At 49.3% G+C, this 142290-nt stretch overlaps 7 protein-coding genes across 7 annotated transcripts; all 7 read left to right on the forward strand.

The window, feature by feature from the left end:
• Positions 1–5806: 5806 nt before the first annotated feature.
• On the forward strand, positions 5807–29327 carry LOC132501367 (uncharacterized protein C2orf78-like). Its single transcript, XM_060116957.1, has 7 exons — positions 5807–5835; positions 23826–23969; positions 24241–24400; positions 24656–24719; positions 25301–26047; positions 27167–28878; positions 29133–29327. The coding sequence occupies exons 1-7, from the start codon at positions 5807–5809 to the stop codon at positions 29325–29327; spliced, it is 3051 nt and encodes a 1016-aa protein (XP_059972940.1).
• An 869-nt stretch (positions 29328–30196) lies between these two features.
• On the forward strand, positions 30197–39507 carry LOC132501368 (uncharacterized protein C2orf78-like). Its single transcript, XM_060116958.1, has 6 exons — positions 30197–30309; positions 34271–34414; positions 34686–34845; positions 35101–35164; positions 35746–36492; positions 37613–39507. The coding sequence occupies exons 1-6, from the start codon at positions 30197–30199 to the stop codon at positions 39505–39507; spliced, it is 3123 nt and encodes a 1040-aa protein (XP_059972941.1).
• Positions 39508–40377: 870 nt separating this feature from the next.
• LOC132501369 (uncharacterized protein C2orf78-like) lies at positions 40378–49686 on the forward strand. The gene is made up of 6 exons (XM_060116959.1): positions 40378–40490; positions 44451–44594; positions 44866–45025; positions 45281–45344; positions 45926–46672; positions 47792–49686. The coding sequence occupies exons 1-6, from the start codon at positions 40378–40380 to the stop codon at positions 49684–49686; spliced, it is 3123 nt and encodes a 1040-aa protein (XP_059972942.1).
• Positions 49687–50555: 869 nt separating this feature from the next.
• Positions 50556–59866, forward strand: LOC132501370 (uncharacterized protein C2orf78-like). Its single transcript, XM_060116960.1, has 6 exons — positions 50556–50668; positions 54630–54773; positions 55045–55204; positions 55460–55523; positions 56105–56851; positions 57972–59866. The coding sequence occupies exons 1-6, from the start codon at positions 50556–50558 to the stop codon at positions 59864–59866; spliced, it is 3123 nt and encodes a 1040-aa protein (XP_059972943.1).
• An 870-nt stretch (positions 59867–60736) lies between these two features.
• Positions 60737–70045, forward strand: LOC132501371 (uncharacterized protein C2orf78-like). The gene is made up of 6 exons (XM_060116961.1): positions 60737–60849; positions 64810–64953; positions 65225–65384; positions 65640–65703; positions 66285–67031; positions 68151–70045. The coding sequence occupies exons 1-6, from the start codon at positions 60737–60739 to the stop codon at positions 70043–70045; spliced, it is 3123 nt and encodes a 1040-aa protein (XP_059972944.1).
• An 869-nt stretch (positions 70046–70914) lies between these two features.
• On the forward strand, positions 70915–80225 carry LOC132501372 (uncharacterized protein C2orf78-like). The gene is made up of 6 exons (XM_060116962.1): positions 70915–71027; positions 74989–75132; positions 75404–75563; positions 75819–75882; positions 76464–77210; positions 78331–80225. The coding sequence occupies exons 1-6, from the start codon at positions 70915–70917 to the stop codon at positions 80223–80225; spliced, it is 3123 nt and encodes a 1040-aa protein (XP_059972945.1).
• An 870-nt stretch (positions 80226–81095) lies between these two features.
• On the forward strand, positions 81096–90405 carry LOC132501373 (uncharacterized protein C2orf78-like). Its single transcript, XM_060116963.1, has 6 exons — positions 81096–81208; positions 85169–85312; positions 85584–85743; positions 85999–86062; positions 86644–87390; positions 88511–90405. Exons 1-6 carry the CDS (start codon positions 81096–81098, stop codon positions 90403–90405), a joined length of 3123 nt encoding a protein of 1040 aa, XP_059972946.1.
• The last annotated feature ends 51885 nt before the right edge of the window (positions 90406–142290 follow it).

The raw sequence follows: 142290 nt of genomic DNA on the forward strand, positions 1-142290 counted from the left end.
GAAATATAAAAAGGTCAGAGGAAAAGTAATAAGTTTGAATAATACACAGGAAACACTTTATAAAACATTTACTTTGGAAACTGTATTTTTTGCTGAGTTTAACAGTGGTTGGTTGAGGTATCATATTTTTATAAGAAAGGAAATCAGCAAATAAGTCATTGAGAATATGGTATAAAAGTTTAGAAAATTAGGGCTTCCCTGGTGGCGCAGTGGTTGAGAGTCCACCTGCCATTGCAGGGGACACGGGTTCATGCCCCGGTCCGGGAAGATCCCACATGCCGCGCAGCGGCTGGGCCCGTGAGCCATGGCTGCTGGGCCTCTGCGTCCAGAGCCTGTGCTCCGCAGAGGGAGAGGCCACAACAGTGAGAGGCCTGCATAGCGCAAAAAAAAAAGTTTAGAAAATTAAAATGTGAGCACATTACTCATGTCAAATTATGAAGAATAATGATTACATTAAATATAAGCTTATTAACACATTGGGTTAATAGTATAGTAAGGTATGGAATCATAAGGAACATTTTATAAGGATTTTGCGGTTTTTTCCTAACTTGTTTGGAAAAACTTACACTTGATTTTAGTGAAACAAAGTATCTACACCTTCAACCAAGACATTCCGGATTTGTAGGTTGACTAACACTATTCCACTAAAATTATTTTCCCTAAACCTAATTGCTATGTAGGAAAAGGTATGAGAACGTCTGTAGCAATTTCTGTATCTGTGACAATAGTAGTAAAGATTTCAAACAAAATATTATTGAATATATATGAATATTTTAATATATATATACATATTCTATTATCAACTCATTAGCATCTAATTTTACGTTCATCACATATACATTCTGTCAGTGAACATAGTGAACTGAAACCGACTCTAGGGCCCATGAGATTAAAGTCAACGCCTGTTGCAATCATTCAGCATTTAGCACAAAGCTGGAATATATTAGGTCCTAAATAGTTATTGACTAGATATATGGTGTGTCCATGCCATTCTAACTCAGTGTTCTCTACCTGTATTTGTGAATTCCATGGATCTGTTCTTGTGTTTACATCCAAATGAAAAATTACTGGAAGCATTTTCAGAATTATCTTGATCTGTCTATAGCTCAACGCAGCAGCACAAACTCACTGTCCATGCCTGCGTGTGTGTTTTGAATCACACTGAGTGTGACTGCTGCTAGGCTGGCATGTTCTAGTGTAAAAAGGACAACTGTTGCATGTCCACCCTTATAGTCACATTTTACCAGCTGCAAACACTAAAATTTCCTTTTAAAGTGATGACTGGGAAGTGAAAAATAGTTTAATAGAATGAAACTCAAAGGGAAGAGTGTTATCCCTTAAAATTCTGTCAGTAGTTCTCTTCCCCCTCAATTCCCAGTTTGAACAGCCTCTTCAGTTATTGAAGTTACTGAGACTTTTAATGGTATTTCATGAAATCAACAAACTGCATCAGAATTACTTTTCACAAACTAATAAAAAAGAACATGGACAGACAATAGTTGAATGATGACTTCCACTACCTGAAAGCAAAAGTACATTATGAATCATCATATGAGCTAAAGTATATCATGTCTTCAGTAAAGAAGGGTGGTAGAGAACTGAGATGTTTCATGGATATCGGGGCACAGGCATGGCACACTCAAAAGGAAACTTGCATCTCGTCAACTAGTATGTTCTCAGTGAGAAGGGACTGTGTTTAAGACAAAAAGCATAATTTGATGCATAATTAGAATTTCTGAATTTTAATATTAATAGTTTTATAGTTGTATTTGCATATATTTACAAATTGTTTGGTTTACAGTTATAAAAGCATACCAATTTCTATGCCTGGTTTTATGTTTATGCATAGTAAAGTAAAATTATAATAGTAATTTATCACCATTGGGTGTCTTTGATTTTTTTTCCTTCTAAAGGAAACAGAGTTTAAATATATATTCAACATCTACTCCCACTCATTTTTTTAATTTGGAGAAATAATGAGACTAAAGCTTTTAATAGGCCACTCAACATTTTAATTTATATTTTTGAGCCCCTACTATGTGAAATTTAGCATCACAAGTTGAACAGTCTTTGTTCTAAAGGAGCTCATGGTCCAGCCAAACTTCCCAAACTACCTAGAGAGGAATCCAATTCAGAGTGTCACTCTCTGCTATTTACCAGCTCTGTGTTTGATCATGTTACATACTTTAATTCACAATTTCTTTATCTGTAAAATATGAGTAATAATAATCAAATTTAATCCAGTATCTGTAATAATGAGGTAATGCAGAGTGAACAGCCCAGAGATATAGAATATTGATGTATCACTTTTCACTACCTCTCATTAAATGATTTATTTATACATATGTATACACACACACACACACACACACACACAACACAGAGAGTGAGATAAGCCACCAACTGCTGCTACTTATGGTCTACTTCCTTAAGATTATACCATTGATCCTACTTCATGTATTAATTTTCAAAGAAGGAGTTATATGTAACATTTACTAGCACTTAGCTACAAAAGAAATACAAATATGAAGAGCTTATAGAACAAGTTTTTATGTTTGTACCTATAAAATACCTGTCATATAATAGGTGCTCAATAGAAATATGCTGAATGAATGAATGAGAGCTAATCATTGACATGGAGTCAGAACTTATTGTCTAATATCAGTTGTCTAACTATTAGTTCTGTAATATTTTTAAATTAATGAAGGGAACTGAAAGTCAAAACAGTTTCTGCAGATTATAGCATGAGAATTTTTATTTGTTGACTCTGCATTTATCATGAATAATACTGTGATAGCTAATTTTTATATGTCAACTTGAAAGGGCCAGGGGGTACCCAGATATTTAGTCAAATATTATTGTTTGTGCCTGAAAGGGTGTTTTTCCATGAGACTAACATTTGAAGTAGTACACTCAGTAAAGCAGATTGCTTTCCTTAAAGTCGATGAGCCTCATACAATCATTTGAAGGCCTGAATAAAATAAAAATGCTGACCTTCCTCTGAGTAAGACGGAACTTCTCTTGCCTGACTGCCTTGGAGCAGGGACATTGCTTTTTCCTGCCTTCAACTTGAACTTCCTGGGTCTTGAGCCTCCTGGCCTTTGGACTGGACCTACACCATGGACTCTCCTGGATCTCAAGTAAGGCAACTGCAGATTTTGAGACTTGTCAGCCTCCATAATCACGTGAGCTAATTCCTTATTTTATATAATATTCAAATATATCTTCTATTGGTTCTGTTTTTCTGGAGAATCCTAACATAATACCAACACTGACCACAAACATTTCAAAGAAAGCTTCATCTTATAGTCCTATATTGATATTTTAAAAGACATTATCTTAGCACAGACCAAGTTATAAACTATAAAATTTGATTATCAAATTTTTTTAAATTTGGGGGCTTCCCTGGTGGCACAGTGATTAAGAAACCGCCTGCCAATGCAAGTAACATGAGTTCGAGCCCTGGTCCAGGAAGATCCCACATGCTGCGGAGCAACTAAGCCCACGTGCCACAACTACTGAGCGTGCATGCCACAACTACTGAAGCCCGAGCACCTACAGCCCGTGCTCCGTAACAAGAGAGGCCACCGCAATGAGATGCCCACACGCTGCAACAAAGAGTAGCCCCCACTCGCTGCAACTAGAGAAAGCCCGCATCCAACAAAGACCCAATGCAGCCAAAAATTTAAAAAATAAAATAAATAAATTTTAAAAATAAAATTTAAAATTTTTCTAAAAACATGATCTGCTCTGAAGTTTTTTCATTCTGTGCTTGTATTTAGCTTTACTTTCCTCATTAAAGAAAAACTGGATGCAATGTTTTTGTTTATATATATGTATATTTCCTTCATGGAAATTTGAGGTTACAGTTCATGCTAGTTTATTGATTTCCCTTAGAAAAGTTAGATTTTAAACCTTAGGTTTCTCTTAGTTATAACATGTATTTTAACATTATCTTCTAACCTAGGAAGTAATGATGAGGGATAAAACATCTGAGAAACACCATTATCACCCCTTAGTACACATATAACCATTCAATAGTATTATTTTAATATTTGAAGAGTAAAGTTGTCCAGATAAATTAATTATTAAATAATCTTGGGACATAATGAGAAAATGTTCTACAAAATCAAGATTTCTTCTATTTAAATAGATTCTTCCAGTGAAGTCTACAATGGACTCTTCCAAGGAAATTTTTGAAAGACTGCAATTATATTAAGACTAAACACTGGTGTTAAGCAAACATAGAATACAATTTTATCTCACTGAGAAACTGATCATGTAGTTCTTTTCCATCTCTAATGTATGATCCTATCATTAAAATCAACTTATCAAATAGACATTGTTATTATTCTATTTCTTTACAGACTCAACAATTAAATGCCTCTAAAATTGCTTAGATAAGTTTACAATGTGACAGTTGATATTTGATCCTTTGCTTCCTTCATAAACAATGATTATAGCACAGCATGAGCTTTCAAAGAGAAATAAAGAGACCCCCCCAAAAAAGTACATTAGTCAAAGCCATGGTAATAAAACTTTAAGTGAAAACAGCTATTTCATCCAAAAACTTTAAAACCATTGAGAGCACTTAACACAGTCCATCACTTTCTTGTACCTTGAGAACAGAGACATGTTTGATTCTTCTGTGTATCTCCAGAGTCAAACAGTGACACATATTTGGAGTACTGTATGTAAATGGCTGTTGAATTAATGTTGAATTAATTAATTATAAATACCTAGATTGGTCTTATGTCTTCCACTATAATATCCTTAACTGCTAAGAAACTATTGACATTTTAATATCATATACATGTGTAATATCTTATACGTATTTACTTGAGACAATAAAGGGAGAAAAACAGCAGTTTTTTGTTTTGTTTTGTTTTGGTCTGCTTCTCCACTAGAATACAAACCTCATGGGAACAGACTTTGTCTCTCTTTGTTACTAATATATGCCCAAATCCCATACCAGTGCCTGGGCCATATTAAGTAATCAATAAATATTTATTGAATGAATGAATGAAAGATAATTTGAGATCAATGGTATTTCCTACCACTGTGGCTCATTCCATACAACAAAACTGAGGGGTTAAAAAAAAATGCTTGCTGAGTGGCAGTGAAAGGACAAATGAGGTTGGAGGGGATAAATACATCCACACAGTTAAGTTCTTTCTCTAAGAATGCATCTAAGCCTTTTGTTTTCTGACAAAGAAAAGAGAAGTCTGCACTTACCCAAGAGGAAGGAAATTGGTAAATCACGGGAAAGGGGCTCCGAGGCAGCTACCGCAGGCCCCGCAGCTTCGCTTTCCCCTTGGCCTTCACGCCCGCCACGCTGCCCGCGCCGCCCTCGCAGGTGCGCCAGAACTACCACGCCGACTGCGACGCCGCCGTCAACAGCCATCTCACCCTGGAGCTCCACGCTTCTTTCGTGTGCCTGGCTACGGCCTTTTACCTCGACCGCGACGACGTGGCCTTCAAGCACTTCAGCCGGTTCTTCCTGAGCCGCTCCCACGAGCACAGCCGGCGGGCCCAGGGCCTGAAGCGCCTGCAGAACCAGCGCGGGGGGCCGCCTCAACTTCCAAGACATCAGGAAGCCAGTCAGTGACGAGTGGAAGAGCGGCCTCAAGGCCATGAAGTGCGCCTTGTTCCTGGAGAAGCAAGTGACCCGGAGCCTGCTCCTCTGCACCAGCTGGCCACCGACAAGTGCGACCCCCACCTGCGCCACTTCCTGGCAACTCACTACCTCGGCCAGTAGGTGGCGTTCATCAGCGAGCTGGAAGGTCATGTCACCACCCTGAGCATGATGGGGGCCCCGGACGTCGACCTGGCAGGGTGCCTCTTTGACAAGCTCACCCTGAGCGACAGCGACAAGAAGAACTGAGCCTGGACTGGACTTTCCCAGAGCCACGGGGTGACCAGAGCCCTGGTCACCGTGCCTGCCATGCAGATGGCAATAGTGCCCTTGAAGAAGTTCACTTAAGTTTTGGGGTTTTTTTTGTTTTTTGTTTTTTGTTTTGCAACAAGTGCAGGATTCTCTTTTCCTGGACTTTATCACTTAAGTTTTTTTTCTTCCAGTTTTTCCGTTTCTTCCAATAAAGTTATTGGTTCATAAATAAATAAAGGTCTCTGGTTGATTCATGTGGGCAAATCTCTCATTTTTTAAGTTTTAAAACAGGTATCCAGGAGTTTCTGAACACAGCCATACCCCAACCATATGCAGCTCAGGATCTCCACAGTGGGAGGGAGAAGGTGTTCCATGGGGCCCTGGAAAACACAAAATCAGTCTTCCCCTTATAAATAATGTAGGTATATGGGGGCAGACTGGGGTGGGGTGGGGTGGGGTGAGGTAGGGATCCCTGGTGAATGTGGGTGCATGTGCATAGTAAAAGTATAGAACCATAGACTGAAAATCATGATTGCAGTTGCCTCTGGGGAACAAGTGAGGGAATGGGATTGGGCAGGGATTAAAATAAAGGGTGTCTTCAGTTTCACCTGAAATGTTTATGTGCATTAATTATGCAAATACTAATGGTTAAGTATGAGTAGCAAGATGGGGGTGGAGGGGTTTGGAAGTCTGAATGGTGGAGTATCTCTTTGACAAGTTCACTCTAGGCAATAGTGATAATGGAAAAATGAGTGTTAGGCTGTCTCGCTCAGAAACACGGGGGTGACTTCCCATGGTCACCAATGCCTGGCATGCATGTTGTAATAACAAAACATCCACTTTTATGTTTTCTTTCTTTGTATCATATGTATATATGCATACTTGTGTGTGTGTATATATATATATGTATATATATATATGTATATATATATATATATACATATATATATATATTTAATTCCAACCAGCAGCAGAGTTCATTTTGAAGTTCATTAGGAAGACGCCCTTTGTTGAAAAGCAGTTCAGCGATCAGATTACTGGAAATGATATAGCTGCTTCCTAGACCTTTCCTGAGCCTGGCTGTATTTCTGCCCTTGGGTTTCATATATCCAACTTTGATTTAGTTTTTGTTATTTGCTACCAAGAGAACCTAAGCTAATATGTCTTATTATCAACACACTTTTACCAGCCTCCACTGTATTTACAGTAGAGTAATTGGCTCTTCTAGGGTACTAAATGACATTTTTCCCTTTATCCCTACTACAGAGTCCACTGAAAGGAAAAAGGATCAAGGGTGGAAGGGATCAAATAAGAACAAGTTCCCGAATGGAAATACAGAATACTGAAGACTGCTACCATATGCATCTCTTCTCACCTAAACGTGTTTTCCTCATAATTTACAGAATTTTAATTCCTTAGATCAGCCTTCCAAAGACTGTGTTCAGTATCAGCCAGTCCCTCAAAAACATTCACAAGTGTTCAGTGGAAAACTTGTATTAATCGAATTAGCAGGATTTTTTGTTTTGTTTTTTCAGTTTTTGTTTACTCTAGGAATTTTATGTATGATGTAAAAAATATACATTTTGAATGTATAACGTGTGGATAAAATATTCAGTGTTTCCCTAACATTCTGATCATGGGATTCTTTTTCTACCAAATCTCACAGAACAGTATTCCAAAGAAAATAGCTTTGGAAACAACGTTAAAAGGTCCCACTGTGGCCTTCTCTGGTGGCGCAGTGGTTAAGAATCCGTCTGTCAATGCAGGGGACACGGGTTCGATCCTTGGTCTGGGAAGATCCCACATGCCACGGAGCAACTAAGCCCATGTGCCACACTACTGAGCCTGTGCTCTAGAGCCCGCAAGCCACAACTACTGAAGCCTGTGCACCTAGAGCCCATGCTCCGCAACAAGAGAGGCCACCGAAATGAAAAGCCCATGCACCACAATGAAGAATAGCCCCCACTTGCTGCGACTAGAGAAAGCCTGCATGCAGCAACAAAGACCCAACACAGCCAAAAAATAAAATAAAATAAAATAAAAATAAAGTAAAAAAAAAAAAAAAGATCCCATCGTGTGTTGTTCCAGAAGCACATACCTGGTAGCTAAACCTCATTCACTTTTACTTAGAGGTCATTATGAGAAACTGGAACCTTTGCTGTGAAAGTTTCAGCACAGTAAGCTTTAGACAGTAAGTGTAATGCAGGGCCCTCACCATGACAGTGGGGAGATATCACACACATCCATTTTGTTTCCTGATAGGTAACTCCCAACACTGTATTTTTCCATCTATTCTCATTTCCATTTCTAAATGAATGGCTTCTGGGAATGATAACACTGATGTTTCTCCAGCACTTACATCAAAGTCAAGAGAAAGTTTAAGGCTGCTAAGTAGTGTATATTCTTCACCTCCCTCTACCTATGTATTCATCTCACCAGCAGCAGAATTCTTCATTTATTTTCCAGACTAGATTGCTGAATTTTGGTCAGTAATACACCTTTGGATCAAAAACAGTCTGTGCCTGCATCTTTTTGAAAATAAGATGACTGTTCCTCTCACCAAAGCATGCTGAAATTTCTCAGAATTCAGATATTTAACTATAAGAAAAAAAATAAGGCATACATACTACAAAACATTGTATTAATAAAGTCCAAGATTGTTAAATAAATATATAATAAGTAATGTGTTTCATGTGTAGCATGTTTTTCCTCCAGTAGAGATGATCAACATTATTCACATCATTATTTGATTTTTGAATGAGCACCTTATTGCAATGCATTCCTCTTTAGGTTCAATGCAGGACTTACCAAGTTTCTCTCCAGCCCTAAAATACATGATGCAATTCTATAAATTGAAACTGCATTATTCCCAAACAATAGTGGGCATGAGACAATATCAAAAATCTTGCATATTTTTAAAATTTAAATGTGCTCCCACAACAACTCTTAGGTATCAATTCTCATGACACCTCCACTGAATTTGATAAGGTGTCTATTTTATTCCCAGGCAGATTCAGCATTATACACAACTATTATTTTCTCAATATGAGAAATATTCTATCATTTTAATACATGATTATATAAGGCTGGAAATAAGAAGGTGATTAAAGTAAGCTTCTCAACAAGAATAGTATTTGTCTGGCCCATCTTATTAACCACAACTTTCATTTGTCTACTGTTTGGCTGATTAATTCGATTCAACAAGCATTTACTCTTTTTTTAAAAAAATAAAGTCCAATATTCTCGACTGTTTATTCTATTTTATTTTATTTTATTTATTTATTGGCTGCGTTGGGTCTTCATTGCTGTGCATGGGCTTTCTCTAGTGGCGGTGAGTGGGGGCTACTCTTCATTGCGGTGTGCAGGCTTCTCCCTGCGGTGGCTTCTCGTTGCAGAGCAGGGGCTCTATGCATGTGGGCTCCAGTAGTTGCAGCACGTGGGCCCTAGAGAGCATGGGCTTCAGTAGTTGTGGCATGTGGGCTCAGTAGCTGCGGTGCACGGGCTCTAAGGTGTGTGAGCTTCAGTAATTGTGATTCATGGGCTCTAGAGCACAGGCTCAGTAGTGTGGCACCCAGGCTTAGCTGCTCCGCGGCATGTGGGATCTTCCCAAACCAGGGTTCGAACCCGTGTCCCTGCATTGGCAGGTGGATTCTTAACCACAGCACCACCAGGGAAGTCCCAAGCATTTATTCTTAATAAATGAGTTTGTGCTGGGGAATCAAAGTTAAATAAGACATGTACTAGGTCCAGTTAAACTAAATATATTAGCACTTTGCCAATTTTCTAAGAGTAAAATACAAGTCCAATATGAGGTTATTTTAATAAACAATTAAATCAATAGTATAGCTAGGGAGTGTTTTCATTTATTACTCTCCATTTTATCTTTATAAAGAGGTATGCTACCCAGTCGTTCAACAAACTCACAAATGGGAATGCAGCAATTTTTAATAAGTATGAGAAATAATGTAGGCCAGCGCTTCTTCCTCTCTGAATGGTGGACTCTAAATGAATCTAAAGCATTATCAAAAAAAAAATAAACTAAATCAAAAAAAATAAAGCATCATCATAATGACCATTATCTGGGTAAATTATGCTGTCGAAATAATATGTTAAGGAACTTCCTCTTCCTAATAATAAGGAATGTTACCTGATGGGGAGAGAGAATTTGGGGAAGAGCAATAATACAACATGCTTAACAGATTAAATTTTAGCAAACAAGGATACTCATTTGTTTACATATTTTACACTGCTGTTGCCTAGAGACAGAGGAGGCACCTGAAGGTATATTTTACTAGTGTGGGTCACATAGGAGTTTTCTAAGGAACTGGTTTAAAAACATCTTTCCAAAACTAATAAAAAAAAAAGTTATTTCCACTGTAGATTTGAACCTGTAAGTTATCTATAGGTAAATGTAATCTAAAAAAAAATTAGGGCAGCCTTAATGGCAGTTCTTTATATAAGAAAGAAATACATACTTGCTGAAAGCTTTTACAGCATCACTAGCTTGCATCCACTAATAAAAACAGCCTACACTTTTTTTTTTACAGCTTTATTGGAGTATAATTGCTTTACAATGGGGTGTTAGTTTCTGCTTTATAACAAAGTGAATCAGTTATATATATACATATGTTCCCATATCTCTTCCCTCTTGCATCTCCCTCCATCTCACCCTCCCTATCCCACCCCTCTAGGTGGTCACAAAGCACCGAGCTGATCTCCCTGTGCTATGCGGCTGCTTCCCACTAGCTATCTATTTTACATGTGGTAGTGTATATATGTCCATGCCACTCTCTCACTTTGTCACAGCTTACCCTTCCCCCTCCCCATATCCTCAAGTCCATTCTCTAGTAGGTCTGTGTCTTTATTCCTGTCTTACCCCTAGGTTCTTCATGAAATTTTTTTTTCTTAGATTCCATATATATGTGTTAGCATATGGTATTTCTCTTTCTCTTTCTGACTTACTTCACTCTGTATGACAGACTCTAGGTTCATCCACCTCACTACAAATAACTCAATTTCATTTCTTTTTATGGCTGAGTAATATTCCATTGTATGTATGTGCCACATCTTCTTTATCCATTCATCCGATGATGGACACTTAGGTTGTTTCCATCTCCTGGCTATTGTAAATAGAGCTGCAATGAATATTTTGGTACATGACTCTTTTTGAATTATGGTTTTCTCAGGGAATATGCCTAGTAGTGGGATTGCTGGGTCATATGGTAGTTCTATTTGTAGTTTTTTAAGGAACCTCCATACTGTTCTCCATAGTGGCTCTACCAATTCACATTCCCACCAGCAGTGCAAGAGTGTTCCCCTTTCTCCACACCCTCTCCAGCATTTATTGTTTCTAGATTTTTTGATGATGGCCATTCTGACCGGTGTGAGATGATATCTCATTGTAGTTTTGATTTTCATTTCTCTAATGATTAATGAGGTTGAGCATTCTTTCATGTGTTTGTTGGCAATCTGTATATCTTCTTTGGAGAAATGTCTGTTTAGGTCTTCTGCCCATTTTTGGATTGGGTTGTTTGTTTTTTTGTTATTGAGCTGCATGAGCTGCTTGTAAATTGTGGAGATTAATCCTTTGTCAGTTGCTTCATTTGCAAATATTTTCTCCCATTCTGAGGGTTGTCTTTTGGTCTTATTTATGGTTTCCTTTGCTGTGCAAAAGCTTTGAAGTTTCATTAAGTCCCATTTGTTTATTTTTGTTTTTATTTCCATTTCTCTAGGAGGTGGGTCCAAAAGGATCTTGCTGCAATTTATATAATAGAATGTTCTGCCTACATTTTCCTCTAAGAGTTTGATAGTTTCTCGCCCTACAAGTAGGTCTTTAATCCATTTTGAGCTTATTTTTGTGTATGGTGTTAGGGAGTGATCTAATCTCATACTTTTACATGTCCCTGTCCAGTTTTCCCAGCACCACTTATTGAAGAGGCTGTCCTTTCTCCACTGTACATTCCTGCCTCCTTTATCAAAGATAAGGTGACCATATGTGTGTGGGTTTATCTCTGGGCTTTCTATCCTGTTCCACTGATCTATCTTTCTGTTTTTGTGCCAGTACCATACTGTCTTGATTACTGTAGTTTTGTATAGTCTGAAGTCAGGGAGCCTGATTCCTCCAGCTCCGTTTTTCGTTCTCAAGATTGATTTGGCTATTCGGGGTCTTTTGTGTTTCCACACAAATTGTGAAACTTTTTGTTCTAGCTCTGTGAAAAATGCCAGTGGTAGTTTGATAGGGATTGCATTGAATCTGTAGATTGCTTTGGGTAGTAGAGTCATTTTCACAATGTTGATTCTTCCACTCCAAGAACATGGTATACCTCTCCATCTATTTATATCATCTTTAATTTTGACTCTTAATGGACATTTGGTTTGTTTTCAGTTTGTGCTAATGCAAAACTTGGACAGAGGCTTCCCTGGTGGCGCAGTGGTTGGGGGTCCGCCTGCCAATGCAGGGGACGTGGGTTCGTGCCCTGGTCTGGGAGGATCCCACATGCCGTGGAGCGGCTGGGCTCGTGAGTCATGGCTCCTGGGCCTGCGCGTCCAGAGCCTGTGCTCCGCAGCGGGAGAGGCCATGGCAGTGAGAGGCCCACGTACCACAAAAAAAAAAAAAAAAAACATGGACAGGAATCCTGCTGTACCGGTTATTCTGGTGCATTTACACAGGGCGGGGGTGAGGGCTGCTGGCTCACAGGCTATTTATATACCTTCAGTTGATAGAGAGTGCTAAATGTTTTCCAAAGTAGTTGTGTCGATTTATACTCCAGTATAAACAGGGTAGAAGATTCCCATAGTACTCTAGGTCTACAATACCTGATACTACCAGATTTTATGTATTTGTCCATCTCATTGGCATGTAGTTTCCTTGGCTTTGACTCACTTTTCTCTTATTACTTAATGGAGTCGTACACTGTTCTGTGATTACTGGCTGTTTGGATTTCCTTTTTTATGAGGTCTACGTCAACTATTGTTATTTTTTATTTTTTTATTATTCTTTATTTATTTTTGGCTGTGTTGGGTCTTCGTTGCTGCATGCAGGCTTTCTCTACTTGCGGCGAGTGAGGGCTACTCTTCATTGCGGTGGCTTCTCTTGTTATGGAGCACAGGATCCAGGTGCGCGGGCTTCAGTAGTTGTGGCACGTGGGCTCAGTAGTTGTGGTTTGCAGGCTCTAGAGCGCAGGCTCCATAGTTGTGGTGCACGGGCTTCGCTGCTCTGCAGCATGTGGGATCTTCCCGGACCAGGGCTTGAACCCGTGTCCCCTACCTTGGCAGGCAGTTTCTTAACCACTGCGCCACCAGGGAAGTCCAATTATTGTTATTTTGAATTCTTCTCCATTTCCAAGTGATACTCTTACATGACTATTTTCTCACTAAATTGGAGGCATTATCTGTTCACTTTCTAACTTACTAATAAGTAAGGATTTAGTTCCTTTACACTCTTTCCTATGTCCACACTGCTCAGTAAAGTTATGTCATCATGAGTTATTCCACTGCTCATGATCTCTTTGACTTGGAGTGATATACTTAAAAAACTTACATTGTTCATCAACTATAAACTCTCTCAACATCACGCTTTGTAAAATGAGGACATTCATACCATCTTCCCTTTTTTCCACCTCCTGTCTACCTTCCAAACCTAGCTTTTACATTGTCAAAGTTGAAATTTATATTCTGTTCTATGTGCAGTTAAGTCTTGTGTTATTTGAGAGTCAGTACGGAGTAAGGTTTAAGAGAACAGGCAGAGAGCCTAAACTCAAAGCCTCGATCCAACCTTAAATTAGGTACAGCCTGGGCAAGTTCCTTCCCTGTCTTAGCTTCCTGTTCTCAAAATCGGGAATGATATTAGCACCAACCTCATAAGGCTATTCAGAGGATTCAATGAGTTAATATATGCAAAAACACTTAGAGCCTAATATATACTAAGTACACACTAGTACACAATACATTTCAGTACATACCAAGTTAATATTAATACATACTAAGTATAGTTTACTTTAGTTATTTGTGATTACATGCAAGTTGACAATAAAACCTGCAAACTAAGACAATATTGCCATTATTACAATGAAATTAATATTGCCCACTGCAGATGTACTGTGTCTCTGTGTATAGACTACACCTCGTTCCATACTGTGCTAGTGTCACTGCCCTTGTGCAGGGTGACCACATACTCCAAGCCGCCTTGGGCTGTTCCAGTTTATACCTGTTGTCCTGATGTTACAGCATTAGAGTGCCTCCTTACACTATTGAAGTGTAAGGAGTTTGGACAAGTTCTGGTTTGGACAACAAATTAGATAGGTGGTCATTACCCCTGTGTGTCACTGAAAAGGGGGACATCTATAGTGTCAAGTTTAAGTGGATTCTTCTCTTCCTCACCAATAGTAGGTTAAAAATCAACCACAGCCTAGCTTGCTTCAGGTTTATGTCCATATAGCCTTTTCTCCTCTGGAGTTCAAGTTCCTTCTCCTCTTCCTCTCCCTCCTCCCTTCCAACAGTGCCTAATACCTAGTAAGTACAATATGCCTCAAGGTGTTTCTAAGCTCTCAATCACACAATCAATAGAAGCCTCTCCACTCTAGACTAGCTGCAATTTGCACTGAATCCCCTATTACCTTCCTTCTGGGTTTATTGCCTCATTTTGCTGGATTATTTCTATAAATAGCTTAAGGTGTAGCACAGGAGGTCAATTTTTCAAATTTCCTTGTGTACAAAATATCTTCTTCAGCCTCCACTTATGACTCATAGTTTGGCTGGATACAAACCCCTAGGGTGAAAATTATGTGCCTGAAAAACTTTAGAGGCATCTTTCTAATGCCTTCCAGGATCCATGGTGCTGATGACAAGTATAATAAAGTCATATTTTAACTTTTTTTGGGGGGGTGACCAGTATTTTTCTCTCTGGAATGGATGTATCCTCTCAGTATTTTATTCTATGTTAATTTATTTTTTCAGTATTTTAAAGTTTCACAATGAAGGGTGCCTAGGTATGAGTCTATTCTTGCTCATCTTGAATAACTATTTTCAATCTGAGACCTGATGTCTACTTTCAGCTGTGGGAATTTTGCTGCCCTTTGACAGCTTCCCTCCATTTTTTTTCTGGGTCTGGAGTTTCTAATAGTAACATGTTGGATCTCCCAGGTGCAGCCTCTCTAACATATTTCTATCACAATTTCCGTTGTGTCTTTCTTTTTTATATACTGAGAAATTTTTTAAATTCCTACTGAATTTATTTCAGCAACCATATTTTCATTTCCAGGAGACCTCTCTTGCTTTCTGACCATTCTCTTTTTAGTTAACACCCTAGTCTTATTTTATAGTTGCTAGCTCTTTTTAAACCTCTCTCAGGATATTAATTAGGGTTTTTTCTTAAATTATTTTGTTCCCTAAATTGTCCCTGGTCCTACTAGGATATGTTTTCACTCTTTTTCCCCCTCTCTCATGTTGTAAGCTTTACACAACTATCAGGCAAATGACAGTTCTTTTCTATTTAAGAATGAGTGCAGAAAGCTCCCTGAAGTCAACGATTGATTGGCTTCTATGCAGGAAGAAGTGGGGAGTAACTGTAACAGGATCTCCCCCAAACACAATTTTCTAGGGTGTAAAAACTCACACTAGCTGCCCTAGTTCTTGCCAGTTTCACTGTTTTCGAAATGAAATCATCTCATTTCAGGAGCGTGAGGGCAGGGCTGGGAATCCACTCCTCCAAACACAACCCTTCAATGAGCTCCCCTATTTCAGTCACACTTTTAACTAACTCCACCCTCTCTCCTACATGCGCATCTGAGCATGGGGCTACTTCTGCAGGTGGGGTCCGAATCCTCCTCAGTTGCAGGTGGTCCCTGTGCATATTCTAGGTGATGCTTTTCCTCGGTTCTACTGCTTCAGTTTCACACTCTTCCACCTGTCTTCCATCTTTCAAAACTGTGTTGAAATCTCTTGATTGTTGTGGGTTTATATGCTTAAACACTTTGATACCATCATTGTAGTGTCTTGTCAAAACAGAGAAGAGCTAAAAGGGTTCTCAGTGCATTCTGAATCTGCTGTTCTGTGGTCCCAGTGTTTAAACATCTTGGTTTTCGCCAGCGTCTATCATTGCTTTTAGAAATACAATCTCCTGGTCTACTCGTGAAGGAAATGAATACACCACATCTAAAATGACAAGGAATGCGGGTTAGATGCTCTAGGGTCTTGTCGTACTCTGCCATTCACTAATAAACCACTTACGTGCTACAAATTGTAGGTGCTCATTTATAAAATGAAAGGGGGTAACTCTACATGCACTATAGATTTCTCCTACTCTAACATTTCATAATTTTCTAAGTTCTTTTCTTAAAATTTCTCTATATTATCATTAATTTTAATTAAAAAAATAAAACTCTAACTTTCTCTTTTGAAAATCAAAGAGTAATTCCCATAGTTCTACAATAATGGGATAATTAGTTCTGAAACCTGTCAAGTTTCATGTTTCATATGAAAAGAAAATCACATTAAATAATTTTTAAAAATTAAACATGGACTTTGTAGCACAAAGACAAGCTCCCCCCAAATGGTGTTCCTTTATTTACTAGAAGTGTTCAGCTTGCATTAAAGTTGAAATAAAATAAATATATTACTTTTGAGGTGCAAAAATTTCTTATGAAAATCAATTTTTCTTTTCTGTCCATACAAACAAAAGTATGGAATGACATTAGAAGTCAGGTTTATTTGGTAATAGAATGTAGCTTCTTGATAATTTTGATTTTAGGAAAGGAGAATATCAACAACAAAACTTTTTTCAACTTTACTTTTATTTAAAATGAGGCCATATTTTCCTCTTATAAAAAGATAGTTCAACTAGAACTGTCAATTTTCTAATCTGTAAAACAAGAGCACTGAATCAGCTGATTATATTCATTCAGAACTTAATTTCTTTATCGTATGATCACTAAGGTTCTCTCTAAATCTAATATACTAAGGTTCTAAGGAAAGGAAAATAAATTACTAACGACATGTTTTGATTTTTATTTCTTAGAGTTCAAATGTCCACCATTCACCTTGGTCTAAGCTTAAGGAACCATTCAAGGGGATACAATGCAGATGGGAGGAGAAAACAGAACCCTCACACAAGCTGTGCAGTGTTGCAATCAGCCTTCCATTTGAAAAATAATTTTCTCTATAGCTTTAAAGTGATATCTTTGTACCTGCAATGCTTCTTGTTTCAAACGGATTTTCTCTGGCTCTTCCTGAACACGTTCTGAGGAATCATCGACCTCTTTGATTTCTGAGGAGGAAGGACTCTCTACTGTCACAGTCACAGGAAATTCTGATGGACCTGAGTGTCTGAAGAAGATAGGAAATCACAGAGTTGTTACACTAAAGTGCAAAGAAAGAAGACAAGATTGTAAAAAAGATAACACAAGCCAGATCCAAATATCCAAATATTAGAGGACATTTAACAAAAGTGATCTGAGGTATCATTATTTATAAATGTCTCTCACTGCTCCTTAGTCTAAAACAGGCAATGACTAAGTAAAATTACAGGAACTAATTTTTGCTATGTTACTCTACAGACCTCTGTTGTATATGGTTAGGATTAGTATTGGGAATTGCCCATATTATTTTATTATGTTTCTTTCACAGAAGCCAAGTGAAGATCCAAGGTAAACATTTTTTCTCAGATCAACTTTATACAGCAAATGAAAAATTTATTCTTCACCATCAGACAAAAACAGTCTGGAAGAAAATGTAGTTTTTCAGAGGAAAATACATCACTAAAGGGACTGATGAATAATCAGAAAGTCAACATAAGCTGTGAATAATAGACATTAGAATTTTTAAAAATAAATCACATACACATACACAACTAAAACTGACCCATCAAACATTTCATCTTCTCACCACCCTTAAGCCAAAACTAGGGTAACAGTAATACAATTCTCCCATCAAGCTTCACTGTCACTGCAATGTTGTTCAATTGGACATTTCCAAATATTTAAAAACGGACCTGGCCACAACCCCATAAAAGTCTACAGATCATAAAGAAGTGTGCTGGGATTATATAACCACGCAGAAGACAAATCACTAGGACATCATCTTGACAACAAGCAGCAAACCCTGCAGCATAGGAAAACCCTAACAGGAGAACGAGGTGCACACCCCTCTCTCTGGGCATGCAAGGGCAGGACTGACACCCAAGATGCGCTTCTCTCAACCTCAGCAGTGGTGCCTTTCGCAGAGCAACTATGCAGTCTCCCAGAACCACTGGGAAGGAGAATCTGATACTGACAGTATTAGCTTGCCATGAGGCCATAAGCGAGGGAATGTGTGTGGCCTTGGTGAGAGAGCAGAGGTTTGGGAGATGTTGCTTTATATTGGCTTTCAGATCAGGAATTTGTACATATAGCCCGCAAACAACATTTCTTGAAAACATGTGAACATTCTTGACTATGACAGCTCCATGTGAGGGGTCAGAAATGGCAGTCAAGTTCGTTTCACTGGGTAACAGCTGACTTGTGGACTGGAAAACAGGCTTCCTTGTTTACAGACATAACCACAAGGCTGCCAGTTGTGTGCCAAATCCACACAACTACACACTTGCATTGGGAGAGCAACCAAACATGTTTTACATGGATTTATTTCAGAGAGGGAAATGCTTCTTGTAAGGCTCTGTCAGTTTAAAAAGCAAGAAGAATGACCATCCACCTTTCCCAATTCAAGCCATATATATCATACATATGATAGTTAAACACCAGCAACTGATTACATACATCACGAGCTTTGATGAATGGAAAGCGACTAAAAAGATAACAACAAAACGAAGTTAGATCTCCAGGTAAATACATCACCAGTTAAACCCAGTTAATACAACTATTTAGTATTATGTACAGTATCCATAGAGAATTGTGTATAAAAATAAACAAGCTCAAAACAAGAACCTGGAGGGCTCTGCTACAGAGAAAACTGAACAGAATTCAGCCGACTGGCTTGGTAATAACTCTCTGAACTGCTGAGAGGCCCCTTCAGTTCTTATGTTCAGGATGGTTGAGATTTCAGTCTCACTTCTTTAAATGGTGATATTAATCATTCTCTAATTTACTACCCTGTGTGACGAGGATGGACCTGAGGTTCTGTGTGTTTAGCTGATTTATTACAGTAAAATATTTAAATATTTAAAATATTTAAATTTAAATATTTAAATATTTTACTCTGTTCTCAAGGGACAAGAAAGTGATGGATGGTGTTAAGTGCTCTCAATGGTTTTAAAGTTTTGGACTCAAATTTATACCAGGTTAAATGAAGGAAAGGGGAGGAAAGGGGTAAAAACTGAGGAAAGAGGAAGGAACGTGGTCCAGGGCTAGGAAGGCCAGAAGAGATTTATGGATTTATGAAAGGAAGCAGGAGTGAGGAGGAAATGGCAGAAGTAAAAAGCAGGGTCAGAGGTCAGGGTTGAAAGAACAAAATGTGAGTAGAGTTGAAGATGACAGAATGTGAGTCTAGGTTTACTAGGAGAAATAGAAAAAGTCTCTTGGGGAGGTTGGCTTTAAGTTTCACAACCACCACACAGGTATTTAAGAAAACAAGAGGTTCAGGACACATCTCTGAAAGGTTTGAGTTGCCTTATGCAGGTGTGATTATAGTGGGGGCATAGGGAAATCTACCAGAGAGGTGGCTAGGGCTCAGAGTTATCCTAGGGGATAGGGCCTGGTATGTAAATCACCATGTACTCAACACCTAAGCACCAGGGCAGCTAATGCACTGTTCAGTTAATCCTGGCAACGACAGGCAAGGCCAGTATTCCTGTGCCACTTCACTTAGAGACGTGCAGCAAAGGGCTGAGGTCACATCGCATGTGGAGGTACAAGGCCTCAATTTGAGGCCCAAATGCCTCTGAAGTCCTCAGTATTTGCAAGTGCCTGCAGGCGTCCAACCTGGCTTTCAGAGCACAGCATGCTGAGGTTACTGCTGGACGACATCAAACTTCTGGACAGGCCTAAGTATTAACTTGAGGGGCTTTCTCCATTGACCAGGGGGTGTGCCACCTTCTGTAAACATCACCATCAACTGAAACGCACGAGAAAAATCCGACGGAAGCGTCCACTCTCACGGGTGAGAGCGGTGGGGGCATGCGCACTGGGCAGCCGCTCCAACGGCCACAGGACTCAGGTGCCCAGCGGTTCAGGGGCTCCCTGGGAGGCCTCGTGGGGCAGCTCGAGGGAGTGAGGTTGGGAGATAGCGGCAGGGGTGGGCGTCAAAAGGAATGACGTGGGGAGAAGGGAGAGATGGAGGCAGTGGATAGTGGATAGTGAAAATGGGAAAACTGGCAATTTTCATTTTCAAAATTATTTTTTTGAGATGTCATTCACATGCCATAAAATTCACCTTCTGAGACCGCACATTCAGTGTCATTTCGTACATTCTCAAGCCTATGCAACCATCACCATCATCTATCCCGTCATGTTTTCATCACCCCACAAAGAAGCCCCCATAACCATCAGCAGGCCCTCTTCATCCCCTCCTCCTCCAGTCCCTGCAACCACACATTTCCTTTCTGTCGCTATGGTTTTGGCTTTTCTGGACATTTCATGAAATAATACAAATGTGACCACTGTGTGGGGCTTCTTTCACTTAGCATAATGTTTTCAAGTTCGTCCGTGTCGTAGCGCGTGTCAGTACTTCATTCCTTTTTATGACTGTGTAATATTTCACATATACACCACATTTAAAATATCCATTCATCCATTGATGGGCATTTCGGTTTTTTACACTAATAATCTCCATTTATTGACAGTGTATTCTGTGCCAGGCAGCACCAGGCTAAGTTACTGACCTTATTTCACAGATAGAGGCTTGGAGAGTGTGAAGAGTTTGCCCAAGATTAAGAGCTGGCAATTGGGGGAACTGGGGTTTGAACTCAGGTGAACTTCAGAGGTAATAAATTCACATGACAGAACATTAGAAAAGGTACACAAGGGTACTCAAAGAAAAGACACCCTTTTCCCCACATTCCCCAGCCACACATTTCCCTCCTCAGAGACATCTGCTTTTGCCGTGCCGTGGAATCTTCCAGAGAATTACTTATACCTCAACATGTATGTATCACAATTTATTGACTAATCTGTCCCACTGATTTGAAATGTCACTTTTATGGTATAATAGATTCTTATACGTACATATGTTACTCTTTTCAGAGCTGTCCTGACTCTTTTTTGCCTATCTTTTATGTTTGCCATTTCTCTAAACTTTTTATCTTCTTTTTGATTTAAAAAACTGTTTCCTTTTCTTGTTTGTTTCTCTTAAGGCATTATCCATTATGTTCATTCACTCGTATGATTTTATTTAATTTATTTCTGTTTGGCAGTGTCGGGTATTAGTTGCAGCACGTGGTCTCTTCGTTGAAGTGCGTGGGCTCTTTCTTGCGGCTCGTGGGCTCTTTAGTTGTGGCGCGTGGGCTCCCCAGCACGTAGGCTCAGTAGTTGCGGCGTGCAGGCTTAGCTGCCCTGCGGCATGTGGGATCTCAGTTCCTCAACCAGGGATCGAACCTGTATCCCCTGCATTGGAAGGCAGATTCTTAACCACTGGACAACCAGGGAAGTCCCCACTCTTGTATTATTTTAAATTTAGTTGGCTTTTCTGAATTTTTTTCTTTTATTTTGAATTCTGTCCTGAGTTCTATCATCTTACCTAATTCTGGTTTATGCTGTTCGTTCATCTGATTTTTTATTATGGTAAAATATACATAAAACCAAATTTAGTATTTCAACCATTTTCAAGTATACAATTCAGTGACATTAAATACATTCACAATGCTGTGCAACCATCAGCACTACCCAAATTCAAAATGATTATGTCAAGGGCTTCCCTTGTGGCGCAGTGGTTGAGAGTCCACCTGCCGATGCAGGGGACACGGGTTCGTGTCCCGGTCCGAGAGGATCCCAAATGCCGTGGAGGGCTAGGCCTGTGAGCCATGGCCGCTGAGCCTGTGTGTCCGGAGCCTGTGCTCTTCAACGGGAGAGGCCACAACGGTGAGAGGCCCATGTACCACAAAAAAAAAAAAAAAGAAAGAAAGAAAGAAAAGAAAGAAAGAAAAAGAAAGTCTAAACCACTAAATTCAATCATACAGGAATATAACATTTAAAAAAAAATTTCTTTGGCTGTGCAGCATGTGGGATCGTAGCTCCCCGACTAGGGATTGAACCCATGCCTGCTGCATTGGAAGCGCAGAGTCTTAACCACTGGACCACCAGGGAAGTCCCAGGAATATAACTTTTAGAGGAGAAGTTATAAACCCCTTGGTTATATGAACTGCAGATTTTTAGTAAGAAGTCATGTATTTTAAACGACTTGGAGCTTTAAAGAAAGGAAGGAAGGAAGGGAGAAAAAGGGACTTCCTTGGTTGTGCAGTGCATATAATATCAAAAATAAATAAATAAATTAAATAAATTTTAAAAAGAAAAAAATGCTGAAATCCACTGACTAATTATTCAGGCTGTTATATCTCACCACTTCCAGATACATTCCTTTATAAACTTTTAGCAAAAAGTTATCTTATGTCAGAAAAAATGAATTACAAACTTTTCTCTTTTTCCAAAATTTGAGAAATTCCCCTACACTTCTACCTTCAAATTTTATAAAAACGGAAAAGTAGTGACAACCCTTATACTTATATCCAATTGCATCATCTGGCCACATGCCTTCTACATCAATCAAATAACTACAAAACAACAAAATTCGAGTCATTTGTAAATAAAAAGGAAAGAAAATCAAGTTTTTGCAAAAAACGTACAATTTCGCTTTACAAATATAGGTAGAAAAATCCTAAAGAAACATCAGCACATCTAATCAATAATTATTAAAGAATGATATACACCATGACTACAAAAAGGCGTTATTCCAAGGACTCAAGGGTAACGCAACTTTAGAAAATCTATTAATATAACTATTTACATTAATACAACAATTTAATTAATAAATGAAAGAGAATAAAATACAGGACCAAACTGGCAGATGGGAAAAAGTTATCTGATAACATGCAACAGTCAGTTTCGGTGAAAATGCTCTGTACGCTAAAAACAGGAGACTTAATAGGACAGAGTATTCATCAAGAACCAACAGATAACAAAAGACAAATTAGGATAAATATGAACATCACATCTAAAAAACCCTATCCAACCAACCATAGGAGCCAGAAACTTAGGAATCACCATCACTGACGGCTATTTCTCCCTCGCCCTCATCCTCAACCCACCACCAGTGCTAACAATGATACTGCCTACATACCTCTAGAATCTGTCCACATCTTTCCACCAAAATGACCACCATACCCTGGTCCCAGCCACCATTATGCCCAATTTCTACAAAAGTCTCCTAACTTGTTTCCTCGCTTCCACTCTTTCTCCCTGCAGTGCCTTCTCCACGCGGTAGCAAAATGATAGGTTGAAAATGCAACTGGGGATGTTCCACACACTCACCTTCAACAAAAAAAGTTCAACGCTTGTCTATTACTCTTAAAGTCTGAAACCTTAAACAGAAGCCTGCACGATCGAGCTCCTGGTGGTGTGGGCACTTGTGCTCTTAGCGGCTCTCCCCTCCAGTGCCGCCAGGGGAAAGGGCAGAAGGACGCAGAGGCGCTGCTGCCAAAGCTGCCGCCTCCTGTGGGAGCTGCACAGCCAGCAACCTTGCTCCACTTTGCTGGGCAGGGACCCCGTCCAGTACAGTTAGTTCCCCCGACAGCACTGGGGCCAGGCCAGGGGAGAAGGGCCAGCTGTCCTGCCAAGAAGCTCATCACCCTCAAGGCAAACACCTCCAACCCTCAGACCCCGGGAGATTCAGAAGCGCTAGACGGTCCAGGCTCGCATTCTCACCTGTGCGCCTCAGGGCGTGACGTGTACTCTGCGCATGCGCCACCCCTCCCTAAACTGTTGCGTCCCGCAAACGCAAGCCCATTGTTCGCTCACAGGTTGCAGAGCTATAAATACCGGCAACAGCCCAAACGGTGCGCACTTCGCTTTTGGCCGAGTTGGCAGCTGAAGGAGAGTGCTCGGAGCCCAGCTCTCTATCCAAGGACCGATCTCACCCAAGTTCTCTATGGGCAGTTACTTAGGTAGGCCCTGCCCCTCACCCGTGCCCCGGGCACTGGGGGACCAGCACCTGCCAGGAGGGCTCGGCTGCCCCCAGCCCGCTCCCCGCGCCCACCGACTTCCCGTGGCCGGCCCGGGTCACCCAGCTGTCTATGGCCGGCTATCCACTCGCAGGCCAGCCCACAAGTGTCCCGTGACTCTGCATCTGCGCTTTGCCACAGAGTCTCTGAGACCCCATTCTACCATCCCGCAGGCCCTGCGCTCCTTTCTGGGGGTCCGTATCTCCATCTGCAGGCGAGGCCATCGGAAGAAGGCGGTGATGGGTGCTCTCACCTCCATGATGTCCCGCAGCTCAGGGTCCGCAGTGGTCACAGTCACTGTCAGTGTGGCGCGGGGGCAGCCAGTGCCGCCCACGACGCCCAGCTGTGTCCCGAACTGCAGCACAGAGCAGACGGTGTTGAGGGCCCTGGGAGAGAGCGGGAAAGGGATGGCCAAGCAGGAGGAAGTCCCCATTATTATTGGTGGTGGTGCTATAACCACTTTACAGATGAGCAATCTGAAGGAATCAGATCGCTTTTTTCTTTCCAAAAGCACTTCAGAAATTCACTTTCGGGTAATCATTTTGAGGTAGGATGAGAAACCAGGCTTGAAGAGGGTAAAAATGACTCTTTAAATTTACCACTTGGACTGAGCTATATGTGAACTCTAGGTAAGAGCGTGGGAACTGCACGAGCAAAGTGAGACACTGAAGATCACAATGGTAATTAATAGCCGTACTGTTTTCTAACGGACAAAGAAAATGCCTATATTATAAGTTCTATTTCTCCTGCTTTCTGGCAGTGTCATGCTCAGAGCAGCGTCCTGGCAAGGAAGTCAGGATACTTAGGTTCTGAAACCTGGTAAGGATACTAACATAATGAGAGAACTTGAACAAGTCAACCTGACCTCTCTGAGCCTCCGTTTCCTTCCTCGTGAAATGAGACTGTGAAAATAGAAGTTCTCTAAGGCCCTCCTAGTTCTAAAATGCTTCCAGTCTAGGAAACAGCATAGAAGTCAATACTAGCGCAGGCTGAAGGGAAAGATAGGGCAGGGAGAAGGTTGCTTCCATCCTAGAGAACAACGTCTGAACCATACCACTTGGGTCTTCTGCCCATCTGTGCCCAAGATGGGAGCACAGGCAGTTAATACAGAAGAGTGTAAAACTGCTCAGTCCTTACAACCATCATAACTGTCTGATTTTTGGATTCTCAGTAAGTATTGACAGTAGAGGTGTCCTGATAGCAAGAACCTTCCTCAAACATAGTGAGAATTTATCAGTCTCCCTGATTTTTTCATCACCCCCTTGTTCTTACAGAAAATTGCCACAATCCATCTGTACTTGGAACTCTGAATTCTCTGCAGCACTCTCTTCCTGTGGTGAGCAATGCAGCTTCCCTAACAGCAAGTGTCTGCAACTTCTCCAGAGTCTCTGCTCCTGCCGTCAGTTCGGCATCAGCTACGGCCACCTCTTTCCAGACACACATGGGTAGTGCCTACCTTCACCAACATTCTAGCACAACTATGTTATCTGGAGTTACTGACCAGAGCCAGATCTCCACTTCAGCTGCTTCCTATCCAGGTGTTTTTGAGTGGGGCATCACAGGAAGCACTGAAAAGAATTCTTCTTCACTCGGAGACTTTACTCTGGCACTCACTGACCAGCACACAGCTGCTTCCTCCATGTTTATGGCAGCCCAGTATGATAAAACTGCAGACACCAATAACATGGCCCCTCTATATCCATCACTTTCTGCCAGCCTTGCTCAGGGAACACCATCTCAGATTCCAAATCAGGGACATAGCCTGTCACTTCCCTACCAGGAAGGAAGCCAGGTATATTACTATAACCACGGCACACTGGGGTCTTTACTGTATGGAGAACTTGGCTCCTGCCTGCAGTCCTATGGTTCTGTGTCATACACAGGAAGTAGGGCCTCTGTGCAACCAGAAATGGTAATGGTACTAAAGGAGATTCAGCCCACCAATATCTTACCACCAGCTTCCACCTCTGGAATCTACTACCCTGTGTCTGCTCACCACATCACAGAAACAAGTTTTCAAGGTGAGTACAAACAGCAAGAAAGTTGAACAATGAGGTCAGCATTCAAAAATGGGGTCAAATCTACAGCTGGGAAGTGGTGTATAGACAGGTAGAATTTAGATCCTGAGCCTTTAATAACCACTACCTTTGCTCAGGGCTGTCTGTATTTAGACTCTACATAAGAACACCTAGGGCTTCCCTGGTGGTGCAGTGGTTAAGAATCCACCTGCCAATGCAGGGGACACGGGTTCGAGCCCTGGGCTGGGAAGATCCCACATGCCATGGAGCAACTAAGAGTAGCCCAGCAACTAAGAAGATCCAATGAAGCCAAAAAAAATACATACATAGAATAAATAAGTTCAAAACATAAATAAATGAGTATAAATTTTTTCAAAAAGAACACCTACTGTAGGTGGGAAGGTGGGAGGGACACTGTAAAGGTCATCTATGCTACATGTACAAGAACCCCAAGAGCATACCAATAGGTGCCACATTTTTCACTGCTGTAGCCGATCATTCCCCCTGTACTACCACACTGTATCTCTCCCTTCCCTAATCTACTGCTAGAGTCTCTTTGGAAGGTGTTTTAGAACTCTTGTTATGATATTGCCAGTTTAACTGTCCTCACTTCCTTAATATATACCAGGATTTAAGACCTTAGGGTCCGAGATCCTGTCCAGAGCAAGCAGGCTAAGACTCTGTCTTTGTTTATCTATTTCATCAGGAAGGGCTCTACTCCCTCTCCTAGTTCATGGTGTGAAGTGTTCTTAGCCTCTCAGGAAAGTGGGGAGAATTGAACGGACTCTATATGAGAATGCTAGGCTTTGTAAAACATTTCATTTTTGAAAAATAAGACTCCTTTTTTAATTGACGTATAACAATCCTATGAAATACAAAGAAAACCAAGAATCAGTGACAGGAAATGATCACCAGTAAGAATTACAACAGTCACCACTTATCTCGTAGCATAGAACACTGTCCATGATCCTTAAGAAGAGTTAGTAGAAATGCCTTGCCCATCTTGCCCCTAAACACCAACACAGCAATCATGTACCTTGAAAGGTACATGATTGCTGTGTTGGTGTTTAGGGGGAGCATCTCACTTACGAGGGACTGACTTCTACCTTGACTCCTTTGTAGGGATGGAGACTTCCCTGGTGATGAAAACTTCCCTGGGATGGCAACCTCCAATCCAGACATTTTGTGTGACACAAACTCAAGAACTCCCCGAGTCCTGCAGGAGCAGAAGTATTCAGATACTTGAGAGAAATCCACCACCCGAACTTGGGGACATTTCAGGGACAGCTCCAGTCCAGAGTGCCAGTAGTCTCCTGGCCCTGCCTCCAGCTCCAAGGCAGGGACAAATAGAGAGTAAGAACTTGGAGGATATTACAACCAAGCTTTCAAAGCCTCTGGATGCCTACCAGATCCCAAGAGAAAACCAAGAGCTTCCACTACTCCCTTCAGAAATCCCTGATATTCACCAGCTCCCGGGCTGCACTGACCCCGTCAGCCAAGAGGAGCAGCCTGGTTCTGAAAACGCTCATCTGGGAAAGGACAGCCTGAGTCTTGAGGACCTAGGGACACTTGAAAATGGGATGGAATCTAGCAGTGGTTTTGCAGACACTACTACACTGGCGGAGCATATTCACCTTCCCCAGCTCTTTAATTCATTGAAAGATCTTCATCAATCCAAAGGTCCCAACGTGATCAAAGCCAAAGACACCAGGGTCATTAAAGTGAATCAGGTGCAGGAAAAGCCAAGTGTCATAAAGGATCCCTCTGATCAACCCGGGAAGAACAAACATAAAGCCTCTGAGCCTATCAGTGGTGCTCCCAAGGCCAAGATCCAGCCCAAGAATCCACAGTGCCTGTTAGGGGGAGAAGTGGTTCTATGCAATGCTGCAGTCAGTGACAGGGCTCCTGTGAACACGGCCAAGCATTCTAAAGGCAAACCTCAGAAAGCTGCATCCAGAAAGATCAGCAAAACTAAGAGCCACGGGCAGGAAAAGACCACAAGGACCAGAGGAAGAAAGAAGGCTGAAGAGAAGAAGCAGTCAGGGAACAAAGTCAAGGCAGAAGAGAAGCCAACAATTCCCAAGACGAAGCGAAAGGAACACCAAACTGAGCTTATCCACGAGAGCATTAAAAAGCCTCGAACCTCCCTAGGCATGCGCATGCTGGAGTCTGTGAAGGTTTTTCATGCACTGGGGAAGAAGAATGATAAGAAAACTGGGCTCTCTTCCTGTCGGGTCTTGGGAAATTCAAGCAACCCTAAAGACCCCCAGCCACCCCCAGCTATCCAGCCATGGCGGCGTACCCCACGTGAGGGTAAGAGTCCTGAGAAAACTCAAGTCGAAGCCCAGAAACCAGACAGCAGTGCTGAAAAACAGTGTCCATCTCCATCCCAGTATGAGCTGCCTCCACCTGAGAAGGTCAAGTTTTCTGCCTGGGACAAGCCTCAAGCTCGACCTGCTCCTCGGAGGCCACAGTCTCTGGCCTCACATCGGCCTGCTGTGGCGGACCGTGCCCAGCCTGCTTCTTCTAACTCAGCTCAACCTGCTGCAGCCAGTTCATCCCAGCCAGCTCCTGCCTCTTTGCCAGGTCCTGCCAAACCAGCTCAGCCAACTGTGACCAACCCAACCCAACCGGGTTGGACCGCCCATATCCATCCTTGTGTCCCTCAGTCTGCTGCTCCTAGGCCTGCACCCTACAAAACTTCATCTTTCGCTTCTCTCCAGCGGGAGCCTCTTCCCCCTGCTGTGACTAAGCGCCAGTTCCCACCCAAGCTCCAAACCCCATTTCTACTCCAAGACTTCAGCAAGCAACGAAGACCATGGAGGGAACCCAACGTTTCTTTTTTTTTTTTTTTTTTTTTTTTTTTTTTTTTTTTTTTTTTTTTGCGGTATGCGGGCCTCTCACTGTTGTGGCCTCCCCCGTTGCGGAGCACAGGCTCCGGACGCGCAGGCTCCGGACGCGCAGGCTCAGCGGCCATGGCTCACGGGCCCAGCCGCTCCGCGGCATATGGGATCCTCCCAGACCGGGGCACGAACCCGTATCCCCTGCATCGGCAGGCGGACTCTCAACCACTTGCGCCACCAGGGAGGCCCAACCCAACGTTTCTGAGCCAGTCATGTCAAAGCCCATCGAACTAGAGCAGAGACCAGAGCGGGAGGCCATGAAGAGGCGGGCTCAACAAGAACGTGAGAATGCCGCCAAATACACCTCTTTGGGGAAACTGCAAGTTTTCATTGAGAGGGAAAAAGAAATGGCAATTGCTGACTACTACGGATATTTATAGTAAGAACTGCTAGGATTGTTGGTGCCACCTTGGGTACCAGGTATAAATTTCTCTATTTATTCTCTAATTATATATTTCTCTATTTATTTCTATATATTTATTAAAACAATAAAACTGAATAAATGAATGTCATCGAATTAATAGACGAGTAATAAACCTTTTGAATTTTGAGATGCTGTTAACTGTGGCGTGCTTTAATTTTTTTTGTTTTGTTTTGTTTTTGATGGGGTTGGAATCAAAGTCTGCATGAGAAAGGGAGGACTGAAAGTTGGATGGGAGAATGAAGGAAAGGGGAGGAAAGGGGTAAAAACTGAGCAAAGAGGAAGGAACGCGGCCCAGGGCTAGGAAGGCCAGAAGAGATTTATGGATTTATGAAAGGAAGCAGGAGTGAGGAGGAAATGGCAGAAGTAAAGAGCAGGGTCAGAGGTCAGGGTTGAAAGAACAAAATGTGAGTAGAGTTGAAGATGACAGAATGTGAGTCTAGGTTTACTAGGAGAAATAGAAAAAGTCTCTTGGGGAGGTTGGCTTTAAGTCTCACCACCACCACACAGGTATTTAAGAAAACAAGAGGTTCAGGACACATCTCTGAAAGGTTTGAGTTGCCTTATGCAGGTGTGATTATAGTGGGGGTATAGGGAAATCTACCAGAGAGGTGGCTAGGGCTCAGAGTTATCCTAGGGGATAGGGCCTGGTATGTAAATCACCATGTACTCAACACCTAAGCACCAGGGCAGCTAATGCACTATTCAGTTAATCCTGGCAACAAACAGGCAAGGCCAGTATTCCTGTGCCACTTCACTTAGAGACGTGCAGCAAAGGGCTGAGGTCACATCGCATGTGGAGGTACAAGGCCTCAATTTGAGGCCCAAATGCCTCTGAAGTCCTCAGTATTTGCAAGTGCCTGCAGGCGTCCAACCTGGCTTTCAGAGCACAGCATGCTGAGGTTACTGCTGGACGACATCAAACTTCTGGACAGGCCTAAGTATTAACTTGAGGGGCTTCCTCCATTGACCAGGGGGTGTGCCACCTTCTGTAAACATCACCATCAACTGAAACGCACGAGAAAAATCCGACGGAAGCGTCCACTCTCATGGGTGAGAGCGGTGGGGGCACGCGCACTGGGCAGCCGCTCCAACGGCCACAGGACGCAGGCGCCCAGCGGTTCAGGGGCTCCCTGGGAGGCCTCGTGGGGCAGCTCGAGGGAGTGAGGTTGGGAGATAGCGGCAGGGGTGGGCGTCAAAAGGAATGACGTGGGGAGAAGGGAGAGATGGAGGCAGTGGATAGTGGATAGTGAAAATGGGAAAACTGGCAATTTTCATTTTCAAAATTATTTTTTTGAGATGTCATTCACATGCCATAAAATTCACCTTCTGAGGCCGCAAATTCAGTGTCATTTCGTACATTCTCAAGCCTATGCAACCATCACCATCATCTATCCCATCACGTTTTCATCACCCCACAAAGAAGCCCCCATAACCATCAGCAGGCCCTCTTCATCCCCTCCTCCTCCAGTCCCTGCAACCACACATTTCCTTTCTGTCACTATGGTTTTGGCTTTTCTGGACATTTCATGAAATAATACAAATGTGACCACTGTGTGGGGCTTCTTTCACTTAGCATAATGTTTTCAAGTTCGTCCGTGTCGTAGCGCGTGTCAGTACTTCATTCCTTTTTATGACCGTGTAATATTTCACATATACACCACATTTAAAATATCCATTCATCCATTGATGGGCATTTCGGTTTTTTACACTAATAATCTCCATTTATTGACAGTGTATTCTGTGCCAGGCAGCACCAGGCTAAGTTACTGACCTTATTTCACAGATAAAGAGGCTTGGAGAGTGTGAAGAGTTTGCCCAAGATTAAGAGCTGGCAATTGGGGGAACTGGGGTTTGAACTCAGGTGAACTTCAGAGGTAATAAATTCACATGACAGAACATTAGAAAAGGTACACAAGGGTATTCAATGAAAAGTCACCCTTTTCCCCACGTTCCCCAGCCACACATTTCCCTCCTCAGAGACATCTGCTTTTGCCGTGCCGTGGAATCTTCCAGAGAATTACTTATACCTCAACATGTATGTATCACAATTTATTGACTAATCTGTCCCACTGATTTGAAATGTCACTTTTATGGTATAATAGATTCTTATACGTACATATGTTACTCTTTTCAGAGCTGTCCTGACTCTTTTTTGCCTATCTTTTATGTTTGCCATTTCTCTGAACTTTTTATCTTCTTTTTGATTTAAAAAACTGTTTCCTTTTCTTGTTTGTTTCTCTTAAGGCATTATCCATTATGTTCATTCACTCGTATGATTTTATTTAATTTATTTCTGTTTGGCAGTGTCGGGTATTAGTTGCAGCACGTGGTCTCTTCGTTGAAGTGCGTGGGCTCTTTCTTGCGGCTCGTGGGCTCTTTAGTTGTGGCGCGTGGGCTCCCCAGCACGTAGGCTCAGTAGTTGCGGCGTGCAGGCTTAGCTGCCCTGCGGCATGTGGGATCTCAGTTCCTCAACCAGGGATCGAACCTGCATCCCCTGCATTGGAAGGCAGATTCTTAACCACTGGACAACCAGGGAAGTCCCCACTCTTGTATTATTTTAAATTTAGTTGGCTTTTCTGAATTTTTTTTCTTTTATTTTGAATTCTGTCCTGAGTTCTATCATCTTACCTAATTCTGGTTTATGCTGTTCGTTCATCTGATTTTTTATTATGGTAAAATATACATAAAACCAAATTTAGTATTTCAACCATTTTCAAGTATACAATTCAGTGACATTAAATACATTCACAATGCTGTGCAACCATCAGCACTATCCAAATTCAAAATGATTATGTCAAGGGCTTCCCTGGTGGCGCAGTGGTTGAGAGTCCACCTGCCGATGCAGGGGACACGGGTTCGTGTCCCGGTCCGAGAGGATCCCAAATGCCGTGGAGGGCTAGGCCTGTGAGCCATGGCCGCTGAGCCTGTGTGTCCGGAGCCTGTGCTCTTCAACGGGAGAGGCCACAACGGTGAGAGGCCCATGTACCACAAAAAAAAAAAGAAAGAAAGAAAGAAAAGAAAGAAAGAAAAAGAAAGTCTAAACCACTAAATTCAATCATACAGGAATATAACATTTAAAAAAAAATTTCTTTGGCTGTGCAGCATGTGGGATCGTAGCTCCCCGACTAGGGATTGAACCCATGCCTGCTGCATTGGAAGCGCAGAGTCTTAACCACTGGACCACCAGGGAAGTCCCAGGAATATAACTTTTAGAGGAGAAGTTATAAACCCCTTGGTTATATGAACTGCAGATTTTTAGTAAGAAGTCATGTATTTTAAACGACTTGGAGCTTTAAAGAAAGGAAGGAAGGAAGGGAGAAAAAGGGACTTCCTTGGTTGTGCAGTGCATATAATATCAAAAATAAATAAATAAATTAAATAAATTTTAAAAAGAAAAAAATGCTGAAATCCACTGACTAATTATTCAGGCTGTTATATCTCACCACTTCCAGATACATTCCTTTATAAACTTTTAGCAAAAAGTTATCTTATGTCAGAAAAAATGAATTACAAACTTTTCTCTTTTTCCAAAATTTGAGAAATTCCCCTACACTTCTACCTTCAAATTTTATAAAAACGGAAAAGTAGTGACAACCCTTATACTTATATCCAATTGCATCATCTGGCCACATGCCTTCTACATCAATCAAATAACTACAAAACAACAAAATTCGAGTCATTTGTAAATAAAAAGGAAAGAAAATCAAGTTTTTGCAAAAAACGTACAATTTCGCTTTACAAATATAGGTAGAAAAATCCTAAAGAAACATCAGCACATCTAATCAATAATTATTAAAGAATGATATACACCATGACTACAAAAAGGCGTTATTCCAAGGACTCAAGGGTAACGCAACTTTAGAAAATCTATTAATATAACTATTTACATTAATACAACAATTTAATTAATAAATGAAAGAGAATAAAATACAGGACCAAACTGGCAGATGGGAAAAAGTTATCTGATAACATGCAACAGTCAGTTTCGGTGAAAATGCTCTGTACGCTAAAAACAGGAGACTTAATAGGACAGAGTATTCATCAAGAACCAACAGATAACAAAAGACAAATTAGGATAAATATGAACATCACATCTAAAAAACCCTATCCAACCAACCATAGGAGCCAGAAACTTAGGAATCACCATCACTGACGGCTATTTCTCCCTCGCCCTCATCCTCAACCCACCACCAGTGCTAACAATGATACTGCCTACATACCTCTAGAATCTGTCCACATCTTTCCACCAAAATGACCACCATACCCTGGTCCCAGCCACCATTATGCCCAATTTCTACAAAAGTCTCCTAACTTGTTTCCTCGCTTCCACTCTTTCTCCCTGCAGTGCCTTCTCCACGCGGTAGCAAAATGATAGGTTGAAAATGCAACTGGGGATGTTCCACACACTCACCTTCAACAAAAAAAGTTCAACGCTTGTCTATTACTCTTAAAGTCTGAAACCTTAAACAGAAGCCTGCACGATCGAGCTCCTGGTGGTGTGGGCACTTGTGCTCTTAGCGGCTCTCCCCTCCAGTGCCGCCAGGGGAAAGGGCAGAAGGACGCAGAGGCGCTGCTGCCAAAGCTGCCGCCTCCTGTGGGAGCTGCACAGCCAGCAACCTTGCTCCACTTTGCTGGGCAGGGACCCCGTCCAGTACAGTTAGTTCCCCCGACAGCACTGGGGCCAGGCCAGGGGAGAAGGGCCAGCTGTCCTGCCAAGAAGCTCATCACCCTCAAGGCAAACACCTCCAACCCTCAGACCCCGGGAGATTCAGAAGCGCTAGACGGTCCAGGCTCGCATTCTCACCTGTGCGCCTCAGGGCGTGACGTGTACTCTGCGCATGCGCCACCCCTCCCTAAACTGTTGCGTCCCGCAAACGCAAGCCCATTGTTCGCTCACAGGTTGCAGAGCTATAAATACCGGCAACAGCCCAAACGGTGCGCACTTCGCTTTTGGCCGAGTTGGCAGCTGAAGGAGAGTGCTCGGAGCCCAGCTCTCTATCCAAGGACCGATCTCACCCAAGTTCTCTATGGGCAGTTACTTAGGTAGGCCCTGCCCCTCACCCGTGCCCCGGGCACTGGGGGACCAGCACCTGCCAGGAGGGCTCGGCTGCCCCCAGCCCGCTCCCCGCGCCCACCGACTTCCCGTGGCCGGCCCGGGTCACCCAGCTGTCTATGGCCGGCTATCCACTCGCAGGCCAGCCCACAAGTGTCCCGTGACTCTGCATCTGCGCTTTGCCACAGAGTCTCTGAGACCCCATTCTACCATCCCGCAGGCCCTGCGCTCCTTTCTGGGGGTCCGTATCTCCATCTGCAGGCGAGGCCATCGGAAGAAGGCGGTGATGGGTGCTCTCACCTCCATGATGTCCCGCAGCTCAGGGTCCGCAGTGGTCACAGTCACTGTCAGTGTGGCGCGGGGGCAGCCAGTGCCGCCCACGACGCCCAGCTGTGTCCCGAACTGCAGCACAGAGCAGACGGTGTTGAGGGCCCTGGGAGAGAGCGGGAAAGGGATGGCCAAGCAGGAGGAAGTCCCCATTATTATTGGTGGTGGTGCTATAACCACTTTACAGATGAGCAATCTGAAGGAATCAGATCGCTTTTTTCTTTCCAAAAGCACTTCAGAAATTCACTTTCGGGTAATCATTTTGAGGTAGGATGAGAAACCAGGCTTGAAGAGGGTAAAAATGACTCTTTAAATTTACCACTTGGACTGAGCTATATGTGAACTCTAGGTAAGAGCGTGGGAACTGCACGAGCAAAGTGAGACACTGAAGATCACAATGGTAATTAATAGCCGTACTGTTTTCTAACGGACAAAGAAAATGCCTATATTATAAGTTCTATTTCTCCTGCTTTCTGGCAGTGTCATGCTCAGAGCAGCGTCCTGGCAAGGAAGTCAGGATACTTAGGTTCTGAAACCTGGTAAGGATACTAACATAATGAGAGAACTTGAACAAGTCAACCTGACCTCTCTGAGCCTCCGTTTCCTTCCTCGTGAAATGAGACTGTGAAAATAGAAGTTCTCTAAGGCCCTCCTAGTTCTAAAATGCTTCCAGTCTAGGAAACAGCATAGAAGTCAATACTAGCGCAGGCTGAAGGGAAAGATAGGGCAGGGAGAAGGTTGCTTCCATCCTAGAGAACAACGTCTGAACCATACCACTTGGGTCTTCTGCCCATCTGTGCCCAAGATGGGAGCACAGGCAGTTAATACAGAAGAGTGTAAAACTGCTCAGTCCTTACAACCATCATAACTGTCTGATTTTTGGATTCTCAGTAAGTATTGACAGTAGAGGTGTCCTGATAGCAAGAACCTTCCTCAAACATAGTGAGAATTTATCAGTCTCCCTGATTTTTTCATCACCCCCTTGTTCTTACAGAAAATTGCCACAATCCATCTGTACTTGGAACTCTGAATTCTCTGCAGCACTCTCTTCCTGTGGTGAGCAATGCAGCTTCCCTAACAGCAAGTGTCTGCAACTTCTCCAGAGTCTCTGCTCCTGCCGTCAGTTCGGCATCAGCTACGGCCACCTCTTTCCAGACACACATGGGTAGTGCCTACCTTCACCAACATTCTAGCACAACTATGTTATCTGGAGTTACTGACCAGAGCCAGATCTCCACTTCAGCTGCTTCCTATCCAGGTGTTTTTGAGTGGGGCATCACAGGAAGCACTGAAAAGAATTCTTCTTCACTCGGAGACTTTACTCTGGCACTCACTGACCAGCACACAGCTGCTTCCTCCATGTTTATGGCAGCCCAGTATGATAAAACTGCAGACACCAATAACATGGCCCCTCTATATCCATCACTTTCTGCCAGCCTTGCTCAGGGAACACCATCTCAGATTCCAAATCAGGGACATAGCCTGTCACTTCCCTACCAGGAAGGAAGCCAGGTATATTACTATAACCACGGCACACTGGGGTCTTTACTGTATGGAGAACTTGGCTCCTGCCTGCAGTCCTATGGTTCTGTGTCATACACAGGAAGTAGGGCCTCTGTGCAACCAGAAATGGTAATGGTACTAAAGGAGATTCAGCCCACCAATATCTTACCACCAGCTTCCACCTCTGGAATCTACTACCCTGTGTCTGCTCACCACATCACAGAAACAAGTTTTCAAGGTGAGTACAAACAGCAAGAAAGTTGAACAATGAGGTCAGCATTCAAAAATGGGGTCAAATCTACAGCTGGGAAGTGGTGTATAGACAGGTAGAATTTAGATCCTGAGCCTTTAATAACCACTACCTTTGCTCAGGGCTGTCTGTATTTAGACTCTACATAAGAACACCTAGGGCTTCCCTGGTGGTGCAGTGGTTAAGAATCCGCCTGCCAATGCAGGGGACACGGGTTCGAGCCCTGGGCTGGGAAGATCCCACATGCCATGGAGCAACTAAGAGTAGCCCAGCAACTAAGAAGATCCAATGAAGCCAAAAAAAAATACATACATAGAATAAATAAGTTCAAAACATAAATAAATGAGTATAAATTTTTTCAAAAAGAACACCTACTGTAGGTGGGAAGGTGGGAGGGACACTGTAAAGGTCATCTATGCTACATGTACAAGAACCCCAAGAGCATACCAATAGGTGCCACATTTTTCACTGCTGTAGCCGATCATTCCCCCTGTACTACCACACTGTATCTCTCCCTTCCCTAATCTACTGCTAGAGTCTCTTTGGAAGGTGTTTCAGAACTCTTGTTATGATAGTGCCAGTTTAACTGTCCTCACTTCCTTAATATATACCAGGATTTAAGACCTTAGGGTCCGAGATCCTGTCCAGAGCAAGCAGGCTAAGACTCTGTCTTTGTTTATCTATTTCATCAGGAAGGGCTCTACTCCCTCTCCTAGTTCATGGTGTGAAGTGTCCTTAGCCTCTCAGGAAAGTGGGGAGAATTGAACGGACTCTATATGAGAATGCTAGGCTTTGTAAAACATTTCATTTTTGAAAAATAAGACTCCTTTTTTAATTGACTTATAACAATCCTATGAAATACAAAGAAAACCAAGAATCAGTGACAGGAAATGATCACCAGTAAGAATTACAACAGTCACCACTTATCTCGTAGCATAGAACACTGTCCATGATCCTTAAGAAGAGTTAGTAGAAATGCCTTGCCCATCTTGCCCCTAAACACCAACACAGCAATCATGTACCTTGAAAGGTACATGATTGCTGTGTTGGTGTTTAGGGGGAGCATCTCACTTACGAGGGACTGACTTCTACCTTGACTCCTTTGTAGGGATGGAGACTTCCCTGGTGATGAAAACTTCCCTGGGATGGCAACCTCCAATCCAGACATTTTGTGTGACACAAACTCAAGAACTCCCCGAGTCCTGCAGGAGCAGAAGTATTCAGATACTTGAGAGAAATCCACCACCCGAACTTGGGGACATTTCAGGGACAGCTCCAGTCCAGAGTGCCAGTAGTCTCCTGGCCCTGCCTCCAGCTCCAAGGCAGGGACAAATAGAGAGTAAGAACTTGGAGGATATTACAACCAAGCTTTCAAAGCCTCTGGATGCCTACCAGATCCCAAGAGAAAACCAAGAGCTTCCACTACTCCCTTCAGAAATCCCTGATATTCACCAGCTCCCGGGCTGCACTGACCCCGTCAGCCAAGAGGAGCAGCCTGGTTCTGAAAACGCTCATCTGGGAAAGGACAGCCTGAGTCTTGAGGACCTAGGGACACTTGAAAATGGGATGGAATCTAGCAGTGGTTTTGCAGACACTACTACACTGGCGGAGCATATTCACCTTCCCCAGCTCTTTAATTCATTGAAAGATCTTCATCAATCCAAAGGTCCCAACGTGATCAAAGCCAAAGACACCTGGGTCATTAAAGTGAATCAGGTGCAGGAAAAGCCAAGTGTCATAAAGGATCCCTCTGATCAACCCGGGAAGAACAAACATAAAGCCTCTGAGCCTATCAGTGGTGCTCCCAAGGCCAAGATCCAGCCCAAGAATCCACAGTGCCTGTTAGGGGGAGAAGTGGTTCTATGCAATGCTGCAGTCAGTGACAGGGCTCCTGTGAACACGGCCAAGCATTCTAAAGGCAAACCTCAGAAAGCTGCATCCAGAAAGATCAGCAAAACTAAGAGCCACGGGCAGGAAAAGACCACAAGGACCAGAGGAAGAAAGAAGGCTGAAGAGAAGAAGCAGTCAGGGAACAAAGTCAAGGCAGAAGAGAAGCCAACAATTCCCAAGACGAAGCGAAAGGAACACCAAACTGAGCTTATCCACGAGAGCATTAAAAAGCCTCGAACCTCCCTAGGCATGCGCATGCTGGAGTCTGTGAAGGTTTTTCATGCACTGGGGAAGAAGAATGATAAGAAAACTGGGCTCTCTTCCTGTCGGGTCTTGGGAAATTCAAGCAACCCTAAAGACCCCCAGCCACCCCCAGCTATCCAGCCATGGCGGCGTACCCCACGTGAGGGTAAGAGTCCTGAGAAAACTCAAGTCGAAGCCCAGAAACCAGACAGCAGTGCTGAAAAACAGTGTCCATCTCCATCCCAGTATGAGCTGCCTCCACCTGAGAAGGTCAAGTTTTCTGCCTGGGACAAGCCTCAAGCTCGACCTGCTCCTCGGAGGCCACAGTCTCTGGCCTCACATCGGCCTGCTGTGGCGGACCGTGCCCAGCCTGCTTCTTCTAACTCAGCTCAACCTGCTGCAGCCAGTTCATCCCAGCCAGCTCCTGCCTCTTTGCCAGGTCCTGCCAAACCAGCTCAGCCAACTGTGACCAACCCAACCCAACCGGGTTGGACCGCCCATATCCATCCTTGTGTCCCTCAGTCTGCTGCTCCTAGGCCTGCACCCTACAAAACTTCATCTTTCGCTTCTCTCCAGCGGGAGCCTCTTCCCCCTGCTGTGACTAAGCGCCAGTTCCCACCCAAGCTCCAAACCCCATTTCTACTCCAAGACTTCAGCAAGCAACGAAGACCATGGAGGGAACCCAACGTTTCTGAGCCAGTCATGTCAAAGCCCATCGAACTAGAGCAGAGACCAGAGCGGGAGGCCATGAAGAGGCGGGCTCAACAAGAACGTGAGAATGCCGCCAAATACACCTCTTTGGGGAAACTGCAAGTTTTCATTGAGAGGGAAAAAGAAATGGCAATTGCTGACTACTACGGATATTTATAGTAAGAACTGCTAGGATTGTTGGTGCCACCTTGGGTACCAGGTATAAATTTCTCTATTTATTCTCTAATTATATATTTCTCTATTTATTTCTATATATTTATTAAAACAATAAAACTGAATAAATGAATGTCATCGAATTAATAGACGAGTAATAAACCTTTTGAATTTTGAGATGCTGTTAACTGTGGCGTGCTTTAATTTTTTTTTGTTTTGTTTTGTTTTTGATGGGGTTGGAATCAAAGTCTGCATGAGAAAGGGAGGACTGAAAGTTGGATGGGAGAATGAAGGAAAGGGGAGGAAAGGGGTAAAAACTGAGCAAAGAGGAAGGAACGTGGCCCAGGGCTAGGAAGGCCAGAAGAGATTTATGGATTTATGAAAGGAAGCAGGAGTGAGGAGGAAATGGCAGAAGTAAAGAGCAGGGTCAGAGGTCAGGGTTGAAAGAACAAAATGTGAGTAGAGTTGAAGATGACAGAATGTGAGTCTAGGTTTACTAGGAGAAATAGAAAAAGTCTCTTGGGGAGGTTGGCTTTAAGTCTCACCACCACCACACAGGTATTTAAGAAAACAAGAGGTTCAGGACACATCTCTGAAAGGTTTGAGTTGCCTTATGCAGGTGTGATTATAGTGGGGGTATAGGGAAATCTACCAGAGAGGTGGCTAGGGCTCAGAGTTATCCTAGGGGATAGGGCCTGGTATGTAAATCACCATGTACTCAACACCTAAGCACCAGGGCAGCTAATGCACTATTCAGTTAATCCTGGCAACAAACAGGCAAGGCCAGTATTCCTGTGCCACTTCACTTAGAGACGTGCAGCAAAGGGCTGAGGTCACATCGCATGTGGAGGTACAAGGCCTCAATTTGAGGCCCAAATGCCTCTGAAGTCCTCAGTATTTGCAAGTGCCTGCAGGCGTCCAACCTGGCTTTCAGAGCACAGCATGCTGAGGTTACTGCTGGACGACATCAAACTTCTGGACAGGCCTAAGTATTAACTTGAGGGGCTTCCTCCATTGACCAGGGGGTGTGCCACCTTCTGTAAACATCACCATCAACTGAAACGCACGAGAAAAATCCGACGGAAGCGTCCACTCTCACGGGTGAGAGCGGTGGGGGCACGCGCACTGGGCAGCCGCTCCAACGGCCACAGGACGCAGGCGCCCAGCGGTTCAGGGGCTCCCTGGGAGGCCTCGTGGGGCAGCTCGAGGGAGTGAGGTTGGGAGATAGCGGCAGGGGTGGGCGTCAAAAGGAATGACGTGGGGAGAAGGGAGAGATGGAGGCAGTGGATAGTGGATAGTGAAAATGGGAAAACTGGCAATTTTCATTTTCAAAATTATTTTTTTGAGATGTCATTCACATGCCATAAAATTCACCTTCTGAGGCCGCAAATTCAGTGTCATTTCGTACATTCTCAAGCCTATGCAACCATCACCATCATCTATCCCATCACGTTTTCATCACCCCACAAAGAAGCCCCCATAACCATCAGCAGGCCCTCTTCATCCCCTCCTCCTCCAGTCCCTGCAACCACACATTTCCCTTCTGTCGCTATGGTTTTGGCTTTTCTGGACATTTCATGAAATAATACAAATGTGACCACTGTGTGGGGCTTCTTTCACTTAGCATAATGTTTTCAAGTTCGTCCGTGTCGTAGCGCGTGTCAGTACTTCATTCCTTTTTATGACTGTGTAATATTTCACATATACACCACATTTAAAATATCCATTCATCCATTGATGGGCATTTCGGTTTTTTACACTAATAATCTCCATTTATTGACAGTGTATTCTGTGCCAGGCAGCACCAGGCTAAGTTACTGACCTTATTTCACAGATAGAGGCTTGGAGAGTGTGAAGAGTTTGCCCAAGATTAAGAGCTGGCAATTGGGGGAACTGGGGTTTGAACTCAGGTGAACTTCAGAGGTAATAAATTCACATGACAGAACATTAGAAAAGGTACACAAGGGTACTCAAAGAAAAGACACCCTTTTCCCCACATTCCCCAGCCACACATTTCCCTCCTCAGAGACATCTGCTTTTGCCGTGCCGTGGAATCTTCCAGAGAATTACTTATACCTCAACATGTATGTATCACAATTTATTGACTAATCTGTCCCACTGATTTGAAATGTCACTTTTATGGTATAATAGATTCTTATACGTACATATGTTACTCTTTTCAGAGCTGTCCTGACTCTTTTTTGCCTATCTTTTATGTTTGCCATTTCTCTGAACTTTTTATCTTCTTTTTGATTTAAAAAACTGTTTCCTTTTCTTGTTTGTTTCTCTTAAGGCATTATCCATTATGTTCATTCACTCGTATGATTTTATTTAATTTATTTCTGTTTGGCAGTGTCGGGTATTAGTTGCAGCACGTGGTCTCTTCGTTGAAGTGCGTGGGCTCTTTCTTGCGGCTCGTGGGCTCTTTAGTTGTGGCGCGTGGGCTCCACAGCACGTAGGCTCAGTAGTTGCGGCGTGCAGGCTTTAGCTGCCCTGCGGCATGTGGGATCTCAGTTCCTCAACCAGGGATCGAACCTGCATCCCCTGCATTGGAAGGCAGATTCTTAACCACTGGACAACCAGGGAAGTCCCCACTCTTGTATTATTTTAAATTTAGTTGGCTTTTCTGAATTTTTTTCTTTTATTTTGAATTCTGTCCTGAGTTCTATCATCTTACCTAATTCTGGTTTATGCTGTTCGTTCATCTGATTTTTTATTATGGTAAAATATACATAAAACCAAATTTAGTATTTCAACCATTTTCAAGTATACAATTCAGTGACATTAAATACATTCACAATGCTGTGCAACCATCAGCACTATCCAAATTCAAAATGATTATGTCAAGGGCTTCCCTGGTGGCGCAGTGGTTGAGAGTCCACCTGCCGATGCAGGGGACACGGGTTCGTGTCCCGGTCCGGGAGGATCCCAAATGCCGTGGAGGGCTAGGCCTGTGAGCCATGGCCGCTGAGCCTGTGTGTCCGGAGCCTGTGCTCTTCAACGGGAGAGGCCACAACGGTGAGAGGCCCATGTACCACAAAAAAAAAAAAGAAAGAAAGAAAGAAAAGAAAGAAAGAAAAAGAAAGTCTAAACCACTAAATTCAATCATACAGGAATATAACATTTAAAAAAAAATTTCTTTGGCTGTGCAGCATGTGGGATCGTAGCTCCCCGACTAGGGATTGAACCCATGCCTGCTGCATTGGAAGCGCAGAGTCTTAACCACTGGACCACCAGGGAAGTCCCAGGAATATAACTTTTAGAGGAGAAGTTATAAACCCCTTGGTTATATGAACTGCAGATTTTTAGTAAGAAGTCATGTATTTTAAACGACTTGGAGCTTTAAAGAAAGGAAGGAAGGAAGGGAGAAAAAGGGACTTCCTTGGTTGTGCAGTGCATATAATATCAAAAATAAATAAATAAATTAAATAAATTTTAAAAAGAAAAAAATGCTGAAATCCACTGACTAATTATTCAGGCTGTTATATCTCACCACTTCCAGATACATTCCTTTATAAACTTTTAGCAAAAAGTTATCTTATGTCAGAAAAAATGAATTACAAACTTTTCTCTTTTTCCAAAATTTGAGAAATTCCCCTACACTTCTACCTTCAAATTTTATAAAAACGGAAAAGTAGTGACAACCCTTATACTTATATCCAATTGCATCATCTGGCCACATGCCTTCTACATCAATCAAATAACTACAAAACAACAAAATTCGAGTCATTTGTAAATAAAAAGGAAAGAAAATCAAGTTTTTGCAAAAAACGTACAATTTCGCTTTACAAATATAGGTAGAAAAATCCTAAAGAAACATCAGCACATCTAATCAATAATTATTAAAGAATGATATACACCATGACTACAAAAAGGCGTTATTCCAAGGACTCAAGGGTAACGCAACTTTAGAAAATCTATTAATATAACTATTTACATTAATACAACAATTTAATTAATAAATGAAAGAGAATAAAATACAGGACCAAACTGGCAGATGGGAAAAAGTTATCTGATAACATGCAACAGTCAGTTTCGGTGAAAATGCTCTGTACGCTAAAAACAGGAGACTTAATAGGACAGAGTATTCATCAAGAACCAACAGATAACAAAAGACAAATTAGGATAAATATGAACATCACATCTAAAAAACCCTATCCAACCAACCATAGGAGCCAGAAACTTAGGAATCACCATCACTGACGGCTATTTCTCCCTCGCCCTCATCCTCAACCCACCACCAGTGCTAACAATGATACTGCCTACATACCTCTAGAATCTGTCCACATCTTTCCACCAAAATGACCACCATACCCTGGTCCCAGCCACCATTATGCCCAATTTCTACAAAAGTCTCCTAACTTGTTTCCTCGCTTCCACTCTTTCTCCCTGCAGTGCCTTCTCCACGCGGTAGCAAAATGATAGGTTGAAAATGCAACTGGGGATGTTCCACACACTCACCTTCAACAAAAAAAGTTCAACGCTTGTCTATTACTCTTAAAGTCTGAAACCTTAAACAGAAGCCTGCACGATCGAGCTCCTGGTGGTGTGGGCACTTGTGCTCTTAGCGGCTCTCCCCTCCAGTGCCGCCAGGGGAAAGGGCAGAAGGACGCAGAGGCGCTGCTGCCAAAGCTGCCGCCTCCTGTGGGAGCTGCACAGCCAGCAACCTTGCTCCACTTTGCTGGGCAGGGACCCCGTCCAGTACAGTTAGTTCCCCCGACAGCACTGGGGCCAGGCCAGGGGAGAAGGGCCAGCTGTCCTGCCAAGAAGCTCATCACCCTCAAGGCAAACACCTCCAACCCTCAGACCCCGGGAGATTCAGAAGCGCTAGACGGTCCAGGCTCGCATTCTCACCTGTGCGCCTCAGGGCGTGACGTGTACTCTGCGCATGCGCCACCCCTCCCTAAACTGTTGCGTCCCGCAAACGCAAGCCCATTGTTCGCTCACAGGTTGCAGAGCTATAAATACCGGCAACAGCCCAAACGGTGCGCACTTCGCTTTTGGCCGAGTTGGCAGCTGAAGGAGAGTGCTCGGAGCCCAGCTCTCTATCCAAGGACCGATCTCACCCAAGTTCTCTATGGGCAGTTACTTAGGTAGGCCCTGCCCCTCACCCGTGCCCCGGGCACTGGGGGACCAGCACCTGCCAGGAGGGCTCGGCTGCCCCCAGCCCGCTCCCCGCGCCCACCGACTTCCCGTGGCCGGCCCGGGTCACCCAGCTGTCTATGGCCGGCTATCCACTCGCAGGCCAGCCCACAAGTGTCCCGTGACTCTGCATCTGCGCTTTGCCACAGAGTCTCTGAGACCCCATTCTACCATCCCGCAGGCCCTGCGCTCCTTTCTGGGGGTCCGTATCTCCATCTGCAGGCGAGGCCATCGGAAGAAGGCGGTGATGGGTGCTCTCACCTCCATGATGTCCCGCAGCTCAGGGTCCGCAGTGGTCACAGTCACTGTCAGTGTGGCGCGGGGGCAGCCAGTGCCGCCCACGACGCCCAGCTGTGTCCCGAACTGCAGCACAGAGCAGACGGTGTTGAGGGCCCTGGGAGAGAGCGGGAAAGGGATGGCCAAGCAGGAGGAAGTCCCCATTATTATTGGTGGTGGTGCTATAACCACTTTACAGATGAGCAATCTGAAGGAATCAGATCGCTTTTTTCTTTCCAAAAGCACTTCAGAAATTCACTTTCGGGTAATCATTTTGAGGTAGGATGAGAAACCAGGCTTGAAGAGGGTAAAAATGACTCTTTAAATTTACCACTTGGACTGAGCTATATGTGAACTCTAGGTAAGAGCGTGGGAACTGCACGAGCAAAGTGAGACACTGAAGATCACAATGGTAATTAATAGCCGTACTGTTTTCTAACGGACAAAGAAAATGCCTATATTATAAGTTCTATTTCTCCTGCTTTCTGGCAGTGTCATGCTCAGAGCAGCGTCCTGGCAAGGAAGTCAGGATACTTAGGTTCTGAAACCTGGTAAGGATACTAACATAATGAGAGAACTTGAACAAGTCAACCTGACCTCTCTGAGCCTCCGTTTCCTTCCTCATGAAATGAGACTGTGAAAATAGAAGTTCTCTAAGGCCCTCCTAGTTCTAAAATGCTTCCAGTCTAGGAAACAGCATAGAAGTCAATACTAGCGCAGGCTGAAGGGAAAGATAGGGCAGGGAGAAGGTTGCTTCCATCCTAGAGAACAACGTCTGAACCATACCACTTGGGTCTTCTGCCCATCTGTGCCCAAGATGGGAGCACAGGCAGTTAATACAGAAGAGTGTAAAACTGCTCAGTCCTTACAACCATCATAACTGTCTGATTTTTGGATTCTCAGTAAGTATTGACAGTAGAGGTGTCCTGATAGCAAGAACCTTCCTCAAACATAGTGAGAATTTATCAGTCTCCCTGATTTTTTCATCACCCCCTTGTTCTTACAGAAAATTGCCACAATCCATCTGTACTTGGAACTCTGAATTCTCTGCAGCACTCTCTTCCTGTGGTGAGCAATGCAGCTTCCCTAACAGCAAGTGTCTGCAACTTCTCCAGAGTCTCTGCTCCTGCCGTCAGTTCGGCATCAGCTACGGCCACCTCTTTCCAGACACACATGGGTAGTGCCTACCTTCACCAACATTCTAGCACAACTATGTTATCTGGAGTTACTGACCAGAGCCAGATCTCCACTTCAGCTGCTTCCTATCCAGGTGTTTTTGAGTGGGGCATCACAGGAAGCACTGAAAAGAATTCTTCTTCACTCGGAGACTTTACTCTGGCACTCACTGACCAGCACACAGCTGCTTCCTCCATGTTTATGGCAGCCCAGTATGATAAAACTGCAGACACCAATAACATGGCCCCTCTATATCCATCACTTTCTGCCAGCCTTGCTCAGGGAACACCATCTCAGATTCCAAATCAGGGACATAGCCTGTCACTTCCCTACCAGGAAGGAAGCCAGGTATATTACTATAACCACGGCACACTGGGGTCTTTACTGTATGGAGAACTTGGCTCCTGCCTGCAGTCCTATGGTTCTGTGTCATACACAGGAAGTAGGGCCTCTGTGCAACCAGAAATGGTAATGGTACTAAAGGAGATTCAGCCCACCAATATCTTACCACCAGCTTCCACCTCTGGAATCTACTACCCTGTGTCTGCTCACCACATCACAGAAACAAGTTTTCAAGGTGAGTACAAACAGCAAGAAAGTTGAACAATGAGGTCAGCATTCAAAAATGGGGTCAAATCTACAGCTGGGAAGTGGTGTATAGACAGGTAGAATTTAGATCCTGAGCCTTTAATAACCACTACCTTTGCTCAGGGCTGTCTGTATTTAGACTCTACATAAGAACACCTAGGGCTTCCCTGGTGGTGCAGTGGTTAAGAATCCACCTGCCAATGCAGGGGACACGGGTTCGAGCCCTGGGCTGGGAAGATCCCACATGCCATGGAGCAACTAAGAGTAGCCCAGCAACTAAGAAGATCCAATGAAGCCAAAAAAAATACATACATAGAATAAATAAGTTCAAAACATAAATAAATGAGTATAAATTTTTTCAAAAAGAACACCTACTGTAGGTGGGAAGGTGGGAGGGACACTGTAAAGGTCATCTATGCTACATGTACAAGAACCCCAAGAGCATACCAATAGGTGCCACATTTTTCACTGCTGTAGCCGATCATTCCCCCTGTACTACCACACTGTATCTCTCCCTTCCCTAATCTACTGCTAGAGTCTCTTTGGAAGGTGTTTTAGAACTCTTGTTATGATATTGCCAGTTTAACTGTCCTCACTTCCTTAATATATACCAGGATTTAAGACCTTAGGGTCCGAGATCCTGTCCAGAGCAAGCAGGCTAAGACTCTGTCTTTGTTTATCTATTTCATCAGGAAGGGCTCTACTCCCTCTCCTAGTTCATGGTGTGAAGTGTTCTTAGCCTCTCAGGAAAGTGGGGAGAATTGAACGGACTCTATATGAGAATGCTAGGCTTTGTAAAACATTTCATTTTTGAAAAATAAGACTCCTTTTTTAATTGACGTATAACAATCCTATGAAATACAAAGAAAACCAAGAATCAGTGACAGGAAATGATCACCAGTAAGAATTACAACAGTCACCACTTATCTCGTAGCATAGAACACTGTCCATGATCCTTAAGAAGAGTTAGTAGAAATGCCTTGCCCATCTTGCCCCTAAACACCAACACAGCAATCATGTACCTTGAAAGGTACATGATTGCTGTGTTGGTGTTTAGGGGGAGCATCTCACTTACGAGGGACTGACTTCTACCTTGACTCCTTTGTAGGGATGGAGACTTCCCTGGTGATGAAAACTTCCCTGGGATGGCAACCTCCAATCCAGACATTTTGTGTGACACAAACTCAAGAACTCCCCGAGTCCTGCAGGAGCAGAAGTATTCAGATACTTGAGAGAAATCCACCACCCGAACTTGGGGACATTTCAGGGACAGCTCCAGTCCAGAGTGCCAGTAGTCTCCTGGCCCTGCCTCCAGCTCCAAGGCAGGGACAAATAGAGAGTAAGAACTTGGAGGATATTACAACCAAGCTTTCAAAGCCTCTGGATGCCTACCAGATCCCAAGAGAAAACCAAGAGCTTCCACTACTCCCTTCAGAAATCCCTGATATTCACCAGCTCCCGGGCTGCACTGACCCCGTCAGCCAAGAGGAGCAGCCTGGTTCTGAAAACGCTCATCTGGGAAAGGACAGCCTGAGTCTTGAGGACCTAGGGACACTTGAAAATGGGATGGAATCTAGCAGTGGTTTTGCAGACACTACTACACTGGCGGAGCATATTCACCTTCCCCAGCTCTTTAATTCATTGAAAGATCTTCATCAATCCAAAGGTCCCAACGTGATCAAAGCCAAAGACACCAGGGTCATTAAAGTGAATCAGGTGCAGGAAAAGCCAAGTGTCATAAAGGATCCCTCTGATCAACCCGGGAAGAACAAACATAAAGCCTCTGAGCCTATCAGTGGTGCTCCCAAGGCCAAGATCCAGCCCAAGAATCCACAGTGCCTGTTAGGGGGAGAAGTGGTTCTATGCAATGCTGCAGTCAGTGACAGGGCTCCTGTGAACACGGCCAAGCATTCTAAAGGCAAACCTCAGAAAGCTGCATCCAGAAAGATCAGCAAAACTAAGAGCCACGGGCAGGAAAAGACCACAAGGACCAGAGGAAGAAAGAAGGCTGAAGAGAAGAAGCAGTCAGGGAACAAAGTCAAGGCAGAAGAGAAGCCAACAATTCCCAAGACGAAGCGAAAGGAACACCAAACTGAGCTTATCCACGAGAGCATTAAAAAGCCTCGAACCTCCCTAGGCATGCGCATGCTGGAGTCTGTGAAGGTTTTTCATGCACTGGGGAAGAAGAATGATAAGAAAACTGGGCTCTCTTCCTGTCGGGTCTTGGGAAATTCAAGCAACCCTAAAGACCCCCAGCCACCCCCAGCTATCCAGCCATGGCGGCGTACCCCACGTGAGGGTAAGAGTCCTGAGAAAACTCAAGTCGAAGCCCAGAAACCAGACAGCAGTGCTGAAAAACAGTGTCCATCTCCATCCCAGTATGAGCTGCCTCCACCTGAGAAGGTCAAGTTTTCTGCCTGGGACAAGCCTCAAGCTCGACCTGCTCCTCGGAGGCCACAGTCTCTGGCCTCACATCGGCCTGCTGTGGCGGACCGTGCCCAGCCTGCTTCTTCTAACTCAGCTCAACCTGCTGCAGCCAGTTCATCCCAGCCAGCTCCTGCCTCTTTGCCAGGTCCTGCCAAACCAGCTCAGCCAACTGTGACCAACCCAACCCAACCGGGTTGGACCGCCCATATCCATCCTTGTGTCCCTCAGTCTGCTGCTCCTAGGCCTGCACCCTACAAAACTTCATCTTTCGCTTCTCTCCAGCGGGAGCCTCTTCCCCCTGCTGTGACTAAGCGCCAGTTCCCACCCAAGCTCCAAACCCCATTTCTACTCCAAGACTTCAGCAAGCAACGAAGACCATGGAGGGAACCCAACGTTTCTGAGCCAGTCATGTCAAAGCCCATCGAACTAGAGCAGAGACCAGAGCGGGAGGCCATGAAGAGGCGGGCTCAACAAGAACGTGAGAATGCCGCCAAATACACCTCTTTGGGGAAACTGCAAGTTTTCATTGAGAGGGAAAAAGAAATGGCAATTGCTGACTACTACGGATATTTATAGTAAGAACTGCTAGGATTGTTGGTGCCACCTTGGGTACCAGGTATAAATTTCTCTATTTATTCTCTAATTATATATTTCTCTATTTATTTCTATATATTTATTAAAACAATAAAACTGAATAAATGAATGTCATCGAATTAATAGACGAGTAATAAACCTTTTGAATTTTGAGATGCTGTTAACTGTGGCGTGCTTTAATTTTTTTTGTTTTGTTTTGTTTTTGATGGGGTTGGAATCAAAGTCTGCATGAGAAAGGGAGGACTGAAAGTTGGATGGGAGAATGAAGGAAAGGGGAGGAAAGGGGTAAAAACTGAGCAAAGAGGAAGGAACGCGGCCCAGGGCTAGGAAGGCCAGAAGAGATTTATGGATTTATGAAAGGAAGCAGGAGTGAGGAGGAAATGGCAGAAGTAAAGAGCAGGGTCAGAGGTCAGGGTTGAAAGAACAAAATGTGAGTAGAGTTGAAGATGACAGAATGTGAGTCTAGGTTTACTAGGAGAAATAGAAAAAGTCTCTTGGGGAGGTTGGCTTTAAGTCTCACCACCACCACACAGGTATTTAAGAAAACAAGAGGTTCAGGACACATCTCTGAAAGGTTTGAGTTGCCTTATGCAGGTGTGATTATAGTGGGGGTATAGGGAAATCTACCAGAGAGGTGGCTAGGGCTCAGAGTTATCCTAGGGGATAGGGCCTGGTATGTAAATCACCATGTACTCAACACCTAAGCACCAGGGCAGCTAATGCACTATTCAGTTAATCCTGGCAACAAACAGGCAAGGCCAGTATTCCTGTGCCACTTCACTTAGAGACGTGCAGCAAAGGGCTGAGGTCACATCGCATGTGGAGGTACAAGGCCTCAATTTGAGGCCCAAATGCCTCTGAAGTCCTCAGTATTTGCAAGTGCCTGCAGGCGTCCAACCTGGCTTTCAGAGCACAGCATGCTGAGGTTACTGCTGGACGACATCAAACTTCTGGACAGGCCTAAGTATTAACTTGAGGGGCTTCCTCCATTGACCAGGGGGTGTGCCACCTTCTGTAAACATCACCATCAACTGAAACGCACGAGAAAAATCCGACGGAAGCGTCCACTCTCATGGGTGAGAGCGGTGGGGGCACGCGCACTGGGCAGCCGCTCCAACGGCCACAGGACGCAGGCGCCCAGCGGTTCAGGGGCTCCCTGGGAGGCCTCGTGGGGCAGCTCGAGGGAGTGAGGTTGGGAGATAGCGGCAGGGGTGGGCGTCAAAAGGAATGACGTGGGGAGAAGGGAGAGATGGAGGCAGTGGATAGTGGATAGTGAAAATGGGAAAACTGGCAATTTTCATTTTCAAAATTATTTTTTTGAGATGTCATTCACATGCCATAAAATTCACCTTCTGAGGCCGCAAATTCAGTGTCATTTCGTACATTCTCAAGCCTATGCAACCATCACCATCATCTATCCCATCACGTTTTCATCACCCCACAAAGAAGCCCCCATAACCATCAGCAGGCCCTCTTCATCCCCTCCTCCTCCAGTCCCTGCAACCACACATTTCCTTTCTGTCACTATGGTTTTGGCTTTTCTGGACATTTCATGAAATAATACAAATGTGACCACTGTGTGGGGCTTCTTTCACTTAGCATAATGTTTTCAAGTTCGTCCGTGTCGTAGCGCGTGTCAGTACTTCATTCCTTTTTATGACCGTGTAATATTTCACATATACACCACATTTAAAATATCCATTCATCCATTGATGGGCATTTCGGTTTTTTACACTAATAATCTCCATTTATTGACAGTGTATTCTGTGCCAGGCAGCACCAGGCTAAGTTACTGACCTTATTTCACAGATAAAGAGGCTTGGAGAGTGTGAAGAGTTTGCCCAAGATTAAGAGCTGGCAATTGGGGGAACTGGGGTTTGAACTCAGGTGAACTTCAGAGGTAATAAATTCACATGACAGAACATTAGAAAAGGTACACAAGGGTATTCAATGAAAAGTCACCCTTTTCCCCACGTTCCCCAGCCACACATTTCCCTCCTCAGAGACATCTGCTTTTGCCGTGCCGTGGAATCTTCCAGAGAATTACTTATACCTCAACATGTATGTATCACAATTTATTGACTAATCTGTCCCACTGATTTGAAATGTCACTTTTATGGTATAATAGATTCTTATACGTACATATGTTACTCTTTTCAGAGCTGTCCTGACTCTTTTTTGCCTATCTTTTATGTTTGCCATTTCTCTGAACTTTTTATCTTCTTTTTGATTTAAAAAACTGTTTCCTTTTCTTGTTTGTTTCTCTTAAGGCATTATCCATTATGTTCATTCACTCGTATGATTTTATTTAATTTATTTCTGTTTGGCAGTGTCGGGTATTAGTTGCAGCACGTGGTCTCTTCGTTGAAGTGCGTGGGCTCTTTCTTGCGGCTCGTGGGCTCTTTAGTTGTGGCGCGTGGGCTCCCCAGCACGTAGGCTCAGTAGTTGCGGCGTGCAGGCTTAGCTGCCCTGCGGCATGTGGGATCTCAGTTCCTCAACCAGGGATCGAACCTGCATCCCCTGCATTGGAAGGCAGATTCTTAACCACTGGACAACCAGGGAAGTCCCCACTCTTGTATTATTTTAAATTTAGTTGGCTTTTCTGAATTTTTTTTCTTTTATTTTGAATTCTGTCCTGAGTTCTATCATCTTACCTAATTCTGGTTTATGCTGTTCGTTCATCTGATTTTTTATTATGGTAAAATATACATAAAACCAAATTTAGTATTTCAACCATTTTCAAGTATACAATTCAGTGACATTAAATACATTCACAATGCTGTGCAACCATCAGCACTATCCAAATTCAAAATGATTATGTCAAGGGCTTCCCTGGTGGCGCAGTGGTTGAGAGTCCACCTGCCGATGCAGGGGACACGGGTTCGTGTCCCGGTTCGAGAGGATCCCAAATGCCGTGGAGGGCTAGGCCTGTGAGCCATGGCCGCTGAGCCTGTGTGTCCGGAGCCTGTGCTCTTCAACGGGAGAGGCCACAACGGTGAGAGGCCCATGTACCACAAAAAAAAAAAGAAAGAAAGAAAGAAAAGAAAGAAAGAAAAAGAAAGTCTAAACCACTAAATTCAATCATACAGGAATATAACATTTAAAAAAAAATTTCTTTGGCTGTGCAGCATGTGGGATCGTAGCTCCCCGACTAGGGATTGAACCCATGCCTGCTGCATTGGAAGCGCAGAGTCTTAACCACTGGACCACCAGGGAAGTCCCAGGAATATAACTTTTAGAGGAGAAGTTATAAACCCCTTGGTTATATGAACTGCAGATTTTTAGTAAGAAGTCATGTATTTTAAACGACTTGGAGCTTTAAAGAAAGGAAGGAAGGAAGGGAGAAAAAGGGACTTCCTTGGTTGTGCAGTGCATATAATATCAAAAATAAATAAATAAATTAAATAAATTTTAAAAAGAAAAAAATGCTGAAATCCACTGACTAATTATTCAGGCTGTTATATCTCACCACTTCCAGATACATTCCTTTATAAACTTTTAGCAAAAAGTTATCTTATGTCAGAAAAAATGAATTACAAACTTTTCTCTTTTTCCAAAATTTGAGAAATTCCCCTACACTTCTACCTTCAAATTTTATAAAAACGGAAAAGTAGTGACAACCCTTATACTTATATCCAATTGCATCATCTGGCCACATGCCTTCTACATCAATCAAATAACTACAAAACAACAAAATTCGAGTCATTTGTAAATAAAAAGGAAAGAAAATCAAGTTTTTGCAAAAAACGTACAATTTCGCTTTACAAATATAGGTAGAAAAATCCTAAAGAAACATCAGCACATCTAATCAATAATTATTAAAGAATGATATACACCATGACTACAAAAAGGCGTTATTCCAAGGACTCAAGGGTAACGCAACTTTAGAAAATCTATTAATATAACTATTTACATTAATACAACAATTTAATTAATAAATGAAAGAGAATAAAATACAGGACCAAACTGGCAGATGGGAAAAAGTTATCTGATAACATGCAACAGTCAGTTTCGGTGAAAATGCTCTGTACGCTAAAAACAGGAGACTTAATAGGACAGAGTATTCATCAAGAACCAACAGATAACAAAAGACAAATTAGGATAAATATGAACATCACATCTAAAAAACCCTATCCAACCAACCATAGGAGCCAGAAACTTAGGAATCACCATCACTGACGGCTATTTCTCCCTCGCCCTCATCCTCAACCCACCACCAGTGCTAACAATGATACTGCCTACATACCTCTAGAATCTGTCCACATCTTTCCACCAAAATGACCACCATACCCTGGTCCCAGCCACCATTATGCCCAATTTCTACAAAAGTCTCCTAACTTGTTTCCTCGCTTCCACTCTTTCTCCCTGCAGTGCCTTCTCCACGCGGTAGCAAAATGATAGGTTGAAAATGCAACTGGGGATGTTCCACACACTCACCTTCAACAAAAAAAGTTCAACGCTTGTCTATTACTCTTAAAGTCTGAAACCTTAAACAGAAGCCTGCACGATCGAGCTCCTGGTGGTGTGGGCACTTGTGCTCTTAGCGGCTCTCCCCTCCAGTGCCGCCAGGGGAAAGGGCAGAAGGACGCAGAGGCGCTGCTGCCAAAGCTGCCGCCTCCTGTGGGAGCTGCACAGCCAGCAACCTTGCTCCACTTTGCTGGGCAGGGACCCCGTCCAGTACAGTTAGTTCCCCCGACAGCACTGGGGCCAGGCCAGGGGAGAAGGGCCAGCTGTCCTGCCAAGAAGCTCATCACCCTCAAGGCAAACACCTCCAACCCTCAGACCCCGGGAGATTCAGAAGCGCTAGACGGTCCAGGCTCGCATTCTCACCTGTGCGCCTCAGGGCGTGACGTGTACTCTGCGCATGCGCCACCCCTCCCTAAACTGTTGCGTCCCGCAAACGCAAGCCCATTGTTCGCTCACAGGTTGCAGAGCTATAAATACCGGCAACAGCCCAAACGGTGCGCACTTCGCTTTTGGCCGAGTTGGCAGCTGAAGGAGAGTGCTCGGAGCCCAGCTCTCTATCCAAGGACCGATCTCACCCAAGTTCTCTATGGGCAGTTACTTAGGTAGGCCCTGCCCCTCACCCGTGCCCCGGGCACTGGGGGACCAGCACCTGCCAGGAGGGCTCGGCTGCCCCCAGCCCGCTCCCCGCGCCCACCGACTTCCCGTGGCCGGCCCGGGTCACCCAGCTGTCTATGGCCGGCTATCCACTCGCAGGCCAGCCCACAAGTGTCCCGTGACTCTGCATCTGCGCTTTGCCACAGAGTCTCTGAGACCCCATTCTACCATCCCGCAGGCCCTGCGCTCCTTTCTGGGGGTCCGTATCTCCATCTGCAGGCGAGGCCATCGGAAGAAGGCGGTGATGGGTGCTCTCACCTCCATGATGTCCCGCAGCTCAGGGTCCGCAGTGGTCACAGTCACTGTCAGTGTGGCGCGGGGGCAGCCAGTGCCGCCCACGACGCCCAGCTGTGTCCCGAACTGCAGCACAGAGCAGACGGTGTTGAGGGCCCTGGGAGAGAGCGGGAAAGGGATGGCCAAGCAGGAGGAAGTCCCCATTATTATTGGTGGTGGTGCTATAACCACTTTACAGATGAGCAATCTGAAGGAATCAGATCGCTTTTTTCTTTCCAAAAGCACTTCAGAAATTCACTTTCGGGTAATCATTTTGAGGTAGGATGAGAAACCAGGCTTGAAGAGGGTAAAAATGACTCTTTAAATTTACCACTTGGACTGAGCTATATGTGAACTCTAGGTAAGAGCGTGGGAACTGCACGAGCAAAGTGAGACACTGAAGATCACAATGGTAATTAATAGCCGTACTGTTTTCTAACGGACAAAGAAAATGCCTATATTATAAGTTCTATTTCTCCTGCTTTCTGGCAGTGTCATGCTCAGAGCAGCGTCCTGGCAAGGAAGTCAGGATACTTAGGTTCTGAAACCTGGTAAGGATACTAACATAATGAGAGAACTTGAACAAGTCAACCTGACCTCTCTGAGCCTCCGTTTCCTTCCTCGTGAAATGAGACTGTGAAAATAGAAGTTCTCTAAGGCCCTCCTAGTTCTAAAATGCTTCCAGTCTAGGAAACAGCATAGAAGTCAATACTAGCGCAGGCTGAAGGGAAAGATAGGGCAGGGAGAAGGTTGCTTCCATCCTAGAGAACAACGTCTGAACCATACCACTTGGGTCTTCTGCCCATCTGTGCCCAAGATGGGAGCACAGGCAGTTAATACAGAAGAGTGTAAAACTGCTCAGTCCTTACAACCATCATAACTGTCTGATTTTTGGATTCTCAGTAAGTATTGACAGTAGAGGTGTCCTGATAGCAAGAACCTTCCTCAAACATAGTGAGAATTTATCAGTCTCCCTGATTTTTTCATCACCCCCTTGTTCTTACAGAAAATTGCCACAATCCATCTGTACTTGGAACTCTGAATTCTCTGCAGCACTCTCTTCCTGTGGTGAGCAATGCAGCTTCCCTAACAGCAAGTGTCTGCAACTTCTCCAGAGTCTCTGCTCCTGCCGTCAGTTCGGCATCAGCTACGGCCACCTCTTTCCAGACACACATGGGTAGTGCCTACCTTCACCAACATTCTAGCACAACTATGTTATCTGGAGTTACTGACCAGAGCCAGATCTCCACTTCAGCTGCTTCCTATCCAGGTGTTTTTGAGTGGGGCATCACAGGAAGCACTGAAAAGAATTCTTCTTCACTCGGAGACTTTACTCTGGCACTCACTGACCAGCACACAGCTGCTTCCTCCATGTTTATGGCAGCCCAGTATGATAAAACTGCAGACACCAATAACATGGCCCCTCTATATCCATCACTTTCTGCCAGCCTTGCTCAGGGAACACCATCTCAGATTCCAAATCAGGGACATAGCCTGTCACTTCCCTACCAGGAAGGAAGCCAGGTATATTACTATAACCACGGCACACTGGGGTCTTTACTGTATGGAGAACTTGGCTCCTGCCTGCAGTCCTATGGTTCTGTGTCATACACAGGAAGTAGGGCCTCTGTGCAACCAGAAATGGTAATGGTACTAAAGGAGATTCAGCCCACCAATATCTTACCACCAGCTTCCACCTCTGGAATCTACTACCCTGTGTCTGCTCACCACATCACAGAAACAAGTTTTCAAGGTGAGTACAAACAGCAAGAAAGTTGAACAATGAGGTCAGCATTCAAAAATGGGGTCAAATCTACAGCTGGGAAGTGGTGTATAGACAGGTAGAATTTAGATCCTGAGCCTTTAATAACCACTACCTTTGCTCAGGGCTGTCTGTATTTAGACTCTACATAAGAACACCTAGGGCTTCCCTGGTGGTGCAGTGGTTAAGAATCCGCCTGCCAATGCAGGGGACACGGGTTTGAGCCCTGGGCTGGGAAGATCCCACATGCCATGGAGCAACTAAGAGTAGCCCAGCAACTAAGAAGATCCAATGAAGCCAAAAAAAAATACATACATAGAATAAATAAGTTCAAAACATAAATAAATGAGTATAAATTTTTTCAAAAAGAACACCTACTGTAGGTGGGAAGGTGGGAGGGACACTGTAAAGGTCATCTATGCTACATGTACAAGAACCCCAAGAGCATACCAATAGGTGCCACATTTTTCACTGCTGTAGCCGATCATTCCCCCTGTACTACCACACTGTATCTCTCCCTTCCCTAATCTACTGCTAGAGTCTCTTTGGAAGGTGTTTCAGAACTCTTGTTATGATAGTGCCAGTTTAACTGTCCTCACTTCCTTAATATATACCAGGATTTAAGACCTTAGGGTCCGAGATCCTGTCCAGAGCAAGCAGGCTAAGACTCTGTCTTTGTTTATCTATTTCATCAGGAAGGGCTCTACTCCCTCTCCTAGTTCATGGTGTGAAGTGTCCTTAGCCTCTCAGGAAAGTGGGGAGAATTGAACGGACTCTATATGAGAATGCTAGGCTTTGTAAAACATTTCATTTTTGAAAAATAAGACTCCTTTTTTAATTGACTTATAACAATCCTATGAAATACAAAGAAAACCAAGAATCAGTGACAGGAAATGATCACCAGTAAGAATTACAACAGTCACCACTTATCTCGTAGCATAGAACACTGTCCATGATCCTTAAGAAGAGTTAGTAGAAATGCCTTGCCCATCTTGCCCCTAAACACCAACACAGCAATCATGTACCTTGAAAGGTACATGATTGCTGTGTTGGTGTTTAGGGGGAGCATCTCACTTACGAGGGACTGACTTCTACCTTGACTCCTTTGTAGGGATGGAGACTTCCCTGGTGATGAAAACTTCCCTGGGATGGCAACCTCCAATCCAGACATTTTGTGTGACACAAACTCAAGAACTCCCCGAGTCCTGCAGGAGCAGAAGTATTCAGATACTTGAGAGAAATCCACCACCCGAACTTGGGGACATTTCAGGGACAGCTCCAGTCCAGAGTGCCAGTAGTCTCCTGGCCCTGCCTCCAGCTCCAAGGCAGGGACAAATAGAGAGTAAGAACTTGGAGGATATTACAACCAAGCTTTCAAAGCCTCTGGATGCCTACCAGATCCCAAGAGAAAACCAAGAGCTTCCACTACTCCCTTCAGAAATCCCTGATATTCACCAGCTCCCGGGCTGCACTGACCCCGTCAGCCAAGAGGAGCAGCCTGGTTCTGAAAACGCTCATCTGGGAAAGGACAGCCTGAGTCTTGAGGACCTAGGGACACTTGAAAATGGGATGGAATCTAGCAGTGGTTTTGCAGACACTACTACACTGGCGGAGCATATTCACCTTCCCCAGCTCTTTAATTCATTGAAAGATCTTCATCAATCCAAAGGTCCCAACGTGATCAAAGCCAAAGACACCAGGGTCATTAAAGTGAATCAGGTGCAGGAAAAGCCAAGTGTCATAAAGGATCCCTCTGATCAACCCGGGAAGAACAAACATAAAGCCTCTGAGCCTATCAGTGGTGCTCCCAAGGCCAAGATCCAGCCCAAGAATCCACAGTGCCTGTTAGGGGGAGAAGTGGTTCTATGCAATGCTGCAGTCAGTGACAGGGCTCCTGTGAACACGGCCAAGCATTCTAAAGGCAAACCTCAGAAAGCTGCATCCAGAAAGATCAGCAAAACTAAGAGCCACGGGCAGGAAAAGACCACAAGGACCAGAGGAAGAAAGAAGGCTGAAGAGAAGAAGCAGTCAGGGAACAAAGTCAAGGCAGAAGAGAAGCCAACAATTCCCAAGACGAAGCGAAAGGAACACCAAACTGAGCTTATCCACGAGAGCATTAAAAAGCCTCGAACCTCCCTAGGCATGCGCATGCTGGAGTCTGTGAAGGTTTTTCATGCACTGGGGAAGAAGAATGATAAGAAAACTGGGCTCTCTTCCTGTCGGGTCTTGGGAAATTCAAGCAACCCTAAAGACCCCCAGCCACCCCCAGCTATCCAGCCATGGCGGCGTACCCCACGTGAGGGTAAGAGTCCTGAGAAAACTCAAGTCGAAGCCCAGAAACCAGACAGCAGTGCTGAAAAACAGTGTCCATCTCCATCCCAGTATGAGCTGCCTCCACCTGAGAAGGTCAAGTTTTCTGCCTGGGACAAGCCTCAAGCTCGACCTGCTCCTCGGAGGCCACAGTCTCTGGCCTCACATCGGCCTGCTGTGGCGGACCGTGCCCAGCCTGCTTCTTCTAACTCAGCTCAACCTGCTGCAGCCAGTTCATCCCAGCCAGCTCCTGCCTCTTTGCCAGGTCCTGCCAAACCAGCTCAGCCAACTGTGACCAACCCAACCCAACCGGGTTGGACCGCCCATATCCATCCTTGTGTCCCTCAGTCTGCTGCTCCTAGGCCTGCACCCTACAAAACTTCATCTTTCGCTTCTCTCCAGCGGGAGCCTCTTCCCCCTGCTGTGACTAAGCGCCAGTTCCCACCCAAGCTCCAAACCCCATTTCTACTCCAAGACTTCAGCAAGCAACGAAGACCATGGAGGGAACCCAACGTTTCTGAGCCAGTCATGTCAAAGCCCATCGAACTAGAGCAGAGACCAGAGCGGGAGGCCATGAAGAGGCGGGCTCAACAAGAACGTGAGAATGCCGCCAAATACACCTCTTTGGGGAAACTGCAAGTTTTCATTGAGAGGGAAAAAGAAATGGCAATTGCTGACTACTACGGATATTTATAGTAAGAACTGCTAGGATTGTTGGTGCCACCTTGGGTACCAGGTATAAATTTCTCTATTTATTCTCTAATTATATATTTCTCTATTTATTTCTATATATTTATTAAAACAATAAAACTGAATAAATGAATGTCATCGAATTAATAGACGAGTAATAAACCTTTTGAATTTTGAGATGCTGTTAACTGTGGCGTGCTTTAATTTTTTTTTGTTTTGTTTTGTTTTTGATGGGGTTGGAATCAAAGTCTGCATGAGAAAGGGAGGACTGAAAGTTGGATGGGAGAATGAAGGAAAGGGGAGGAAAGGGGTAAAAACTGAGCAAAGAGGAAGGAACGTGGCCCAGGGCTAGGAAGGCCAGAAGAGATTTATGGATTTATGAAAGGAAGCAGGAGTGAGGAGGAAATGGCAGAAGTAAAGAGCAGGGTCAGAGGTCAGGGTTGAAAGAACAAAATGTGAGTAGAGTTGAAGATGACAGAATGTGAGTCTAGGTTTACTAGGAGAAATAGAAAAAGTCTCTTGGGGAGGTTGGCTTTAAGTCTCACAACCACCACACAGGTATTTAAGAAAACAAGAGGTTCAGGACACATCTCTGAAAGGTTTGAGTTGCCTTATGCAGGTGTGATTATAGTGGGGGTATAGGGAAATCTACCAGAGAGGTGGCTAGGGCTCAGAGTTATCCTAGGGGATAGGGCCTGGTATGTAAATCACCATGTACTCAACACCTAAGCACCAGGGCAGCTAATGCACTATTCAGTTAATCCTGGCAACAAACAGGCAAGGCCAGTATTCCTGTGCCACTTCACTTAGAGACGTGCAGCAAAGGGCTGAGGTCACATCGCATGTGGAGGTACAAGGCCTCAATTTGAGGCCCAAATGCCTCTGAAGTCCTCAGTATTTGCAAGTGCCTGCAGGCGTCCAACCTGGCTTTCAGAGCACAGCATGCTGAGGTTACTGCTGGACGACATCAAACTTCTGGACAGGCCTAAGTATTAACTTGAGGGGCTTCCTCCATTGACCAGGGGGTGTGCCACCTTCTGTAAACATCACCATCAACTGAAACGCACGAGAAAAATCCGACGGAAGCGTCCACTCTCACGGGTGAGAGCGGTGGGGGCACGCGCACTGGGCAGCCGCTCCAACGGCCACAGGACGCAGGCGCCCAGCGGTTCAGGGGCTCCCTGGGAGGCCTCGTGGGGCAGCTCGAGGGAGTGAGGTTGGGAGATAGCGGCAGGGGTGGGCGTCAAAAGGAATGACGTGGGGAGAAGGGAGAGATGGAGGCAGTGGATAGTGGATAGTGAAAATGGGAAAACTGGCAATTTTCATTTTCAAAATTATTTTTTTGAGATGTCATTCACATGCCATAAAATTCACCTTCTGAGGCCGCAAATTCAGTGTCATTTCGTACATTCTCAAGCCTATGCAACCATCACCATCATCTATCCCATCACGTTTTCATCACCCCACAAAGAAGCCCCCATAACCATCAGCAGGCCCTCTTCATCCCCTCCTCCTCCAGTCCCTGCAACCACACATTTCCCTTCTGTCGCTATGGTTTTGGCTTTTCTGGACATTTCATGAAATAATACAAATGTGACCACTGTGTGGGGCTTCTTTCACTTAGCATAATGTTTTCAAGTTCGTCCGTGTCGTAGCGCGTGTCAGTACTTCATTCCTTTTTATGACTGTGTAATATTTCACATATACACCACATTTAAAATATCCATTCATCCATTGATGGGCATTTCGGTTTTTTACACTAATAATCTCCATTTATTGACAGTGTATTCTGTGCCAGGCAGCACCAGGCTAAGTTACTGACCTTATTTCACAGATAGAGGCTTGGAGAGTGTGAAGAGTTTGCCCAAGATTAAGAGCTGGCAATTGGGGGAACTGGGGTTTGAACTCAGGTGAACTTCAGAGGTAATAAATTCACATGACAGAACATTAGAAAAGGTACACAAGGGTACTCAAAGAAAAGACACCCTTTTCCCCACATTCCCCAGCCACACATTTCCCTCCTCAGAGACATCTGCTTTTGCCGTGCCGTGGAATCTTCCAGAGAATTACTTATACCTCAACATGTATGTATCACAATTTATTGACTAATCTGTCCCACTGATTTGAAATGTCACTTTTATGGTATAATAGATTCTTATACGTACATATGTTACTCTTTTCAGAGCTGTCCTGACTCTTTTTTGCCTATCTTTTATGTTTGCCATTTCTCTGAACTTTTTATCTTCTTTTTGATTTAAAAAACTGTTTCCTTTTCTTGTTTGTTTCTCTTAAGGCATTATCCATTATGTTCATTCACTCGTATGATTTTATTTAATTTATTTCTGTTTGGCAGTGTCGGGTATTAGTTGCAGCACGTGGTCTCTTCGTTGAAGTGCGTGGGCTCTTTCTTGCGGCTCGTGGGCTCTTTAGTTGTGGCGCGTGGGCTCCACAGCACGTAGGCTCAGTAGTTGCGGCGTGCAGGCTTTAGCTGCCCTGCGGCATGTGGGATCTCAGTTCCTCAACCAGGGATCGAACCTGCATCCCCTGCATTGGAAGGCAGATTCTTAACCACTGGACAACCAGGGAAGTCCCCACTCTTGTATTATTTTAAATTTAGTTGGCTTTTCTGAATTTTTTTCTTTTATTTTGAATTCTGTCCTGAGTTCTATCATCTTACCTAATTCTGGTTTATGCTGTTCGTTCATCTGATTTTTTATTATGGTAAAATATACATAAAACCAAATTTAGTATTTCAACCATTTTCAAGTATACAATTCAGTGACATTAAATACATTCACAATGCTGTGCAACCATCAGCACTATCCAAATTCAAAATGATTATGTCAAGGGCTTCCCTGGTGGCGCAGTGGTTGAGAGTCCACCTGCCGATGCAGGGGACACGGGTTCGTGTCCCGGTCCGGGAGGATCCCAAATGCCGTGGAGGGCTAGGCCTGTGAGCCATGGCCGCTGAGCCTGTGTGTCCGGAGCCTGTGCTCTTCAACGGGAGAGGCCACAACGGTGAGAGGCCCATGTACCACAAAAAAAAAAAAGAAAGAAAGAAAGAAAAGAAAGAAAGAAAAAGAAAGTCTAAACCACTAAATTCAATCATACAGGAATATAACATTTAAAAAAAAATTTCTTTGGCTGTGCAGCATGTGGGATCGTAGCTCCCCGACTAGGGATTGAACCCATGCCTGCTGCATTGGAAGCGCAGAGTCTTAACCACTGGACCACCAGGGAAGTCCCAGGAATATAACTTTTAGAGGAGAAGTTATAAACCCCTTGGTTATATGAACTGCAGATTTTTAGTAAGAAGTCATGTATTTTAAACGACTTGGAGCTTTAAAGAAAGGAAGGAAGGAAGGGAGAAAAAGGGACTTCCTTGGTTGTGCAGTGCATATAATATCAAAAATAAATAAATAAATTAAATAAATTTTAAAAAGAAAAAAATGCTGAAATCCACTGACTAATTATTCAGGCTGTTATATCTCACCACTTCCAGATACATTCCTTTATAAACTTTTAGCAAAAAGTTATCTTATGTCAGAAAAAATGAATTACAAACTTTTCTCTTTTTCCAAAATTTGAGAAATTCCCCTACACTTCTACCTTCAAATTTTATAAAAACGGAAAAGTAGTGACAACCCTTATACTTATATCCAATTGCATCATCTGGCCACATGCCTTCTACATCAATCAAATAACTACAAAACAACAAAATTCGAGTCATTTGTAAATAAAAAGGAAAGAAAATCAAGTTTTTGCAAAAAACGTACAATTTCGCTTTACAAATATAGGTAGAAAAATCCTAAAGAAACATCAGCACATCTAATCAATAATTATTAAAGAATGATATACACCATGACTACAAAAAGGCGTTATTCCAAGGACTCAAGGGTAACGCAACTTTAGAAAATCTATTAATATAACTATTTACATTAATACAACAATTTAATTAATAAATGAAAGAGAATAAAATACAGGACCAAACTGGCAGATGGGAAAAAGTTATCTGATAACATGCAACAGTCAGTTTCGGTGAAAATGCTCTGTACGCTAAAAACAGGAGACTTAATAGGACAGAGTATTCATCAAGAACCAACAGATAACAAAAGACAAATTAGGATAAATATGAACATCACATCTAAAAAACCCTATCCAACCAACCATAGGAGCCAGAAACTTAGGAATCACCATCACTGACGGCTATTTCTCCCTCGCCCTCATCCTCAACCCACCACCAGTGCTAACAATGATACTGCCTACATACCTCTAGAATCTGTCCACATCTTTCCACCAAAATGACCACCATACCCTGGTCCCAGCCACCATTATGCCCAATTTCTACAAAAGTCTCCTAACTTGTTTCCTCGCTTCCACTCTTTCTCCCTGCAGTGCCTTCTCCACGCGGTAGCAAAATGATAGGTTGAAAATGCAACTGGGGATGTTCCACACACTCACCTTCAACAAAAAAAGTTCAACGCTTGTCTATTACTCTTAAAGTCTGAAACCTTAAACAGAAGCCTGCACGATCGAGCTCCTGGTGGTGTGGGCACTTGTGCTCTTAGCGGCTCTCCCCTCCAGTGCCGCCAGGGGAAAGGGCAGAAGGACGCAGAGGCGCTGCTGCCAAAGCTGCCGCCTCCTGTGGGAGCTGCACAGCCAGCAACCTTGCTCCACTTTGCTGGGCAGGGACCCCGTCCAGTACAGTTAGTTCCCCCGACAGCACTGGGGCCAGGCCAGGGGAGAAGGGCCAGCTGTCCTGCCAAGAAGCTCATCACCCTCAAGGCAAACACCTCCAACCCTCAGACCCCGGGAGATTCAGAAGCGCTAGACGGTCCAGGCTCGCATTCTCACCTGTGCGCCTCAGGGCGTGACGTGTACTCTGCGCATGCGCCACCCCTCCCTAAACTGTTGCGTCCCGCAAACGCAAGCCCATTGTTCGCTCACAGGTTGCAGAGCTATAAATACCGGCAACAGCCCAAACGGTGCGCACTTCGCTTTTGGCCGAGTTGGCAGCTGAAGGAGAGTGCTCGGAGCCCAGCTCTCTATCCAAGGACCGATCTCACCCAAGTTCTCTATGGGCAGTTACTTAGGTAGGCCCTGCCCCTCACCCGTGCCCCGGGCACTGGGGGACCAGCACCTGCCAGGAGGGCTCGGCTGCCCCCAGCCCGCTCCCCGCGCCCACCGACTTCCCGTGGCCGGCCCGGGTCACCCAGCTGTCTATGGCCGGCTATCCACTCGCAGGCCAGCCCACAAGTGTCCCGTGACTCTGCATCTGCGCTTTGCCACAGAGTCTCTGAGACCCCATTCTACCATCCCGCAGGCCCTGCGCTCCTTTCTGGGGGTCCGTATCTCCATCTGCAGGCGAGGCCATCGGAAGAAGGCGGTGATGGGTGCTCTCACCTCCATGATGTCCCGCAGCTCAGGGTCCGCAGTGGTCACAGTCACTGTCAGTGTGGCGCGGGGGCAGCCAGTGCCGCCCACGACGCCCAGCTGTGTCCCGAACTGCAGCACAGAGCAGACGGTGTTGAGGGCCCTGGGAGAGAGCGGGAAAGGGATGGCCAAGCAGGAGGAAGTCCCCATTATTATTGGTGGTGGTGCTATAACCACTTTACAGATGAGCAATCTGAAGGAATCAGATCGCTTTTTTCTTTCCAAAAGCACTTCAGAAATTCACTTTCGGGTAATCATTTTGAGGTAGGATGAGAAACCAGGCTTGAAGAGGGTAAAAATGACTCTTTAAATTTACCACTTGGACTGAGCTATATGTGAACTCTAGGTAAGAGCGTGGGAACTGCACGAGCAAAGTGAGACACTGAAGATCACAATGGTAATTAATAGCCGTACTGTTTTCTAACGGACAAAGAAAATGCCTATATTATAAGTTCTATTTCTCCTGCTTTCTGGCAGTGTCATGCTCAGAGCAGCGTCCTGGCAAGGAAGTCAGGATACTTAGGTTCTGAAACCTGGTAAGGATACTAACATAATGAGAGAACTTGAACAAGTCAACCTGACCTCTCTGAGCCTCCGTTTCCTTCCTCGTGAAATGAGACTGTGAAAATAGAAGTTCTCTAAGGCCCTCCTAGTTCTAAAATGCTTCCAGTCTAGGAAACAGCATAGAAGTCAATACTAGCGCAGGCTGAAGGGAAAGATAGGGCAGGGAGAAGGTTGCTTCCATCCTAGAGAACAACGTCTGAACCATACCACTTGGGTCTTCTGCCCATCTGTGCCCAAGATGGGAGCACAGGCAGTTAATACAGAAGAGTGTAAAACTGCTCAGTCCTTACAACCATCATAACTGTCTGATTTTTGGATTCTCAGTAAGTATTGACAGTAGAGGTGTCCTGATAGCAAGAACCTTCCTCAAACATAGTGAGAATTTATCAGTCTCCCTGATTTTTTCATCACCCCCTTGTTCTTACAGAAAATTGCCACAATCCATCTGTACTTGGAACTCTGAATTCTCTGCAGCACTCTCTTCCTGTGGTGAGCAATGCAGCTTCCCTAACAGCAAGTGTCTGCAACTTCTCCAGAGTCTCTGCTCCTGCCGTCAGTTCGGCATCAGCTACGGCCACCTCTTTCCAGACACACATGGGTAGTGCCTACCTTCACCAACATTCTAGCACAACTATGTTATCTGGAGTTACTGACCAGAGCCAGATCTCCACTTCAGCTGCTTCCTATCCAGGTGTTTTTGAGTGGGGCATCACAGGAAGCACTGAAAAGAATTCTTCTTCACTCGGAGACTTTACTCTGGCACTCACTGACCAGCACACAGCTGCTTCCTCCATGTTTATGGCAGCCCAGTATGATAAAACTGCAGACACCAATAACATGGCCCCTCTATATCCATCACTTTCTGCCAGCCTTGCTCAGGGAACACCATCTCAGATTCCAAATCAGGGACATAGCCTGTCACTTCCCTACCAGGAAGGAAGCCAGGTATATTACTATAACCACGGCACACTGGGGTCTTTACTGTATGGAGAACTTGGCTCCTGCCTGCAGTCCTATGGTTCTGTGTCATACACAGGAAGTAGGGCCTCTGTGCAACCAGAAATGGTAATGGTACTAAAGGAGATTCAGCCCACCAATATCTTACCACCAGCTTCCACCTCTGGAATCTACTACCCTGTGTCTGCTCACCACATCACAGAAACAAGTTTTCAAGGTGAGTACAAACAGCAAGAAAGTTGAACAATGAGGTCAGCATTCAAAAATGGGGTCAAATCTACAGCTGGGAAGTGGTGTATAGACAGGTAGAATTTAGATCCTGAGCCTTTAATAACCACTACCTTTGCTCAGGGCTGTCTGTATTTAGACTCTACATAAGAACACCTAGGGCTTCCCTGGTGGTGCAGTGGTTAAGAATCCACCTGCCAATGCAGGGGACACGGGTTCGAGCCCTGGGCTGGGAAGATCCCACATGCCATGGAGCAACTAAGAGTAGCCCAGCAACTAAGAAGATCCAATGAAGCCAAAAAAAATACATACATAGAATAAATAAGTTCAAAACATAAATAAATGAGTATAAATTTTTTCAAAAAGAACACCTACTGTAGGTGGGAAGGTGGGAGGGACACTGTAAAGGTCATCTATGCTACATGTACAAGAACCCCAAGAGCATACCAATAGGTGCCACATTTTTCACTGCTGTAGCCGATCATTCCCCCTGTACTACCACACTGTATCTCTCCCTTCCCTAATCTACTGCTAGAGTCTCTTTGGAAGGTGTTTTAGAACTCTTGTTATGATATTGCCAGTTTAACTGTCCTCACTTCCTTAATATATACCAGGATTTAAGACCTTAGGGTCCGAGATCCTGTCCAGAGCAAGCAGGCTAAGACTCTGTCTTTGTTTATCTATTTCATCAGGAAGGGCTCTACTCCCTCTCCTAGTTCATGGTGTGAAGTGTTCTTAGCCTCTCAGGAAAGTGGGGAGAATTGAACGGACTCTATATGAGAATGCTAGGCTTTGTAAAACATTTCATTTTTGAAAAATAAGACTCCTTTTTTAATTGACGTATAACAATCCTATGAAATACAAAGAAAACCAAGAATCAGTGACAGGAAATGATCACCAGTAAGAATTACAACAGTCACCACTTATCTCGTAGCATAGAACACTGTCCATGATCCTTAAGAAGAGTTAGTAGAAATGCCTTGCCCATCTTGCCCCTAAACACCAACACAGCAATCATGTACCTTGAAAGGTACATGATTGCTGTGTTGGTGTTTAGGGGGAGCATCTCACTTACGAGGGACTGACTTCTACCTTGACTCCTTTGTAGGGATGGAGACTTCCCTGGTGATGAAAACTTCCCTGGGATGGCAACCTCCAATCCAGACATTTTGTGTGACACAAACTCAAGAACTCCCCGAGTCCTGCAGGAGCAGAAGTATTCAGATACTTGAGAGAAATCCACCACCCGAACTTGGGGACATTTCAGGGACAGCTCCAGTCCAGAGTGCCAGTAGTCTCCTGGCCCTGCCTCCAGCTCCAAGGCAGGGACAAATAGAGAGTAAGAACTTGGAGGATATTACAACCAAGCTTTCAAAGCCTCTGGATGCCTACCAGATCCCAAGAGAAAACCAAGAGCTTCCACTACTCCCTTCAGAAATCCCTGATATTCACCAGCTCCCGGGCTGCACTGACCCCGTCAGCCAAGAGGAGCAGCCTGGTTCTGAAAACGCTCATCTGGGAAAGGACAGCCTGAGTCTTGAGGACCTAGGGACACTTGAAAATGGGATGGAATCTAGCAGTGGTTTTGCAGACACTACTACACTGGCGGAGCATATTCACCTTCCCCAGCTCTTTAATTCATTGAAAGATCTTCATCAATCCAAAGGTCCCAACGTGATCAAAGCCAAAGACACCAGGGTCATTAAAGTGAATCAGGTGCAGGAAAAGCCAAGTGTCATAAAGGATCCCTCTGATCAACCCGGGAAGAACAAACATAAAGCCTCTGAGCCTATCAGTGGTGCTCCCAAGGCCAAGATCCAGCCCAAGAATCCACAGTGCCTGTTAGGGGGAGAAGTGGTTCTATGCAATGCTGCAGTCAGTGACAGGGCTCCTGTGAACACGGCCAAGCATTCTAAAGGCAAACCTCAGAAAGCTGCATCCAGAAAGATCAGCAAAACTAAGAGCCACGGGCAGGAAAAGACCACAAGGACCAGAGGAAGAAAGAAGGCTGAAGAGAAGAAGCAGTCAGGGAACAAAGTCAAGGCAGAAGAGAAGCCAACAATTCCCAAGACGAAGCGAAAGGAACACCAAACTGAGCTTATCCACGAGAGCATTAAAAAGCCTCGAACCTCCCTAGGCATGCGCATGCTGGAGTCTGTGAAGGTTTTTCATGCACTGGGGAAGAAGAATGATAAGAAAACTGGGCTCTCTTCCTGTCGGGTCTTGGGAAATTCAAGCAACCCTAAAGACCCCCAGCCACCCCCAGCTATCCAGCCATGGCGGCGTACCCCACGTGAGGGTAAGAGTCCTGAGAAAACTCAAGTCGAAGCCCAGAAACCAGACAGCAGTGCTGAAAAACAGTGTCCATCTCCATCCCAGTATGAGCTGCCTCCACCTGAGAAGGTCAAGTTTTCTGCCTGGGACAAGCCTCAAGCTCGACCTGCTCCTCGGAGGCCACAGTCTCTGGCCTCACATCGGCCTGCTGTGGCGGACCGTGCCCAGCCTGCTTCTTCTAACTCAGCTCAACCTGCTGCAGCCAGTTCATCCCAGCCAGCTCCTGCCTCTTTGCCAGGTCCTGCCAAACCAGCTCAGCCAACTGTGACCAACCCAACCCAACCGGGTTGGACCGCCCATATCCATCCTTGTGTCCCTCAGTCTGCTGCTCCTAGGCCTGCACCCTACAAAACTTCATCTTTCGCTTCTCTCCAGCGGGAGCCTCTTCCCCCTGCTGTGACTAAGCGCCAGTTCCCACCCAAGCTCCAAACCCCATTTCTACTCCAAGACTTCAGCAAGCAACGAAGACCATGGAGGGAACCCAACGTTTCTGAGCCAGTCATGTCAAAGCCCATCGAACTAGAGCAGAGACCAGAGCGGGAGGCCATGAAGAGGCGGGCTCAACAAGAACGTGAGAATGCCGCCAAATACACCTCTTTGGGGAAACTGCAAGTTTTCATTGAGAGGGAAAAAGAAATGGCAATTGCTGACTACTACGGATATTTATAGTAAGAACTGCTAGGATTGTTGGTGCCACCTTGGGTACCAGGTATAAATTTCTCTATTTATTCTCTAATTATATATTTCTCTATTTATTTCTATATATTTATTAAAACAATAAAACTGAATAAATGAATGTCATCGAATTAATAGACGAGTAATAAACCTTTTGAATTTTGAGATGCTGTTAACTGTGGCGTGCTTTAATTTTTTTTGTTTTGTTTTGTTTTTGATGGGGTTGGAATCAAAGTCTGCATGAGAAAGGGAGGACTGAAAGTTGGATGGGAGAATGAAGGAAAGGGGAGGAAAGGGGTAAAAACTGAGCAAAGAGGAAGGAACGCGGCCCAGGGCTAGGAAGGCCAGAAGAGATTTATGGATTTATGAAAGGAAGCAGGAGTGAGGAGGAAATGGCAGAAGTAAAGAGCAGGGTCAGAGGTCAGGGTTGAAAGAACAAAATGTGAGTAGAGTTGAAGATGACAGAATGTGAGTCTAGGTTTACTAGGAGAAATAGAAAAAGTCTCTTGGGGAGGTTGGCTTTAAGTCTCACCACCACCACACAGGTATTTAAGAAAACAAGAGGTTCAGGACACATCTCTGAAAGGTTTGAGTTGCCTTATGCAGGTGTGATTATAGTGGGGGTATAGGGAAATCTACCAGAGAGGTGGCTAGGGCTCAGAGTTATCCTAGGGGATAGGGCCTGGTATGTAAATCACCATGTACTCAACACCTAAGCACCAGGGCAGCTAATGCACTATTCAGTTAATCCTGGCAACAAACAGGCAAGGCCAGTATTCCTGTGCCACTTCACTTAGAGACGTGCAGCAAAGGGCTGAGGTCACATCGCATGTGGAGGTACAAGGCCTCAATTTGAGGCCCAAATGCCTCTGAAGTCCTCAGTATTTGCAAGTGCCTGCAGGCGTCCAACCTGGCTTTCAGAGCACAGCATGCTGAGGTTACTGCTGGACGACATCAAACTTCTGGACAGGCCTAAGTATTAACTTGAGGGGCTTCCTCCATTGACCAGGGGGTGTGCCACCTTCTGTAAACATCACCATCAACTGAAACGCACGAGAAAAATCCGACGGAAGCGTCCACTCTCACGGGTGAGAGCGGTGGGGGCACGCGCACTGGGCAGCCGCTCCAACGGCCACAGGACGCAGGCGCCCAGCGGTTCAGGGGCTCCCTGGGAGGCCTCGTGGGGCAGCTCGAGGGAGTGAGGTTGGGAGATAGCGGCAGGGGTGGGCGTCAAAAGGAATGACGTGGGGAGAAGGGAGAGATGGAGGCAGTGGATAGTGGATAGTGAAAATGGGAAAACTGGCAATTTTCATTTTCAAAATTATTTTTTTGAGATGTCATTCACATGCCATAAAATTCACCTTCTGAGGCCGCAAATTCAGTGTCATTTCGTACATTCTCAAGCCTATGCAACCATCACCATCATCTATCCCATCACGTTTTCATCACCCCACAAAGAAGCCCCCATAACCATCAGCAGGCCCTCTTCATCCCCTCCTCCTCCAGTCCCTGCAACCACACATTTCCTTTCTGTCACTATGGTTTTGGCTTTTCTGGACATTTCATGAAATAATACAAATGTGACCACTGTGTGGGGCTTCTTTCACTTAGCATAATGTTTTCAAGTTCGTCCGTGTCGTAGCGCGTGTCAGTACTTCATTCCTTTTTATGACCGTGTAATATTTCACATATACACCACATTTAAAATATCCATTCATCCATTGATGGGCATTTCGGTTTTTTACACTAATAATCTCCATTTATTGACAGTGTATTCTGTGCCAGGCAGCACCAGGCTAAGTTACTGACCTTATTTCACAGATAAAGAGGCTTGGAGAGTGTGAAGAGTTTGCCCAAGATTAAGAGCTGGCAATTGGGGGAACTGGGGTTTGAACTCAGGTGAACTTCAGAGGTAATAAATTCACATGACAGAACATTAGAAAAGGTACACAAGGGTATTCAATGAAAAGTCACCCTTTTCCCCACGTTCCCCAGCCACACATTTCCCTCCTCAGAGACATCTGCTTTTGCCGTGCCGTGGAATCTTCCAGAGAATTACTTATACCTCAACATGTATGTATCACAATTTATTGACTAATCTGTCCCACTGATTTGAAATGTCACTTTTATGGTATAATAGATTCTTATACGTACATATGTTACTCTTTTCAGAGCTGTCCTGACTCTTTTTTGCCTATCTTTTATGTTTGCCATTTCTCTGAACTTTTTATCTTCTTTTTGATTTAAAAAACTGTTTCCTTTTCTTGTTTGTTTCTCTTAAGGCATTATCCATTATGTTCATTCACTCGTATGATTTTATTTAATTTATTTCTGTTTGGCAGTGTCGGGTATTAGTTGCAGCACGTGGTCTCTTCGTTGAAGTGCGTGGGCTCTTTCTTGCGGCTCGTGGGCTCTTTAGTTGTGGCGCGTGGGCTCCCCAGCACGTAGGCTCAGTAGTTGCGGCGTGCAGGCTTAGCTGCCCTGCGGCATGTGGGATCTCAGTTCCTCAACCAGGGATCGAACCTGCATCCCCTGCATTGGAAGGCAGATTCTTAACCACTGGACAACCAGGGAAGTCCCCACTCTTGTATTATTTTAAATTTAGTTGGCTTTTCTGAATTTTTTTTCTTTTATTTTGAATTCTGTCCTGAGTTCTATCATCTTACCTAATTCTGGTTTATGCTGTTCGTTCATCTGATTTTTTATTATGGTAAAATATACATAAAACCAAATTTAGTATTTCAACCATTTTCAAGTATACAATTCAGTGACATTAAATACATTCACAATGCTGTGCAACCATCAGCACTATCCAAATTCAAAATGATTATGTCAAGGGCTTCCCTGGTGGCGCAGTGGTTGAGAGTCCACCTGCCGATGCAGGGGACACGGGTTCGTGTCCCGGTCCGAGAGGATCCCAAATGCCGTGGAGGGCTAGGCCTGTGAGCCATGGCCGCTGAGCCTGTGTGTCCGGAGCCTGTGCTCTTCAACGGGAGAGGCCACAACGGTGAGAGGCCCATGTACCACAAAAAAAAAAAGAAAGAAAGAAAGAAAAGAAAGAAAGAAAAAGAAAGTCTAAACCACTAAATTCAATCATACAGGAATATAACATTTAAAAAAAAATTTCTTTGGCTGTGCAGCATGTGGGATCGTAGCTCCCCGACTAGGGATTGAACCCATGCCTGCTGCATTGGAAGCGCAGAGTCTTAACCACTGGACCACCAGGGAAGTCCCAGGAATATAACTTTTAGAGGAGAAGTTATAAACCCCTTGGTTATATGAACTGCAGATTTTTAGTAAGAAGTCATGTATTTTAAACGACTTGGAGCTTTAAAGAAAGGAAGGAAGGAAGGGAGAAAAAGGGACTTCCTTGGTTGTGCAGTGCATATAATATCAAAAATAAATAAATAAATTAAATAAATTTTAAAAAGAAAAAAATGCTGAAATCCACTGACTAATTATTCAGGCTGTTATATCTCACCACTTCCAGATACATTCCTTTATAAACTTTTAGCAAAAAGTTATCTTATGTCAGAAAAAATGAATTACAAACTTTTCTCTTTTTCCAAAATTTGAGAAATTCCCCTACACTTCTACCTTCAAATTTTATAAAAACGGAAAAGTAGTGACAACCCTTATACTTATATCCAATTGCATCATCTGGCCACATGCCTTCTACATCAATCAAATAACTACAAAACAACAAAATTCGAGTCATTTGTAAATAAAAAGGAAAGAAAATCAAGTTTTTGCAAAAAACGTACAATTTCGCTTTACAAATATAGGTAGAAAAATCCTAAAGAAACATCAGCACATCTAATCAATAATTATTAAAGAATGATATACACCATGACTACAAAAAGGCGTTATTCCAAGGACTCAAGGGTAACGCAACTTTAGAAAATCTATTAATATAACTATTTACATTAATACAACAATTTAATTAATAAATGAAAGAGAATAAAATACAGGACCAAACTGGCAGATGGGAAAAAGTTATCTGATAACATGCAACAGTCAGTTTCGGTGAAAATGCTCTGTACGCTAAAAACAGGAGACTTAATAGGACAGAGTATTCATCAAGAACCAACAGATAACAAAAGACAAATTAGGATAAATATGAACATCACATCTAAAAAACCCTATCCAACCAACCATAGGAGCCAGAAACTTAGGAATCACCATCACTGACGGCTATTTCTCCCTCGCCCTCATCCTCAACCCACCACCAGTGCTAACAATGATACTGCCTACATACCTCTAGAATCTGTCCACATCTTTCCACCAAAATGACCACCATACCCTGGTCCCAGCCACCATTATGCCCAATTTCTACAAAAGTCTCCTAACTTGTTTCCTCGCTTCCACTCTTTCTCCCTGCAGTGCCTTCTCCACGCGGTAGCAAAATGATAGGTTGAAAATGCAACTGGGGATGTTCCACACACTCACCTTCAACAAAAAAAGTTCAACGCTTGTCTATTACTCTTAAAGTCTGAAACCTTAAACAGAAGCCTGCACGATCGAGCTCCTGGTGGTGTGGGCACTTGTGCTCTTAGCGGCTCTCCCCTCCAGTGCCGCCAGGGGAAAGGGCAGAAGGACGCAGAGGCGCTGCTGCCAAAGCTGCCGCCTCCTGTGGGAGCTGCACAGCCAGCAACCTTGCTCCACTTTGCTGGGCAGGGACCCCGTCCAGTACAGTTAGTTCCCCCGACAGCACTGGGGCCAGGCCAGGGGAGAAGGGCCAGCTGTCCTGCCAAGAAGCTCATCACCCTCAAGGCAAACACCTCCAACCCTCAGACCCCGGGAGATTCAGAAGCGCTAGACGGTCCAGGCTCGCATTCTCACCTGTGCGCCTCAGGGCGTGACGTGTACTCTGCGCATGCGCCACCCCTCCCTAAACTGTTGCGTCCCGCAAACGCAAGCCCATTGTTCGCTCACAGGTTGCAGAGCTATAAATACCGGCAACAGCCCAAACGGTGCGCACTTCGCTTTTGGCCGAGTTGGCAGCTGAAGGAGAGTGCTCGGAGCCCAGCTCTCTATCCAAGGACCGATCTCACCCAAGTTCTCTATGGGCAGTTACTTAGGTAGGCCCTGCCCCTCACCCGTGCCCCGGGCACTGGGGGACCAGCACCTGCCAGGAGGGCTCGGCTGCCCCCAGCCCGCTCCCCGCGCCCACCGACTTCCCGTGGCCGGCCCGGGTCACCCAGCTGTCTATGGCCGGCTATCCACTCGCAGGCCAGCCCACAAGTGTCCCGTGACTCTGCATCTGCGCTTTGCCACAGAGTCTCTGAGACCCCATTCTACCATCCCGCAGGCCCTGCGCTCCTTTCTGGGGGTCCGTATCTCCATCTGCAGGCGAGGCCATCGGAAGAAGGCGGTGATGGGTGCTCTCACCTCCATGATGTCCCGCAGCTCAGGGTCCGCAGTGGTCACAGTCACTGTCAGTGTGGCGCGGGGGCAGCCAGTGCCGCCCACGACGCCCAGCTGTGTCCCGAACTGCAGCACAGAGCAGACGGTGTTGAGGGCCCTGGGAGAGAGCGGGAAAGGGATGGCCAAGCAGGAGGAAGTCCCCATTATTATTGGTGGTGGTGCTATAACCACTTTACAGATGAGCAATCTGAAGGAATCAGATCGCTTTTTTCTTTCCAAAAGCACTTCAGAAATTCACTTTCGGGTAATCATTTTGAGGTAGGATGAGAAACCAGGCTTGAAGAGGGTAAAAATGACTCTTTAAATTTACCACTTGGACTGAGCTATATGTGAACTCTAGGTAAGAGCGTGGGAACTGCACGAGCAAAGTGAGACACTGAAGATCACAATGGTAATTAATAGCCGTACTGTTTTCTAACGGACAAAGAAAATGCCTATATTATAAGTTCTATTTCTCCTGCTTTCTGGCAGTGTCATGCTCAGAGCAGCGTCCTGGCAAGGAAGTCAGGATACTTAGGTTCTGAAACCTGGTAAGGATACTAACATAATGAGAGAACTTGAACAAGTCAACCTGACCTCTCTGAGCCTCCGTTTCCTTCCTCGTGAAATGAGACTGTGAAAATAGAAGTTCTCTAAGGCCCTCCTAGTTCTAAAATGCTTCCAGTCTAGGAAACAGCATAGAAGTCAATACTAGCGCAGGCTGAAGGGAAAGATAGGGCAGGGAGAAGGTTGCTTCCATCCTAGAGAACAACGTCTGAACCATACCACTTGGGTCTTCTGCCCATCTGTGCCCAAGATGGGAGCACAGGCAGTTAATACAGAAGAGTGTAAAACTGCTCAGTCCTTACAACCATCATAACTGTCTGATTTTTGGATTCTCAGTAAGTATTGACAGTAGAGGTGTCCTGATAGCAAGAACCTTCCTCAAACATAGTGAGAATTTATCAGTCTCCCTGATTTTTTCATCACCCCCTTGTTCTTACAGAAAATTGCCACAATCCATCTGTACTTGGAACTCTGAATTCTCTGCAGCACTCTCTTCCTGTGGTGAGCAATGCAGCTTCCCTAACAGCAAGTGTCTGCAACTTCTCCAGAGTCTCTGCTCCTGCCGTCAGTTCGGCATCAGCTACGGCCACCTCTTTCCAGACACACATGGGTAGTGCCTACCTTCACCAACATTCTAGCACAACTATGTTATCTGGAGTTACTGACCAGAGCCAGATCTCCACTTCAGCTGCTTCCTATCCAGGTGTTTTTGAGTGGGGCATCACAGGAAGCACTGAAAAGAATTCTTCTTCACTCGGAGACTTTACTCTGGCACTCACTGACCAGCACACAGCTGCTTCCTCCATGTTTATGGCAGCCCAGTATGATAAAACTGCAGACACCAATAACATGGCCCCTCTATATCCATCACTTTCTGCCAGCCTTGCTCAGGGAACACCATCTCAGATTCCAAATCAGGGACATAGCCTGTCACTTCCCTACCAGGAAGGAAGCCAGGTATATTACTATAACCACGGCACACTGGGGTCTTTACTGTATGGAGAACTTGGCTCCTGCCTGCAGTCCTATGGTTCTGTGTCATACACAGGAAGTAGGGCCTCTGTGCAACCAGAAATGGTAATGGTACTAAAGGAGATTCAGCCCACCAATATCTTACCACCAGCTTCCACCTCTGGAATCTACTACCCTGTGTCTGCTCACCACATCACAGAAACAAGTTTTCAAGGTGAGTACAAACAGCAAGAAAGTTGAACAATGAGGTCAGCATTCAAAAATGGGGTCAAATCTACAGCTGGGAAGTGGTGTATAGACAGGTAGAATTTAGATCCTGAGCCTTTAATAACCACTACCTTTGCTCAGGGCTGTCTGTATTTAGACTCTACATAAGAACACCTAGGGCTTCCCTGGTGGTGCAGTGGTTAAGAATCCGCCTGCCAATGCAGGGGACACGGGTTCGAGCCCTGGGCTGGGAAGATCCCACATGCCATGGAGCAACTAAGAGTAGCCCAGCAACTAAGAAGATCCAATGAAGCCAAAAAAAAATACATACATAGAATAAATAAGTTCAAAACATAAATAAATGAGTATAAATTTTTTCAAAAAGAACACCTACTGTAGGTGGGAAGGTGGGAGGGACACTGTAAAGGTCATCTATGCTACATGTACAAGAACCCCAAGAGCATACCAATAGGTGCCACATTTTTCACTGCTGTAGCCGATCATTCCCCCTGTACTACCACACTGTATCTCTCCCTTCCCTAATCTACTGCTAGAGTCTCTTTGGAAGGTGTTTCAGAACTCTTGTTATGATAGTGCCAGTTTAACTGTCCTCACTTCCTTAATATATACCAGGATTTAAGACCTTAGGGTCCGAGATCCTGTCCAGAGCAAGCAGGCTAAGACTCTGTCTTTGTTTATCTATTTCATCAGGAAGGGCTCTACTCCCTCTCCTAGTTCATGGTGTGAAGTGTCCTTAGCCTCTCAGGAAAGTGGGGAGAATTGAACGGACTCTATATGAGAATGCTAGGCTTTGTAAAACATTTCATTTTTGAAAAATAAGACTCCTTTTTTAATTGACTTATAACAATCCTATGAAATACAAAGAAAACCAAGAATCAGTGACAGGAAATGATCACCAGTAAGAATTACAACAGTCACCACTTATCTCGTAGCATAGAACACTGTCCATGATCCTTAAGAAGAGTTAGTAGAAATGCCTTGCCCATCTTGCCCCTAAACACCAACACAGCAATCATGTACCTTGAAAGGTACATGATTGCTGTGTTGGTGTTTAGGGGGAGCATCTCACTTACGAGGGACTGACTTCTACCTTGACTCCTTTGTAGGGATGGAGACTTCCCTGGTGATGAAAACTTCCCTGGGATGGCAACCTCCAATCCAGACATTTTGTGTGACACAAACTCAAGAACTCCCCGAGTCCTGCAGGAGCAGAAGTATTCAGATACTTGAGAGAAATCCACCACCCGAACTTGGGGACATTTCAGGGACAGCTCCAGTCCAGAGTGCCAGTAGTCTCCTGGCCCTGCCTCCAGCTCCAAGGCAGGGACAAATAGAGAGTAAGAACTTGGAGGATATTACAACCAAGCTTTCAAAGCCTCTGGATGCCTACCAGATCCCAAGAGAAAACCAAGAGCTTCCACTACTCCCTTCAGAAATCCCTGATATTCACCAGCTCCCGGGCTGCACTGACCCCGTCAGCCAAGAGGAGCAGCCTGGTTCTGAAAATGCTCATCTGGGAAAGGACAGCCTGAGTCTTGAGGACCTAGGGACACTTGAAAATGGGATGGAATCTAGCAGTGGTTTTGCAGACACTACTACACTGGCGGAGCATATTCACCTTCCCCAGCTCTTTAATTCATTGAAAGATCTTCATCAATCCAAAGGTCCCAACGTGATCAAAGCCAAAGACACCAGGGTCATTAAAGTGAATCAGGTGCAGGAAAAGCCAAGTGTCATAAAGGATCCCTCTGATCAACCCGGGAAGAACAAACATAAAGCCTCTGAGCCTATCAGTGGTGCTCCCAAGGCCAAGATCCAGCCCAAGAATCCACAGTGCCTGTTAGGGGGAGAAGTGGTTCTATGCAATGCTGCAGTCAGTGACAGGGCTCCTGTGAACACGGCCAAGCATTCTAAAGGCAAACCTCAGAAAGCTGCATCCAGAAAGATCAGCAAAACTAAGAGCCACGGGCAGGAAAAGACCACAAGGACCAGAGGAAGAAAGAAGGCTGAAGAGAAGAAGCAGTCAGGGAACAAAGTCAAGGCAGAAGAGAAGCCAACAATTCCCAAGACGAAGCGAAAGGAACACCAAACTGAGCTTATCCACGAGAGCATTAAAAAGCCTCGAACCTCCCTAGGCATGCGCATGCTGGAGTCTGTGAAGGTTTTTCATGCACTGGGGAAGAAGAATGATAAGAAAACTGGGCTCTCTTCCTGTCGGGTCTTGGGAAATTCAAGCAACCCTAAAGACCCCCAGCCACCCCCAGCTATCCAGCCATGGCGGCGTACCCCACGTGAGGGTAAGAGTCCTGAGAAAACTCAAGTCGAAGCCCAGAAACCAGACAGCAGTGCTGAAAAACAGTGTCCATCTCCATCCCAGTATGAGCTGCCTCCACCTGAGAAGGTCAAGTTTTCTGCCTGGGACAAGCCTCAAGCTCGACCTGCTCCTCGGAGGCCACAGTCTCTGGCCTCACATCGGCCTGCTGTGGCGGACCGTGCCCAGCCTGCTTCTTCTAACTCAGCTCAACCTGCTGCAGCCAGTTCATCCCAGCCAGCTCCTGCCTCTTTGCCAGGTCCTGCCAAACCAGCTCAGCCAACTGTGACCAACCCAACCCAACCGGGTTGGACCGCCCATATCCATCCTTGTGTCCCTCAGTCTGCTGCTCCTAGGCCTGCACCCTACAAAACTTCATCTTTCGCTTCTCTCCAGCGGGAGCCTCTTCCCCCTGCTGTGACTAAGCGCCAGTTCCCACCCAAGCTCCAAACCCCATTTCTACTCCAAGACTTCAGCAAGCAACGAAGACCATGGAGGGAACCCAACGTTTCTGAGCCAGTCATGTCAAAGCCCATCGAACTAGAGCAGAGACCAGAGCGGGAGGCCATGAAGAGGCGGGCTCAACAAGAACGTGAGAATGCCGCCAAATACACCTCTTTGGGGAAACTGCAAGTTTTCATTGAGAGGGAAAAAGAAATGGCAATTGCTGACTACTACGGATATTTATAGTAAGAACTGCTAGGATTGTTGGTGCCACCTTGGGTACCAGGTATAAATTTCTCTATTTATTCTCTAATTATATATTTCTCTATTTATTTCTATATATTTATTAAAACAATAAAACTGAATAAATGAATGTCATCGAATTAATAGACGAGTAATAAACCTTTTGAATTTTGAGATGCTGTTAACTGTGGCGTGCTTTAATTTTTTTTTGTTTTGTTTTGTTTTTGATGGGGTTGGAATCAAAGTCTGCATGAGAAAGGGAGGACTGAAAGTTGGATGGGAGAATGAAGGAAAGGGGAGGAAAGGGGTAAAAACTGAGCAAAGAGGAAGGAACGTGGCCCAGGGCTAGGAAGGCCAGAAGAGATTTATGGATTTATGAAAGGAAGCAGGAGTGAGGAGGAAATGGCAGAAGTAAAGAGCAGGGTCAGAGGTCAGGGTTGAAAGAACAAAATGTGAGTAGAGTTGAAGATGACAGAATGTGAGTCTAGGTTTACTAGGAGAAATAGAAAAAGTCTCTTGGGGAGGTTGGCTTTAAGTCTCACAACCACCACACAGGTATTTAAGAAAACAAGAGGTTCAGGACACATCTCTGAAAGGTTTGAGTTGCCTTATGCAGGTGTGATTATAGTGGGGGTATAGGGAAATCTACCAGAGAGGTGGCTAGGGCTCAGAGTTATCCTAGGGGATAGGGCCTGGTATGTAAATCACCATGTACTCAACACCTAAGCACCAGGGCAGCTAATGCACTATTCAGTTAATCCTGGCAACAAACAGGCAAGGCCAGTATTCCTGTGCCACTTCACTTAGAGACGTGCAGCAAAGGGCTGAGGTCACATCGCATGTGGAGGTACAAGGCCTCAATTTGAGGCCCAAATGCCTCTGAAGTCCTCAGTATTTGCAAGTGCCTGCAGGCGTCCAACCTGGCTTTCAGAGCACAGCATGCTGAGGTTACTGCTGGACGACATCAAACTTCTGGACAGGCCTAAGTATTAACTTGAGGGGCTTCCTCCATTGACCAGGGGGTGTGCCACCTTCTGTAAACATCACCATCAACTGAAACGCACGAGAAAAATCCGACGGAAGCGTCCACTCTCACGGGTGAGAGCGGTGGGGGCACGCGCACTGGGCAGCCGCTCCAACGGCCACAGGACGCAGGCGCCCAGCGGTTCAGGGGCTCCCTGGGAGGCCTCGTGGGGCAGCTCGAGGGAGTGAGGTTGGGAGATAGCGGCAGGGGTGGGCGTCAAAAGGAATGACGTGGGGAGAAGGGAGAGATGGAGGCAGTGGATAGTGGATAGTGAAAATGGGAAAACTGGCAATTTTCATTTTCAAAATTATTTTTTTGAGATGTCATTCACATGCCATAAAATTCACCTTCTGAGGCCGCAAATTCAGTGTCATTTCGTACATTCTCAAGCCTATGCAACCATCACCATCATCTATCCCATCACGTTTTCATCACCCCACAAAGAAGCCCCCATAACCATCAGCAGGCCCTCTTCATCCCCTCCTCCTCCAGTCCCTGCAACCACACATTTCCCTTCTGTCGCTATGGTTTTGGCTTTTCTGGACATTTCATGAAATAATACAAATGTGACCACTGTGTGGGGCTTCTTTCACTTAGCATAATGTTTTCAAGTTCGTCCGTGTCGTAGCGCGTGTCAGTACTTCATTCCTTTTTATGACTGTGTAATATTTCACATATACACCACATTTAAAATATCCATTCATCCATTGATGGGCATTTCGGTTTTTTACACTAATAATCTCCATTTATTGACAGTGTATTCTGTGCCAGGCAGCACCAGGCTAAGTTACTGACCTTATTTCACAGATAGAGGCTTGGAGAGTGTGAAGAGTTTGCCCAAGATTAAGAGCTGGCAATTGGGGGAACTGGGGTTTGAACTCAGGTGAACTTCAGAGGTAATAAATTCACATGACAGAACATTAGAAAAGGTACACAAGGGTACTCAAAGAAAAGACACCCTTTTCCCCACATTCCCCAGCCACACATTTCCCTCCTCAGAGACATCTGCTTTTGCCGTGCCGTGGAATCTTCCAGAGAATTACTTATACCTCAACATGTATGTATCACAATTTATTGACTAATCTGTCCCACTGATTTGAAATGTCACTTTTATGGTATAATAGATTCTTATACGTACATATGTTACTCTTTTCAGAGCTGTCCTGACTCTTTTTTGCCTATCTTTTATGTTTGCCATTTCTCTGAACTTTTTATCTTCTTTTTGATTTAAAAAACTGTTTCCTTTTCTTGTTTGTTTCTCTTAAGGCATTATCCATTATGTTCATTCACTCGTATGATTTTATTTAATTTATTTCTGTTTGGCAGTGTCGGGTATTAGTTGCAGCACGTGGTCTCTTCGTTGAAGTGCGTGGGCTCTTTCTTGCGGCTCGTGGGCTCTTTAGTTGTGGCGCGTGGGCTCCACAGCACGTAGGCTCAGTAGTTGCGGCGTGCAGGCTTTAGCTGCCCTGCGGCATGTGGGATCTCAGTTCCTCAACCAGGGATCGAACCTGCATCCCCTGCATTGGAAGGCAGATTCTTAACCACTGGACAACCAGGGAAGTCCCCACTCTTGTATTATTTTAAATTTAGTTGGCTTTTCTGAATTTTTTTCTTTTATTTTGAATTCTGTCCTGAGTTCTATCATCTTACCTAATTCTGGTTTATGCTGTTCGTTCATCTGATTTTTTATTATGGTAAAATATACATAAAACCAAATTTAGTATTTCAACCATTTTCAAGTATACAATTCAGTGACATTAAATACATTCACAATGCTGTGCAACCATCAGCACTATCCAAATTCAAAATGATTATGTCAAGGGCTTCCCTGGTGGCGCAGTGGTTGAGAGTCCACCTGCCGATGCAGGGGACACGGGTTCGTGTCCCGGTCCGGGAGGATCCCAAATGCCGTGGAGGGCTAGGCCTGTGAGCCATGGCCGCTGAGCCTGTGTGTCCGGAGCCTGTGCTCTTCAACGGGAGAGGCCACAACGGTGAGAGGCCCATGTACCACAAAAAAAAAAAAGAAAGAAAGAAAGAAAAGAAAGAAAGAAAAAGAAAGTCTAAACCACTAAATTCAATCATACAGGAATATAACATTTAAAAAAAAATTTCTTTGGCTGTGCAGCATGTGGGATCGTAGCTCCCCGACTAGGGATTGAACCCATGCCTGCTGCATTGGAAGCGCAGAGTCTTAACCACTGGACCACCAGGGAAGTCCCAGGAATATAACTTTTAGAGGAGAAGTTATAAACCCCTTGGTTATATGAACTGCAGATTTTTAGTAAGAAGTCATGTATTTTAAACGACTTGGAGCTTTAAAGAAAGGAAGGAAGGAAGGGAGAAAAAGGGACTTCCTTGGTTGTGCAGTGCATATAATATCAAAAATAAATAAATAAATTAAATAAATTTTAAAAAGAAAAAAATGCTGAAATCCACTGACTAATTATTCAGGCTGTTATATCTCACCACTTCCAGATACATTCCTTTATAAACTTTTAGCAAAAAGTTATCTTATGTCAGAAAAAATGAATTACAAACTTTTCTCTTTTTCCAAAATTTGAGAAATTCCCCTACACTTCTACCTTCAAATTTTATAAAAACGGAAAAGTAGTGACAACCCTTATACTTATATCCAATTGCATCATCTGGCCACATGCCTTCTACATCAATCAAATAACTACAAAACAACAAAATTCGAGTCATTTGTAAATAAAAAGGAAAGAAAATCAAGTTTTTGCAAAAAACGTACAATTTCGCTTTACAAATATAGGTAGAAAAATCCTAAAGAAACATCAGCACATCTAATCAATAATTATTAAAGAATGATATACACCATGACTACAAAAAGGCGTTATTCCAAGGACTCAAGGGTAACGCAACTTTAGAAAATCTATTAATATAACTATTTACATTAATACAACAATTTAATTAATAAATGAAAGAGAATAAAATACAGGACCAAACTGGCAGATGGGAAAAAGTTATCTGATAACATGCAACAGTCAGTTTCGGTGAAAATGCTCTGTACGCTAAAAACAGGAGACTTAATAGGACAGAGTATTCATCAAGAACCAACAGATAACAAAAGACAAATTAGGATAAATATGAACATCACATCTAAAAAACCCTATCCAACCAACCATAGGAGCCAGAAACTTAGGAATCACCATCACTGACGGCTATTTCTCCCTCGCCCTCATCCTCAACCCACCACCAGTGCTAACAATGATACTGCCTACATACCTCTAGAATCTGTCCACATCTTTCCACCAAAATGACCACCATACCCTGGTCCCAGCCACCATTATGCCCAATTTCTACAAAAGTCTCCTAACTTGTTTCCTCGCTTCCACTCTTTCTCCCTGCAGTGCCTTCTCCACGCGGTAGCAAAATGATAGGTTGAAAATGCAACTGGGGATGTTCCACACACTCACCTTCAACAAAAAAAGTTCAACGCTTGTCTATTACTCTTAAAGTCTGAAACCTTAAACAGAAGCCTGCACGATCGAGCTCCTGGTGGTGTGGGCACTTGTGCTCTTAGCGGCTCTCCCCTCCAGTGCCGCCAGGGGAAAGGGCAGAAGGACGCAGAGGCGCTGCTGCCAAAGCTGCCGCCTCCTGTGGGAGCTGCACAGCCAGCAACCTTGCTCCACTTTGCTGGGCAGGGACCCCGTCCAGTACAGTTAGTTCCCCCGACAGCACTGGGGCCAGGCCAGGGGAGAAGGGCCAGCTGTCCTGCCAAGAAGCTCATCACCCTCAAGGCAAACACCTCCAACCCTCAGACCCCGGGAGATTCAGAAGCGCTAGACGGTCCAGGCTCGCATTCTCACCTGTGCGCCTCAGGGCGTGACGTGTACTCTGCGCATGCGCCACCCCTCCCTAAACTGTTGCGTCCCGCAAACGCAAGCCCATTGTTCGCTCACAGGTTGCAGAGCTATAAATACCGGCAACAGCCCAAACGGTGCGCACTTCGCTTTTGGCCGAGTTGGCAGCTGAAGGAGAGTGCTCGGAGCCCAGCTCTCTATCCAAGGACCGATCTCACCCAAGTTCTCTATGGGCAGTTACTTAGGTAGGCCCTGCCCCTCACCCGTGCCCCGGGCACTGGGGGACCAGCACCTGCCAGGAGGGCTCGGCTGCCCCCAGCCCGCTCCCCGCGCCCACCGACTTCCCGTGGCCGGCCCGGGTCACCCAGCTGTCTATGGCCGGCTATCCACTCGCAGGCCAGCCCACAAGTGTCCCGTGACTCTGCATCTGCGCTTTGCCACAGAGTCTCTGAGACCCCATTCTACCATCCCGCAGGCCCTGCGCTCCTTTCTGGGGGTCCGTATCTCCATCTGCAGGCGAGGCCATCGGAAGAAGGCGGTGATGGGTGCTCTCACCTCCATGATGTCCCGCAGCTCAGGGTCCGCAGTGGTCACAGTCACTGTCAGTGTGGCGCGGGGGCAGCCAGTGCCGCCCACGACGCCCAGCTGTGTCCCGAACTGCAGCACAGAGCAGACGGTGTTGAGGGCCCTGGGAGAGAGCGGGAAAGGGATGGCCAAGCAGGAGGAAGTCCCCATTATTATTGGTGGTGGTGCTATAACCACTTTACAGATGAGCAATCTGAAGGAATCAGATCGCTTTTTTCTTTCCAAAAGCACTTCAGAAATTCACTTTCGGGTAATCATTTTGAGGTAGGATGAGAAACCAGGCTTGAAGAGGGTAAAAATGACTCTTTAAATTTACCACTTGGACTGAGCTATATGTGAACTCTAGGTAAGAGCGTGGGAACTGCACGAGCAAAGTGAGACACTGAAGATCACAATGGTAATTAATAGCCGTACTGTTTTCTAACGGACAAAGAAAATGCCTATATTATAAGTTCTATTTCTCCTGCTTTCTGGCAGTGTCATGCTCAGAGCAGCGTCCTGGCAAGGAAGTCAGGATACTTAGGTTCTGAAACCTGGTAAGGATACTAACATAATGAGAGAACTTGAACAAGTCAACCTGACCGCTCTGAGCCTCCGTTTCCTTCCTCGTGAAATGAGACTGTAAAAATAGAAGTTCTCCAAGGCCCTCCTAGTTCTAAAATGCTTCCAGTCTAGGAAACAGCATAGAAGTCAATACTAGCGCAGGCTGAAGGGAAAGATAGGGCAGGGAGAAGGTTGCTTCCATCCTAGAGAACAACGTCTGAACCATACCACTTGGGTCTTCTGCCCATCTGTGCCCAAGATGGGAGCACAGGCAGTTAATACAGAAGAGTGTAAAACTGCTCAGTCCTTACAACCATCATAACTGTCTGATTTTTGGATTCTCAGTAAGTATTGACAGTAGAGGTGTCCTGATAGCAAGAACCTTCCTCAAACATAGTGAGAATTTATCAGTCTCCCTGATTTTTTCATCACCCCCTTGTTCTTACAGAAAATTGCCACAATCCATCTGTACTTGGAACTCTGAATTCTCTGCAGCACTCTCTTCCTGTGGTGAGCAATGCAGCTTCCCTAACAGCAAGTGTCTGCAACTTCTCCAGAGTCTCTGCTCCTGCCGTCAGTTCGGCATCAGCTACGGCCACCTCTTTCCAGACACACATGGGTAGTGCCTACCTTCACCAACATTCTAGCACAACTATGTTATCTGGAGTTACTGACCAGAGCCAGATCTCCACTTCAGCTGCTTCCTATCCAGGTGTTTTTGAGTGGGGCATCACAGGAAGCACTGAAAAGAATTCTTCTTCACTCGGAGACTTTACTCTGGCACTCACTGACCAGCACACAGCTGCTTCCTCCATGTTTATGGCAGCCCAGTATGATAAAACTGCAGACACCAATAACATGGCCCCTCTATATCCATCACTTTCTGCCAGCCTTGCTCAGGGAACACCATCTCAGATTCCAAATCAGGGACATAGCCTGTCACTTCCCTACCAGGAAGGAAGCCAGGTATATTACTATAACCACGGCACACTGGGGTCTTTACTGTATGGAGAACTTGGCTCCTGCCTGCAGTCCTATGGTTCTGTGTCATACACAGGAAGTAGGGCCTCTGTGCAACCAGAAATGGTAATGGTACTAAAGGAGATTCAGCCCACCAATATCTTACCACCAGCTTCCACCTCTGGAATCTACTACCCTGTGTCTGCTCACCACATCACAGAAACAAGTTTTCAAGGTGAGTACAAACAGCAAGAAAGTTGAACAATGAGGTCAGCATTCAAAAATGGGGTCAAATCTACAGCTGGGAAGTGGTGTATAGACAGGTAGAATTTAGATCCTGAGCCTTTAATAACCACTACCTTTGCTCAGGGCTGTCTGTATTTAGACTCTACATAAGAACACCTAGGGCTTCCCTGGTGGTGCAGTGGTTAAGAATCCGCCTGCCAATGCAGGGGACACGGGTTCGAGCCCTGGGCTGGGAAGATCCCACATGCCATGGAGCAACTAAGAGTAGCCCAGCAACTAAGAAGATCCAATGAAGCCAAAAAAAAATACATACATAGAATAAATAAGTTCAAAACATAAATAAATGAGTATAAATTTTTTCAAAAAGAACACCTACTGTAGGTGGGAAGGTGGGAGGGACACTGTAAAGGTCATCTATGCTACATGTACAAGAACCCCAAGAGCATACCAATAGGTGCCACATTTTTCACTGCTGTAGCCGATCATTCCCCCTGTACTACCACACTGTATCTCTCCCTTCCCTAATCTACTGCTAGAGTCTCTTTGGAAGGTGTTTCAGAACTCTTGTTATGATAGTGCCAGTTTAACTGTCCTCACTTCCTTAATATATACCAGGATTTAAGACCTTAGGGTCCGAGATCCTGTCCAGAGCAAGCAGGCTAAGACTCTGTCTTTGTTTATCTATTTCATCAGGAAGGGCTCTACTCCCTCTCCTAGTTCATGGTGTGAAGTGTCCTTAGCCTCTCAGGAAAGTGGGGAGAATTGAACGGACTCTATATGAGAATGCTAGGCTTTGTAAAACATTTCATTTTTGAAAAATAAGACTCCTTTTTTAATTGACGTATAACAATCCTATGAAATACAAAGAAAACCAAGAATCAGTGACAGGAAATGATCACCAGTAAGAATTACAACAGTCACCACTTATCTCGTAGCATAGAACACTGTCCATGATCCTTAAGAAGAGTTAGTAGAAATGCCTTGCCCATCTTGCCCCTAAACACCAACACAGCAATCATGTACCTTGAAAGGTACATGATTGCTGTGTTGGTGTTTAGGGGGAGCATCTCACTTACGAGGGACTGACTTCTACCTTGACTCCTTTGTAGGGATGGAGACTTCCCTGGTGATGAAAACTTCCCTGGGATGGCAACCTCCAATCCAGACATTTTGTGTGACACAAACTCAAGAACTCCCCGAGTCCTGCAGGAGCAGAAGTATTCAGATACTTGAGAGAAATCCACCACCCGAACTTGGGGACATTTCAGGGACAGCTCCAGTCCAGAGTGCCAGTAGTCTCCTGGCCCTGCCTCCAGCTCCAAGGCAGGGACAAATAGAGAGTAAGAACTTGGAGGATATTACAACCAAGCTTTCAAAGCCTCTGGATGCCTACCAGATCCCAAGAGAAAACCAAGAGCTTCCACTACTCCCTTCAGAAATCCCTGATATTCACCAGCTCCCGGGCTGCACTGACCCCGTCAGCCAAGAGGAGCAGCCTGGTTCTGAAAATGCTCATCTGGGAAAGGACAGCCTGAGTCTTGAGGACCTAGGGACACTTGAAAATGGGATGGAATCTAGCAGTGGTTTTGCAGACACTACTACACTGGCGGAGCATATTCACCTTCCCCAGCTCTTTAATTCATTGAAAGATCTTCATCAATCCAAAGGTCCCAACGTGATCAAAGCCAAAGACACCAGGGTCATTAAAGTGAATCAGGTGCAGGAAAAGCCAAGTGTCATAAAGGATCCCTCTGATCAACCCGGGAAGAACAAACATAAAGCCTCTGAGCCTATCAGTGGTGCTCCCAAGGCCAAGATCCAGCCCAAGAATCCACAGTGCCTGTTAGGGGGAGAAGTGGTTCTATGCAATGCTGCAGTCAGTGACAGGGCTCCTGTGAACACGGCCAAGCATTCTAAAGGCAAACCTCAGAAAGCTGCATCCAGAAAGATCAGCAAAACTAAGAGCCACGGGCAGGAAAAGACCACAAGGACCAGAGGAAGAAAGAAGGCTGAAGAGAAGAAGCAGTCAGGGAACAAAGTCAAGGCAGAAGAGAAGCCAACAATTCCCAAGACGAAGCGAAAGGAACACCAAACTGAGCTTATCCACGAGAGCATTAAAAAGCCTCGAACCTCCCTAGGCATGCGCATGCTGGAGTCTGTGAAGGTTTTTCATGCACTGGGGAAGAAGAATGATAAGAAAACTGGGCTCTCTTCCTGTCGGGTCTTGGGAAATTCAAGCAACCCTAAAGACCCCCAGCCACCCCCAGCTATCCAGCCATGGCGGCGTACCCCACGTGAGGGTAAGAGTCCTGAGAAAACTCAAGTCGAAGCCCAGAAACCAGACAGCAGTGCTGAAAAACAGTGTCCATCTCCATCCCAGTATGAGCTGCCTCCACCTGAGAAGGTCAAGTTTTCTGCCTGGGACAAGCCTCAAGCTCGACCTGCTCCTCGGAGGCCACAGTCTCTGGCCTCACATCGGCCTGCTGTGGCGGACCGTGCCCAGCCTGCTTCTTCTAACTCAGCTCAACCTGCTGCAGCCAGTTCATCCCAGCCAGCTCCTGCCTCTTTGCCAGGTCCTGCCAAACCAGCTCAGCCAACTGTGACCAACCCAACCCAACCGGGTTGGACCGCCCATATCCATCCTTGTGTCCCTCAGTCTGCTGCTCCTAGGCCTGCACCCTACAAAACTTCATCTTTCGCTTCTCTCCAGCGGGAGCCTCTTCCCCCTGCTGTGACTAAGCGCCAGTTCCCACCCAAGCTCCAAACCCCATTTCTACTCCAAGACTTCAGCAAGCAACGAAGACCATGGAGGGAACCCAACGTTTCTGAGCCAGTCATGTCAAAGCCCATCGAACTAGAGCAGAGACCAGAGCGGGAGGCCATGAAGAGGCGGGCTCAACAAGAACGTGAGAATGCCGCCAAATACACCTCTTTGGGGAAACTGCAAGTTTTCATTGAGAGGGAAAAAGAAATGGCAATTGCTGACTACTACGGATATTTATAGTAAGAACTGCTAGGATTGTTGGTGCCACCTTGGGTACCAGGTATAAATTTCTCTATTTATTCTCTAATTATATATTTCTCTATTTATTTCTATATATTTATTAAAACAATAAAACTGAATAAATGAATGTCATCGAATTAATAGACGAGTAATAAACCTTTTGAATTTTGAGATGCTGTTAACTGTGGCGTGCTTTAATTTTTTTTTGTTTTGTTTTGTTTTTGATGGGGTTGGAATCAAAGTCTGCATGAGAAAGGGAGGACTGAAAGTTGGATGGGAGAATGAAGGAAAGGGGAGGAAAGGGGTAAAAACTGAGCAAAGAGGAAGGAACGTGGCCCAGGGCTAGGAAGGCCAGAAGAGATTTATGGATTTATGAAAGGAAGCAGGAGTGAGGAGGAAATGGCAGAAGTAAAGAGCAGGGTCAGAGGTCAGGGTTGAAAGAACAAAATGTGAGTAGAGTTGAAGATGACAGAATGTGAGTCTAGGTTTACTAGGAGAAATAGAAAAAGTCTCTTGGGGAGGTTGGCTTTAAGTCTCACAACCACCACACAGGTATTTAAGAAAACAAGAGGTTCAGGACACATCTCTGAAAGGTTTGAGTTGCCTTATGCAGGTGTGATTATAGTGGGGGTATAGGGAAATCTACCAGAGAGGTGGCTAGGGCTCAGAGTTATCCTAGGGGATAGGGCCTGGTATGTAAATCACCATGTACTCAACACCTAAGCACCAGGGCAGCTAATGCACTATTCAGTTAATCCTGGCAACAAACAGGCAAGGCCAGTATTCCTGTGCCACTTCACTTAGAGACGTGCAGCAAAGGGCTGAGGTCACATCGCATGTGGAGGTACAAGGCCTCAATTTGAGGCCCAAATGCCTCTGAAGTCCTCAGTATTTGCAAGTGCCTGCAGGCGTCCAACCTGGCTTTCAGAGCACAGCATGCTGAGGTTACTGCTGGACGACATCAAACTTCTGGACAGGCCTAAGTATTAACTTGAGGGGCTTCCTCCATTGACCAGGGGGTGTGCCACCTTCTGTAAACATCACCATCAACTGAAACGCACGAGAAAAATCCGACGGAAGCGTCCACTCTCACGGGTGAGAGCGGTGGGGGCACGCGCACTGGGCAGCCGCTCCAACGGCCACAGGACGCAGGCGCCCAGCGGTTCAGGGGCTCCCTGGGAGGCCTCGTGGGGCAGCTCGAGGGAGTGAGGTTGGGAGATAGCGGCAGGGGTGGGCGTCAAAAGGAATGACGTGGGGAGAAGGGAGAGATGGAGGCAGTGGATAGTGGATAGTGAAAATGGGAAAACTGGCAATTTTCATTTTCAAAATTATTTTTTTGAGATGTCATTCACATGCCATAAAATTCACCTTCTGAGGCCGCAAATTCAGTGTCATTTCGTACATTCTCAAGCCTATGCAACCATCACCATCATCTATCCCATCACGTTTTCATCACCCCACAAAGAAGCCCCCATAACCATCAGCAGGCCCTCTTCATCCCCTCCTCCTCCAGTCCCTGCAACCACACATTTCCCTTCTGTCGCTATGGTTTTGGCTTTTCTGGACATTTCATGAAATAATACAAATGTGACCACTGTGTGGGGCTTCTTTCACTTAGCATAATGTTTTCAAGTTCGTCCGTGTCGTAGCGCGTGTCAGTACTTCATTCCTTTTTATGACTGTGTAATATTTCACATATACACCACATTTAAAATATCCATTCATCCATTGATGGGCATTTCGGTTTTTTACACTAATAATCTCCATTTATTGACAGTGTATTCTGTGCCAGGCAGCACCAGGCTAAGTTACTGACCTTATTTCACAGATAGAGGCTTGGAGAGTGTGAAGAGTTTGCCCAAGATTAAGAGCTGGCAATTGGGGGAACTGGGGTTTGAACTCAGGTGAACTTCAGAGGTAATAAATTCACATGACAGAACATTAGAAAAGGTACACAAGGGTACTCAAAGAAAAGACACCCTTTTCCCCACATTCCCCAGCCACACATTTCCCTCCTCAGAGACATCTGCTTTTGCCGTGCCGTGGAATCTTCCAGAGAATTACTTATACCTCAACATGTATGTATCACAATTTATTGACTAATCTGTCCCACTGATTTGAAATGTCACTTTTATGGTATAATAGATTCTTATACGTACATATGTTACTCTTTTCAGAGCTGTCCTGACTCTTTTTTGCCTATCTTTTATGTTTGCCATTTCTCTGAACTTTTTATCTTCTTTTTGATTTAAAAAACTGTTTCCTTTTCTTGTTTGTTTCTCTTAAGGCATTATCCATTATGTTCATTCACTCGTATGATTTTATTTAATTTATTTCTGTTTGGCAGTGTCGGGTATTAGTTGCAGCACGTGGTCTCTTCGTTGAAGTGCGTGGGCTCTTTCTTGCGGCTCGTGGGCTCTTTAGTTGTGGCGCGTGGGCTCCACAGCATGTAGGCTCAGTAGTTGCGGCGTGCAGGCTTTAGCTGCCCTGCGGCATGTGGGATCTCAGTTCCTCAACCAGGGAAGTCCCCACTCTTGTATTATTTTAAATTTAGTCAGCTTTTCTGAATTTTTTTTTTTTTTATTTTGAATTCTGTCCTGAGTTCTCTCATCTTACCTAATTCTGGTTTATGCTGTTCGTTCATCTGATTTTTTATTATGGTAAAATATACATAAAACCAAATTTAGTATTTCAACCATTTTCAATTATACAATTCAGTTACAGTAAATACATTCACAGTGCTGTGCAACCATCAGCACTATCCAAATTCAAAAGAATTATGTCAAGGTCTTCCCTGGTGGCACAGTGGTTGAGAGTCCACCTGCCGGTGCAGGGGACACGCGTTTGCGCCCATTGTACGCTCACAGGTTGCAGAGCTATAAATACCAGCAACAGCCCAAACAGTGTGCACTTCTCCTTTGGCCGAGTTGGCAGCTGAAGGAGAGTGCTCGGAGCCCAGCTCTCTATCCATGGACCGATCTCACCCAAGTTCTCTATGGGCAGTTACTTAGGTAGGCCCTACCCCTCACACCCGACCCCGGCACTGGGGGACCAGCACCTGCCAGGAGGGCTTGGCTGCCCCCAGCCCGCTGCTTCGCCCACCGACTTCCCGTGGCCGGCCCGGGTCACCCAGCTGTCTATGGCCGGCTATCCACTCGCAGGCCAGCCCACAAGTTTCCAGTGACTCTGCATCTGCACTTTGCCACAGAGTCTCTGAGACCCCATTGTACCATCTCGCAGGCCCTGCGGTCCTTTCTGGGGGTCCTTTTCTTAATCTGCATGCGAGGCAATCAGAAGAAGTCGGTGATGGGTGCTCTCACCTCTATGATGTCCCGGAGCTCAGTGTCCGCAGTGGACATAGTCACCGTCAGTTTGGCGCGCGGCCAGTCAGTGTCGCGCACGACACCCAGCTGTGTCCCGTCCTGCAGCACAGAGCAGACGGTGTTGAGGGCCCTGGGAGAGAGCGGGAAAGGGATGGCCAACAGGAGGAAGACCCCACAGTCATAGGGGGGAACGACGGCCAGAGAAGCAGCCCCGATGGCACCGTTGATGCACGACCTGCATTTAAGCCCCTGGGAGTCTCTTTCTTCGTGCCCATACCTGGACCTCTGCAGAGACACCTCCATGCCAAGAGGGCAGAAGACAGTTCCAGCAGGACACTACACACCTCTTGTCTGAGCTCCTGCCCCCAAAGAAATGCCATCACGAGCTCATATAGCTCCACTCGAGGTTTCCCACCCGAGAAGAGAAGGAGGGTTCCCGCCATACCGCAAGGGCTGCCCCAGAAGTCCTCAAAGAAAGGGAGCGAGGAGGGTCCTCTGTCGCCCTCTGCAGCTCCGGTCGTTTCCCAGATGAAAAGCCAGCCTGACAAGGATGCAGAGGCAACAAGTGGGCAGAAACAGGCCTGGAGGAACTGCTCCCCCACATCTGACAGTCCCAGGCCCCCAAAACGCAGGTTTCCTCTACTGGCGCACAGGCGAGGGGAGACTCTGAGGCTGCCCTCTCCCCCTCAGCTGGGTTTCCGGGTCTCCGCCCAAGACCTAGACTCGGAGAAGGAAGCAAGGAAGCAGCGCTCCAGCGCATCCTCCGAAGCCTGGCTCCTGGCTGGCCCGCTCCTGCCACTGCTGCGGCTTCCCTTCCCTACTTCATCTCGGGACCTCCTAGGAAGGGGTCAGGAGGAACCCCTTTACAGCCCGAAGCATCCGTCACAGCTGCGGTGGACGCCAGACTTGCCTATCCTGTGGCTCTCAGCGCCTCCCGAATGGAGTCCAGCACACCAGTGTGTGTGGACTCTCCTATCTTCACCCCACAGAGCCTCCCTCTCGTCACCAGCCCTATTGCCCCGCTCCCCCCAATCGTGCCCATTACGTGGACTGTAAGTTCCAGACACTCACCCGTCTCACAGCAGAGAGGAAACCCCGCCTGACAGCTCTCTCCTGTATTTGAAACGGAGAGCTCCAGCCTTCGTGCATGCTCCAGCCCCCCCAGCTAATCCCAGCCACGCACAAGCATCTTCTGGGGGTTCATAATCGAGAAATTACACCTTGGGCACATATGCCAGCAGCACTCAGCTGTGTTTAGGGAGCCCAGGAGCCAATACGCAGGCCATCTCTGAGGCCCCTGATTGGCAGCAGTGAGGAAACCCCGCCTAAGACAGCTCTCCCCTGTATTTGAAACAGAGAGCTCCAGCCTTCGCCTCTGCTCCAGCTCCACCAGCTAAGCGCAGCCACGCACAAGCATCTTCTGCGGGTTCATCATCGAGAAATTCCACCATGGGCACCCATGCCAGCACCCAGCTCGATTTTGGGAGCCCTGGAGCCACTACCCAGCCCATCTCTGGGGCCCATAATTGGCAGCAGTGAGGAACCCCCGCCTATGACAGCTCTCTCCTTTATTTTAAATGGAGAGCTTCAGACTTCGCCTTTGCTCCAGCCCCACCAGCTAAGCGCAGCCACGCACAAGCATCTTCTGGGGGTTCATGATCTTCAAATTCCACCGTGGGCACACATGCCAGCAGCCAACTCGGTTTTGAGAGCAGAGTGTCTGTCCAGATCTGAGCTGCATATTTTCAGCTCTCAGCATTATAGCAGGAATCTGGGCCCCCTGAGCACCACACACAGCAATGGGGGAAGCGTGGCTCTGAACTCCGGGGCCCTGCTCACCAGAGCTACCCCCATGGTGACCACGGGACCCATCCGCGCACAAGCATCTTCTGGGGGTACATCATCAACAAATTACACTGAGGGCACCTATGACAGAATCCAGCTGAGTTTTGGGAGCCCTGGAGCCATTACCCAGCCAATCACTGGGCCCCTGAGTGGCAGCTGCGAGGAACGCCCGCCTAGGAAAGCTCACTCCTGTATTTGAAATGGAGAGCTCCAGGCTTGGTGTATGCTCCAGCCCCCCCCAGCTAAGTGCAGCTGCGCACAAGAATCTCCTGGGGGTTCATTATCTTCAAATTACACAGTGGACACCCATGCCAGCACCCAGCTGGGTTTGGAGAGCAGAGCGGCTACCCAAGATCTAAGCTGCATCTGTTCAGCTCTCAGCATTATAGCAGCAATCTGGGCCCCCCGAGCACCACACACAGCAATGGGGGAAGCGTGGGCCTGAACTCCAGGGCCCTCCTCACCAAAGCATCCCCCATGGGGACCACGGGACCCAGCACCGCACAGGCATCTTTTGGGGGTTTGTCATCGACAAATTCCTCCGTGGGCACCCATGCCAGCACCCAGCTGGGTTTTGGGATCAGAGCGGCTGCTCAAGATCTGAGCTGCATCTTTTCAGCTCTCAGAATTACAGCAGGCACTAGGGCCCCCCGAGCACCACACACAGCAATGGGGTAAGTGGGGTTCTGACCTACAGGGCCCTCCTCACCAGAGCTAACCCCATGGTGACCACGGTGCCCAGCCCCGCACAAGCATCTTCTGGGTGTTCATCATCGACAAATTCCACCATGGGCACCCATGCCAGCACCCAGCTGGATTTTGGGAACGATGGAGCCACTACCCAGCCCATCACTGGGGCCCCTGATTGGCAGCAGTTAGGAACCCCCGCCTATGACAGCTCTCTCCTGTATATGAAACGGAGAGCTCCAGCCTTCTCATCTGTTCCAGCTCCCCCAGCTAAGCGCAGCCGTGAACAAGCATCTTCCGCGGGTTCATCATCGACAAATTCCACCGTGGGCAACCATGCCAGCACCCAGCTGGGTTTTGAGAACAGAGCAGCTGCCCAAGATCTGAGCTGCATCTTTTCAGCTCTCAGAATTACAGCAGGCACTAGGGCCCCCCGAGCACCACACACAGCAATGGGATAAGTCGGGTTCTGACCTACAGGGCCCTCCTCACGAGAGCTACGCCCATGGTGACCACGGGCCCCAGCCCCGCACAACCATCTTCTGGGGGGTCATCATCGTCAAATTCCTCCATGGGCACCATGCTAGCACACAGTTGGATTTTTGGAGCCCTGGAGCCAGTACCAACCCCATCTGTGGGTACCCTGATTGGCAGCAGAGAGGAAGCCATGCCTATGGCAACTCTCTCCTGTATTAAAAACGGAGAGCTCCAGCCTTCGCCTCTGCTCAAGGCCCCCCAGCTAGGAGCAGCCACGCACAAGCATTTCCGGTGTTTCATCACTGACAAATTCCACCGTGGGCACCCATGCCAGCACCCACCTGGGTTTTGAGAGCAGAGCAGCTGCCCAAGATCTGAGCTGCATCTTTTCAGCTGTGAGCATTACAGCAGGAACCAGGGGGCCCCTGAGCACCACACACAAAAATTGGAGAAGCGTGGGCCTGAACTCCCAGGCCCTCATCAAGAGAGGTACCCCCATGGTGCCCACGAGACCCAGCCCCACACCAGCATCTTCTGGGAGTTCATCATCGACAAATTCCACCATGGGCACCCGTGCCAGCACCCAGCTGGATTTTGGGAACGATGGAGCCACTACCCAGCCCATCACTGGGGCCCCTGATTGGCAACAGTTAGGAACCCCCGCCTATGACAGCTCTCTCCTGTATTTGAAACGGAGAGCTCCAGCCTTCTCATCTGTTCCAGCTCCCCCAGCTAAGCGCAGCCGTGCACAAGCATCTTCTGGGGGTTCATCATCGACAAATTCCGCCGTGGGCAACCATGCCAGCACCCAGCTGGGTTTGGAGAGCAGAGCGGCTACCCAAGATCTAAGCTGCATCTTTGCAGCTCTCAGCATTATAAGCAGCAATCTGGGCCCCCCGAGGACCACACACAGCAATGGGGGAAGCGTGGGCCTGAACTCCAGGGCCCTCCCCACCAGAGCTTCCCCCATGGTGACCACGGGACCCAGCACCGCACAAGCATCTTTTGGGGGTTTGTCATCGACAAATTCCTCCGTGGGCACCCATGCCAGCACCCAGCTGGGTTTTGAGTGCAGAGCGGCTGCCGAAGATCTGAGCTGCATCTTTTCAGCTCTCAGCATTACAGCAGGAACTTGGGCTCGCTGAGCACCTCACACAGCAATGGGGGAAGTGGGGTCCTGACCTACAGGGCCCTCCTCACCAGAGCTAACCCCATGGTGACCACGGGCCCCAGCCCCGCACAAGCATCTTCTGGGTGTTCATCATCGAGAAATTCCACCATGGGCACCCGCGCCAGCACCCAGCTGGACTTGGGGAACGATGAAGCCACTACCCAGCCCATCACTGGGGCCCCTGATTGGCAGCAGTTAGGAACCCCCGCCTATGACAGCTCTCTCCTGTATTTGAAACGGAGAGCTCCAGCCTTCTCATCTGTTCCAGCTCCCCCAGCTAAGCGCAGCCGTGCCCAAGCATCTTCTGGGGGTTCATCATCGACAAATTCCGCCGTGGGCAACCATGCCAGCACTCAGCTGGGTTTGGAGAGCAGAGCGGCTACCCAAGATCTAAGCTGCATCTTTGCAGCTCTCAGCATTATAAGCAGCAATCTGGGCCCCCCGAGGACCACACACAGCAATGGGTGAAGCGTGGGCCTGAACTCCAGGGCCCTCCCCACCAGAGCTTCCCCCATGGTGACCACGGGACCCAGCCCCGCACAAGCATCTTTTGGGGGTTTGTCATCGACAAATTCCTCCGTGGGCACCCATGCCAGCACCCAGCTGGGTTTTGAGAGCAGAGCGGCTGCCGAAGATCTGAGCTGCATCTTTTCAGCTCTCAGCATTACAGCAGGAACTTGGGCTCGCTGAGCACCTCACACAGCAATGGGGGAAGTGGGGTCCTGACCTACAGGGCCCTCCTCACCAGAGCTAACCCCATGGTGACCACGGGATCCAGCCCCGCACCAGCATCTTCTGGTGGTTCATCATCGACAAATTCCACCATGGGCACCCATGCCAGCACCCAGCTCGATTTTGGGAGCCCTGGAGCCACTACCCAGCCCATCTCTGTGGCCCATAATTGGCAGCAGTGAGGAACCCCCGCCTATGACAGCTCTCTCCTTTATTTGAAATGGAGAGCTTCAGACTTCGCCTTTGCTCCAGCCCCACCAGCTAAGCGCAGCCACGCACAAGCATCTTCTGGGGGTTCATGATCTTCAAATTCCACCGTGGGCACACATGCCAGCAGCCAACTCGGTTTTGAGAGCAGAGTGTCTGTCCAGATCTGAGCTGCATATTTTCAGCTCTCAGCATTATAGCAGGAATCTGGGCCCCCTGAGCACCACACACAGCAATGGGGGAAGCGTGGCTCTGAACTCCGGGGCCCTGCTCACCAGAGCTACCCCCATGGTGACCACGGGACCCATCCGCGCACAAGCATCTTCTGGGGGTACATCATCGACAAATTACACTGAGGGCACCTATGACAGAATCCAGCTGAGTTTTGGGAGCCCTGGAGCCATTACCCAGCCAATCACTGGGCCCCTGAGTGGCAGCTGCGAGGAACGCCCGCCTATGAAAGCTCACTCCTGTATTTGAAATGGAGAGCTCCAGCCTTGGTGTATGCTCCAGCCCCCCCCAGCTAAGTGCAGCCGCGCACAAGAATCTCCTGGGGGTTCATTATCTTCAAATTACACAGTGGACACCCATGCCAGCACCCAGCTGGGTTTGGAGAGCAGAGCGGCTACCCAAGATCTAAGCTGCATCTGTTCAGCTCTCAGCATTATAGCAGCAATCTGGGCCCCCCGAGCACCACACACAGCAATGGGGGAAGCGTGGGCCTGAACTCCAGGGCCCTCCTCACCAAAGCATCCCCCATGGGGACCACGGGACCCAGCACCGCACAGGCATCTTTTGGGGGTTTGTCATCGACAAATTCCTCCGTGGGCACCCATGCCAGCACCCAGCTGGGTTTTGGGATCAGAGCGGCTGCTCAAGATCTGAGCTGCATCTTTTCAGCTCTCAGAATTACAGCAGGCACTAGGGCCCCCCGAGCACCACACACAGCAATGGGGTAAGTGGGGTTCTGACCTACAGGGCCCTCCTCACCAGAGCTAACCCCATGGTGACCACGGTGCCCAGCCCCGCACAAGCATCTTCTGGGTGTTCATCATCGACAAATTCCACCATGGGCACCCATGCCAGCACCCAGCTGGATTTTGGGAACGATGGAGCCACTACCCAGCCCATCACTGGGGCCCCTGATTGGCAGCAGTTAGGAACCCCCGCCTATGACAGCTCTCTCCTGTATATGAAACGGAGAGCTCCAGCCTTCTCATCTGTTCCAGCTCCCCCAGCTAAGCGCAGCCGTGAACAAGCATCTTCCGCGGGTTCATCATCGACAAATTCCACCGTGGGCAACCATGCCAGCACCCAGCTGGGTTTTGAGAACAGAGCAGCTGCCCAAGATCTGAGCTGCATCTTTTCAGCTCTCAGAATTACAGCAGGCACTAGGGCCCCCCGAGCACCACACACAGCAATGGGATAAGTCGGGTTCTGACCTACAGGGCCCTCCTCACGAGAGCTACGCCCATGGTGACCACGGGCCCCAGCCCCGCACAACCATCTTCTGGGGGGTCATCATCGTCAAATTCCTCCATGGGCACCATGCTAGCACACAGTTGGATTTTTGGAGCCCTGGAGCCAGTACCAACCCCATCTGTGGGTACCCTGATTGGCAGCAGAGAGGAAGCCATGCCTATGGCAACTCTCTCCTGTATTAAAAACGGAGAGCTCCAGCCTTCGCCTCTGCTCAAGGCCCCCCAGCTAGGAGCAGCCACGCACAAGCATTTCCGGTGTTTCATCACTGACAAATTCCACCGTGGGCACCCATGCCAGCACCCACCTGGGTTTTGAGAGCAGAGCAGCTGCCCAAGATCTGAGCTGCATCTTTTCAGCTGTGAGCATTACAGCAGGAACCAGGGGGCCCCTGAGCACCACACACAAAAATTGGAGAAGCGTGGGCCTGAACTCCCAGGCCCTCATCAAGAGAGGTACCCCCATGGTGCCCACGAGACCCAGCCCCACACCAGCATCTTCTGGGAGTTCATCATCGACAAATTCCACCATGGGCACCCGTGCCAGCACCCAGCTGGATTTTGGGAACGATGGAGCCACTACCCAGCCCATCACTGGGGCCCCTGATTGGCAACAGTTAGGAACCCCCGCCTATGACAGCTCTCTCCTGTATTTGAAACGGAGAGCTCCAGCCTTCTCATCTGTTCCAGCTCCCCCAGCTAAGCGCAGCCGTGCACAAGCATCTTCTGGGGGTTCATCATCGACAAATTCCGCCGTGGGCAACCATGCCAGCACCCAGCTGGGTTTGGAGAGCAGAGCGGCTACCCAAGATCTAAGCTGCATCTTTGCAGCTCTCAGCATTATAAGCAGCAATCTGGGCCCCCCGAGGACCACACACAGCAATGGGGGAAGCGTGGGCCTGAACTCCAGGGCCCTCCCCACCAGAGCTTCCCCCATGGTGACCACGGGACCCAGCACCGCACAAGCATCTTTTGGGGGTTTGTCATCGACAAATTCCTCCGTGGGCACCCATGCCAGCACCCAGCTGGGTTTTGAGTGCAGAGCGGCTGCCGAAGATCTGAGCTGCATCTTTTCAGCTCTCAGCATTACAGCAGGAACTTGGGCTCGCTGAGCACCTCACACAGCAATGGGGGAAGTGGGGTCCTGACCTACAGGGCCCTCCTCACCAGAGCTAACCCCATGGTGACCACGGGCCCCAGCCCCGCACAAGCATCTTCTGGGTGTTCATCATCGAGAAATTCCACCATGGGCACCCGCGCCAGCACCCAGCTGGACTTGGGGAACGATGAAGCCACTACCCAGCCCATCACTGGGGCCCCTGATTGGCAGCAGTTAGGAACCCCCGCCTATGACAGCTCTCTCCTGTATTTGAAACGGAGAGCTCCAGCCTTCTCATCTGTTCCAGCTCCCCCAGCTAAGCGCAGCCGTGCCCAAGCATCTTCTGGGGGTTCATCATCGACAAATTCCGCCGTGGGCAACCATGCCAGCACTCAGCTGGGTTTGGAGAGCAGAGCGGCTACCCAAGATCTAAGCTGCATCTTTGCAGCTCTCAGCATTATAAGCAGCAATCTGGGCCCCCCGAGGACCACACACAGCAATGGGTGAAGCGTGGGCCTGAACTCCAGGGCCCTCCCCACCAGAGCTTCCCCCATGGTGACCACGGGACCCAGCCCCGCACAAGCATCTTTTGGGGGTTTGTCATCGACAAATTCCTCCGTGGGCACCCATGCCAGCACCCAGCTGGGTTTTGAGAGCAGAGCGGCTGCCGAAGATCTGAGCTGCATCTTTTCAGCTCTCAGCATTACAGCAGGAACTTGGGCTCGCTGAGCACCTCACACAGCAATGGGGGAAGTGGGGTCCTGACCTACAGGGCCCTCCTCACCAGAGCTAACCCCATGGTGACCACGGGATCCAGCCCCGCACCAGCATCTTCTGGTGGTTCATCATCGACAAATTCCACCATGGGCACCCATGCCAGCACCCAGCTCGATTTTGGGAGCCCTGGAGCCACTACCCAGCCCATCTCTGTGGCCCATAATTGGCAGCAGTGAGGAACCCCCGCCTATGACAGCTCTCTCCTTTATTTGAAATGGAGAGCTTCAGACTTCGCCTTTGCTCCAGCCCCCCCAGCTAAGCGCAGCCACGCACAAGCATCTTCTGGGGGTTCATGATCTTCAAATTCCACCGTGGGCACACATGCCAGCAGCCAACTCGGTTTTGAGAGCAGAGTGTCTGTCCAGATCTGAGCTGCATATTTTCAGCTCTCAGCATTATAGCAGGAATCTGGGCCCCCTGAGCACCACACACAGCAATGGGGGAAGCGTGGCTCTGAACTCCGGGGCCCTGCTCACCAGAGCTACCCCCATGGTGACCACGGGACCCATCCGCGCACAAGCATCTTCTGGGGGTACATCATCGACAAATTACACTGAGGGCACCTATGACAGAATCCAGCTGAGTTTTGGGAGCCCTGGAGCCATTACCCAGCCAATCACTGGGCCCCTGAGTGGCAGCTGCGAGGAACGCCCGCCTATGAAAGCTCACTCCTGTATTTGAAATGGAGAGCTCCAGCCTTGGTGTATGCTCCAGCCCACCCCAGCTAAGTGCAGCCGCGCACAAGAATCTCCTGGGGGTTCATTATCTTCAAATTACACAGTGGACACCCATGCCAGCACCCAGCTGGGTTTGGAGAGCAGAGCGGCTACCCAAGATCTAAGCTGCATCTGTTCAGCTCTCAGCATTATAGCAGCAATCTGGGCCCCCCGAGCACCACACACAGCAATGGGGGAAGCGTGGGCCTGAACTCCAGGGCCCTCCTCACCAAAGCATCCCCCATGGGGACCACGGGACCCAGCACCGCACAGGCATCTTTTGGGGGTTTGTCATCGACAAATTCCTCCGTGGGCACCCATGCCAGCACCCAGCTGGGTTTTGGGATCAGAGCGGCTGCTCAAGATCTGAGCTGCATCTTTTCAGCTCTCAGAATTACAGCAGGCACTAGGGCCCCCCGAGCACCACACACAGCAATGGGGTAAGTGGGGTTCTGACCTACAGGGCCCTCCTCACCAGAGCTAACCCCATGGTGACCACGGTGCCCAGCCCCGCACAAGCATCTTCTGGGTGTTCATCATCGACAAATTCCACCATGGGCACCCATGCCAGCACCCAGCTGGATTTTGGGAACGATGGAGCCACTACCCAGCCCATCACTGGGGCCCCTGATTGGCAGCAGTTAGGAACCCCCGCCTATGACAGCTCTCTCCTGAATATGAAACGGAGAGCTCCAGCCTTCTCATCTGTTCCAGCTCCCCCAGCTAAGCGCAGCCGTGAACAAGCATCTTCCGCGGGTTCATCATCGACAAATTCCACCGTGGGCAACCATGCCAGCACCCAGCTGGGTTTTGAGAACAGAGCAGCTGCCCAAGATCTGAGCTGCATCTTTTCAGCTCTCAGAATTACAGCAGGCACTAGGGCCCCCCGAGCACCACACACAGCAATGGGATAAGTCGGGTTCTGACCTACAGGGCCCTCCTCACGAGAGCTACGCCCATGGTGACCACGGGCCCCAGCCCCGCACAACCATCTTCTGGGGGGTCATCATCGTCAAATTCCTCCATGGGCACCATGCTAGCACACAGTTGGATTTTTGGAGCCCTGGAGCCAGTACCAACCCCATCTGTGGGTACCCTGATTGGCAGCAGAGAGGAAGCCATGCCTATGGCAACTCTCTCCTGTATTAAAAACGGAGAGCTCCAGCCTTCGCCTCTGCTCAAGGCCCCCCAGCTAGGAGCAGCCACGCACAAGCATTTCCGGTGTTTCATCACTGACAAATTCCACCGTGGGCACCCATGCCAGCACCCACCTGGGTTTTGAGAGCAGAGCAGCTGCCCAAGATCTGAGCTGCATCTTTTCAGCTGTGAGCATTACAGCAGGAACCAGGGGGCCCCTGAGCACCACACACAAAAATTGGAGAAGCGTGGGCCTGAACTCCCAGGCCCTCATCAAGAGAGGTACCCCCATGGTGCCCACGAGACCCAGCCCCACACCAGCATCTTCTGGGAGTTCATCATCGACAAATTCCACCATGGGCACCCGTGCCAGCACCCAGCTGGATTTTGGGAACGATGGAGCCACTACCCAGCCCATCACTGGGGCCCCTGATTGGCAACAGTTAGGAACCCCCGCCTATGACAGCTCTCTCCTGTATTTGAAACGGAGAGCTCCAGCCTTCTCATCTGTTCCAGCTCCCCCAGCTAAGCGCAGCCGTGCACAAGCATCTTCTGGGGGTTCATCATCGACAAATTCCGCCGTGGGCAACCATGCCAGCACCCAGCTGGGTTTGGAGAGCAGAGCGGCTACCCAAGATCTAAGCTGCATCTTTGCAGCTCTCAGCATTATAAGCAGCAATCTGGGCCCCCCGAGGACCACACACAGCAATGGGGGAAGCGTGGGCCTGAACTCCAGGGCCCTCCCCACCAGAGCTTCCCCCATGGTGACCACGGGACCCAGCACCGCACAAGCATCTTTTGGGGGTTTGTCATCGACAAATTCCTCCGTGGGCACCCATGCCAGCACCCAGCTGGGTTTTGAGTGCAGAGCGGCTGCCGAAGATCTGAGCTGCATCTTTTCAGCTCTCAGCATTACAGCAGGAACTTGGGCTCGCTGAGCACCTCACACAGCAATGGGGGAAGTGGGGTCCTGACCTACAGGGCCCTCCTCACCAGAGCTAACCCCATGGTGACCACGGGCCCCAGCCCCGCACAAGCATCTTCTGGGTGTTCATCATCGAGAAATTCCACCATGGGCACCCGCGCCAGCACCCAGCTGGACTTGGGGAACGATGAAGCCACTACCCAGCCCATCACTGGGGCCCCTGATTGGCAGCAGTTAGGAACCCCCGCCTATGACAGCTCTCTCCTGTATTTGAAACGGAGAGCTCCAGCCTTCTCATCTGTTCCAGCTCCCCCAGCTAAGCGCAGCCGTGCACAAGCATCTTCTGGGGGTTCATCATCGACAAATTCCGCCGTGGGCAACCATGCCAGCACTCAGCTGGGTTTGGAGAGCAGAGTGGCTACCCAAGATCTAAGCTGCATCTTTGCAGCTCTCAGCATTATAAGCAGCAATCTGGGCCCCCCGAGGACCACACACAGCAATGGGTGAAGCGTGGGCCTGAACTCCAGGGCCCTCCCCACCAGAGCTTCCCCCATGGTGACCACGGGACCCAGCCCCGCACAAGCATCTTTTGGGGGTTTGTCATCGACAAATTCCTCCGTGGGCACCCATGCCAGCACCCAGCTGGGTTTTGAGAGCAGAGCGGCTGCCGAAGATCTGAGCTGCATCTTTTCAGCTCTCAGCATTACAGCAGGAACTTGGGCCCGCTGAGCACCTCACACAGCAATGGGGGAAGTGGGGTCCTGACCTACAGGGCCCTCCTCACCAGAGCTAACCCCATGGTGACCACGGGATCCAGCCCCACACCAGCATCTTCTGGTGGTTCATCATCGACAAATTCCACCATGGGCACCCATGCCAGCACCCAGCTCGATTTTGGGAGCCCTGGAGCAACTACCCAGCCCATCTCTGGGGCCCATAATTGGCAGCAGTGAGGAACCCCCGCCTATGACAGCTCTCTCCTTTATTTGAAATGGAGAGCTTCAGACTTCGCCTTTGCTCCAGCCCCCCCAGCTAAGCGCAGCCACGCACAAGCATCTTCTGGGGGTTCATGATCTTCAAATTCCACCGTGGGCACACATGCCAGCAGCCAACTCGGTTTTGAGAGCAGAGTGTCTGTCCAGATCTGAGCTGCATATTTTCAGCTCTCAGCATTATAGCAGGAATCTCGGCCCCCTGAGCACCACACACAGCAATGGGGAAGCGTGGGCCTGAACTCCAGGGCCCTCCCCACCAGAGCTTCCCCCATGGTGACCACGGGACCCAGCCCCGCACAAGCATCTTTTGGGGGTTTGTCATCGACAAATTCCTCCGTGGGCACCCATGCCAGCACCCAGCTGGGTTTTGAGAGCAGAGCGGCTGCCGAAGATCTGAGCTGCATCTTTTCAGCTCTCAGCATTACAGCAGGAACTTGGGCCCGCTGAGCACCTCACACAGCAATGGGGGAAGTGGGGTCCTGACCTACAGGGCCCTCCTCACCAGAGCTAACCCCATGGTGACCACGGGACCCAGCCCCGCACCAGCATCTTCTGGTGGTTCATCATCGACAAATTCCACCATGGGCACCCATGCCAGCACCCAGCTCGATTTTGGGAGCCCTGGAGCCACTACCCAGCCCATCTCTGGGGCCCATAATTGGCAGCAGTGAGGAACCCCCGCCTATGACAGCTCTCTCCTTTATTTGAAATGGAGAGCTTCAGACTTCGCCTTTGCTCCAGCCCCCCCAGCTAAGCGCAGCCACGCACAAGCATCTTCTGGGGGTTCATGATCTTCAAATTCCACCGTGGGCACACATGCCAGCAGCCAACTTGGTTTTGAGAGCAGAGTGTCTGTCCAGATCTGAGCTGCATATTTTCAGCTCTCAGCATTATAGCAGGAATCTCGGCCCCCTGAGCACCACACACAGCAATGGGGGAAGCGTGGCTCTGAACTCCGGGGACCTGCTCACCAGAGCTACCCCCATGGTGACCACGGGACCCAGCCGCGCACAAGCATCTTCTGGGGTTACATCATCGACAAATTACACCGAGGGCACCTATGACAGAATCCAGCTGAGTTTTGGGAGCCCTGGAGCCATTACCCAGCCAATCACTGGGCCCCTGAGTGGCAGCTGCGAGGAACGCCCGCCTAGGAAAGCTCACTCCTGTATTTGAAATGGAGAGCTCCAGCCTTGGTGTATGCTCCAGCCCCCCCAGCTAAGTGCAGCCGCGCACAAGCATCTCCTGGGGGTTCATTATCTTCAAATTACACAGTGGGCACCCATGCCAGCACCCAGCTTGGTTTGGAGAGCAGAGCGGCTACCCAAGATCTAAGCTGCATCTTTTCAGCTCTCAGCAGTATAGCAGCAATCTGGGCCCCCCGAGCACCACACACAGCAATGGGGGAAGCGTGGGCCTGAACTCCAGGGCCCTCCTCACCAAAGCATCCCCCATGGTGACCACGGGACCCAGCACCGCACCGGCATCTTTTGGGGGTTTGTCATCGACAAATTCCTCCGTGGGCACCCATGCCAGCACCCAACTGGGTTTTGGGATCAGAGCGGCTGCTCAAGATCTGAGCTGCATCTTTTCAGCTCTCAGAATTACAGCAGGCACTAGGGCCCCCCAAGCACCACACACAGCAATGGGGTAAGTGGGGTTCTGACCTACAGGGCCCCCCACACCAGAGCTAACCCCATGGTGACCACGGGCCCCAGCCCCGCACAAGCATCTTCTGGGTGTTCATCATCGAGAAATTCCACAATGGGCACCCGCGCCAGCACCCAGCTGGATTTGGGGAACGATGGAGCCACTACCCAGCCCATCACTGGGGCCCCTGATTGGCAGCAGTTAGGAACCCCCGCCTATGACAGCTCTCTCCTGTATTTGAAACGGAGAGCTCCAGCCTTCTCATCTGTTCCAGCTCCCCCAGCTAAGCGCAGCCGTGCACAAGCATCTTCTGGGGGTTCATCATCGACAAATTCCGCCGTGGGCAACCATGCCAGCACCCAGCTGGGTTTGGAGAGCAGAGCGGCTACCCAAGATCTAAGCTGCATCTTTGCAGCTCTCAGCATTATAAGCAGCAATCTGGGCCCCCCGAGGACCACACACAGCAATGGGGGAAGCGTGGGCCTGAACTCCAGGGCCCTCCCCACCAGAGCTTCCCCCATGGTGACCACGGGACCCAGCCCCGCACAAGCATCTTTTGGGGATTTGTCATCGACAAATTCCTCCGTGGGCACCCATGCCAGCACACAGCTGGGTTTTTTTTGTTTTGTTTTGTTTTTTTTTTTTTGCGGTATGCGGGCCTCTCACTGTTCTGGCCTCCCCCGTTGCGGAGCACAGGCTCCGGACGCACAGGCTCCGGACGCGCAGGCTCAGCGCCCATGGCTCACGGGCTGAGCCGCTCCGCGGCATATGCGATCCCCCCAGACCGGGGAACGAACCCGTATCCCCTGCATCGGCAGGCGGACTCTCAACCACTTGCGCCACCAGGGAGGCCCCCCAGCTGGGTTTTGAGAGCAGAGCGGCTGCCGAAGATCTGAGCTGCATCTTTTCAGCTCTCAGCATTACAGCAGGAACTTGGGCCCGCTGCGCACCTCACACAGCAATGGGGTAAATGGGGTCCTGACCTACAGGGCCCTCCTCACCAGAGCTAACCCCATGGTGACCACGGGCCCCAGCCCCACACAAGCATCTTCTGGGTGTTCATCATCGACAAATTCCACCATGGGCACCCGCGCCAGCACCCAGCTGGATTTGGGGAACGATGGAGCCACTGCCCAGCCCATCACTGGGGCCCCTGATTGGCAACAGTTAGGAACCCCCGCCTATGACAGCTCTCTCCTGTATTTGAAACGGAGAGCTCCAGCCTTCTCATCTGTTCCAGCTCCCCCAGCTAAGCGCAGCCGTGCACAAGCATCTTCTGGGGGTTCATCATCGACAAATTCCACCGTGGGCAACCATGCCAGCACCCAGCTGGGTTTGGAGAGCAGAGCGGCTACCCAAGATCTAAGCTGCATCTTTGCAGCTCTCAGCATTATAAGCAGGAATCTGGGCACCCCGAGGACCACACACAGCAATGGGGGAAGCGTGGGCCTGAACTCCAGGGCCCTCCCCACCAGAGCTTCCCCCATGGTGACCACGGGACCCAGCCCCGCACAAGCATCTTTTGGGGGTTTGTCATCGACAAATTCCTCCGTGGGCACCCATGCCAGCACCCAGCTGGGTTTTGAGAGCAGAGCGGCTGCCGAAGATCTGAGCTGCATCTTTTCAGCTCTCAGCATTACAGCAGGAACTTGGGCCCGCTGAGCACCTCACACAGCAATGGGGGAAGTGGGGTCCTGACCTACAGGGCCCTCCTCACCAGAGCTAACCCCATGGTGACCACGGGACCCAGCCCCGCACCAGCATCTTCTGGTGGTTCATCATCGACAAATTCCACCATGGGCACCCATGCCAGCACCCAGCTCGATTTTGGGAGCCCTGGAGCCACTACCCAGCCCATCTCTGGGGCCCATAATTGGCAGCAGTGAGGAACCCCCGCCTATGACAGCTCTCTCCTTTATTTGAAATGGAGAGCTTCAGACTTCGCCTTTGCTCCAGCCCCCCCCGCCCCAGCTAAAAGCAGCCACGCACAAGCATCTTCTGGGGGTTCATCATCTTCAAATTCCACCGTGGGCACACATGCCAGCAGCCAACTCGGTTTTGAGAGCAGAGTGTCTGTCCAGATCTGAGCTGCATATTTTCAGCTCTCAGCATTATAGCAGGAATCTGGGCCCCCTGAGCACCACACACAGCAATGGGGGAAGCGTGGCTCTGAACTCCGGGGCCCTGCTCACCAGAGCTACCCCCATGGTGACCACGGGACCCAGCCGCGCACAAGCATCTTCTGGGGGTACATCATCGACAAATTACACCGAGGGCACCTATGACAGAATCCAGCTGAGTTTTGGGAGCCCTGGAGCCATTACCCAGCCAATCACTGGGCCCCTAAGTGGCAGCTGCGAGGAACGCCCGCCTATGAAAGCTCACTCCTGTATTTGAAATGGAGAGCTCCAGGCTTGGTGTATGCTCCAGCCCCCCCAGCTAACTGCAGCCGCGCACAAGCATCTCCTGGGGGTTCATTATCTTCAAATTACACAGTGGGCACCCATGCCAGCACACAGCTGGGTTTGGAGAGCAGAGCGGCTACCCAAGATCTAAGCTGCATCTTTTCAGCTCTCAGCATTATAGCAGCAATCTGGGCCCCCCGAGCACCACACACAGCAATGGGGGAAGCGTGGGCCTGAACTCCAGGGCCCTCCTCACCAAAGCATCCCCCATGGTGACCACGGGACCCAGCACCGCACCGGCATCTTTTGGGGGTTTGTCATCGACAAATTCCTCCGTGGGCACCCATGCCAGCACCCAGCTGGGTTTTGGGATCAGAGCGGCTGCTCAAGAACTGAGCTGCATCTTTTCAGCTCTCAGAATTACAGCAGGCACTAGGGCCCCCCGAGCACCACACACAGCAATGGGGTAAGTGGGGTTCTGACCTACAGGGCCCTCCTCACCAGAGCTAACCCCATGGTGACCACGGGCCCCAGCCCCGCACAAGCATCTTCTAGGTGTTCATCATCGAGAAATTCCACCATGGGCACGCGCGCCAGCACCCAGCTGGATTTGGGGAACGATGGAGCCACTACCCAGCCCATCACTGGGGCCCCTGATTGGCAGCAGTTAGGAACCCCCGCCTATGACATCTCTCTCCTGTATTTGAAACGGAGAGCTCCAGCCTTCTCATCTGTTCCAGCTCCCCCAGCTAAGCGCAGCCGTGCACAAACATCTTCCGCGGCTTCATCATCGACAAATTCCAGCGTGGGCAACCATGCCAGCACCCAGCTGGGTTTGGAGAGCAGAGCAGCTACCCAAGATCTAAGCTGCATCTTTGCAGCTCTCAGCATTATAAGCAGCAATCTGGGCCCCCCGAGGACCACACACAGCAATGGGGGATGCGTGGGTCTGAACTCCAGGGCCCTCCCCACCAGAGCTTCCCCCATGGTGACCACGGGACCCAGCCCCGCACAAGCATCTTTTGGGGGTTTGTCATCGACAAATTCCTCCGTGGGCACCCATGCCAGCACCCAGCTGGGTTTTGAGAGCAGAGCGGCTGCCGAAGATCTGAGCTGCATCTTTTCAGCTCTCAGCATTACAGCAGGAACTTGGGCCCGCTGAGCACCTCACACAGCAATGGGGGAAGTGGGGTCCTGACCTACAGGGCCCTCCTCACCAGAGCTAACCCCATGGTGACCACGGGACCCAGCCCCGCACCAGCATCTTCTGGTGGTTCATCATCGACAAATTCCACCATGGGCACCCATGCCAGCACCCAGCTCGATTTTGGGAGCCCTGGAGCCACTACCCAGCCCATCTCTGGGGCCCATAATTGGCAGCAGTGAGGAACCCCCGCCTATGACAGCTCTCTCCTTTATTTGAAATGGAGAGCTTCAGACTTCGCCTTTGCTCCAGCCCCACCCCCCAGCTAAGCGCAGCCACGCACAAGCATCTTCTGGGGGTTCATGATCTTCAAATTCCACCGTGGGCACACATGCCAGCAGCCAACTCGGTTTTGAGAGCAGAGTGTCTGTCCAGATCTGAGCTGCATATTTTCAGCTCTCAGCATTATAGCAGGAATCTGGGCCCCCTGAGCACCACACACAACAATGGGGGAAGCGTGGCTCTGAACTCCGGGGCCCTGCTCACCAGAGCTACCCCCATGGTGACCACGGGACCCAGCCGCGCACAAGCATCTTCTGGGGGTACATCATCGACAGATTACACCGAGGGCACCTATGACAGAATCCAGCTGAATTTTGGGAGCCCTGGAGCCATTACCCAGCCAATCACTGGGCCCCTAAGTGGCAGCTGCGAGGAACGCCCGCCTATGAAAGCTCACTCCTGTATTTGAAATGGAGAGCTCCAGGCTTGGTGTATGCTCCAGCCCCCCCAGCTAACTGCAGCCGCGCACAAGCATCTCCTGGGGGTTCATTATCTTCAAATTACACAGTGGGCACCCATGCCAGCACCCAGCTGGGTTTGGAGAGCAGAGCGGCTACCCAAGATCTAAGCTGCATCTTTTCAGCTCTCAGCATTATAGCAGCAATCTGGGCCCCCCGAGCACCACACACAGCAATGGGGGAAGCATGGGCCTGAACTCCAGGGCCCTCCTCACCAAAGCATCCCCCATGGTGACCACGGGACCCAGCACCGCACCGGCATCTTTTGGGGGTTTGTCATCGACAAATTCCTCCGTGGACACCCATGCCAGCACCCAGCTGGGTTTTGGGATCAGAGCGGCTACCCAAGATCTAAGCTGCATCTTTGCAGCTCTCAGCATTATAGCAGCAATCTGGGCCTCCCGAGCACCACACACAGCAATGGGGTAAGTGGGGTCCTGACCTACAGGGCCCTCCTCACCAGAGCTAACCCCATGGTGACCACGGGCCCCAGCCCCACACAATCATCTTCTGGGTGTTCATCATCGACAAATTCCACCATGGGCACCCGCGCCAGCACCCAGCTGGATTTGGGGAACGATGGAGCCACTACCCAGCCCATCACTGGGGCCCCTTATTGGCAACAGTTAGGAACCCCCGCCTATGACAGCTCTCTCCTGTATTTGAAACGGAGAGCTCCAGCCTTCTCATCTGTTCCAGCTCCCCCAGCTAAGCGCAGCCGTGCACAAGCATCTTCTGGGGGTTCATCATCGACAAATTCCACCGTGGGCAACCATGCCAGCACCCAGCTGGGTTTGGAGAGCAGAGCAGCTACCCAAGATCTAAGCTGCATCTTTGCAGCTCTCAGCATTATAAGCAGCAATCTGGGCCCCCCGAGGACCACACACAGCAATGGGGGAAGCATGGGCCTGAACTCCAGGGCCCTCCCCACCAGAGCTTCCCCCATGGTGACCACGGGACCCAGCACCGCACGAGCATCTTTTGGGGGTTTGTCATCGACAAATTCCTCCGTGGGCACCCATGCCAGCACCCAGCTGGGTTTTGGGTTCAGAGCGGCTGCTCAAGATCTGAGTTGCATCTTTTCAGCTCTCAGAATTACAGCAGGCACTAGGGCCCCCCGAGCACCACACACAGCAATGGTTTAAGTGGGGTTCTGACCTACAGGTCCCTCCTCACCAGAGCTAACCCCAGGGTGACCACGGGCCCAAGCCCCGCACAAGCATCTTCTGGGTGTTCATCATCGACAAATTCCACCATGGGCACCCGCGCCAGCACCCAGCTGGATTTGGGGAATGATGGAGCCACTACCCAGCCCATCACTGGGGCCCCTGATTGGCAGCAGTTAGGAACCCCCGCCTATGACAGCTCTCTCCTGTATTTGAAACGGAGAGCTCCAGCCTTCTCATCTGTTCCAGCTCCCCCAGCTAAGCGCAGCCGTGCACAAGCATCTTCTGGGGGTTCATCATCGACAAATTCCGCCGTGGGCAACCATGCCAGCACCCAGCTGGGTTTGGAGAGCAGAGCGGCTACCCAAGATCTAAGCTGCATCTTTGCAGCTCTCAGCATTATAAGCAGCAATCTGGGCCCCCCGAGGACCACACACAGCAATGGGGGAAGCTTGGGCCTGAATTCCAGGGCCCTCCTCTCCAGAGCTTCCCCCATGGTGACCACGGGACCCAGCCCCGCACAAGCATCTTTTGGGGGTTTGTCATCGACAAATTCCTCCGTGGGCACCCATGCCAGCACCCAGCTGGGTTTTGAGAGCAGAGCGGCTGCCGAAGATCTGAGCTGCATCTTTTCAGCTCTCAGCATTACAGCAGGAACTTGGGCCCGCTGAGCACCTCACACAGCAATGGGGGAAGTGGGGTCCTGACCTACAGGGCCCTCCTCACCAGAGCTAACCCCATGGTGACCACGGGACCCAGCCCCGCACCAGCATCTTCTGGTGGTTCATCATCGACAAATTCCACCATGGGCACCCATGCCAGCACCCAGCTCGATTTTGGGAGCCCTGGAGCCACTACCCAGCCCATCTCTGGGGCCCATAATTGGCAGCAGTGAGGAACCCCCGCCTATGACAGCTCTCTCCTTTATTTGAAATGGAGAGCTTCAGACTTCGCCTTTGCTCCAGCCCCCCCCCCCAGCTAAAAGCAGCCACGCACAAGCATCTTCTGGGGGTTCATGATCTTCAAATTCCACCGTGGGCACACATGCCAACAGCCAACTCGGTTTTGAGAGCAGAGTGTCTGTCCAGATCTGAGCTGCATATTTTCAGCTCTCAGCATTATAGCAGGAATCTGGGCCCCCTGAGCACCACACACAGCAATGGGGGAAGCGTGGCTCTGAACTCCGGGGCCCTGCTCACCAGAGCTACCCCCATGGTGACCACGGGACCCAGCCGCGCACAAGCATCTTCTGGGGGTACATCATCGACAAATTACACCGAGGGCACCTATGACAGAATCCAGCTGAGTTTTGGGAGCCCTGGAGCCATTACCCAGCCAATCACTGGGCCCCTGAGTGGCAGCTGCGAGGAACGCCCGCCTAGGAAAGCTCACTCCTGTATTTGAAATGGAGAGCTCCAGCCTTGGTGTATGCTCCAGCCCCCCCAGCTAAGTGCAGCCGCGCACAAGCATCTCCTGGGGGTTCATTATCTTCAAATTACACAGTGGGCACCCATGCCAGCACCCAGCTGGGTTTGGAGAGCAGAGCGGCTACCCAAGATCTAAGCTGCATCTTTTCAGCTCTCAGCATTATAGCAGCAATCTGGGCCCCCCGAGCACCACACACAGCAATGGGGGAAGCGTGGGCCTGAACTCCAGGGCCCTCCTCACCAAAGCATCCCCCATGGTGACCACGGGACCCAGCACCGCACCGGCATCTTTTGGGGGTTTGTCATCGACAAATTCCTCCGTGGGCACCCATGCCAGCACCCAGCTGGGTTTTGGGATCAGAGCGGCAACCCAAGATCTGAGCTGCATCTTTTTAGCTCTCAGCATTATAGCAGCAATCTGGGCCCCCCGAGCACCACACACAGCAATGGGGGAAGCCTGGGCCTGAACTCCAGGGCCCTCCTCACCAAAGCATCCCCCATGGTGACCACGGGACCCAGCACAGCACCGGCATCTTTTGGGGGTTTGTCATCGACAAATTCCTCCGTGGGCACCCATGCCAGCACCCAGCTGGGTTTTGGGATCAGAGCGGCTACCCAAGATCTAAGCTGCATCTTTTCAGCTCTCAGCATTATAGGAGCAATCTGGGCCTCCCGAGCACCACACACAGCAATGGGGTAAGTGGGGTCCTGACCTACAGGGCCCTCCTCACCAGAGCTAACCCCATGGTGACCACGGGCCCCAGCCCCACACAAGCATCTTCTGGGTGTTCATCATCGACAAATTCCACCATGGGCACCCGCGCCAGCACCCAGCTGGATTTGGGGAACGATGGAGCCACTGCCCAGCCCATCACTGGGGCCCCTGATTGGCAACAGTTAGGAACCCCCGCCTATGACAGCTCTCTCCTGTATTTGAAACGGAGAGCTCCAGCCTTCTCATCTGTTCCAGCTCCCCCAGCTAAGCGCAGCCGTGCACAAGCATCTTCTGGGGGTTCATCATCGACAAATTCCACCGTGGGCAACCATGCCAGCACCCAGCTGGGTTTGGAGAGCAGAGCGGCTACCCAAGATCTAAGCTGCATCTTTGCAGCTCTCAGCATTATAAGCAGGAATCTGGGCACCCCGAGGACCACACACAGCAATGGGGGAAGCGTGGGCCTGAACTCCAGGGCCCTCCCCACCAGAGCTTCCCCCATGGTGACCACGGGACCCAGCCCCGCACAAGCATCTTTTGGGGGTTTGTCATCGACAAATTCCTCCGTGGGCACCCATGCCAGCACCCAGCTGGGTTTTGAGAGCAGAGCGGCTGCCGAAGATCTGAGCTGCATCTTTTCAGCTCTCAGCATTACAGCAGGAACTTGGGCCCGCTGAGCACCTCACACAGCAATGGGGGAAGTGGGGTCCTGACCTACAGGGCCCTCCTCACCAGAGCTAACCCCATGGTGACCACGGGACCCAGCCCCGCACCAGCATCTTCTGGTGGTTCATCATCGACAAATTCCACCATGGGCACCCATGCCAGCACCCAGCTCGATTTTGGGAGCCCTGGAGCCACTACCCAGCCCATCTCTGGGGCCCATAATTGGCAGCAGTGAGGAACCCCCGCCTATGACAGTTCTCTCCTTTATTTGAAATGGAGAGCTTCAGACTTCGCCTTTGCTCCAGCCCCCCCCGCCCCAGCTAAAAGCAGCCACGCACAAGCATCTTCTGGGGGTTCATCATCTTCAAATTCCACCGTGGGCACACATGCCAGCAGCCAACTCGGTTTTGAGAGCAGAGTGTCTGTCCAGATCTGAGCTGCATATTTTCAGCTCTCAGCATTATAGCAGGAATCTGGGCCCCCTGAGCACCACACACAGCAATGGGGGAAGCGTGGCTCTGAACTCCGGGGCCCTGCTCACCAGAGCTACCCCCATGGTGACCACGGGACCCAGCCGCGCACAAGCATCTTCTGGGGGTACATCATCGACAAATTACACCGAGGGCACCTATGACAGAATCCAGCTGAGTTTTGGGAGCCCTGGAGCCATTACCCAGCCAATCACTGGGCCCCTAAGTGGCAGCTGCGAGGAACGCCCGCCTATGAAAGCTCACTCCTGTATTTGAAATGGAGAGCTCCAGGCTTGGTGTATGCTCCAGCCCCCCCAGCTAACTGCAGCCGCGCACAAGCATCTCCTGGGGGTTCATTATCTTCAAATTACACAGTGGGCACCCATGCCAGCACCCAGCTGGGTTTGGAGAGCAGAGCGGCTACCCAAGATCTAAGCTGCATCTTTTCAGCTCTCAGCATTATAGCAGCAATCTGGGCCCCCCGAGCACCACACACAGCAATGGGGGAAGCGTGGGCCTGAACTCCAGGGCCCTCCTCACCAAAGCATCCCCCATGGTGACCACGGGACCCAGCACCGCACCGGCATCTTTTGGGGGTTTGTCATCGACAAATTCCTCCGTGGGCACCCATGCCAGCACCCAGCTGGGTTTTGGGATCAGAGCGGCTGCTCAAGAACTGAGCTGCATCTTTTCAGCTCTCAGAATTACAGCAGGCACTAGGGCCCCCCGAGCACCACACACAGCAATGGGGTAAGTGGGGTTCTGACCTACAGGGCCCTCCTCACCAGAGCTAACCCCATGGTGACCACGGGCCCCAGCCCCGCACAAGCATCTTCTAGGTGTTCATCATCGAGAAATTCCACCATGGGCACGCGCGCCAGCACCCAGCTGGATTTGGGGAACGATGGAGCCACTACCCAGCCCATCACTGGGGCCCCTGATTGGCAGCAGTTAGGAACCCCCGCCTATGACATCTCTCTCCTGTATTTGAAACGGAGAGCTCCAGCCTTCTCATCTGTTCCAGCTCCCCCAGCTAAGCGCAGCCGTGCACAAACATCTTCCGCGGCTTCATCATCGACAAATTCCAGCGTGGGCAACCATGCCAGCACCCAGCTGGGTTTGGAGAGCAGAGCAGCTACCCAAGATCTAAGCTGCATCTTTGCAGCTCTCAGCATTATAAGCAGCAATCTGGGCCCCCCGAGGACCACACACAGCAATGGGGGATGCGTGGGCCTGAACTCCAGGGCCCTCCCCACCAGAGCTTCCCCCATGGTGACCACGGGACCCAGCCCCGCACAAGCATCTTTTGGGGGTTTGTCATCGACAAATTCCTCCGTGGGCACCCATGCCAGCACCCAGCTGGGTTTTGAGAGCAGAGCGGCTGCCGAAGATCTGAGCTGCATCTTTTCAGCTCTCAGCATTACAGCAGGAACTTGGGCCCGCTGAGCACCTCACACAGCAATGGGGGAAGTGGGGTCCTGACCTACAGGGCCCTCCTCACCAGAGCTAACCCCATGGTGACCACGGGACCCAGCCCCGCACCAGCATCTTCTGGTGGTTCATCATCGACAAATTCCACCATGGGCACCCATGCCAGCACCCAGCTCGATTTTGGGAGCCCTGGAGCCACTACCCAGCCCATCTCTGGGGCCCATAATTGGCAGCAGTGAGGAACCCCCGCCTATGACAGCTCTCTCCTTTATTTGAAATGGAGAGCTTCAGACTTCGCCTTTGCTCCAGCCCCACCCCCCAGCTAAGCGCAGCCACGCACAAGCATCTTCTGGGGGTTCATGATCTTCAAATTCCACCGTGGGCACACATGCCAGCAGCCAACTCGGTTTTGAGAGCAGAGTGTCTGTCCAGATCTGAGCTGCATATTTTCAGCTCTCAGCATTATAGCAGGAATCTGGGCCCCCTGAGCACCACACACAACAATGGGGGAAGCGTGGCTCTGAACTCCGGGGCCCTGCTCACCAGAGCTACCCCCATGGTGACCACGGGACCCAGCCGCGCACAAGCATCTTCTGGGGGTACATCATCGACAAATTACACCGAGGGCACCTATGACAGAATCCAGCTGAGTTTTGGGAGCCCTGGAGCCATTACCCAGCCAATCACTGGGCCCCTAAGTGGCAGCTGCGAGGAACGCCCGCCTATGAAAGCTCACTCCTGTATTTGAAATGGAGAGCTCCAGGCTTGGTGTATGCTCCAGCCCCCCCAGCTAACTGCAGCCGCGCACAAGCATCTCCTGGGGGTTCATTATCTTCAAATTACACAGTGGGCACCCATGCCAGCACCCAGCTGGGTTTGGAGAGCAGAGCGGCTACCCAAGATCTAAGCTGCATCTTTTCAGCTCTCAGCATTATAGCAGCAATCTGGGCCCCCCGAGCACCACACACAGCAATGGGGGAAGCATGGGCCTGAACTCCAGGGCCCTCCTCACCAAAGCATCCCCCATGGTGACCACGGGACCCAGCACCGCACCGGCATCTTTTGGGGGTTTGTCATCGACAAATTCCTCCGTGGGCACCCATGCCAGCACCCAGCTGGGTTTTGGGATCAGAGCGGCTACCCAAGATCTAAGCTGCATCTTTGCAGCTCTCAGCATTATAGCAGCAATCTGGGCCTCCCGAGCACCACACACAGCAATGGGGTAAGTGGGGTCCTGACCTACAGGGCCCTCCTCACCAGAGCTAACCCCATGGTGACCACGGGCCCCAGCCCCACACAATCATCTTCTGGGTGTTCATCATCGACAAATTCCACCATGGGCACCCGCGCCAGCACCCAGCTGGATTTGGGGAACGATGGAGCCACTACCCAGCCCATCACTGGGGCCCCTGATTGGCAACAGTTAGGAACCCCCGCCTATGACAGCTCTCTCCTGTATTTGAAACGGAGAGCTCCAGCCTTCTCATCTGTTCCAGCTCCCCCAGCTAAGCGCAGCCGTGCACAAGCATCTTCTGGGGGTTCATCATCGACAAATTCCACCGTGGGCAACCATGCCAGCACCCAGCTGGGTTTGGAGAGCAGAGCAGCTACCCAAGATCTAAGCTGCATCTTTGCAGCTCTCAGCATTATAAGCAGCAATCTGGGCCCCCCGAGGACCACACACAGCAATGGGGGAAGCATGGGCCTGAACTCCAGGGCCCTCCCCACCAGAGCTTCCCCCATGGTGACCACGGGACCCAGCACCGCACGAGCATCTTTTGGGGGTTTGTCATCGACAAATTCCTCCGTGGGCACCCATGCCAGCACCCAGCTGGGTTTTGGGTTCAGAGCGGCTGCTCAAGATCTGAGTTGCATCTTTTCAGCTCTCAGAATTACAGCAGGCACTAGGGCCCCCCGAGCACCACACACAGCAATGGTTTAAGTGGGGTTCTGACCTACAGGTCCCTCCTCACCAGAGCTAACCCCAGGGTGACCACGGGCCCAAGCCCCGCACAAGCATCTTCTGGGTGTTCATCATCGACAAATTCCACCATGGGCACCCGCGCCAGCACCCAGCTGGATTTGGGGAACGATGGAGCCACTACCCAGCCCATCACTGGGGCCCCTGATTGGCAGCAGTTAGGAACCCCCGCCTATGACAGCTCTCTCCTGTATTTGAAACGGAGAGCTCCAGCCTTCTCATCTGTTCCAGCTCCCCCAGCTAAGCGCAGCCGTGCACAAGCATCTTCTGGGGGTTCATCATCGACAAATTCCGCCGTGGGCAACCATGCCAGCACCCAGCTGGGTTTGGAGAGCAGAGCGGCTACCCAAGATCTAAGCTGCATCTTTGTATCTCTCAGCATTATAAGCAGCAATCTGGGCCCCCCGAGGACCACACACAGCAATGGGGGAAGCTTGGGCCTGAATTCCAGGGCCCTCCTCTCCAGAGCTTCCCCCATGGTGACCACGGGACCCAGCCCCGCACAAGCATCTTTTGGGGGTTTGTCATCGACAAATTCCTCCGTGGGCACCCATGCCAGCACCCAGCTGGGTTTTGAGAGCAGAGCGGCTGCCGAAGATCTGAGCTGCATCTTTTCAGCTCTCAGCATTACAGCAGGAACTTGGGCCCGCTGAGCACCTCACACAGCAATGGGGGAAGTGGGGTCCTGACCTACAGGGCCCTCCTCACCAGAGCTAACCCCATGGTGACCACGGGACCCAGCCCCGCACCAGCATCTTCTGGTGGTTCATCATCGACAAATTCCACCATGGGCACCCATGCCAGCACCCAGCTCGATTTTGGGAGCCCTGGAGCCACTACCCAGCCCATCTCTGGGGCCCATAATTGGCAGCAGTGAGGAACCCCCGCCTATGACAGCTCTCTCCTTTATTTGAAATGGAGAGCTTCAGACTTCGCCTTTGCTCCAGCCCCTGCCCCAGCTAAAAGCAGCCACGCACAAGCATCTTCTGGGGGTTCATGATCTTCAAATTCCACCGTGGGCACACATGCCAACAGCCAACTCGGTTTTGAGAGCAGAGTGTCTGTCCAGATCTGAGCTGCATATTTTCAGCTCTCAGCATTATAGCAGGAATCTGGGCCCCCTGAGCACCACACACAGCAATGGGGGAAGCGTGGCTCTGAACTCCGGGGCCCTGCTCACCAGAGCTACCCCCATGGTGACCACGGGACCCAGCCGCGCAGAAGCATCTTCTGGGGGTACATCATCGACAAATTACACCGAGGGCACCTATGACAGAATCCAGCTGAGTTTTGGGAGCCCTGGAGCCATTACCCAGCCAATCACTGGGCCCCTGAGTGGCAGCTGCGAGGAACGCCCGCCTAGGAAAGCTCACTCCTGTATTTGAAATGGAGAGCTCCAGCCTTGGTGTATGCTCCAGCCCCCCCAGCTAAGTGCAGCCGCGCACAAGCATCTCCTGGGGGTTCATTATCTTCAAATTACACAGTGGGCACCCATGCCAGCACCCAGCTGGGTTTGGAGAGCAGAGCGGCTACCCAAGATCTAAGCTGCATCTTTTCAGCTCTCAGCATTATAGCAGCAATCTGGGCCCCCCGAGCACCACACACAGCAATGGGGGAAGCGTGGGCCTGAACTCCAGGGCCCTCCTCACCAAAGCATCCCCCATGGTGACCACGGGACCCAGCACCGCACCGGCATCTTTTGGGGGTTTGTCATCGACAAATTCCTCCGTGGGCACCCATGCCAGCACCCAGCTGGGTTTTGGGATCAGAGCGGCTGCTCAAGATCTGAGCTGCATCTTTTCAGCTCTCAGAATTACAGCAGGCACTAGGGCCCCCCGAGCACCACACACAGCAATGGGGTAAGTGGCGTTCTGACCTACAGGGCCCCCCACACCAGATCTAACTCCATGGTGACCACGGGCCCCAGCCCCGCAAGCATCTTCTGGGTGTTCATCATCGACAAATTCCACCATGTGCACCCGCGCCAGCACCCAGCTGGATTTGGGGAACGATGGAGCCACTACCCAGCCCATCACTGGGGCCCCTGATTGGCAGCAGTTAGGAACCCCCGCCTATGACAGCTCTCTCCTGTATTTGAAACGGAGAGCTCCAGCCTTCTCATCTGTTCCAGCTCCCCCAGCTAAGCGCAGCCGTGCACAAGCATCTTCTGGGGGTTCATCATCAACAAATTCCACCGTGGGCAACCATGCCAGCACCCAGCTGGATTTGGAGAGCAGAGCAGCTACCCAAGATCTAAGCTGCATCTTTGCAGCTCTCAGCATTATAAGCAGCAATCTGGGCCCCCCGAGGACCACACACAGCAATGGTGGAAGCGTGGGCCTGAACTCCAGGGTGCTCCCCACCAGAGCTTCCCCCATGGTGACCACGGGACCCAGCACCGCACAAGCATCTTTTGGGGGTTTGTCATCGACAAATTCCTCCGTGGGCACCCATGCCAGCACCCAGCTGGGTTTTGAGAGCAGAGCGGCTGCCGAAGATCTGAGCTGCATCTTTTTAGCTCTCAGCATTATAGCAGCAATCTGGGCCACCCGAGCACCACACACAGCAATGGGGGAAGCGTGGGCCTGAACTCCAGGGCCCTCCTCACCAAAGCATCCCCCATGGTGACCACGGGACCCAGCACAGCACCGGCATCTTTTGGGGGTTTGTCATCGACAAATTCCTCCGTGGGCACCCATGCCAGCACCCAGCTGGGTTTTGGGATCAGAGCGGCTACCCAAGATCTAAGCTGCATCTTTTCAGCTCTCAGCATTATAGCAGCAATCTGGGCCTCCCGAGCACCACACAGCAATGGGGTAAGTGGGGTCCTGACCTACAGAGCCCTCCTCACCAGAGCTAACCCCATGGTGACCACGGGCCCCAGCCCCACACAAGCATCTTCTGGGTGTTCATCATCGACAAATTCCACCATGGGCACCCGCGCCAGCACCCAGCTGGATTTGGGGAACGATGGAGCCACTACCCAGCCCATCACTGGGGCCCCTGATTGGCAACAGTTAGGAACCCCCGCCTATGACAGCTCTCTCCTGTATTTGAAACGGAGAGCTCCAGCCTTCTCATCTGTTCCAGCTCCCCCAGCTAAGCGCAGCCGTGCACAATCATCTTCTGGGGGTTCATCATCGACAAATTCCACCGTGGGCAACCATGCCAGCACCCAGCTGGGTTTGGAGAGCAGAGCGGCTACCCAAGATCTAAGCTGCATCTTTGCAGCTCTCAGCATTATAAGCAGCAATCTGGGCCCCCCGAGGACCACACACAGCAATGGGGGAAGCGTGGGCCTGAACTCCAGGGCCCTCCCCACCAGAGCTTCCCCCATGGTGACCACGGGACCCAGCCCCGCACAAGCATCTTTTCGGGGTTTGTCATCGACAAATTCCTCCGTGGGCACCCATGCCAGCACCCAGCTGGGTTTTGAGAGCAGAGCGGCTGCCGAAGATCTGAGCTGCATCTTTTCAGCTCTCAGCATTACAGCAGGAACTTGGGCCCCCTGAGCACCTCACACAGCAATGGGGGAAGTGGGGTCCTGACCTACAGGGCCCTCCTCACCAGAGCTAACCCCATGGTGACCACGGGACCCAGCCCCGCACCAGCATCTTCTGGTGGTTCATCATCGACAAATTCCACCATGGGCACCCATGCCAGCACCCAGCTCGATTTTGGGAGCCCTGGAGACACTACCCAGCCCATCTCTGGGGCCCATAATTGGCAGCAGTGAGGAACCCCCGCCTATGACAGTTCTCTCCTTTATTTGAAATGGAGAGCTTCAGACTTCGCCTTTGCTCCAGCCCCCCCCCCCAGCTAAAAGCAGCCACGCACAAGCATCTTCTGGGGGTTCATCATCTTCAAATTCCACCGTGGGCACACATGCCAGCAGCCAACTCGGTTTTGAGAGCAGAGTGTCTGTCCAGATCTGAGCTGCATATTTTCAGCTCTCAGCATTATAGCAGGAATCTGGGCCCCCTGAGCACCACACACAGCAATGGGGGAAGCGTGGCTCTGAACTCCGGGGCCCTGCTCACCAGAGCTACCCCCATGGTGACCACGGGACCCAGCCGCGCACAAGCATCTTCTGGGGGTACATCATCGACAAATTACACCGAGGGCACCTATGACAGAATCCAGCTGAGTTTTGGGAGCCCTGGAGCCATTACCCAGCCAATCACTGGGCCCCTAAGTGGCAGCTGCGAGGAACGCCCGCCTATGAAAGCTCACTCCTGTATTTAAAATGGAGAGCTCCAGGCTTGGTGTATGCTCCAGCCCCCCCAGCTAACTGCAGCCGCGCACAAGCATCTCCTGGGGGTTCATTATCTTCAAATTACACAGTGGGCACCCATGCCAGCACCCAGCTGGGTTTGGAGAGCAGAGCGGCTACCCAAGATCTAAGCTGCATCTTTTCAGCTCTCAGCATTATAGCAGCAATCTGGGCCCCCCGAGCACCACACACAGCAATGGGGGAAGCATGGGCCTGAACTCCAGGGCCCTCCTCACCAAAGCATCCCCCATGGTGACCACGGGACCCAGCACCGCACCGGCATCTTTTGGGGGTTTGTCATCGACAAATTCCTCCGTGGGCACCCACGTCAGCACCCAGCTGGGTTTTGGGATCAGAGCGGCTGCTCAAGATCTGAGCTGCATCTTTTCAGCTCTCAGAATTACAGCAGGCACTAGGCCCCCCGAGCACCACACACAGCAATGGGGTAAGTTGGGTTCTGACCTACAGGGCCCTCCTCACCAGAGCTAACCCCATGGTGACCACGGGCCCCAGCCCCGAACAAGCATCTTCTAGGTGTTCATCATCGAGAAATTCCACCATGGGCACGCGCGCCAGCACCCAGCTGGATTTGGGGAACGATGGAGCCACTACCCAGCCCATCACTGGGGCCCCTGATTGGCAGCAGTTAGGAACCCCCGCCTATGACATCTCTCTCCTGTATTTGAAACGGAGAGCTCCAGCCTTCTCATCTGTTCCAGCTCCCCCAGCTAAGCGCAGCCGTGCACAAACATCTTCCGCGGCTTCATCATCGACAAATTCCAGCGTGGGCAACCATGCCAGCACCCAGCTGGGTTTGGAGAGCAGAGCGGCTACCCAAGATCTAAGCTGCATCTTTGCAGCTCTCAGCATTATAAGCAGCAATCTGGGCCCCCCGAGGACCACACACAGCAATGGGGGAAGCGTGGGCCTGAACTCCAGGGCCCTCCCCACCAGAGCTTCCCCCATGGTGACCACGGGACCCAGCACCGCACAAGCATCTTTTGGGGGTTTGTCATCGACAAATTCCTCCATGGGCACCCATGCCAGCACCCAGCTGGGTTTTGAGAGCAGAGCGGCTGCCGAAGATCTGAGCTGCATCTTTTCAGCTCTCAGCATTACAGCAGGAACTTGGGCCCGCTGAGCACCTCACACATAAATGGGGGAAGTGGGGTCCTGACCTACAGGGCCCTCCTCACCAGAGCTAACCCCATGGTGACCACGGGACCCAGCCCCGCACCAGCATCTTCTGGTGGTTCATCATCGACCAATTCCACCATGGGCACCCATGCCAGCACCCAGCTCGATTTTGGGAGCCCTGGAGCCACTACCCAGCCCATCTCGGGGGCCCATAATTGGCAGCAGTGAGGAACCCCCGCCTATGACAGCTCTCTCCTTTATTTGAAATGGAGAGCTTCAGACTTCGCCTTTGCTCCAGCCCCACCCCCCAGCTAAGCGCAGCCACGCACAAGCATCTTCTGGGGGTTCATGATCTTCAAATTCCACCGTGGGCACACATGCCAGCAGCCAACTCGGTTTTGAGAGCAGAGTGTCTGTCCAGATCTGAGCTGCATATTTTCAGCTCTCAGCATTATAGCAGGAATCTGGGCCCCCTGAGCACCACACACAACAATGGGGGAAGCGTGGCTCTGAACTCCGGGGACCTGCTCACCAGAGCTACCCCCATGGTGACCACGGGACCCAGCCCCGCACAAGCATCTTCTGGGGGTACATCATCGACAAATTACACCGAGGGCACCTATGACAGAATACAGCTGAGTTTTGGGAGCCCTGGAGCCATTACCCAGCCAATCAGTGGGCCCCTGAGTGGCAGCTGCGAGGAACGCCCGCCTAGGAAAGCTCACTCCTGTATTTGAAATGGAGAGCTCCAGCCTTGGTGTATGCTCCAGCCCCCCCCAGCTAAGTGCAGCCGCGCACAAGCATCTCCTGGGGGTTCATTATCTTCAAATTACACAGTGGGCACCCATGCCAGCACCCAGCTGGGTTTGGAGAGCAGAGTGGCTACCCAAGATCTAAGCTGCATCTTTTCAGCTCTCAGCATTATAGCAGCAATCTGGGCCGCCCGAGCACCACACACAGCAATGGAGGAAGCGTGGGCCTGAACTCCAGGGCCCTCCTCACCAAAGCATCCCCCATGGTGACCACGGGACCCAGCACCGCACAGGCATCTTTTCGGGTTTGTCATCGACAAATTCCTCCGTGGGCACCCATGCCAGCACCCAGCTGGGTTTTGGGATCAGAGCGGCTGCTCAAGAACTGAGCTGCATCTTTTCAGCTCTCAGAATTACAGCAGGCACTAGGGCCCCCCGAGCACCACACACAGCAATGGGGTAAGTGGGGTTCTGACCTACAGGGCCCTCCTCACCAGAGCTAACCCCATGGTGACCACGGGCCCCAGCCCCGCACAAGCATCTTCTGGGTGTTCATCATCGACAAATTCCACCATGGGCACCCGCGCCAGCACCCAGCTGGATTTGGGGAACGATGGAGCCACTACCCAGCCCATCACTGGGGCCCCTGATTGGCAGCAGTTAGGAACCCCCGCCTATGACAGCTCTCTCCTGTATTTGAAACGGAGAGCTCGAGCCTTCTCATCTGTTCCAGCTCCCCCAGCTAAGCACAGCCGTGCACAAGCATCTTCCGCGGGTTCATCATCGACAAATTCCACCGTGGGCAACCATGCCAGCACCCAGCTGGGTTTGGTGAGCAGAGCGGCTACCCAAGATCTAAGCTGCATCTTTGCAGCTCTCAGCATTATAAGCAGCAATCTGGGCCCCCCGAGGACCACACACAGCAATGGGGGAAGCATGGGCCTGAACTCCAGGGCCCTCCCCACCAGAGCTTCCCCCATGATGACCACGGGACCCAGCCCCGCACAAGCATCTTTTGGGGGTTTGTCATCGACAAATTCCTCCGTGGGCACACATGCCAGCACCCAGCTGGGTTTTTTTTTTTTTTTTTTTTTTTTGCTCTACGCGGGCCTCTCATTGCTGTGGCCTCTCCCGTTGCGGAGCACAGGCTCCGGACACACAGGCCCCGCGGCGATGGCTCGCGGGCCCAGCCGCTCCGCGGCATGTGGGATCCTCCGGGATCGGGGCACGAACCCGTGTCCCCTGCATCGGCAGGCGGACTCTCAACCACTGCGCCACCAGGGAGGCCCCCAGCTGGGTTTTGAGAGCAGAGCGGCTGCCGAAGATCTGAGCTGCATCTTTTCAGCTCTCAGCATTACAGCAGGAACTTGGGCCCGCTGAGCACCTCACACAGCAATGGGGGAAGTGGGGTCCTGACCTACAGGGCCCTCCTCACCAGAACTAACCCCATGGTGACCACGGGACCCAGCCCCGCACCAGCATCTTCTGGTGGTTCATCATCGACAAATTCCACCATGGGCACCCATGCCAGCACTCTGCTCGATTTTGGGAGCCCTGGAGCCATTACCCAGCCAATCACTGGGCCCCTGAGTGGCAGCTGCGAGGAACGCCCGCCTAGGAAAGCTCACTCCTGTATTTGAAATGGAGAGCTCCAGCCTTGGTGTATGCTCCAGCCCACCCCAGCTAACTGCAGCCGCGCAAAAGCATCTCCTGGAGGTTCATTATCTTCAAATTACACAGTGGGCACCCATGCCAGCACCCAGCTGGGTTTGGAGAGCAGAGTGGCTACCCAAGATCTAAGCTGCATCTTTTCAGCTCTCAGCATTATAGCAGCAATCTGGGCCCCCCGAGCACCACACACAGCAATGGAGGAAGCGTGGACTTGAACTCCAGGGCCCTCCGCACCAAAGCATCCCCCATGGTGACCACGGGACCCAGCACCGCACAGGCATCTTTTGGGGGTTTGTCATCGACAAATTCCTCCGTGGGCACCCATGCCAGCACCCAGCTGGGTTTTGGGATCAGAGCGGCTGCTCAAGATCTGAGCTGCATCTTTTCAGCTCTCAGAATTACAGCAGGCACTAGGGCCCCCCGAGCACCACACACAGCAATGGGGTAAGTGGGGTTCTGACCTACAGGGCCCTCCTCACCAGAGCTAACCCCATGGTGTCAACGGGCCCCAGCCCCGCACAAGCATCTTCTGGGTGTTCATCATCGAGAAATTCCACCATGGGCACCCGCGCCAGCACCCAGCTGGATTTGGGGAACGATGAAGCCACTACCCAGCCCATCACTGGGGTCCCTGATTGGCAGCAGTTAGGAACCCCCGCCTATGACAGCTCTCTCCTGTATTTGAAACGGAGAGCTCCAGCCTTCTCATCTGTTCCAGCTCCCCCAGCTAAGCGCAGCCGTGCACAAGCATCTTCTGGGGTTTCATCATCGACAAATTCCGCCGTGGGCAACCATGCCAGCACTCAGCTGGGTTTGGAGAGCAGAGCGGCTACCCAAGATCTAAGCTGCATCTTTGCAGCTCTCAGCATTATAAGCAGCAATCTGGGCCCCCCGAGGACCACACACAGCAATGGGGGAAGCATGGGCCTGAACTCCAGGGCCCTCCCCACCAGAGCTTCCCGCATGGTGACCACGGGACCCAGCCCCGCACAAGCATCTTTTGGGGGTTTGTCATCGACAAATTCCTCCGTGGGCACCCATGCCAGCACCTAGCTGGGTTTTGAGAGCAGAGCGGCTGCCGAAGATCTGAGCTGCACCTTTTCAGCTCTCAGCATTACAGCAGGAACTTGGGCCCGCTGAGCACCTCACACAGCAATGGGGGAAGTGGGGTCCTGACCTACAGGGCCCGCCTCACCAGAGCTAACCCAAAGGTAACCACGGGACCCAGCCCCGCACCAGCATCTTCTGGGGGTACATCATCGACAAATTCCACCATGAGCACCCATGCCAGCACCCAGCTCGAATTTCGAGCCCTGGAGCCATTACCCAGCCAATCACTGGGCCCTGAGTGGCAGCTGCGAGGAACGCCCGCCTAGGAAAGCTCAATCCTGTATTTGAAATGGAGAGCTCCAGCCTTGGTGTATGCTCCAGCCCCCCCAGCTAAGTGCAGCCGCGCACAAGCATCTCCTGGGGGTTCATTATCTTCAAATTACACAGTGGGCACCCATGCCAGCACCCAGCTGGGTTTGGAGAGCAGAGCGGCTACCCAAGATCTAAGCTGCATCTTTTCAGCTCTCAGCATTATAGCAGCAATCTGGGCCCCCCGAGCACCACACACAGCAATGGAGGAAACGTGGACCTGAACTCCAGGGCCCTCCTCACCAAAGCATCCCCCATGGTGACCACGGGACCCAGCACCGCACAAGCATCTTCAGGGGGTTCATGATCTTCAAATTCCACCGTGGGCACACATGCCAGCAGCCAACTCGGTTTTGAGAGCAGCGTGTCTGTCCTGATCTGAGCTGCATACTTTCAGCTCTCTGCATTATAGCAGGAATCTGGGCCCCCTGAGCACCACACACAGCAATGGGGGAAGCGTGGCTCTGAACTCCGGGGCCCTGCTCACCAGAGCTACCCCCATGGGGACCACGGGACCCAGCCGCGCACAAGCATCTTCTGGGGGTACATCATCGACAAATTACACCGAGGGCACCTATGACAGAATCCAGCTGAGTTTTGGGAGCCCTGGAGCCATTACCCAGCCAATCACTGGGCCCCTGAGTGGCAGCTGCGAGGAACGCCCGCCTAGGAAAGCTCACTCCTGTATTTGAAATGGAGAGCTCCAGCCTTGGTGTATGCTCCAGCCAACCCCAGCTAAATGCAGCCGCGCACAAGCATCTCCTGGGGGTTCATTATCTTCAAATTACACAGTGGGCACCCATGCCAGCACCCAGCTGGGTTTGGAGAGCAGAGCGGCTACCCAAGATCTAAGCTGCATCTTTTCAGCTCTCAGCATTATAGCAGCAATCTGGGCCGCCCGAGCACCACACACAGCAATGGGGGAAGCGTGGGCCTGAACTCCAGGGCCCTCCTCACCAAAGCATCCCCCATGGTGACCACGAGACCCAGCACCGCACCGGCATCTTTTGGGGGTTTGTCATCGACAAATTCCTCCGTGGGCACCCATGCCAGCACCCAGCTGGGTTTTGGGATCAGAGCGGCTACCCAAGATCTAAGCTGCATCTTTTCAGCTCTCAGCATTATAGCAGCAATCTGGGCCTCCCGAGCACCACACACAGCAATGGGGTAAATGGGGTCCTGACCTACAGGGCCCTCCTCACCAGAGCTAACCCCATGGTGACCACGGGCCCCAGCCCCGCACAGGCATCTTCTGGGTGTTCATCATCGACAAATTCCACCATGGGCACCCGCGCCAGCACCCAGCTGGATTTGGGGAACGATGGAGCCACTACCCAGCCCATCACTGGGGCCCCTGATTGGCAGCAGTTAGGAACCCCCGCCTATGACAGCTCTCTCCTGTATTTGAAACGGAGAGCTCCAGCCTTCTCATCTGTTCCAGCTCCCCCAGCTAAGCGCAGCCGTGCACAAGCATCTTCTGGGGTTTCATCATCGACAAATTCTGCCGTGGGCAACCATGCCAGCACTCAGCTGGGTTTGGAGAGCAGAGCGGCTACCCAAGATCTAAGCTGCATCTTTGCAGCTCTCAGCATTATAAGCAGCAATCTGGGCCCCCCGAGGACCACACACAGCAATGGGGTAAATGGGGTCCTGACCTACAGGGCCCTCCTCACCAGAGCTAACCCCATGGTGACCACGGGCCCCAGCCCCGCACAGGCATCTTCTGGGTGTTCATCATCGACAAATTCCACCATGGGCACCCGCGCCAGCACCCAGCTGGATTTGGGGAACGATGGAGCCACTACCCAGCCCATCACTGGGGCCCCTGATTGGCAGCAGTTAGGAACCCCCGCCTATGACAGCTCTCTCCTGTATTTGAAACGGAGAGCTCCAGCCTTCTCGTCTGTTCCAGCTCCCCCAGCTAAGCGCAGCCGTGCACAAGCATCTTCTGGGGTTTCATCATCGACAAATTCCGCCGTGGGCAACCATGCCAGCACTCAGCTGGGTTTGGAGAGCAGAGCGGCTACCCAAGATCTAAGCTGCCTCTTTTCAGCTCTGAGCAATACATCAGGAATCCGGGGGCCAATGAGAACCACACACAGCAGTGGGGGAAGTGTGGGCCTGAAATCAAGGTCCCACCTCACCAGAGCTACGCCCATGGTGACCACGGGACCCAGCCCCGCACAAACATCTTCTGGGGGGTCATCATCGTCAAATTCCTCCGTGGGCACCATGCTAGCACACAGTTGGATTTTTGGAGCCCTGGAGCCAGTACCAAGCCCATCTGTGGGTACCCTGATTGGCAGCAGAGAGGAAGCCCTGCCTATGACAACTCTCGCCTTTATTAAAAACGGAGAGCTCCAGCCTTCGCCTCTGCTCCAGGCCCCCCAGCTAGGAGCAACCGCGCACAAGCATTTCCGGTGTTTCATCACTGACAAATTCCACCGTGGGCACCCATGCCAGCACCCACCTGGGTTTTGAGAACAGAGCAGCTGCCCAAGATCTGAGCTGCATCTTTGCAGCTGTGAGCATTACAGCAGGAACCAGGGGGCCCCTGAGCACCACACACAAAAATTGGAGAAGCGTGGGCCGGAACTCCCAGGGCCTCATCACCAGAGCTACCCCCATGGTGCCCACGGGACCCATCCCCACACCAGCATCTTCTGGGAGTTCATCACTGACAAATGCCACCATGGGAATCCATGCCAGCACCCACCTGCGTTTGGGGAGCCATGGAGCCATACCCAGCCCATCTCTGGGGCCCATAATTGGCAGCAGTGAGGAACCCCCGCCTCTGATGGCTCTCTCCTGTATTTGAAACGGAGAGCTCCAGCCTTCTCATCTGTTCCAGCTCCCCCAGCTAAGCACAGCCGTGCACAAGCATCTTCCGCGGGTTCATCATCGACAAATTCCACCGTGGGCACCCATGCCAGCACCCAGCTGGGTTTTGAGAGCAGAGCGGCTGCCCAAGATCTGAGCTGCATCTTTTCAGCTCTCAGCATTACAGCAGGAACTTGGGCCCGCTGAGCACCTCACACAGCAATGGGGGAAGTGGGGTCCTGACCTACAGGGCCCTCCTCACCAGAGCTAACCCCATGGTGACCACGGGCCCCAGCCCCGCACAAGCATCTTCTGGGTGTTCATCATCGAGAAATTCCACCATGGGCACCCGCGCCAGCACCCAGCTGGATTTGGGGAACGATGGAGCCACTACCCAGCCCATCACTGGGGCCCCTGATTGGCAACAGTTAGGAACCCCCGCCTATGACAGCTCTCTCCTGTATTTGAAACGGAGAGCTCCAGCCTTCTCATCTGTTCCAGCTCCCCCAGCTAAGCGCAGCCGTGCACAAGCATCTTCTGGGGGTTCATCATCGACAAATTCCACCGTGGGCAACCATGCCAGCACCCAGCTGGGTTTGGAGAGCAGAGCGGCTACCCAAGATCTAAGCTGCATCTTTGCAGCTCTCAGCATTATAAGCAGCAATCTGGGCCCCCCGAGGACCACACACAGCAATGGGGGAAGCGTGGGCCTGAACTCCAGGGCCCTCCCCACCAGAGCTTCCCCCATGTTGACCACGGAACCCAGCCCCGCACAAGCATCTTTTGGGAGTTTGTCATCGACAAATTCCTCCGTGGGCACCCATGCCAGCACCCAGCTGGGTTTTGAGAGCAGAGCGGCTGCCGAAGATCTGAGCTGCATCTTTCCAGCTCTCAGCATTACAGCAGGAACTTGGGCCCGCTGAGCACCTCACACAGCAATGGGGGAAGTGGGGTCCTGACCTACAGGGCCCTCCTCACCAGAGCTAACCCCATGGTGACCACGGGACCAAGCCCCACACCAGCATCTTCTGGTGGTTCATCATCGACAAATTCCACCATGGGCACCCATGCCATCACACAGCTCGAATTTGGGAGCCCTGGAGCCACTACCCAGCCCATCTCTGGGGCCCATAATTGGCAGCAGTGAGGAACCCCCGCCTATGACAGTTCTCTCCTTTATTTGAAATGGAGAGCTTCAGACTTCGCCTTTGCTCCAGCTCCCCCAGCTAAGCACAGCCACGCACAAGCATCTTCTGGGGGTTCATCATCTTCAAATTCCACCGTGGGCACACATGCCAGCAGCCAACTCGGTTTTGAGAGCAGAGTGTCTGTCCAGATCTGAGCTGCATATTTTCAGCTCTCAGCATTATAGCAGGAATCTGGGCCCCCTGAGCACCACACACAGCAATGGGGGAAGCGTGGCTCTGAACTCCGGGGCCCTGCTCACCAGAGCTACCCCCATGGTGACCACGGGACCCATCCGCGCACAAGCATCTTCTGGGGGTACATCATCGACAAATTACACCGAGGGCACCTATGACAGAATCCAGCTGAGTTTTGGGAGCCGTGGAGCCATTACCCAACCAATCACTGGGCCCCTGAGTGGCAGCTGCGAGGAACGCCCGCCTATGAAAGCTCACTCCTGTATTTGAAATGGAGAGCTCCAGCCTTGGTGTATGCTCCAGCCCCCCCAGCTAAGTGCAGCCGCGCACAAGCATCTCCTGGGGGTTCATTATCTTCAAATTACACAGTGGGCACCCATGCCAGCACCCAGCTGGGTTTGGAGAGCAGAGCGGCTACCCAAGATCTAAGCTGCATCTTTTCAGCTCTCAGCATTATAGCAGCAATCTGGGCCCCCCGAGCACCACACACAGCAATGGGGGAAGCGTGGGCCTGAACTCCAGGGCCCTCCTCACCAAAGCATCCCCCATGGTGACCACGGGACCCAGCACCGCACAGGCATCTTTTCGGGTTTGTCATCGACAAATTCCTCCGTGGGCACCCATGCCAGCACCCAGCTGGGTTTTGGGATCAGAGCGGCTGCTCAAGATCTGAGCTGCATCTTTTCAGCTCTCAGAATTACAGCAGGCACTAGGGCCCCCCGAGCACCACACACAGCAATGGGGTAAATGGGGTCCTGACCTACAGGGCCCTCCTCACCAGAGCTAACCCCATGGTGACCACGGGACCCTGCCCCGCACAAGCATCTTCTGGGTGTTCATCATCGAGAAATTCCACCACAGGCACCCGCGCCAGCACCCAGCTGGATTTGGGGAACGATGGAGCCACTACCCAGCCCATCACTGGGGCCCCTGATTGGCAGCAGTTAGGAACCCCCGCCTATGACAGCTCTCTCCTGTATTTGAAACGGAGAGCTCCAGCCTTCTCATCTGTTCCAGCTCCCCCAGCTAAGCGCAGCCGTGCACAAGCATCTTCCGCGGGTTCATCATCGACAAATTCCACCGTGGGCAACCATGCCAGCACCCAGCTGGGTTTGGAGAGCAGAGCGGCTACCCAAGATCTAAGCTGCATCTTTGCAGCTCTCAGCATTATAAGCAGCAATCTGGGCCCCCCGAGGACCACACACAGCAATGGGGGAAGCGTGGGCCTGAACTCCAGGGCCCTCCCCACCAGAGCTTCCCCCATGGTGACCACGGGACCCAGCCCCGCACAAGCATCTTTTGGGGATTTGTCATCGACAAATTCCTCTGTGGGCACCCATGCCAGCACCCAGCTGGGTTTTGAGAGCAGAGCGGCTGCCGAAGATCTGAGCTGCATCTTTTCAGCTCTCAGCATTACAGCAGGAACTTGGGCCCGCTGAGCACCTCACACAGCAATGGGGGAAGTGGGGTCCTGACCTACAGGGCCCTTCTCACCAGAGCTAACCCCATGGTGACCACGGGACCCAGCCCCACACCAGCATCTTCTGGTGGTTCATCATCGACAAATTCCACCATGGGCACCCATGCCAGCACCCAGCTCGATTTTGGGAGCCCTGGAGCCACTACCCAGCCCATCTCTGGGGCCCATAATTGGCAGCAGTGAGGAACCCCCGCCTATGACAGCTCTCTCCTTTATTTGAAATGGAGAGCTTCAGACTTCGCCTTTGCTCCAGCCCCCCCAGCTAAGCGCAGCCACGCACAAGCATCTTCTGGGGGTTCATGATCTTCAAATTCCACCGTGGGCACACATGCCAGCAGCCAACTCGGTTTTGAGAGCAGAGTGTCTGTCCAGATCTGAGCTGCATATTTTCAGCTCTCAGCATTATAGCAGGAATCTGGGCCCCCTGAGCACCACACACAGCAATGGGGGAAGCGTGGCTCTGAACTCCGGGGCCCTGCTCACCAGAGCTACCCCCATGGTGACCACGGGACCCATCCGCGCACAAGCATCTTCTGGGGGTACATCATCGACAAATTACACCGAGGGCACGTATGACAGAATCCAGCTGAGTTTTGGGAGCCCTGGAGCCATTACCCAGCCAATCACTGGGCCCCTGAGTGGCAGCTGCGAGGAACGCCCGCCTATGAAAGCTCACTCCTGTATTTGAAATGGAGAGCTCCAGCCTTGGTGTATGCTCCAGCCCCCCCAGCTAAGTGCAGCCGCGCACAAGCATCTCCTGGGGGTTCATTATCTTCAAATTACACAGTGGGCACCCATGCCAGCACCCAGCTGGGTTTGGAGAGCAGAGCGGCTACCCAAGATCTAAGCTGCATCTTTTCAGCTCTCAGCATTATAGCAACAATCTGGGCCCCCCGAGCACCACACACAGCAATGGGGGAAGCGTGGGCCTGAACTCCAGGGCCCTCCTCACCAAAGCATCCCCCATGGTGACCACGTGACCCAGCACCGCACCGGCATCTTTTGGGGGTTTGTCATCGACAAATTCCTCCGTGGGCACCCATGCCAGCACCCAGCTGGGTTTTGGGCTCAGAGCGGCTGCTCAAGATCTGAGCTGCATCTTTTCAGCTCTCAGAATTACAGCAGGCACTAGGGCCCCCCGAGCACCACACACAGCAATGGGGTAAGTGGGGTCCTGACCTACAGGGCCCTCCTCACCAGAGCTAACCCCATGGTGTCAACGGGCCCCAGCCCCGCACAAGCATCTTCTGGGTGTTCATCATCGAGAAATTCCACCATAGGCACCCGCGCCAGCACCAAGCTAGATTTGGGGAACGATGGAGCCACTACCCAGCCCATCACTGGGGCCCCTGATTGGCAGCAGTTAGGAACCCCCGCCTATGACAGCTCTCTCCTGTATTTGAAACGGAGAGCTCCAGCCTTCTCATCTGTTCCAGCTCCCCCAGCTAAGAGCAGCCGTGCACAAGCATCTTCCGGGGGTTCATCATCGACAAATTCCACCGTGGGCAACCATGCCAGCACCCTGCTGGGTTTCGAGAGCAGAGCGTCTGCACAATAACTGAGCTGCCTCTTTTCAGCTCTGAGCAATACATCAGGAATCCGGGGGCCAATGAGAACCACACACAGCAGTGGGGGAGGCGTGAGCCTGAACTCCAGGGCCCTCCTCACCAAAGCATCCCCCATGGTGACCACGGGACCCAGCACCGCACAGGCATCTTTTGGGGGTTTGTCATCGACAAATTCCTCCGTGGGCACCCATGCCAGCACCCAGCTGGGTTTTGGGATCAGAGCGGCTGCTCAAGATCTGAGCTGCATCTTTTCAGCTCTCAGAATTACAGCAGGCACTAGGGCCCCCCGAGCACCACACACAGCAATGGGGGAAGCGTGGGCCTGAACTCCAGGGCCCTCCCCACCAGAGCTTCCCCCATGGTGACCACGGGACCCAGCCCCGCACAAGCATCTTTTGGGGGTTTGTCATCGACAAATTCCTCCGTGGGCACCCATGCCAGCACCCAGCTGGGTTTTGAGAGCAGAGCGGCTGCCAAAGATCTGAGCTGCATCTTTTCAGCTCTCAGCATTACAGCAGGAACTTGGGCCCGCTGAGCACCTCACACAGCAATGGGGGAAGTGGGGTCCTGACCTACAGGGCCCTCCTCACCAGAGCTAACCCCATGGTGACCACGGGACCCAGCCCCCACCAGCATCTTCTGGTGGTTCATCATCGACAAATTCCACCATGGGCACCCATGCCAGCAACCAGCTCGATTTTCGGAGCCCTGGAGCCATTACCCAGCCAATCACTGGGCCCCTGAGTGGCAGCTGCGAGGAACGCCCGCCTAGGAAAGCTCACTCCTGTATTTGAAAGGGAGAGCTCCAGCCTTGGTGTATGCTCCAGCCCCCCCAGCTAAGTGCAGCCGCACACAAACATCTCCTGGGGGTTCATTATCTTCAAATTACACAGTGGGCACCCATGCCAGCACCCAGCTGGGTTTGGAGAGCAGAGCGGCTACCCAAGATCTAAGCTGCATCTTTTCAGCTCTCAGCATTATAGCAGCAATCTGGGCCCCCCGAGCACCACACACAGCAATGGGGGAAGCGTGGACCTGAACTCCAGGGCCCTCCTCACCAAAGCATCCCCCATGGTGAACACGGGACCCAGCACCGCACAGGCATCTTTTGGGGGTTTGTCATCGATAAATTCCTCCGTGGGCACCCATGCCAGCACCCAGCTGGGTTTTGAGAGCAGAGCGGCTGCCGAAGATCTGAGCTGCATCTTTTCAGCTCTCAGCATTAAAGCAGGAACTTGGGCCCGCTGAGCACCTCACACAGCAATGGGGGAAGTGGGGTCCTGACCTACAGGGCCCTCCTCACCAGAGCTAACCCCATGGTGACCACGGGACCCAGTCCCGCACCAGCATCTTCTGGTGGTTCATCATCGACAAATTCTCCATGGGCACCCATGCCAGCACCCAGCTCGATTTTGGGAGCCCTGGAGCCACTACCCAGCCCATCTCTGGGGCCCATAATTGGCAGCAGTGAGGAACCCCCGCCTATGACAGCTCTCTCCTTTATTTGAAATGGAGAGCTTCAGACTTCGCCTTTGCTCCAGCCCCTCCCACCCCAGCTAAGCGCCGCCACGCACAAGCATCTTCTGGGGGTTCATCATCTTCAAATTCCACCGTGGGCACACATGCCAGCAGCCAACTCGGTTTTGAGAGCAGAGTGTCTGTCCAGATCTGAGCTGCATATTTTCAGCTCTCAGCATTATAGCAGGAATCTGGGCCCCCTGAGCACCACACACAGCAATGGGGGAAGCGTGGCTCTGAACTCCGGGGCCCTGCTCACCAGAGCTACCCCCATGGTGACCACGGGACCCAGCCCCGCACCAGCATCTTCTGGTGGTTCATCATCGACAAATTCCACCATGGGCACCCATGCCAGCACCCAGCTCGATTTTGGAAGCCCTGGAGCCATTACCCAGCCAATCACTGGGCCCCTGAGTGGCAGCTTCGAGGAACGCCCGCCTAGGAAAGCTCACTCCTGTATTTGAAATGGAGAGCTCCAGCCTTGGTGTATGCTCCAGCCACCCCAGCTAAGTGCAGCCGCACACAAACATCTCCTGGGGGTTCATTATCTTCAAATTACACAGTGGGCACCCATGCCAGCACCCAGCTTGGTTTGGAGAGCAGAGCGGCTACCCAAGATCTAAGCTGCATCTTTTCAGCTCTCAGCAGTTTAGCAGCAATCTGGGCCCCCCGAGCACCACACACAGCAATGGGGGAAGCGTGGGCCTGAACTCCAGGGCCCTCCTCACCAAAGCATCCCCCATGGTGACCACGGGACCCAACACCGCACCGGCATCTTTTGGGGGTTTGTCATCGACAAATTCCTCCGTGGGCACCCACGTCAGCACCCAGCTGGCTTTTGGGATCAGAGCGGCTGCTCAAGATCTGAGCTGCATCTTTTCAGGTCTCAGAATTACAGCAGGCACTAGGGCCCCCCGAGCACCACACACAGCAATGGGGTAAGTGGGGTCCTGACCTACAGGGCCCTCCTCACCAGAGCTAACCCCATGGTGACCACGGGCGCCAGCCCCGCACAAGCATCTTCTGAGTGTTCATCATCGAGAAATTCCACCATGGGCACGCGCGCCAGCACCCAGCTGGATTTGGGGAACGATGGAGCCACTACCCAGCCCATCACTGGGGCCCCTGATTGGCAGCAGTTAGGAACCCCCGCCTATGACAGCTCTCTCCTGTATTTGAAACGGAGAGCTCCAGCCTTCTCATCTGTTCCAGCTCCCCCAGCTAAGCACAGCCGTGCACAAGCATCTTCCGCGGGTTCATCATCGACAAATTCCACCGTGGGCAACCATGCCAGCACCCAGCTGGGTTTGGAGAGCAGAGCGGCTACCCAAGATCTAAGCTGCATCTTTGCAGCTCTCAGCATTATAAGCAGCAATCTGGGCCCCCCGAGGACCACACACAGCAATGGGGGAAGCGTGGGCCTGAACTCCAGGGCCCTCCCCACCAGAGCTTCCCCCATGGTGACCACGGGACCCAGCCCCGCACAAGCATCATTTGGGGGTTTGTCATCGATAAATTCCTCCGTGGGCACCCATGCCAGCACCCAGCTGGGTTTTGAGAGCAGAGCGGCTGCCAAAGATCTGAGCTGCATCTTTTCAGCTCTCAGCATTAAAGCAGGAACTTGGGCCCGCTGAGCACCTCACACAGCAATGGGGGAAGTGGGGTCCTGACCTACAGGGCCCTCCTCACCAGAGCTAACCCCATGGTGACCACGGGACCCAGTCCCGCACCAGCATCTTCTGGTGGTTCATCATCGACAAATTCTCCATGGGCACCCATGCCAGCACCCAGCTCGATTTTGGGAGCCCTGGAGCCACTACCCAGCCCATCTCTGGGGCCCATAATTGGCAGCAGTGAGGAACCCCCGCCTATGACAGCTCTCTCCTTTATTTGAAATGGAGAGCTTCAGACTTCGCCTTTGCTCCAGCCCCTCCCACCCCAGCTAAGCGCCGCCACGCACAAGCATCTTCTGGGGGTTCATCATCTTCAAATTCCACCGTGGGCACACATGCCAGCAGCCAACTCGGTTTTGAGAGCAGAGTGTCTGTCCAGATCTGAGCTGCATATTTTCAGCTCTCAGCATTATAGCAGAAATCTGGGCCCCCTGAGCACCACACACAGCAATGGGGGAAGCGTGGCTCTGAACTCCGGGGCCCTGCTCACCAGAGCTACCCCCATGGTGACCACGGGACCCAGCCCCGCACCAGCATCTTCTGGTGGTTCATCATTGACAAATTCCACCATGGGCACCCATGCCAGCACCCAGCTCGATTTTGGAAGCCCTGGAGCCATTACCCAGCCAATCACTGGGCCCCTGAGTGGCAGCTGCGAGGAACGCCCGCCTAGGAAAGCTCACTCCTGTATTTGAAATGGAGAGCTCCAGCCTTGGTGTATGCTCCAGCCACCCCAGCTAAGTGCAGCCGCACACAAACATCTCCTTAGGGTTCATTATCTTCAAATTACACAGTGGGCACCCATGCCAGCACCCAGCTGGGTTTGGAGAGCAGAGCGGCTACCCAAGATCTAAGCTGCATCTCTTCAACTCTCAGCAGTTTAGCAGCAATCTGGGCCCCCCGAGCACCACACACAGCAATGGGGGAAGCGTGGGCCTGAACTCCAGGGCCCTCCTCACCAAAGCATCCCCCATGGTGACCACGGGACCCAGCACCGCACCGGCATCTTTTGGGGGTTTGTCATCGACAAATTCCTCCGTGGGCACCCACGTCAGCACCCAGCTGGGTTTTGGGATCAGAGCGGCTGCTCAAGATCTGAGCTGCATCTTTTCAGCTCTCAGAATTACAGCAGGCACTAGGGCCCCCCGAGCACCACACACAGCAATGGGGTAAGTGGGGTCCTGACCTACAGGGCCCTCCTCACCAGAGCTAACCCCATGGTGACCACGGGCGCCAGCCCCGCACAAGCATCTTCTGAGTGTTCATCATCGAGAAATTCCACCATGGGCACCCGCGCCAGCACCCAGCTGGATTTGGGGAACGATGGAGCCACCACCCAGCCCATCACTGGGGCCCCTGATTGGCAGCAGTTAGGAACCCCCGCCTATGACAGCTCTCTCCTGTATTTGAAACGGAGAGCTCCAGCCTTCTCATCTGTTCCAGCTCCCCCAGCTAAGCGCAGCCGTGCACAAGCATCTTCTGGGGGTTCATCATCGACAAATTCCACCGTGGGCAACCATGCCAGCACCCAGCTGGGTTTGGAGAGCAGAGCGGCTACCCAAGATCTAAGCTGCATCTTTGCAGCTCTCAGCATTATAAGCAGCAATCTGGGCGCCCCGAGGACCACACACAACAATAGGGGAAGCGTGGGCCTGAACTCCAGGGCCCTCCCGACCGGAGCTTCCCCCATGGTGACCACGGGACCCAGCCCCGCACAAGCAACTTTTGGGGGTTTGTCATCCACAAATTCCTCCGTGGGCACCCATGCCAGCACCCAGCTGGGTTTTGAGAGCAGAGCGGCTGCCGAAGATCTGAGCTGCATCTTTTCATCTCTCAGCATTACAGCAGGAACTTGGGCCCGCTGAGCACCTCACACAGCAATGGGGGAAGTGGGGTCCTGACCTACAGGGCCCTCCTCACCAGAGCTAACCCCATGGTGACCACAGGACCCAGCCCCACACCAGCATCTTCTGGTGGTTCATCATCGAAAAATTCCACCATGGGCACCCATGCCAGCACACAGCTCGATTTTGGGAGCCCTGGAGCCACTACCCAGCCCATCTCTGGGGCCCATAATTGGCAGCAGTGAGGAACCCCCGCCTATGACAGCTCTCTCCTTTATTTGAAATTGAGAGCTCCAGCCTTCGCCTCTGCTCCAGCTCCACCAGCTAAGCGCAGCCACACACAAGCATCTTCTGTGGGTTCATCATCGAGAAATTCCACCATGGGCACTCATGCCAGCAACCAGCTCGATTTTGGGAGCCCTGGAGCCACTACCCAGCCCATCTCTGGGGCCCATAATTGGCAGCAGTGAGGAACCCCCGCCTATGACAGCTCTCTCCTTTATTTGAAATGGAGAGCTTCAGACTTCGCCTTTGCTTCAGCCCCACCCCCCAGCTAAGCGCAGCCACGCACAAGCATCTTCTGGGGGTTCATCATCTTCAAATTCCACCGAGGGCACACATGCCAGCAGCCAACTCGGTTTTGAGAGCAGAGTGTCTGTCCAGATCTGAGCTGCATATTTTCAGCTCTCAGCATTATAGCAGGAATCTGGGCCCCCTGAGCACCACACACAGCAATGGGGGAAGCGTGGCTCTGAACTCCGGGGCCCTGCTCACCAAAGCATCCCCCATGGTGACCACGGGACCCAGCACCGCACCGGCATCTTTTGGGGGTTTGTCATCGACAAATTCCTCCGTGGGCACCCACGCCAGCACCCAGCTGGGTTTTGGGATCAGAGCGGCTGCTCAAGATCTGAGCTGCATCTT

This window comes from Mesoplodon densirostris, chromosome 14 (genome assembly GCF_025265405.1).
Source record: "Mesoplodon densirostris isolate mMesDen1 chromosome 14, mMesDen1 primary haplotype, whole genome shotgun sequence".
Classification (NCBI taxonomy): Eukaryota; Metazoa; Chordata; class Mammalia; order Artiodactyla; family Ziphiidae; genus Mesoplodon; species Mesoplodon densirostris.

Coding starts and splice junctions, on each gene's coding strand:
- LOC132501367 (XM_060116957.1), top strand. CDS start 5,807: ATGGGGGCCCCGGACGTCGACCTGGCAGG. Junction 5,836..23,825: donor CCGGACGTCGACCTGGCAGG/GTGCCTCTTTGA, acceptor GTTCGCTCACAG/GTTGCAGAGCTATAAATACC. Junction 28,879..29,132: donor GACCATGGAGGGAACCCAAC/GTTTCTTTTTTT, acceptor GCCACCAGGGAG/GCCCAACCCAACGTTTCTGA.
- LOC132501368 (XM_060116958.1), top strand. CDS start 30,197: ATGCCTCTGAAGTCCTCAGTATTTGCAAGTGCCTGCAGGCGTCCAACC. Junction 34,415..34,685: donor CTCTATGGGCAGTTACTTAG/GTAGGCCCTGCC, acceptor CTCCATCTGCAG/GCGAGGCCATCGGAAGAAGG. Junction 35,165..35,745: donor CACAATGGTAATTAATAGCC/GTACTGTTTTCT, acceptor TTGTTCTTACAG/AAAATTGCCACAATCCATCT.
- LOC132501369 (XM_060116959.1), top strand. CDS start 40,378: ATGCCTCTGAAGTCCTCAGTATTTGCAAGTGCCTGCAGGCGTCCAACC. Junction 40,491..44,450: donor AAACTTCTGGACAGGCCTAA/GTATTAACTTGA, acceptor GTTCGCTCACAG/GTTGCAGAGCTATAAATACC. Junction 45,026..45,280: donor ACTGCAGCACAGAGCAGACG/GTGTTGAGGGCC, acceptor TGTGAACTCTAG/GTAAGAGCGTGGGAACTGCA.
- LOC132501370 (XM_060116960.1), top strand. CDS start 50,556: ATGCCTCTGAAGTCCTCAGTATTTGCAAGTGCCTGCAGGCGTCCAACC. Junction 50,669..54,629: donor AAACTTCTGGACAGGCCTAA/GTATTAACTTGA, acceptor GTTCGCTCACAG/GTTGCAGAGCTATAAATACC. Junction 54,774..55,044: donor CTCTATGGGCAGTTACTTAG/GTAGGCCCTGCC, acceptor CTCCATCTGCAG/GCGAGGCCATCGGAAGAAGG.
- LOC132501371 (XM_060116961.1), top strand. CDS start 60,737: ATGCCTCTGAAGTCCTCAGTATTTGCAAGTGCCTGCAGGCGTCCAACC. Junction 60,850..64,809: donor AAACTTCTGGACAGGCCTAA/GTATTAACTTGA, acceptor GTTCGCTCACAG/GTTGCAGAGCTATAAATACC. Junction 64,954..65,224: donor CTCTATGGGCAGTTACTTAG/GTAGGCCCTGCC, acceptor CTCCATCTGCAG/GCGAGGCCATCGGAAGAAGG.
- LOC132501372 (XM_060116962.1), top strand. CDS start 70,915: ATGCCTCTGAAGTCCTCAGTATTTGCAAGTGCCTGCAGGCGTCCAACC. Junction 71,028..74,988: donor AAACTTCTGGACAGGCCTAA/GTATTAACTTGA, acceptor GTTCGCTCACAG/GTTGCAGAGCTATAAATACC. Junction 75,133..75,403: donor CTCTATGGGCAGTTACTTAG/GTAGGCCCTGCC, acceptor CTCCATCTGCAG/GCGAGGCCATCGGAAGAAGG.
- LOC132501373 (XM_060116963.1), top strand. CDS start 81,096: ATGCCTCTGAAGTCCTCAGTATTTGCAAGTGCCTGCAGGCGTCCAACC. Junction 85,744..85,998: donor ACTGCAGCACAGAGCAGACG/GTGTTGAGGGCC, acceptor TGTGAACTCTAG/GTAAGAGCGTGGGAACTGCA. Junction 87,391..88,510: donor CACAGAAACAAGTTTTCAAG/GTGAGTACAAAC, acceptor ACTCCTTTGTAG/GGATGGAGACTTCCCTGGTG.